Below are 144,179 nucleotides of genomic sequence, written 5' to 3'. Positions count from 1 at the left end.
CCTGTTACAATGGGAAGTTAACAGAGTGATCTACAATTATTGTTGCCCGTAATTTCTTTCCGAATTTTTTTATAATGCAATCCAATATAGTTAGAACACATATTTTAAACATAAAAAGCAGTATTATACACTATTTATAGAAATTATAATAAAAACTATTAAAGCAGTGTTTTTAAATGGTAGATTTGGTGAGTTACAACTCAATATTTCGTTTTTTACATCATCGGGCAGTTTATTAAATTGGAAACGGCCAATATTTTACACAGACTATTTGCCGAACGTAGATTTTTCCGGTCACTTTCATCAATGTGTATCTTTTTTGGGTGATCCCGATTCGTTCCGACGTTTTAGCTACCATAACAGCCATCTCCAGGGTAAATCGTGCGTATGTACTAGTAATTTGTACCGTGTCGCAGTCGACAGTAGGCACATTATGTGTCATTTTTGCAGGGCGTAGTGCCGGAAACCATGCCGAGTTTAATTTCAGCCCGTCGTCTTTGTTTATGTTTATGTATTGTTGTACGTTGAATGAAATTAATATATTTTATAAAAAAGATTTTTTTTATGTCGGTTAAGACGGTAAATATCCTGGACATGGGTTTCAGACCAAGCATATTTCCCATAGGGTCAATGGTATATGGAAAAATCCAACAGCTCTTGAAGCACTGGAAGTCACAATAAAACACACCATTCCGGATATAGCAACGGAATGTTGGAATACGTTAAAAAAATTAACCAACGGAATACGCTGCATAGTTGCTATTCGCGGAAGACATTTTTTATTTGACGAATACCGTTTTCAAAAAATGGATGGGGAGTTTTAGTCTTTCGATCACAGTAAAACAAACTGATTCCTATATAAATTATCTCAATTTATATATTACGCTTTAAAGAAATCGATATTACTAAAATCTAAAACCATATGAGAAAATGTATAAACATATTTATTAGATTAAAGAATATTAAAAAAATCATTAATTTAAAAATAGCTTATTGCTCAATTGTACAATCTTTGTTACAATATGGTATTATAGGGTGGGGTGGTTCATACACCAATATATTAAACCCTCTTAAAATAGTACAAAGATTGATTATTAAAGTAATTCTAAAGAAACCCTCAACATTCAATACGGAAAGTCTATTTATAATATTTAAAGTTCATGCAGTAGACACTCTTTATTAAATAAATTATATTATACAAATACATAAAAAGAAAAAATAAAAGAATTCGAGATAAATAAGTCACTTAAATACCAACATAATATTAAAATTCCCTAATTCCACACAAGTCATGGTCAAAATAGCTTTGTCTTCAAAGGTGTAAAAAATTATAATAATATTCCCAATGAACTAAAAACTATTAAAAATAATTTATCAATAAATAAATTTAAAGTATATCATAAGAAACTTTTTGAACACGTGTAAAGACTACATTAAATTTTAATTAGTGTGAATGTATTATTTTTTTATGTTTTTTCTTTATATTTCTTATGTTTTTATTTTTTTCTCATGTACTCGTATTTAAATTTATATAAACTCTTTTAATAAACAATAAACAATTTCAACAGTGTAAGTCGCTCTCCAAGCACAAGAGTTTTTGGAGAGTTGCAGTACATTACATTTACTAGATGTGTAAAAGTAGATATGTATAGAATTTTAAAAACATGAACCTTTTATGAAATGTATTAATAAAAAATAAATATAAAATACCCTAAGGTATAGTTAAACAGAGATGAAGCTTCATGAAACGATAGTTTGGAATTATTTTCCTAAAAATGAACGTTTTCGTGTGAACATTGCCGTGCAAAACGCGTAGTAGAGTAAAAAATACTGACTGTTCATCCCAGCTTACCGTGAATTTAAAGTTTCACTTTTAATGACTACAGGTTAGGTTCCGGAACTTAGGTTAGATGGAACACAAGACAGGTGTTCAGTGCTGCATCTAGCGTATACATAAATACATATCAATGATAAAAGATGATTTTTTTCAATCATGCTTTTTCTTTCAAGTCTCTTTGGCCATTTGGTGACCAATCTTGGCCTTACACGGTAAGGATTTAACGGAACATTTTATTTCTTGGAACTCATTTTAACATTCACGCGTAAAATTATTACAAATATTACGATTCTCATTATAATCTTTCCACAATTAAAAAAAAGGTCTCAAAGCGTTTCGTGCCATCCTTAAAACTAACGAATTAATTTTTTCGATGACCACGTGTTACACATGTATAAAAGATGCAGTATGTGTGTATAGAAACATATTTTACTTTAGGAGTGTATCCTTCGTTTGTATTGGCACTGGGTTAAACATTAAACGCTTGTCATGACGTACGATCGGTGGGGGTATGCAGAGAGAAGGGTCTGGGAAATTTACGGGTCCTAATTACAGGTTAGGGTCGTTTAATTACGAGGTCCCGGGCCGGCCTAAGCCTGTACCCTACAAACACAATTCACTCGATTCTCAGCGTATTGGAGTGTCCATATTCCACGAGGAATATGTTTAACACGGCCAGGAATATTACCCGGGTATTAAAATTGATTTTTTCTATGTCCAGACGGATAAAGAATACAGTTATTTTTGTGAAATACAACTAGAATCCCGTGTGAGTGTTTTCAACTTAAAGGCTTCTCTCAGAATAAAATCCTGCAAATGGAAAATTGAGTTTAGATTAATTCCGCTTCGTAAAATTATCGATGGTGTGATCGCCTCCCACGATAGAAATCCTGAGTTCAATTCCTGCCCCTCACTACCGCTATATAGACCACCTTAAATAAAATGAAAAAAAAAAAATGTCATAAATTAAATTGCGTTATTCCGAGACAATCTTCCGGAGACCATTAGTTACATGGAACATATTAAAATGGAGATATACGAAACTAAAAAAACACTTATTCAATATTTAGTAGCACTAAAGTACACTTATTGTGTTGTAAAAACGTTAATTATTAAATGTATTATTTAGATCAACATATTACAACAGAGATGAATAACATTTTAGAGAAGTTAATATAAAAGTCTAGGCATCTACAGGGCGTATGACTTGTCATTGGCTGGTTTAAGCGGCAACTTTACACACTGTGTAACATTCGCCATTCTGCCCATACTTGAACATCTATATTCCTTAAATTCTTACATCTGTGAGATTCACCTAATTTAATTTTTTCACCTACATACTAGGCAACGCCTGAAAATCTTATTTTTTAAAAATTTCTATACTACTTCATGGACTAGATGGATTTATCAACAATATTTTGAATTCGTCCAAATTTTTGCAGACAAGAACTGGATTCAACTCCCTGAGAAGCTGTAAATATTAACATATTACAACAGTGAAGAACATTATTTTAAGATGTCTGTAAAAAAAACCTGTTTTAAAACTCTTGTCCCACCGAAAAGTTTTTAGTTTTAGTGGATAGCTATAATTATATTTATTTCAATTATCCAGAAATATTTAAAAAATGCAAATACGTGTACACAAAGTTTACAAAATTACTATATCATATTAAATATGCATATATGTAATGTAATGTATTTTTTTAGATTGTTTAAAAAAAAACTTAAACGTCTAGTTATATAATACGTATTAAAAAATATTTTTTACGATTTAATTTTTTGTAGATGTTGTCATTCTACTGGCTTCTAGACACGTTCTAGAGTGTAAGTATATATTTTTTAAACATTAATATAAGTGCAGGTACTTTCAAATAAGTTATTAAAAAAGGTTTTTTGCTAAACAATAGAAATTAAACCATGTTATATTTATATGTAGTACCTATTTATTTTTATAACAAACCTACATTTAATGATGAAACAAAAGTGGGGAAAAAAACAAAAAAAGGGATGCAAAGTTAGTTCCTCTTCTACATAATTATACACATTGAGGAGGCTGTGTTTAATAAGTAGGTAACTATTGCACTCTAATTCTACAGAATTATAGTATTATAATTCTCAATTAAAGTATTATGGCAACTTCTGGTTAAAATTCTACGACTTAGATTGATGACATAATAATACGGTGCAAACATATCAAAAACCTTATTTAAAAAATTCTCGAAATACTCAAAATGATCGCATATCTTTCGATAATTAAATAATAAAATCTTTATTATTAGAATCCAAGTTTATGGAGAAACATCAAAATTATTGCAATCGGCCGTTAGCTATTCGAAGGTATTAATTTAGTATCATTAAAAGGGAGATGTTTCTTTAACTTCTGATACTGCCCGAGGCTTCATTGACTGATCCTGAAGACTGAGGATTCAGGATTCTAATCCTCATCATCACCAATCATAAAAGGTCAGGATAGAGTGCCATGTTTAATTGTAGGGGTTGGTAGTCCTAACCGCCAATTATAAAAAAACATCTTTAAATCATTGTAATTTTGTTATTTCACGAATCTACTGTTATTGGAGAATACTAGCCATTGCTGGTTAATATGATGATTTATACATAAAAAAACATGTTGATGTGAAAATGAAAATATGAGAATATTTTTTTTAATTAACTGTAGGTATTTATATCTAAGTATTTTTGTGGTTTATTGATTGACATTGAGGTTAAATATATTTAAGAATGTTTTATAAGATTTAAAAAAAATACTTGTTTAAAGCAATGAATTACTAAATTACGTTGACCGGATTCTGGTCAATTATAAAATAAGTTTAAATTAAAACATTCAATTTCTAAGTTTTATTTATTAATTTTTATTTTACTGAAACAAACAGCCAACAAAGATATAATTATATGAAAAATAGACGGTTTAAAGACAGACCAGCGAAGTTTCTAAATAAAAATCATACATATTAAATTGTGGTCAACAGAAGGGTGTGTTTGTGTGTATTTGTATGACAGTAAGTGTAGTGTGTTTGAGTGTATTTGTGCGAGAGTAAGTGTTTAGATGGGTGTAAGCGTGAGCATCATTTAATAGCAAGTGGGAGCGTATTGCAGCCAGAAAGAATGAGTCCCAATTTATTTTTTAATAAATTAAAGGGCATGTTAAATGTATCAATAGATGAAAAAAAAGCATTATAGTTTGAGCAAGAACGATAGAGGAAAGAGTGTTGTGCATAGTTAGTGCTACAGACTGGCAGATGGAATAAGTACTTATTTCTTGTCACGCAAAAGGGGACATTAAGATAGGAAGAGAGGTGCTTGATAATAAACCAAAATTGAAGAACAGGGTATCTCGAAGGTGCCGTGGTGGACCTGGCTTGGCCACGTGCCGTAGGGGAGTCTTAACTCAAGTTGCCCCTTCTTCACACCTGGGTGCCCCGCCGCCCTGAAAGGCCATCGATAATGATTTTTTTACTGTACTCAGCGGAACATAGGAACGCAAAGGCGGGAGTGCTGGCTGTCGATAGGGTCTCCTGGGCCCCGATTACAATGGGAAGTTGACATTTATCTTCAATGTTATCTACAAAATAAATTTCTGTATGAAACGCAGAATATGGATACATTTTTTTCTTCTAAACATGTTCAATCATAGGTTGCTGACAAAGAAACTGTAAATTTTCTTGAAAATATACTCATTTTCGTACACAAACATCGGTTTTTCTTTATAGACAGTCGACGATTACTTCCCATTGTCATCGGGGCCCTGGAGGCGTCAGTTCATGTCCACATGCTCCACCTAAGAGCGAATACGGAAAATAAATAGTATGATACTTACCAAGGACTTTAATTATTTTTTTGTAAAATTATTATAACAATTACGATCTTTACTAAAAACATTTACCACAATACATTTACTAATACGTAAGCATGCCAAATTCTCTAAAAGAGCGAACGATTTAGAACTACTGCAGTCTTCTATGTAGAACCGTGAGATATGAGTTGAAACCAAAGGGCATTGATGAGAAGGGTTGCTGGCTGATGGATGGCACTCCGCGAGGGTGGTATTTATCTGGAGGAACTCCTTTATGATTAATGGATGAAACTGTTTTACCGTGTGTGAAAATGGCGGCCGCACATAAAGAACAGATCACCTTTCGCAATTTAATATATTTATTTTCATTTCTCGTTCTCTACTCTGGCTACGTTATAATTATGAGTAAGATTTATTGCGTTTTTAAACCATATTTCTTTTTGTTTAGGAATCATTCAAATCTACGAATCTCCCAAATAAGGAACGACTACACAACTACACATTTGTAGATGTTACGTACAAATGTATGCGGTGTCTCAAAAATCATTAAAGTTGTATGATTTTTTTAAGAGATTATATCTATCATCTCATAATGGTTCATACAACTAATTGCTTTTTAAAAAAATTGAACATTGGACACCTACTGCTTTTCTTTTTACACAATATTAATAAAAAGTACGTATGTATGGATATAAAAATTATCTAAAAAATATTTTACTTGATGAACTTTCTTGAAATATGGATGTAAAAAACGAACAAAACAGCCAAACTAGAAATACATACTTTTTAACATGATGTAAGGTGATTAGTCTTACACTTCAGGTTGCAGTCAAGGGAATAAGAATGATTGCAGTTTAATACCACCTTATTACTAATATTTAATATTATAATAATCAAACACACAACCTCAAGCGTGATAGGCAAACGGACCAACTACTATACTACGAGACTAAACGCATTAAACTATAATACAATTTTGCTCTACACTACAATATATCATGTTCCTGAACTGGCAACTGAAACGCACGGCTAATCACCTTACCTTCATGTAACGGGTGATCGATGAACACTGTCCGCTACATTTGATGTACCAATTTAGTGCCCTATGCATCATTGGGTGATATGAGCCCATAGCAAGTGAAGTGAATCAACTGACAAAATTTTCAAACCTACGTATTAAAAATTTAGACTAACAGTTTCTTGCCTAATCTTAAAAAATAAAGGATTTTTTGTACAAAAAGAAACAAGAAAAAAAGGTTTTTAGATTATACTGATGACGGATATGCAACATAAGCAATGAGTTTACTTCACCTGGAATGGGCTCATATGTATGTTATATAAACTACATATAATATTATGAACTAATCAAATAAATAAATAATATCTCGGTACAAAATTGGAAAACATAGTTATGAAGATCTTTCTCTTTTTCTCTTTCTGATGGCGCTACAGCCTATATCGAACTTTGGCCTACTGTAACTTTTGCCTCCATCTCTGTCTGTCTTCAGCCACCGTCTTCCAATTTGCCACTTGGAGAAACTACTCTGCATCGTTTCTCAGGGATAAGCCAATTGTTATCGTTATTACTGTCAAAAGTTATGGATCATAGTGTAGTTTCAATTCAGAAAATATGTCCATCATTTGAAGAACTTACCATTTCTTCTAGTTTATCTTTCTATACATCACAGATTAATACGTCTGAAGTCTGTAAATCGAAGATAGTTTGGTAATGTTTTTATCCCGGGCTCTATAAGCCATTTGTAATAATTTAGTACTGGAATTGAGTTGTGTCGAGCGCAATTGAACTCACCTAATTGTTGGTATCGACCAGTGTTAGTAAAGTTAAGGCAGTCAAAATAAAATTAAATATATACGAGTACGAGAAAACAACCAATAAAGTAACACAGAGAAACAAAAGCTCAATATATCAAATTGTGTGGAGCCGGCCGCATAAAATATGGCTGTACGGACGTTTTAATCGCGATAATAATTATGATTTATAAAGACGGTGTTTCGTGTTAAATTCAGGGCTGCCATCAAAATATTCAACATCCAATAACAATTTTTTTAAATTTTTTTATACAGTTTTTAGAAATGCATTTTATTTTTCATCTATTCCAGTTAAATATCTGGGTCGTTGGTGATTTTAAATATTCCCTTGTTGTAATTTAAACAAGTCTGAAGTAAAAATTTCACATCAATAAAATAAATTATTTTTCTATTTCGATTTTAGTTGTTTATTGACAATTCTTGGTGGAATTTCAATTTTATTTTATTTATTTCGAATACAAACAAATGTACAGATTAAATTGAAATAAATAAAAACCATAAAAAATGTAAACGTAGTAGGGCCTGCCATCTAATTATATGTATTCACTAAATTATACTGCAATAAAGCGACGACGGTTAAAAGTTAAAGCTACATAAAGAATAAATATAATTTATAAGACAACACATTAATATAAAAATAACAATAACAAACGTTTGATTTACATGACTGATCAACTGAAATAATTGAAAAATTATCAAGCAGTTTATAATTCAAACTCTTCCCTTTAGGAAAATCTAGTCCCGAACCCCTCTCAGTAGCTCAATCACAAATAACTCTCGACGTGCTTAAAACATGCTAAGCATTTGAGCGATCACAATGAACAATAATGAACATGCTTAAGTTATCGCAGTCACAAGTCAACGCGTGTGTAATCTCTAAGTCAACGCTCGTGTCGGTTAGTTTTTTGTTTTCCTCGTAAATAAATACAGTTCACTAGCAAAAAATCGGCGTTTACTATAACAAATAATACAATATATTGCACTTGAAAAATAGTAAAGAGTATCTAATACGAAAAAGTATAAATTAAACTATAATTACTATGGTAACTGCTTTTCTTGACATTTGGCTTGCTAACCGCCAGCTAAATGCAGTAAATAGCATGATAAATAAATAAAAATAGCAATTTTTGAATATTTTCCATATTTACACCGGTGACATTCAAATATAAGATGGCGCAGCAGGATTATACGTCGCGTAACGTAAATATTTTGACATTTAATATAAGGTGTCCACGGATGTTCTATTGTGATCGCGAATACGATAAACAACAACGGTGAGAAATTGTAATCACGTCGCTTATTAGCACGTCGATAGTTATTTGTGATTGGACTGCTGGACAATTGATTTTATACTGACGACAAAATATTAAATGTCAATCAGTAATTTAATAAAATTTCAAAAGCGTATGTATCCGGTATACGTGTATTTGCGTAAGTATCAAATGATACGTATGTATTTGTTTTAACATATTGAACCGAAAATGTGATCTGTCAATGCATACGAATTTGATGTCTGTCTATTTATATTATGAAAATAATGTTTCTATCCTGATTTAGAAATTGTGAGATAATTATATAATAATTAATATACTTCTTATTCTTCTTCTTCACGTGTCATGTCGGGTCCCCCCGACGTTGACGATCACTTGGGAGAAAGCTTCCCTATCCTGAGCAGTGCGAAACAGCTCCTCCACAGTTCTAATCCTGGTCCATGCTCGGATGTTTCGAAGTCAGGAAAGCTGTTTTCTTCCGACCCCTTTACGTCCCTCGATCTTCCCCTTCACGACAAGCTGAAGTATGGCATATTTATCACCTCTCAACTCATGGCCAAAATATGAAATCTTACGGAGCTTAACATTGGTGAATAGTTCTATATTAGTATTGGCTCTACGTAATACTTCATTGTTGGTTATCATATCGGTCCAAGATATTCTTAACATTCTACGGTGGATCAACATTTCAAATGCTTCAAGGCGGTTTATAATATTAACTTTTAGAGTCCACGCCTCTACACCGTACTGTAAGACAGACCATATATAACATTTGACCATTCATTGTCTCAGCTTAAGGTTTATATTATCGTCACAAAGAAGATTTTTCATTTTGTTAAATCCTGTTCGGGCTGCTTCTATTCTGCATTTTATCTCAATGTCGGGGTCTAGATTTTCTGCGATGATACTGCCTAAGTACCTAAACTGTATGTATATATATATATATTATTATTATACTTACGTGTATTATTATTTTATCGAATTGAGTATGTAGATAACCCTTGTAAATTTGTGAAAAGGTACCTAACAGAGGGGTTCACCGAATACCATAATATTATGAAGGTACATATAATTATTACAACACCGCGATACTTGTTTTAATTATTTATAAAACCAGGTAAAGTATGAAAATACCGTGGAGTTGTTTTGACGCTGAAAAACCAATCTTGTTACATGGTGTTTTTTTAACTTATTCAACTGTACACATTATTTATAATTACCGACGGCCGATATCAATCATTAGTCTAGGTCGTAGATTAATATTTAAAAAATGTCAAAGCCAAACATAAATTAATTGCAAATGCACCGAGAAATAAATGTCAGTAGATCTTCGCAGTCTCAATCCTGGGGATTGATTTGCAGCAAAGGCCTGCATCTCGTCCTCCACTGGTCTCTAGTCTCTGCAGCCCTCTTCAGCTCGATATTTGAGGCGCAGTTCAAATCCTCGCACACTTGCTCCAAATACTCCCGTTGGGGGCGCCTTCTGTAATTTGTCCCCTCAGCCATTCCCTCTATTATGTCATGCAGGAGACCTACATGGCGCATAATGTGGCCGACACATTGAGCTCGACTCTCTGAGATGGTTTTGATTAGGTGCCTCCCTTCTTCGATTCTGCTGAGATCTTCATCATTAGTGATGCGGTCTCTCTAGGAAATTCCTAATATTCTTCTGTAGCACCGCATCTCGAAGGCCTCTAGTCTTATTTTATCTCTTTCAGTAAGACACAATGTCTCACAACCGTACATCATCTTGACAAGTTGCTTGCGGAGTTTCAGGTTTATATTATTTTACTCGAAAATCTTAGATTTTTTGTTGAACGCAAGATTCGCTTGATGTATGTCGACTTCTCTTTTTATTCTACTGTCCCAGGTGATCCTGCTTCCGAGGTACACAAACTGTTTCGCGTTTTTCAGAGTTGCTCCTGACATTCGTACATTTATTCGCTGCTCATTACGGGCCACGGTAGTCAATAGATAGCTTTCGTTTATTCAAATTGAGAATTTCGAGTCATACTTTTATTTTACGTGTGATATCAAAAAAGACGTACAGTTTATTTAATTTTTTAAAAAACCTTGTCTTATGTGTGCGAAACAAGTTTTTATATACCTAATTCTTTGGCTTATAAACATTAAAATGTATTCTACATACCTCGTTATGTTTTTAAGGCACTGAAGTAAATATGCATTAAATGCTAAATGTCGACTCTTTTTTATATTCCTCCGTAGTGTAATGACTATGACGCTTGACTCACGCACGGAAAGTTCCGGGTTCGATTAGAACATACACATTAAATGTAATTTCTCACAAGCCTGGGTGTTCTGTGTTGTAATTCACCACTGCAATTGAGCTTACTGGCATGTTGCGGTGCGAAAAAAATGTAATTTGTATTTATCCGAAATGTAAAATATAAACATGGTACTCATTATTGTCATCTTCGAAGGATAGTAAATACATGTTTACTGCGTCTGGTTACTGCACTTGAAGTCTCTGGCTCAGTTCCCGTAAAGTCCAAGTCTAAGTATCACATCTTTCATAGAACTGGACTGCACTTAACGTATGAAGAGAAAAAAATATTTTCGTATTTCAATAATCAATACTTACATTAATGGGTATGCTGATACTAATTCAGCCCTATAACTAGAACAGAAGACAACTGATTTTATTAATAAAAGCGAAATGTTTTACATCAAAGAAGCATTTTGAGTAATTATTATAACTATGCGATTTCGTAATTTCAGTAGACTTCTATTTATCAAAGAATCCACAACGTACACCCACGACATAAATCACATTTAATGCAGTAATTACTGTTCTCAGGTGTATTCTAGGTTGTGTGTTCTTAAAATATACCTGTGTTGTACAAAATTTTAATGAAAAACGCCTTTTCAAATACAATTTTTAAAATAATTAAATCACCAAATTAGGCTGAGGCAATTAAAACAGTCGCCCGAAGTAAGCCGCGATAAGTTTTTGAAATATGGCGGAGTTTATTCGAAACGGTTCGGAAGGAATTAATGTTGTTGGCCAATTATTATAATTGGGAGCGATCTACATTCCTTTGTGAGGCATTAATTGTGACGAATTATATTCCAGCGCATCTGCTTTTGCCACTTGGTGTTTCTAAAATATAGGGAAGATTGCTAAGTAAAGGATATTATATTTTTATTTATCAAGTAAATCTGGGATACAGGTATTCCATTTATAAGAATAAAGTTCTGGGTGCGAAATAAAACCGGAATCCTGGACGAGTATTTTCGACTACTCTCCTACTCTCAAATTAAAATCCTGAAAAAAGTGTATCGAGTATAGATAAGTCCTACTCGAATGGTGGTGGATGCTCGAGATCCAAGGTTCGATTCTTTTCGGGGTAGATGTGAAATATTGGTTTTGAAGGTGGTTCTTTGATGCAGTATGTTAATGTTCCTGGACTGGCTACTGGAGCTTTAGACTGATCGCTTTATCTGTAATGAAGTGCAAATATAGTGGGAGTGGATAGGGAAACGACAGTGAAAGCTGAGAACCGGGTTGTGTTTCTATTGGTAGTGTTCGAACCCCAGTCTATCACAACTCTAGTAGTAAGTTTTTTACAACTCGATGAAAATTGCCCCTAAAAAATAAATATTTGGGTTAGCCATAGAATCGCAAATATTTCTTTTAACTTAATGATGGGCTCCAAAAAAATCAGGATTTTAGTTTACGGGCCTAATTCTAGTGTCAGTACATGCATTGACCGTTTGTTTCTCGAGGATTTTTTTTCACTATGGCATATTTATTTAAATAATGGAAAATTTCTACTTTTTTCCAAACTTCCCTGACATATCATATTTTGCCATGTAAAACATAGACGCCAAAATACAAAATAAATTTTTCACATACCATATTTAGGCATTTTTTAACAGACATGATATACCGTCTTTATACATAGAGTAATGGTTGACAAAACAAAATATATTTGACGTATCATATTTTGCCATCTAAAACAAAGACGGCAAAACAAGATGTGCTTGATAAAGAACAACATATAGAAACTTTAAAATCTTTTATTGTACCCCTCACTGCTGTATTTATTATTTTATTTTATTAATTAATTGCATAAATAGGTACACATATTTCATACCAGTGGCAAATGGTGATTTTATTTACAGGTAAGCTATAAAAAATATAATATATATTTGTACCTATATAGGAGGTACATAATATAATGTAAGTAATATATACTATAAATTGATATTTTTCTGTGGTTCTGTGTGATACAACAACTCTCGTCCATGAAATCAACTCAAACGATGTAACTTGGTTATACATTATATTATATTGATATATTATCCATTACTCAATTGAAATGTCAACTGGCCGCATTATTCTAGTAATTACTAGTGCTAAACACGGCCACGTGGAGTGCTATATGCCTTGCAATATGACGCATGAAAGTAATTATAGTCTTATGTCAAAAGCACCATCTCAAAGAAAAATAGTCTTTAAGAAATAATGTTCGAAATACTTTTTTCCAAATCAAGAATCTTCAAATAATTTGTGTAATCTGCAAGTTTAATCTAGTAGAAAAAACCAGAAAAAACAAAAAAAAAGTAGGGGTTAAGACATTCAAAATATGGTATACTTATTTGTATGAAAAAATAATCTGGAATAATCGGCTAGTTTCTTAGCCCACCGCAGGCGCTGGGCGCGCTTTATTAAAATTTATATTTAGATTAGGATAAAATTTACAAACGATAGAAATGATTTAAAATAAATGTTAATTATTTATTAGTTTTTCTGTAAATAAAGTTACAATAAAACATTATTATTGTTGGTCAAATATAATGGTAAGCTGTGCATAATCGCTTCTATACACGGTTCGTCCCTGTTTTATGAAAATGGTGTGCCAAGGGTGATATTCCAAACGCTCTCGCAGCTGTAAAAACAGTTTTATCTGAAGTGTTTTGTATGTAAATGAGCGAGATAAAAGTGTTTTCTACGGCCTCGAGAGCGGCTCAGAATAGTACCGTAGGGAATCTACATGTATTGAGTTAGAAAATTGAATATTTTTGATCAATCATATGTCAAAACCTTCTTGTTTTAGTTTCCCAGCATGACAGTGAAGAAATACCGTGTTAGTTACAAATTGAAACCACGGTCATACATTCCAGATAATGATGCACAAGATACTGCATTGGTACACCAACCCCCGCGAATCATAATCATTTATGTTACATGGAGGTAAGATGATCCATCTTTAGCTTCAGGTGCCAGTCTAGGGACTATGAAATAATCTAAAAACACCTTATTTAAAAAATATTCCACATCGACCATGTACGGAATCGAACCCGAGACCTCTTCCATGGTAGGTTGATCATTTGACTACGAGTCGGACAAATAGTCGGCGCGTTACAAAAAAAATGGAATATAAAAACACACTTTCCATATAAATTCTACGTTACACGGTTACATCATTAGATTATATATTTTAATTAAATTCACAAAGAATTACTAAAAATCTAATTCAGTTATAAGTTGTTTCTTTCGATAATAACTACCTGCCTACATGTTTCAATTAATTAATCTAAGCTACAATAAAATTGCTTGCGATAAAATTGTGTAGTTTTAATCGAAAAAAATCGACACGGAGAGAGATTTTAAGCTACACAAAAAAGAAATTAAATGTAGGCGGGACAAACGTAGTCAGAATAAAATTCATCGGTAACACGGCGTTCTCGTCTTTAATTAATTTGTGCCATGGAAAAGATTTAAAATTATACCGTGATCAATGCTCGATAAGTATGGTAAAGATTACGGTAATATTTAATTAAGAAAACGTCACTATAAATCCTAAAAACATGATAATTTTAATTAGAAAAATAGCGTTTTAATTTGTTTATATCTAGGTAAGTACTTACACCCTTATATTAGACTTCATTAGGCGTATCGCATGCAACGAATCTTCTTCTTCTAAAACAAATAGGCAGTATCAAACTAACTAACTAACTTATTTGAATAAATTCATAGAAATAATATTTATGGGCACAATAACGTGTAACGCTTTTTGCACATGGATAATTTGTAATTATTTTAATGACCTATTTAACATTTTGAAAATCTGCTCTGAAACACACGTGGGTAAATTTAATGATAATAAATTCAATTGTTTTTAACTTAAAAATAAGGAATTATTAACATTGTAATAGAGCGTAGATACCTACTATTATTTGAGTTTTTTTTTTGTAGATACGAGATATTTGCGTTATTATGATTTACCAAAATATTTTATTTTGAGGGCCATTTTCAACGAGTTGTAAATAACTCACTATTAGAAAATGGGAATCAAGTTGGGGTAGAGTGAGATTTGAACCACGGACCTTTGATGCACTAGCCACGGGACCACAACCCGATTCACACTTTGTTTGCATCACTGAATTGATTGATTTTGCATATAGCTCCACAATTAATTGCTTAATTCATATAATGTAAGTATGTAAATGTAATATGTAAATACGCATTTATTTTATTTTATTTTATTAGGTAACTCAACAAAGACATACCTATACATTAAAAAATATGTACGATTTGTAAATATTTGTCGATACAATTTCACATGCTTCAATCACAGAATTATACATAATATTTGATATTTTAAAATGTTTCTTGTACAAAATTAGTATAAATTAATATAAATGCATTTATTTGTATATTTCAATAGAAAAGTTTCATTTTTACTGAGTTAAGTGCATTTCAGCTATTGAGCGAAAATGTTTTACATAGAAATAATAATTACAATTCATATTTATACATATTTTTTATAAGTTACTAATAATAATATAATAAGGAAAATTTGTGTAAATTATTTAAAGTTCATACGTTAGGGTAGACACTATTCACAAAATAAATAATTTTTTACAAATTTACAAAGAAGAATAAATAAACTAATTTGAGATGAATAAGTCAATCAAATACTAAAATAATATCATTCCTAAATTTCACACAAGCCATGGTCAAAATGGTTTTATTTTCTTAGGAATACAGAATCATAATAATGTCTCTAATAAACTTAAAATTATTAAAACTATCAGGTCATTAAAATTTTTTAAATTAATTTTTTAAATTTATTTTAAACCCACGTAGATAGAATTCCTGTTTAAATTTATTTAGTATAATTTATTTTTATACAATTATTGTTCTCATTTTTTCAATATAGGTATTTTGAGTAAAAAAGAATTTATTTGCGATTTTATTTATTTCTAAAGTGTTGCATTGTATTTATTTATGTAATTAAAGGAATACCGGCAAAAAAACCGCTTGATGTATTAAGAATATTAATAATCGGATATTACATTTTTATTACGTTAGTTTTATTATATTTTGGTTAATTAAAATACTTTAGTATTAAGTCAACGTAAATCCTTCTAGTACAAGAGCCTGTCTTTTTTATTGGAAAAAAGAGCATTTAAAAAACGTAATAATGTAGTTAAATTGCTATCAATATAATTACATGTAAAAAAAAATTGCGCTTTAAAAAATGTCTCGACTAACATATTCGATTCAGAGAGAGATTTTTCATTTTAGTTAAAATTATTTTAATATACAATAAAGGCTCCTTCTTTACCCCACGTACATACATATGTATGTATGTACATAATATGTACATTATATCCTGAATAAATAAAATCAGGTCAACCCATAAATAAAACCGTTACAATAAATACAATTCAAACTAGGTGCACCCGTTCTTTAGTTCGTTTTGTTATCCATTTAAAAATACAGTCGGAAAAAAACGCGGCAATAGGTCACGTGGCTTCTGAAAGCTTCTGAAAAAATCTCGATTCTCCCAACCTGTAATTTACTCTATGGACTGAACCTCCCCAAACATCGCGCCCTCATTGTGATGTAGAAACAGCGTTATAACAATTTTCTCTGGTTAATTCCCATTTTCGGGTGTCGCGCGTTATTATTTATGTTCAGTTATTGAATTATAACCCCCTGGGATGAAGGACACCCTCAGAGAGGGTTGCCTCCTTTTCCCTCTTCCCCTGTACTTGTGGGAAACGGTACCCTATCCACTAAATGTTTAATGAAAATGCGTTCCATGATAAACGATTCTTAGATACTAATTTACTAAAATAATCATAAGAACACAAGTTGACTCTTTTTTATTTCGTTTTATCATAAATTGTATATTTTCTTAATATATCGATTATGGTCCATTCTCTCTGCCTACCCCTACGTTAAATGGCGTGATGGTAGTAGTAGTAGTAGTTTGTGTGTATTTTTGAATGGCGTTTAGTTTGGTTATTAAAAAAGATATTGGGTAAACCGTAAGCCAATGTTAAGGGCGCGGAATGACTAATTTTTTTGACCTACTTTAAACAAAATTATAAAACTAACCCCTGATATTTTTATCAAATTTATCTAGAAATGTCTAGAGAAAACATGATAATTATCGATTATTATTGACCAGTATCAGAATATAAGATTTCAGTACCTACAGATCATTCGGGAAGAAAAAATCTATCTTGTCTGCTTCCAGACAGAGTATTTTTGGGAAGATTCTCTCGTTCGGTGACGAGTAATCTTTATTTGTACGTGAGTGCCGCCGATGAGACTAACATTACGTCCTCGGATGCCGTGTGCGGTATGCGGTGGAAAAACTGTAGGTACGTTCATGAAGGTCCAAAAACGTCATTATAATATATGCATGTACAAATAATAGCAGCATAATTTAAAAGTTGTGCTACTGATACGTAAGTATTTAAATGTAGTTATTGTTAGTTTAGTGTTTCATAATTTCCCAGCATTAAGGGATAAAATTCTAGTATGTTCAAACCCCTGTAACAGCTTTCTTCTTTTGTCGACGATAATCCTACTTACTCCATAAATCTGCGGGAATCCTCCGTCCGATTGTTCTTCACAATGGCTACATGTTGTGTTGGTAAACTTTTATTAACACAATATACATATCTACTCCCAACACAAAATGCTTTTAGAATAATGTCATTGTTACTTGTTTGGGAAGCGATTACTTTATACAGACTTGTTCTCGCCCATCGCGAACTCGGAGTTATTTATTGCGTTCGAAATGCAAAGAAATTACATTAGATTCAAAATGTTTTGCTACTAAAATATAATTTATTAGATTCTTGCGCATAAGAATATTACCATGGAAATCTTTACATTACTTTTTGTAAATTTTACACATAAAAAAATTAGAGTCAGTCGGTTATGTTATAAAAATGTGTATTATAATCTTTAAGCAGAATGCAGGAAAGATGAAATATCCTTAACAGATATCCACACTGTAGTTAAAAGTAGTTATCGCGCGCCATTGTTCTTGAACTTTGCAACAATGGTGATTGGACTCATAAAGGTAATAAACCAAAATCAGTTATCAAAAATCCCATTTCCAAGACAAACAAAAACCACAAATACTAAGGATGCGAATACAGAAAAACGGCTGGTAAATACAAGGGTCCAAATAGATATAAAAAAAATAAAAAAATGTGTACTGTAAAAATAAGTATGTGCGTTGAATGAGAGGTAAGATTGTATTGAAAGGAAAAATGTTCAATCATTAATACAAGTCGGTATCGGGTGTTATATTAAGTGCGATATAAGTTTAAATTGATATAAAATAATATTTGTTCGAATGCGTTTGATTTTAGTGTGATCGAAGTAATGAAAATACATAATGTCCTTCGCTACTAGCGGTTACATAGCGCATTCTGTCGGTCCAATTTTCAACCACGTTTTCCAACAAATCCGGCGTTATTTCCGAAAAAATGCGTGTTATATTGACTTCCAATGCTTCAGGAGTTCATAATTTGTTTCCACAGATCATAGACTTAACTTAACCCCGTAGGAAATAATCCAATGGTGTTAAATCGCAATCAAAATTTATATCACAAACCAACAGTAAAAACATCAAAATCCCAACCGTTCACGAGCTCGTTCATGCAAGACGTTTTGGGATATTTGTTGAACCTACGGCGCGCCTGACGTGATTTTCATGAAAATGACGCTATTTAATCATCCAACTTACGCATAACACCTATTTTAGATTTTCATATTTATATAAAAACTAGTATAATAATAAATTTGGAATGAATTGAGTTTTTCTACTGTCATTTCTTGGTGGAACTGCATTTTAATTATAACAATAAAAATACGTATATAGTTTTATATAGAAACATGGACTCTCAAGGTGAACTCCATGAACCGATTAGAGGCTTTTGAAATGTGGCTTCACCGGAGAATGCTGAAAATCCCGTGGACAGATTTAGTGACCAACGTGGAGGTGTTGAGACGAGCCAGTGCCGAAAAAGAACTACTGTCCTCAATAAAACAGAGAAAACTCGCATATCTGGGCCATATTATGCGCGGAAGCAAATATACGCTTCTACAGCTAATTATGATGGGAAAGATCGAGGGAAAGCGTGGGGTTGGAAGGCGACAGATGTCCTGGCTGAGAAACATCCGCGACTGGACGGGAGTGCGTGGGGTCGAGGCGCTGTTCCAGTTGGCGCAGGACCGGAATGCCTACTCTAGAGTGATCGCCAACGTCGGGGAGACCTGATATGGCACAGAAAGAAGATATAGTTTTATTCCACTTTTATTTAAACATTTTTTTTTTTAATTTTTACCAGTGACCGACATCGTCAGACTGGTGGAAAAAAAAGTGGAATAAAACTATATACGTATTTTTATTATTAAGTTTTTAGTTTTTCTACTAACATTTTTTGGTGGAACCGCATTTAAATTATAATAATTAAAATACGTCTATATTTTTATTCCACTTTTATTCATAACTTTTACGAGTGACTGGATTTAATAGCATAATAAATGTCGGCTTTAAAAACAAATGGTAAAAAAACTAAATTTTACAAAACGCTATTAATTAGGTTTGGAGGAATTTTTATGTATTTTATAAACATTTACACGTAAAGATTATGTATGAACTTTAATAGTCTTAATTCCTTTATAATCCGTAGTAAAGTTATTTGATTCAAACTTTTATTTTCAGTTGAAGTAACTTCTGTTAAATACGTACTCAAGAAGCGTGATAAGTGATAAGCAATATTCTAGTTACACGAACTGTTTATGAAGTAAATTAAAGTAATTTACAACATATTGTTTTTGTTAAATTCGAGAAGAATTTACCTTCCCTAACAATAAATATTCCTTTTCTGACACGTACCGCAAACAATTTTTTGTTTCAGTCGAAACTGTAAACCCTATAATTAGTGTAATGGTGTTGATTAATTACCACGGAGTTCCTTTGGTGACCTTTCGTGTTTAGAGGATATGAAGGTAACCTCTGGGAATAAAAGCTCCGGTACCCTAAACCTCAGCACATACATTCCGGCATTGAAGCTTTCATGATGTTCGGTCGTAAAAAGTTTAATTTCAAAATTTTCATACTGCGCATGATTTTATCTCGTGTATAATGCGTACGTGCTGTCGCTAACAAACATTATCCAACTACATTCCCAGCTACTTACGAAATTTAAAACAGATTAAGAAATATATACATGTGTTGCTGGTGCTAACTTCACGTTTTATTTGAGCTGTAAATGTTGTTTAAAAACACATTGGCCAATCTAAAATCTTACAAATTACTAAATGTTGCCGAATAATGCGCATAAAAGCTTTTTATGAATAGTTTAATGTTTGTGGCGAAAAATGTTTACAAAACGTACCAAATATCCTTATTTCTTCTTTTAAATTCAATTTGTACCTTACGATGCATAGGGCACTGCACTGTAACATCAGGAGCGCTTCTTGGTCACTCAGATAGTTGAATAAACTGCTGACTGTGAAACTGGCGGCGCGTGTTCGTTTCCCGGCAGTTGCGAGAAAAAATCCAATTAAGATTTTTTTGTCAATTGGTCTGAGTGTTGTGGTGTATTTTTCATAACCTTCTTCCATACCCCCTCTTCACAATACGATCGTCATCATCATCATCCTCATTACCCCCCCCCCCTTCCCGCACTCAGTGGTGTATAGGGCACTGAATTTGTATACCAAATGCAATGTAATTCGATTACCTGAAACTCGAAAGTAAGTTCATTAGTCTTACGCTTCAGATGACAGTCCAGGAACAATGAAATATTGCAGTTCAAAAAACCTTTTAAATCAACATTTTACGTCTAGCCCGCCATCGAACCCAGGACCCAAGAGTTGTAGACGAACGCGTCAACCACTATACAATAGTTGAGTTTCAAAACATAAAACAATCCATTTTCAAACATAGGATTCTTTTTGAAAATGTCAAACTGGGCTCTTCTCACCAACAGGTGTGCACTTTATTTATCAATGTGATTTCCATCAATGCGATTTTCGAAAATGTATTGAATATCAGTTAATATTATTTTAGTATTACCAAAAATTCAGTATAAACAAATAAATGGGAAGAAATTATAAGGAATGTAAGGAAAGAATCCGATTAGAATCTATAAAAAGCGAATGTTGCTTGTAAACATGCAAAAACAAACTTTAGTAACACAAAAAAACAACATCTTTCCATTTTTTTTGTATACGCATTCTAGTCGAATGCAACTCTGGTAGATCGATGAAAAATAGATTTATGCTTCTAACTTTTTTTCTACGGCTTCGATTAAAAATTCTAATACCTACGAACACGCTCAGTGCAAAGATCTTCATTTTGCTGAAAGCCGCACGTAAATCGGTAAAGCCGTTTAGGACGAGTTTAGTGACATCACACGTACAGAGTTATATATATAAAGATTGTACGTAGGTTTGATCATTAGGATTTTCGACACCACTTAGTCAGTGAATTTATTCATGTAAAAATTGGTTTCTGAAGTATCTATTTCACGTTTTTACAAACGGGTGATCAGTATTCAGATGACGTCGGAAATATCAGATGATTGTCATCTTTATCAATAAATCTCACAGACATCACAAAAAGTGGAGCGCACCCATCATTTTACGGCGTGTTCCTGCTCCGCGTGATTTCATTGAACGCCCGTCACAAAACCCATCGTTTGTCGTGTAGATACGCCTCTTTTTTTGCAATCAGTTCGAACTACAAAGGCGCATGAATGGCTCTCACCGGAAGGGGTGTTTGATTACAGTCGGTAGATCCTTAGCCCTGGTAGTTCCCACCCGAGCTTTGCGCATTGGGTGGATATTCACGTCCTGCAGAGCCACAATGGATGTTGGGCCGGTAAAGGAGTAATCGGAACAATGTATATCGGTTTATAAGGGAGACGGAGAAGAAGCTTTGAATGAATTGTGTTTGTTCTTTTACAATATTACAACGCACAACGGACCATGCTGCTTTCAACCAACTTATATAATATCACAAAACATTATGGGGCGCTTACATTTAACATGTTCTTGCTGCATTTTAATTCATTTTAAACCAACACCAGACGGGGCAAAGGACACCAAATTAGAACACTAAATGCAGCGTACTTTGATCAACTGTTACATGAAGTTATTGTGATCAGTCCAACGATTGTTGGTGGAGGTTGAAACTAATTTTGCAGTGTTGGAAATATTGACTCTTAAAAGATCGCTGGAAAATGCCTTTTTAATATACGACATTATTTTTTTTTAATATGAAAAATATATCAAGTGTATTGTTTTTAATATAGGCTTATGTGACATCATAGATCATAGCCACACAAGGGTTTGTAATCATCATGAGCCAAATGAGGAAGTTCAGTAGTTTTTCGATGTTTTTTTATTTGTTACTACACTATTAAACCAAGCGATTTTTTTTTTATCTAACGTAATATCAGCGCTATGATTTTTTTAAGTTTCGAAATTTTGAAAGTACTCCGTCTGTGACGTCACAAGTACTAGTCGATGAGTTCTGCTGATTGGCTTCTCAGAAACCTACGGGAAGCCAACTCACCAATCCCCGTTTAGAGATCTATCAAAACATGTTATTATTGGTTGATTCTTAAGAATTCGTGACGTATATGAACTATCAAAGCAGTTAATTTTTATTGAAATCATTTTTTATTTTTTCGTATGTTTTCGAGAAATTTCGTAATACAATGCTTCAATTTTTACCGCGTGTAAAAAAACTTATTTTTACCTGATTTCCCTTAGCAATGAACTTCCTTGTTGATAGAAACTTTTATCGTGTTAAGTTTATATAATCCAAGCAACGGAATAAGTTAAGAAAAGAAAACAAAACATCAAAATTAGATAACAAAATGTCATGGAATATCGTGGAATTTCATTATAAATTATTAACAGTATTTTGCGTATGTCTAAATGTTTGAAGACAAAGCTGGATTCCTTGGGAGTCATAAAGATGAAATTTTATTGCAACAATGAAGGAAAACATTTTTGAATGTGGAATATGGAAGTCTAGGCATTTACAGGGCTTATTACCTGTCAATGGCTGATTTAAGTGACTCCTTTTTTTATTTTTAGAAAAAAAGAAATATTTGCGTTCTTGTGATTAACCCAAATATTTAATTTTGAGTTGTAAATAACTCACTATTAGAAAATGGAATCGAGTTGGGGTAGAGTGGGATTCGATAGAGTGAGTCCGAGACACTAACCATAGGACCACAACCCAATCTTTACACACTGTGTAACATTCACCATTCTGAACGTCCACTTATCCTTAACTCTATTACTATTGACGAGTGGCAAATTAGGTGGGATGCATCTCTCACGAGACTCTTGTCTGTCTGTGTTGTTCTTGTCCCATAGAAGGGAAGTGGTTAATTACAAATCTAAATACTAGATTAACTCAAGAGGACCATGCTCTAGGACCCGTTTTGTCTGCTCTAGGGTCTGAGAGATTGTTAGGACGATTAGGGTCTTTGCATAGGATTGTTTCTACTGTTGGTATTAGGATAGTGGTTTTTGCGAGAGATTCAGTACTATGACGAGAAGTAATTTTGCCTGAGTTCGATAGGGATCATGTTAGGATCTGTGTTAGGATTTTGCCAGTAATGTCTTGATAATTTGATGTTCCTCTGTGACTTGGTATATATACGTATTGTTTTTCTTCTGTTGCTTGAGTTCATGTTGTATAGGGCAAATTATTCTAATTTTTGTTGTATGTATTTGGGTTTTGTGTCATTGTTTAATTTGTTTGTATTACTACGTTCTTCTTTCTTTCCAAGGCGGGATCTGGAGCATGCGGCCGCGGTCTCAATTTTAAACTAACACTGTATGCCTTCATTGTCATACTGGGAAATTAGAAAAGGTGATTGTGCTGACCACGTGTATTTGATTGATCACAAATTGACAATAATGTAGTGAGGGGTGCAATGAAAGCTTTTAAAATTACTTTGTTTTGTTATTTTCGTGGTTTGATCGTAAAGAAATATTAAATTTTCGGTTAATTAGTTTTGAAAAAAATGATAGTGATATGTGAAATTAAAGAAAGACACAAGTCTTTATTAACAGTTTCGGGAAAAGGGTGGGTGCTCTCATTGTATCCTCAACTCTTTCATCTATTTACCCTTGTGAAGTAAAAGAGCTGAAACCGTTCGATGTGGAAGAGATTCACCTGGCGGAATCATTTCTCTACTAAGCAGCGCCTAAAAATATTTATTTAATTTTTATTATATATCTTATACCAGTTAGATTAATCAACAATGTTTTTATGTCCTAGACTTTCATATTCCCCTCTTAAAAATGTTTTTTTTTTCTCTGTTCCAATAATTTTATTATTAAATTCAAATTTTGCCAAGCCAAATTTTGACTTTTATTAAGATAACAGAATATTTAACATAAATTAATTTTAGCAAAAACGTTTACAAAAAAAATATGACCAAATCATTAAAACATCTCAGACGGTGATTTATCAGGCATTATGACGAATAGGCCCTCTTCCGCTGCGTAACACGAGAAGAACGGAAGTGGGTGGACCAGGGCGGGGCCAGCCCTGGGGGCTCCAGGGGAGGGTGGCGGAGCACCCTCCGTAGGGCCTAATAAGGCCCTAACGAGGCCAGGTGAGGGCGCAGCTGTGGGGGAGTGGCTCTCGGACCAAACCAGTATTGTCGTCTAACGGTTCATTGTGCAATATGAATATGAAAAATAGTCACGAGATGTCTTTAAATTTACAATAAAAATATATTTATGGAGTTGAGAACATGTTTCTAGAAGAAAAAAAAGGTGCGAATGTGGAAAAAATCCAATAAAAATACTGTAGGATAATTACTATAAATTGGTAACTTTAGAATACGATTTTCTATTCATTTATTGAAAAAAATTGTTTACAAAATAAGCGTAAAATTACAAATGTTTTGTGCGTATCTACATTCATTGATTTTTAATTATTCCCTTTCCGCACCTAATGGTGCATAGGGCACTGCATTAATACACCAATCGCAGCGTAACTTCATCGTTTTTTATTACATGAAGGTAAGATAAGAGAACGATGAAATATAATCATCTATGTCTAGTATACGAGATTTGGGTATTATACTTAACACTAAACTTTCTTTTACAATTCATATTGAGCATGTTATCAATAAATCCTCAAAACTTCTTGCGTTTATTAACAGAACCACAGCTAACTTCAAATATATTTATACCCTTAAAACTCTCTTCTGTTTCCTAGTTCACCCGCACCCGCAGAGTATTCCTCTGTTATCTGGTCTCCATATTATAATGTTCACATCAAGAATATTGAATCAGTTCAACATCGATTTTTAAGAAAGATAGGCTGGAGTTTGGGCTTATCCAGATACCTATATACGTATAATGAGTTAGAAACTACCTTGAATATATCTTCTCTTCAAGACCGTCGAAATAAATTCGACCTTATAGTCCTATTTAAATTTCTCAACTCGCCCGAACTACTGAGCTCAATAAAATTAAATAGACAAAACTTACTCTTTCATACCGATAACCATAGAACTAACTATGGTTTTCATTCCCTTATGCCCAGAATTCTTAGATCTACCAACAAACATACCAGTCTTGATTTCTTTGATAACAAGTTGTCTTCTTTCAAACGATCACTGAAACAAATTCAATTATAAACACCTCTCTCCCGCTTCCACTCCCACAAAGTCTACTATAAACCATAGAGTCTTTCTAATTTTGTCATATTAATTTTCTATGTATAAATGTGTCCATAAAAATGCCCATTGGGCGTATTTATTAAATTTAAATAAAAAAATAAAAAAAGATGATCAGTCTTGCGCTTCAGGTGCCAGTCCAGGGACTATGAAATATTCTAGTGTAAAAACACCTTTTATAATACGCTATTTTAATATGTACTATTATAATCAAAATAATCGTTATGCATTGAAAATTATCTATATATTAAACTGATCGCATTGGTTCAAAAGCTATGATGTTTTGGAAATCGCCCAATCACAAAATTTTGTTTCCTGAACATTTCGTTCAATGTGACTCGCGTGGTTTATCCTTTAAAATTAATGTATGTATATATACACTTTTTTTTATCCATCTATCACTGTGTTATTAAACATATAAGGTGTTAACATAAGTTGCGTCCATCTTTTTCCCAATTTTAAATTTCTAAAAGTAAAACAAAATGGTAATTTTCTGTTTGCTTTACGTTACACATAATTTTTTTTATCGAAAGCCTGCAAAATGGAATGCCACGTAGACGAAAATGAGCATTTTCAACACCTCTTTTGTTCGCGTTCAATCGATCGAAAAAAGCTGCCAAAGCTGCTCGCGATATTTGCGCAATGTACAGTGATGTTGCTTCGAATTATTGACTTATTTGTAGTCAAATGATGAAGTCATTGTTGACTAATTTTTCGACACTTTTTTTTGTTGTGTCCAATTGTTCTCTTTATTTGGAAAAAAACAAGCAAAAGATATGTTAACACCCAATAAATGTAGTTATTTATATCTTTATTTGTTTAAAAACATTAAGAAAAAAAAAATAACATGATAAACTCGTTATACACCTTCACTGTTTTAAAATATTTTTGTGCAAATACTACGGTAAATCTTTGTATTTTATATTTTTAAAACGTATGTATTCTAAAATAAAATAGATAAATTACATTTTTTTTGTTAAATTTCGTAAAAAATGCATACCTATTTTATTATACTCCTTTTTAAAAAATATTCTCCATCTCTATTTTTTTTATTTTGTGAATGTTGTTCGCAGGTGGCATAGATCCTTCGCTTTTAAGTTATCGATATTGAACCAATACGTTGTCTAAATACGCGCAAGGAATCCAATCAAGTCTATGGCCGTAAAAAAGTCGTATGCGTTCATTAGGATTAATGTTGGAAAACTCGTTTTAATCGCTGGTGATTGGATAAGCCTTAATGGACCCGGCCAATGGTCGTGTGGGGTGGAGTCTCCACAAACTCACCGGGTGAAGAAAAATAATGAGTAACTCATTATTACTTTTCTTTAATTATTAATACTGGAATAATATCTGCGTTCTTATTAAAACGTTATTCTGTTTCTGGTAAATAGGTAATTTGATGCGTGTCAATGAGTTTTTTTTTTTGGAAAAGTATCTTTTTATTTGTTATTATTATGTGTCGGCCTCGTGGTGTAGTGGTCATGATGATGACATGAAGTGTTTATTTAAAAAGGTGTTTATACCATAGAATATTTCATAGTTCCTGGATTGGCACTGGAAGCCTAAGACTGATCATCTTACCTTCATGTAATAGAATGATCAAGGAACGCTGCGATTGGTGTACCAATGCAGTGCCCTATGCAACATTAGATGCGGAAAGGGAATGATGATGATTATATTTTTATTTACTCTCATAAAGTGCCTACAAACGTACTCGATATTTGTCTCTGACACGTGACGATCGACAAACGTCGTCAATCGTTTTCTCTTTCTTGAACCTTATGCTCTCCACCAATGGATATAAGCGTCATCCAAACGTTTCCACGTTCTGTTCCTCGCTTTTTTCATTCACTCTCTACCCGATATCAAGGCAATGTCGTCGGGCTTAATTTTTTGTGACCTGCATAAATACATGTCGTGTATGTCTGGCAGGAACTCGCGAAATTAAACGGTCGACATTTTCGTCGGCGACATTTTGACGATCGAAATTTGTCACTGTTTGACGATCGTCAAAAGTCGAGTATGTATGCAGGCACCTACACACTTAAATACAGCCTTGTATTGAGAAAACGGCAGTTTTATTTCAAATAATTCAGTTAAGTTTCCTGTTGTACTATACAATTTATTTAGATACGTATAAAAATATTCATACTGCTAATATGGAATTTTTATACCCTACCATTGCAAATATTACAATATGAGAACCTCACTAAATCTTGTAGCTACAAACTGTATAAAAAAGATAGAATGTATGGGTATTAGAGCAGAAATGGATAATTTTTCAGTAAGCTGTTGGTTGTACGCTGATGGTGCAGTTCTTTTAAGCTAGGGTTTCCTAGGACAGCGGTGCCCGTATCTTTACGGCCGTAGTGAACGGTTATGCGGTGGACAGCCGTCGTAGAGGTTGCTAGAGAGTGGTTTTATTTTTAACCGTTTTCCTAGGAAACAACTCTCTAGTCACCGTTACGACGGCTGTCCACCGCATCACCGTTCACTACGGCCGTAAAGATACGGGCACCGCTGTCCTAGGAAACCCTAGCTTTAGCGAGCAGCAAGGAGGATTTGCAACAAATAGTTTCTAGAATGTATGATGTATGCCTATAGAGTGAATTGGTGATGAACGCAAGGCAAAATTGTGATGGTATTTGAAAGGGGAAGTGAGGTAACTTATTGCAAAATAAATGTAAACAACAAATGTTTTGAACAAGTAGAATTACTTGTGTATATGGAGAGCATGTTTTTGAGAGATAGGGAATAGGAAAAGATGTTGAAAGGAGAGTGAATGCGGGCAGCAAAATGAACGGCGCACTAATCACAGTAATTACTAATAAAAAAATGTCAACCGAAGCTAAACTGGCAGTGCACAACGGAGTTTTAGTGCCAACACTTATGTATGCAAGTGAAACATGGAACTGGCAGAGGAAGGATGAATGCCGAGTAAACGCAGCTGAAATGCGATCTCTTAGACGAATGTGTGGGAAATCAATGACTGACAGGGTTACAAATGATGAAATCAGGCAAATCTGAGTCAGGTATAATTATTGATAGGATGAGAAACGGTTTCTGAGATGGTTTGGTCATGTAGAACAAATAGATGACAAAAGAATGGTAAAACAGGTATTTATGGCGAAATAGAACGGTAACGTTGGACGTGGTTGACCAAGGAAGACGTGGCATGATCAGATAAACCAAAATATTAAGTCTGGTCATGCAAGCAGAACCAAAGGGCATGTATGACAAGATCTATGTGTGTGGAAGAAGCTAGGAATTTATGCCATAATAGATGTGTGTGGCGGTCCATTATCTGTGCCTACTCCTATGGGGAAATGGCGCGATGGTAGTTGTAGTTATGGAAGTTATAAATATTATTTACCACGTTACTGTCCCTCTACGTGAGCAAACTGTTCGTGTTCAGAGACGGAGTTTATACCACCTTTTATTTATGTTTCCTTTTTTATATTTTCATTTTTTACATTTTCAAACAATATACCCAAGTCAATTGCGTCTAATTTTCTTTTCTTAGAAGAAATGTAATTGAAATTTGAACTTATATGCTTTTTTATTTTTCTTTTGAATAATCCTGTTTTTTTTTAATGATTTAAAATTTTCTGGGATAGCATTTTTTTTTAAATCCTGGGAAATAATAATGGTTTTGTGGTACACTTGTATTGCAACTATGTAAACTAAATTATTTGGATATCTTGAAATTCTGGAACATTAAGTAGTAGTGATTTCTGTTTCTTTAATAACTTGCAGTATTGAGGTTATGTTAAATATATATTCAACTTTTGGTACACAGAGCTCTTAAATGTGATGGTTTTTTACAATTGTTTAAGCAATTTTTTAAACAATTAAAAGGGGATGAAGGTTTGTTCTATAGCATCCTCCTCAAACTATAATGCCATACTGTAAGACGGATTATAGAGTATCCTGTATTTTTTTTCATTTGTTGAGGAATAGTAATTAATAAATATTTATTAGGTGAAAAAAGAGTTCATCTTTATATGTATAATTTCTCTGTACGTGTGATGTCTCCGTTCTCCTCCTAAACGGCTAAACCGATTTACGTGCGGTTTTCAGAGAAATATAGATCTTTGCGCTGTGCGTGTTCGTAAATATTAAAATCTTTAATTGAAAATTTAAAAAATACGTTAGGAGCAAAAATGTTTTATTCATCGATATACCAGGGTTGCATTCGAGGAAAATACATTTGCAATAAAATGGAAATATGTTGTTTTTTTGTGTGTAAAAAAGTTTAGTTTTGAATGTTTACAAACAGCATTTGTTTTTTGTGGATCTCAATCAGATTCTTTTCTTAAATTCCTTATAATTTCTAAACTAAAATAATATTAAATTCAATACATTTATACAAATCGTATCCTACATAAGTACACCCCTTTGTTGGTGAGACGACCGAAGTTTGAAGTTTGCAAAAAGAATGCCATATTTGAAAAAATATTGAGTAATGAATCTATTGATGTCTTTATTGGTGTTGATCGTCTGGAGAAAAAAAATAGCACTAAGTACTTGGGACTGTTAGTGGACTCGCAGCTTACTTGGAATGAACATGTTGAGCGCGTGAAAGGAAAGATTGTCCCTGTAGCTGGAATACTGTACAGATTTCAGAGAATGCTTCCAGTTTCGCTGCTTCGAGCAATCTATTTTTCTATGGTCCATTCGCATTTATCATACCTATGCTGTGTTTGGGGTTTTGCAACTAAGAGCAAAATTTCTGAGGTGCAGATTATTCAGAATAGAGCGATCAGAAATGTGTTTCACCTACCGTATGATACTCATGTAAGGGACATTTATTTTGAAACAAAAATCATGCCTTTTAGCATGCTTTCCTATTTCGAGATAACTGACACTATCATTAATACTACTCTCGACTCAATGCACAGTAACATAAAGCCAGCTTTCATTGGAGACATCCATCGGTACAGTACTCGATCAAAAAACAATATATATATTGGATCTGTGAAGTCTACGAAGTTTGCTACTAGATCTTTACAATACATAGGTTTCAAGGAATTTAATAAATTGCCACAAAAATTTAAAGTACCTATTTCAAAATATAGAAACAGGACGTGCGAATTGAAGAATTATTTTTTCCAGAAGTACTTTGAATAAATAATGTTAGTTTATAGAGAATGCGCATCTTGAACATATACCTTTTAATATTTCACCGTTTTTGCTTGTATATGTAATTTTTAATACTATTTAAATGTTATTTGTGTTTTTTTCTTTTTATATACTTTTTTTGGCTTGTATACATAATTTCAATTTTTTCAACGTTTTTGATAAAAAAAATTAACCTGTATTGGGTGTGCGCATATTTTGTTAATTAAAAAAAATGATTTTATTTTGTACAAGTTCAGTATGTATATATACATCCATGTAATTTTTAAACTTTTTCAATTTTCTTTCCCAGATTGCATAATGTAAACATTATTTTGAATTTATTTCCATGCCTAGTATTCTGTTTATTCTGTTATTTTCAAGTATTTTTCATCCCCTTTTTAATTTGTAGTATATCATAATTTTTATTTTTCTGCTTTTGTTAAATAATATTATAGTTTAAAATTTAAAAACGTCTCTAAAAAAAATATTATCTGTATGTCCCTAAATGAGTTTTTTTTAAAAAAAACTCCTTGGGAATATTGTATATAATTATGTATAATATGTTTTCAATATAATAAAAAAAATAAAAAAAAAATTATTTTATGTTTTAAAATTCAACCATAAACAAGTACCTGCTTAAATTCATTATTTTTTAATATTGTCAATTTTTAGTTTTGGAATGTAATCATTAACAAATATCTAGGTATCTACTTATCAATAAAAAGTCTTTTCCCATGCTAATAGCAGGCAAGCCAACGTTCGGGCAGGACAACGTCTGTCGGGTCCGCTAGTAGATATATAAAAAGTTACTGCATTTATAAAATTTAGCTAAAATATAGTTTGTTAAGTATATGATAAGTGTACACATATCTTATTTATTTTGATTTTATAAACAAGATTCGAGTAGATACACAACTCAGAAGCTAAGAAGTTTTTTGAAAAGGGATTTTCAAAATGCCAAATTTAAAAGTGAAAAATAATGATTGAAATCATCAATTGACCGGTTTTAAGAGTCGAAAGTTATTTTACGCACGTTAATTTCTGAAAATACTTACTTTTTTAATAAGGCTGCCGCGAGTTTTTAAGGCTCGCCATATCAGAGTGTAAACCCCTCCCCCTCTGTGCCCCTCCCGCGCCCTTCTCCCCTCACGACTGCAGCCCACAACCCGTACGTACAATTTCATTATAGTTAGTCCACAAGTTTCCCGCGCGTGGTTTAATTGCCGCGTGTCTGCGTCCTTACAAACTTCAAATTTGTCGCAAGATGGCCACCAACATCGCGCGTTCCGTTTAAAATTCGGATTGGTGCAGTGTAATTAGTTTTGAATTTCTAAAGTTCTAATTTAGATCTAATTGGACATCTTTTGACTTTTTCTGTGGCTCCGTAAACGTCAAAATGTACGAGTGATTTTTTAGATTTTTGTGGTGACATGGGAAATGTTGGTTAATTTATTGGAAGAAGTTTATTTCACCGGAAAATGAATTGTGCGTACTATCAACAGCAACGAGATGGACGCATACCATATATTCCTTCGGGAAATATGTACACCTCTGAGGTTTGTTAAACTAATTATAACAAATAGATGCTGCATTAAAAAAAAACATTATGTAGATTGCGCCTAGTATTTTTTTTACATATGAATAATAGGAATGCAAAAAATTTTTTTTTGTTATATAAAAAACGCATGATTATATAATATGATATTTTATTTTCAAATGCATAAAAATCATGATAAATTAAGTTAAATGAAAAACACACAAAACATTTTTTTAAATATGCATACTGTTAGGTACTATTTAAAATAAAAAGACGAAATAAACAAACCAAATTGCTATTTCTTTGGATACGGTCTAGACTCTATATTATTAAATTAGTAATTTCACAATTTGGAAGAAGTTATTGGCAGTTTCTATTGCTGCGATTTTGTATGCGAAAGTTGATTTTATTTAGTATAAATCGACAGTTCAACGGATTGCTTAGTAATTTATAAAATTACTTTAAATATAATTACAAATTACGAAGACATTGTGTATCATAAATTTTAAAATAATATTTTATTTATTTTTTTGAATATTTAAATCGGAAAAAAAGTGGCCTTTGTTCCTTACATTTATTTGAATATTTTGTTGTTCGGATACTTAGTAAATTATGCGGTCTAGAATATTATTAAATGCATATTTTCATGTGGTGTTTTCGAAATTGGAATAAATCATTGGCGGTTTCTAGTGCTGTGATTTGGTATGCGAATGTTGATGAAAAGGAAAGTCCAACGGTTTGTATACAATTCAAACCATAATATTATTTTTAAAATACGAATTACAAAAACACTGAAATAAGATTTTTCATAGATAAATTTAACCCGAAGTTTTGAAATTGAATTCAATAGTTTTTTTAATATTAAATAAAAAGAATAGTGTACCTTGTAGGTGACATTTATTTAATATTTTTTAAGTTCGGATAGTAAAAAGTACAAATTGATTATGAATTTAATTTTAAAACAAACGTCTGTACCTATAAATAATTATACGGAAAGTAAAAAAAAATGATAAAATATATTTAACGTCATTAAAGAGTTTGCGGATAAAAGCTGTGTCTCAAAATAAAACAGTTTTAAGAGCTTTTCTTGTAAAAAGCTCTTGTGCAGCTTTCGGTGCTATATAAGAAAAAAGACAGAGTAAAATACATATAAGGGAAATTGTCGCCTTGTAATGAATCCAAATGTATACATTGTTACCCACCCAATATCGATGCATCATTTGTACCGAAAATCCCATTGTTAATAATCGGGTTGTGGTCCCGTGGCTAGTGTTGCGGACTAACGGGCCGGAGGTCCGAGGTTCAAACCCCCATATAAATACCCTAACTGGATTTCCATTTTCTAAAAGTGAGTTTTTTACAACTCGTTGAAAACGGCCACCAAAATTGAAAAATAAGGATAAATTTTAAGAACGTTAATATTTCTTTTATTTTTTTTTCCAAAATACATGTTTTTTAACAACATTTTAAAAATAAACCATCGGCCGTGATGGAAAAATACCAAGGAAAACAATGTGGTTTGAATGTTTTAAACATAGTTTTTAAATTCCACGATTTATTTTGAAATAAAATACGTTTTTGCATCAATTTTTCAACAACGAAATATGTTTGTACTTGTCGTGGTAGCAAAAATTATAAAACAATAATTCGAAATAAATAATCCGATTTGTATTTTATTACGTGTTATTTATTTATTAACTTGGTAAAATTATAAAAACAGGAGTTATTATCATCAAGACATTATATTTTTTTTAAATTTACAAACAAGGACCGTAAAATTTATAACAGATGGTTGTCGATATATTTTAGTAAAAACAGCTTAGACACAATGCTACGTTGAATCGCATCCTTTTTTGCCACCTTTAAGCAAAAAATGATTTTGTAAACGGATGTACCAAAGTTATTTAAGCATTTTATCACATTCACTTCTATTTCACGTTTTTACAAGCGAGATCAGTATTTAGAAAAATAAAAAAAATAAAAATAAATATTAGATGATTGTCATCTTTATCAATTAGTCTCATAGACATCACAAAAACATTTATTTATTTATTTAACTTTTTGTACATAATGTTATTTGTACATTGGCGGGCTTATTGGCAAACGGCAATTTCTTCTAACCAACCAATAAAAAAATTGTTTCATTTTTTTAATTCAAGTTACAGAACATATTCAATAGAAAATAAAGATTAAAAAGCTTAAGAAAAAAAATATGAATAAATAAATATATAAGAATATAAATAAACGTATTTGTTTATAAATTAGCTTAAATCAAAACTGTTACTCGATGGGAAAAGGGAAAAAAGAGGAAAGCGGAAAGGAAGAGAGATTAAGGAAGAGAAAAGAGATGTTTCTTCAGACGTTATTTAAACAGAGATAATGTAGTAACATCTTTGATGGTAGATAGGAGATGATTCCACAGTCGAGCCGCAAGGACACTATATAAGTTAGAGAAGAAAGAAGAATTGTGGATGGGTATTAAGAGAGTGCCTTGAGAATTGGAACGAATAAGTAAACCATGAGCTGATAAGCGTTGAAATTTTTCACGGAGGTATAAAGAAGCGTTAGGACTATGAAGTACATTAAACAGAAGTGAGAGGGAGTGATAGTCTCTCCGCTGTCTGATTTTGAGCCAATTCAATTGCCTACGATAATCAGAAATGTGGTCATATTTCCTAAGACCAAAAATGTACCTTACGCATGTATTCTAAAGTCGTTTAAGTTTATCAAGTTGCTCACAGCTTAAATCAATCATGGAAACATCAGCGTACTCTAAAATGGGTCGTAGTAATGCTTGTACAAGAGTGCATTTAGTATTAATGGGTAAGAATTTTCATCACGCCGAAAAAACTCGTTAACGTTTTTTTAAAGTTTTTTTTATAAAAAAACATTATAAAACATAAAATACTTGAACGTGATATTTTACACCCAGGAGTTTTGAAAAAAAAATCATATGGGACGGTACATAGAAAAAAAAACATTTTTGTGACAATACATAATATCAGTTAACATAATCCAAAATGGTAAAAAAAACATAGTGTTATGCATTATTTGTAGAAATTATCCTAAAAACTATCATTACCAAAAAGATTCAAGTAATATTTTTTAAAAGCAACACTTTTCGATTTACTATTCGACTTTTAGATTTTTAGTCCATCATTATTAAATTATCGGGTGGTTGTGGTTTTATTTCACATACAGAACTGTATTCTCCGTCCGCCTGGACACAGAATAATATAAATATAACAGCGGTAAATAGATATCGTAATTTTGGCAACGTGTAGAGGGAACAGTGCTCCTCCGCCATATTGGTCCAGGGTTGGCGCCAGGTTGTAATTAGCGGGTCCGGGATAATTACAGGGTGGGGTCGGTAAGGAGTTCGGGCCCGGTGCGGGACGTGAGGGGAGAGGGACAGGGGGGGCGAGTTTGGATACACACAAGAGTTATGTTTTATGAGCGAAACTGTGGGATTTTAAGGGTAAATAAAAAAAATCGCGATGTAATTAAAATACGCTTGATTTATTTTTGTTTAAATCATTAAATCATCTATGTCAATAAATTATATAAGTTGCATGCCCGCTCATAGCCTCGCCATCATCATTCCCTTTTCGCACCTCATGGTGCATAGGGCACTGGTGTGTGTCACCGATCTGTGGACTTAGACTCCCACCCATTTTCGTTACATGAAGGTCAGGTGATAAGTCTTACGCTTCAGGTGCCAGGGTTCAGGTCCAGGGACTGTGAAACATTCTAGTGTAAAAACACAGTATTTTGTGTCAACCATGTCGGGATTTGAACCCGAAACCTCTTGCATGGTAGGCAAACGCACTAATGACTACAACACGAGGTCGACAAGTATGGCATTAGTGATGTTATATTAACACTATCGACAAAATCAAGATAGGAGTTCTGCGTTGATTTTGACATGTAGAGCGAATGGACGGCAAATGAACGGCTAAAAAGGTTTTTGATGCGAATGTTGATGGTTTAATTTATATTCATTGTGCTTCATTTTGTTTCAGGTGAGTACCGAGGCAGATCGATTGATCAAAAGGGAGTCATCCATGATGGACGCTCAGGAGAAACTGATCGAGAAACAGGACTCGTTGGATTGGGTAATTTTATCACCTAAAATCACAACACTGTTTTATTTCAATTTATTTATTGCGTTTTATGCACATTACAAAACACATATTTTACGGCATTCATGATATTAAAAAAATATTCTAGATTTGCTTTGTAAAAAAATGTAAAATAAAAATATCCATAAATATGTAAAATGATAATAATAGTAATCTTATACGTTTGACTAAATTAGCGGATAGGAATTTGAACTCAATTCTTTTAGTAAGTCTGATTCATTTTGGTATGTTAAAATTCGTCGTCTATAGCTTGGAGCAAAATTGTCCGACGGCTTAAATCATTCGATATAGTACCTTCTCTATCAGTCCTACAGAAACAATGTGTATGAGCTAGAATGATTTTAACAAGATCCTAATTAGCCAAGGCCTGTGGAACAAATTCATTAAGGCCCGAAGGGCTCATTATTTGAGGCCCGATGGGCTGAATCGACTATCGTGTAATAGTCAGCGAAAGCTGACTGTTATTATTTTAAATTACAGATTCTTCGCTGTTCAATGTTAATCACTTACTCAACGAATTTTTTGTATAGATATTGAATATATTACATCTGCAATTTTTTTGCGGGCTCGGTAGCATTATTCTAAGAGACGAATTCTCCTTTCTCACATTTAAATTGCAATGAACAAAAAAATCGTGAGGCACAAAGGGGCGATATTTGAAGGTGCTTGAGATCCTTACCAACCGAGGCCTGAGGTCAATCAACTGAGACCCGTAGGGTTCTAAAACGAGGCCCGGAGGGCCGATTTTATGAAGCCCGAAAGGCTGAATTCCTTAGCATGGAACAGTCAGTGATAGCCGACTGTTGCCTGCTAATTATACAATTATTACAGTTAGAAGAAGATATCCTATCTGAACGTTATTTTTATAACATAAATGATGTTGCTATCCGAAGAGATACGAATGGGTAAAAACGTTGCTTTTTCTATTGACATCACCGTTGTTGGCAGGTTGGTTCAGCAAGCAGGAAGATAAAACAGCTTAAGCAGCCTCGTCATTCGGATCCTAGAGAAATATAAGGTCGCTCCGTCGCACCTAAGTTGATCGTAATACCATGTATCAAGCAAATACATAAGCATAAGTATATGCATTTATTTTCTTCTTCAATCTTGATCTGATGGTGATCTTAATTTTGTGTTTAGAACTTAATTTAGTTAGTCTTATGCTTCAGATGCCAGTCCACGGATAATGAAATATTCTAGCTTAAAACACGTCTTATATAATATATTATTTTTCTCTTTACTGTGTAACATGTTCTCTCATTATATTTGTGAAAAACTTTAACTGGATGTATGTATTATTTTTTATATTTTGTATTCTTATATAACAGCTGTTGTTTTTCCTTAATAAATAAAAAAAAAGTCCTCTTTTAAAAATATTTCCGCTATTATTATTAAAATTGATAACTTTTATAGCATCATTTTCATTTAATATAATACATATATATGTAAGGGTACTTTACAAAGCGATTATATTGATGTTAATTCAATTCTAACATATTATTCATAATCTAAGTAAAACAATATATTTTGTCATCACATGCTACGAGCATAATTTAGAGAACAGGAAAGTTTAAAGTTTTATTCCTAAACCACACTTCTTATTTCATCATTTTATTCTTTCAATATATCATACATAATTTATTTATTTTTATAAAATACATTTTTGCGTTCATGATTTACCCAAATATTAAATTTTGAGGGCCATTTTTAACAAGTTGTAAATAACTCACTATTAAAAAATGGGAATCAAGTTGGGGTAGAGTGGGATTCGAACCACGGACCTTTGAGCCGTGAGTCCGACACACTAGCTACGGGACCACAACCCTATACACAAATACTTGTACATAGTGTCGTTTAATTTTAAATTAGTGTAATTTCCGAGTTTGGGGTAGTTACCTTGAAACTGGTCAAAGTGTAACTAAAAATAAGTGGTTAATACCATTTTACCGAAGTGACATAAATAATCCAAATTAAATCCATTACAAACTCGATTTGTATGTCCAATAAGCCCGGACAAAGGAAAATAAAATAAAACAAATAAAATAACATCTTCGTAACTCCTCCTCCTTTCCATTTGCGAGTCCGCGGTTCGCATCTCGTCCGGGGCACAATGAGATCACACAATATCTCCTACAAAATAATATCACATATCTCGGGAACAATGTATCGATTGTTCCGTGGCGCCCCCGGGCAGGGCTGCTCGGCTCGGCCGGGGACAATGGGCCGCCCTCGCCCCACGCAGGTCCCGCGCCCCGCGCCACGAGCGTTCTGCACTTGTGCGGAGAGTCACTGAGACGGTGGATCAAATCATATTTTTAAAATATGGACATCTAATTTTGTATTCCAATATTTAAAAAAAGAAAGAAAGTAAGGTGATCAGTCTCACGCTTCAGGTGCCAGTCCAGAAAAATTCAATACTCCTGTTTAAATAATCCTTAAAATAAATATTTCGCATTTACCCTGCTAAAAATAGAACCCAGGACCTGAAGAATGGCGGGCAAACACGCCAACCACTACACAACAATGGTAGTTATATTCAATAGTTATCTCTTTATTAATAAATCAATAAATGATAAAACAAAATAACATCTCTTACGTTTGAGGACTCAAAGTTATCGTAAAAAGAATGTATTTTTTAAATCTTTTAATTTTTAACTGGATATTTTTTTTGTTTGGACTGTCGTAATTTTGAAAAGTTAATTATTATGATTATAAAATCTCGATAAATGTTTTTTAAAATAATCAATTAATTGTTAAAGCATCGTCCGAAAACACGTTTAAAAAAACCATAAAAACATACAGTAGTTCATATTTAAAAACATTGAAATATGGATTTTTGAACTAACAAAAGACCAATTATGTTTCTATAAATTTTGTAAAAAACTTGAATAATCGTTAACTAGTACTAACAATAGACAGACAATAGGGTATTTTCATGAACTGGGGATATAATTTTAAATGTATTCAGTATTTAAAGAATATTTTTACGATTGCGAGCATTTTACTATAAAAATCTGAAACGAATGTTTTCATTTATGATTTCCTATTTAAAGTTTGATAGAAATAAAACGGCCCGTAACTGGCCAAAAGGGTTGATGACGTCACGTGTGACTTATAGATCCTACGTTCACTCACATCCTATACTGAGATACTCCGACACGGGCGGCTTGTGGCTTTTTATTTGTTTTTTATAGTTAAGTTTCGTCTTTTCCTTTGCTTTTTTTTGTTTTCATTTATAAACATCTATGGCATTATGACTGACATTGGTTTTTTACAAAGAAAATCCGATAACTTGCCCAAAATAGATAGATTCATGATGATTCATTCATATTTTTTTCTCATCCAATACAAACTTTTTAAGTTCTGAGTATAGAAATGTAAAGGCCGCAAAGTAAGGAATATATATAATGTTTGCTTCCAGAATGTATTCATTTAAATAGTTGTATTATTTGCATGTACTATGAATGTATTGTTTTGCGTACATTTAATGCAAAGGGGATGTAACGTGACTTTGACACAACATAATCCATAAAATACCATTGCTTGTAAACATCTCTGTTGCTCGAGTGCGTGTTAATGCCTATTTTTTATTGAATGTTTATATCAGCTAGGGAAAATTACGAAGACAATGCCATAGGTTACATTCAAGTAAAACGGACGGGTGATATTTGAATGGTAAAAGGTCTCGACCTTTTACCATTATCACCCCAGAACATAAAGTTAGAACCAAAGCGTACTCGGTGACGTTGATTTGCGATGAAGTCTAGGAAATAATAGATTCTTAGAACTTTGTTCCAAAAACGGTATAAATTTTTATATATGAAACTCTCGTCAAATCTAAAATATATTATATGATACAACTATGGAGAACAGGATTCCAAAATTGCATAAACAGACTACAACGACAGCAAAATAAAATATGTATTAAAGGTAGTATATGACTCTTTAAAAAAACTAAACAATTAAATGTTAATGAACCTTTTCAGCTAAAATCTTTAAAATTTATCCATATGCAAAGAACTATAACTTGAAAAAAAATGTAAGAAACATGGACATAATACAAGAATATCAGAACAATACCACATACAACATTCCAAAACAAGACAAAGACAATTGAGACTAATAAATCAGGCACTGAAATTATACAATAAATTACTCGACAAAACTAAACAAAAGACTCAGACAAACTTTTCTAAAGGCGTAAAAAATAATATAATAACAACAGAGTATGAATAGAAAATTATTCATTATTTTTGTAAAATGAATGTAAAAATCCGTAAGGGTTAGTAATTAAATTTAAATAAAAAAAAAAACAAGTAAAAAAAGATTTTTTTTATCATAATAAAAAAAACATGCCTGTAATAATAAAGGTTCTGCCTAAACACAGAAAATTCCTGGCTTGTCGTGACCTGAAACAAAGAAGTCTGTGAAATAAAAAAAATAAATAGTAAAAAACAGAATGGTTTATTTTATTTAGTACCTACCGAATGTATTACTATTACATCAATATAATTGCATATTACACAACATTTTACAAATTACTTCATGACTGTTTTATAATCTTAATATACCCCAAGACATGAAAATCAATTGTCTTTATATATACAATAAACTCACGATATTTAGCGCTAATATTAAAATAATTACTATGAAAACAATAGAAGAAGAAGTTTAAAAATTGGAAAAAAAATCCGGCGTTGCCTAGTATGTGAAATAATTCAGTTGGATGAATCTTTTCACAACAATAAAGGTTTAAGCTTTTTAACTTCACTAAAATCAACAAATGGAAGAATTGATGAAATATGGATGTTCAAAGACAAGCAAAATGGTGAATGTTACACAGTGTGTAAAGTGGCCACTTAAACCAGCCAATGACATACCAATGACAGGTCGTAAATGCGTAGACTTCCATATTCCCTTCTTTAAGGTATTCTCCATCCCTGTTGTAATTTGTTAATTTTAAAGGATTATTTATCCGTGCAATTTCCAAATAACAATGATTGGACAAGAGCGAATAACGAATGTATTTGTTTAATATTTTAATTTCTAGTTTATATAAAGCACTTTCGATTGTGTTGGATGCTAGAATCATTATAAAAATATATGTAATATCAAGCGTATCTATTGATTATCGATATGTGTACCGGCTATTAAATCTGAGTATACATTACTGCCTGGTTATGTTTGGAATCAAATTAAATTCACACTTTGAATCACATGTTTCCATTCCATTTCAATCAGAATTGATCGTAATGGCTGACCGCAGAGGCATCATATTTAATGTATCGATTGAAAAAATACGAGTTGTAAGTGATCTCTAGTCTTTCTTGTAAGCTTACAAAAATATTAAATTGAATTAGAAAGTTCAAATAAAATGAATCAATGGACCTTTTATGCAAACATACTTGAGTAAAAATGCATATAACGTTATTGTTGCGTCAAATATAAAATTATAGGCCTCGAAAAGTTTAGAATAGCTCGCTCGTCAGAGAGTTTAATTTATAAATTAATGTTTAGCAGCGTGAATATTTAAAACAGTGGTAGTTACAAATTATTGTCCCGAAGCAAAAATAGCAATTTGTACATTTATTTTACATTTATAATATAAAAATTGTTTTTTTTATTTTTAAAAACTTATTAAGGTTATAGAATTTCTTGCCAATTTATGTTAAGCAAACATTAGTCCAGATCTTACTTATTCCACTCCTTGACTATGCGGATGTATGTTATCCAGATGCTAACTCTGAATTACTTGATAAGTTAGAACGATTGCAGAATGTTTGTATACGATATATCTTTGATCTTCGCAAATTCGACTGCATAACCGAATATCGCACGCAACTACATTGGCTCAGTATCAGGCATAGAAGAAACATCCACACTCTATGACTTCTTCACAATATTTTAAATAATCCCACTTCGCCTGTTTACCTGAGAGAGCTCTTCCAATCTATCACAACACGGGGTATCTCTTCGTTCTAGTGACGAGAGAACCCTTTTAATACCCTTTCATCGCTCTGATTTTCTTGCCTCCTCTTTCACAGTAGTTGCTGCTTGATTGTGAAATAATCTACCCACAAATGTTAGAGACGCCCCTTCTTTATTAACATTTAAGTCAATATTGAAATGTCACTATCTAAATATTTAAGATGTCCCTTAATCGTTCTTCTTTCCTTCCCATCCCCTCTCCTCTTTTCGTAGTATAGTGTTAATTTTTTATGTATTTTTATTTTCTTAATCTTTGTATTTAATTTTTGTATTAAATTGTAAGATTCAATATGTCCATGTACTTGTAATTTTCTTAATCTGAACGGTTTAGGTAGGTAGGAAAAAATTGCATTAAGGCAATATGCCCGCCTTTATACGTATATAAAGTGTTAAAATAAATAAAATATATTCAACGGCACGGGATTTTCTAGTGAAAAATAAATTATAATGAAACCATGAAATACTAAATAAATAATAATAATATACCATTCAAGTTTTGCGATATAAAAGTCAGGCTTCTGTTTAGATTACTTTTTCAATTTTTTTAATTAAAAACAAATAAAATTACAATTTTTTACATTAATCTAATACATATATTTACATTAACGTTTTCCATTACGTAAAAGAAATAAACAATTCTTGTGTACATAATGGGGAGTGACGTCTTACAATAGATTATTTTATTTTAATAAATAATATTTTTAGAATAACATAAATAAATTATAACAAAAAACAAAACAAAAACGATTTCAATCACGTACGTTCAATACGTATTTTCTTATTTTAATATAAAGTAATATTTTCCTTTCAATATATACTTGTTTGTGTGGCCGTAAAGTCTCATTATCTGATTATTATCTGCACCGTATTTAATTTAACAATATAATATATTATGTAAGAACTACGGGACGACAAACTTGACTTGGAAGGATGCACAGCAGCTAACAGCCGATAAAGTGGCCTGGAGGCTGTCTGTGGACACAATGCTCCACCTAGGAAGCAGGCAATGGTGAAGATGCTATTTAGGAATAATTATTTAGTAGGATAAATTAACGAAAAATATTTGGAATGGAATATTAAGCTTTGTAGTTTATTGGTTAAAGCATTCAGCTACTATGTTTGAGACCCTTGGCTTGATTCACGGAAAGATTGGCATAAAATATTTGTTTAGATTGTGTTTTTCAAGTCGATATATCATCCACAGCATCATACTAATTTGGATCTCTTTTAAATATATTTATTTTTTATAATAAAGATTTAACTTTTTTGAAGAGGCCAAAAAACCGGTAAACCGGTCACGGGTTTGTATATATATATATAATTTTTTTTACGATATGCATAAGAGGTAAAACAGAGTAAACAAAAAATAAAGGATTACATAGAAATAAAATACATATTAACAGTAAAAAAAGAGTTAATGTCTTTAGTTTATGTCCAGGATTGTGCGTGTTTTTTAAAAGAAGGAAAATTTTGAAAGTTTGGAATTAATTAAATATTATCAGTAGAAAAAAAAATTTTTGGGCCTATAAAATATGCAACATGTTGTTTCAAACTTTCGGATTTGAGTATTACTTGTACTTCATTTCTGTAATAAAAAATATATGGGTATCTGTTAATCGCCTTCCTTTAAGACGCGTATTGGAAAGTGTAATTTGAAACACCAGCGGATCGAATAATACCAATGACATAATTCGATAATACATGACCATTTGAGTTCGGGTTGGACTCGAACCGAGAAAATATTTGGGCGATTACATAACCCGAACGGCCACATAATTATTATAATAATATAATCACGATCATTTCAGATAAGATAAAAAATATATAGGTACATAGTAATATCGTTACTTTTCTCGACTCTACATTGTATTCACTCGCCATAATCCGAGACTTTTTACTTCAATTAAGACTTATAAAATATTGCTTAAGTTGAGATAATTGATCATGCTCATTATAAAAATTAATTTATCTTAAGTAAATATAAATATTGTTCTATGTCCGAGATAGGTATGTCCGCTTTGTGGTAAGTAGTGGTTAAAGAGTGAAGCTACCGTGCTTGAGGTTCTGGTTCGATTTCGGAAAGGATGGACTTGTAATACTGGTTTTAAATGTGGTTCAATGCAGCAATATTTTACTTACAATATTTCTTCAAAACTACATATTCCAAAAGGTGGTCGTAATGAATGTTTCTTAAATTTACGGAAGAGTATTACTATGCTACTGGTACAAAAATAGTTATAAAATAAAAATAAAAGGAATAATAACCCGAGCGACAACTTCTTCTTCTTGCGGTGCCTTGTCAGTTCCCCCGACGTTGGCGACCACCACAGCGAAAGCATCTCGGTCCTGCGCTACTCCGAGACCAGGACAACTGCTTGTTGGATGTATTCGCCATAGTGATATATTATAGAAATAAAAGACGAGTGATACTTTAATCTACAATTTGGAAAAACCTTAGACCGGTTTTATCGATCTCGCGACAAACGACTAAAGCGATGAAACCGGTCACCGGTTTTTCCAAATTTGTGGATTTAAGCATCACTGGTCTTTTATTTCTTTAATAAGTTACAATGAACTTCTATCAAGAATTTTCACTTACAAACTTGAATGTATTGTAATAAATTTGTATCGAGTTTAGAGGATAAAACACGGAAGTCCAATTTTAAAATGCAGAAAAATTTAAAGTTTTGTAGTTTAAAATGCAGAAATTACAGAAATAAGCCATTGTATACGTGAATTAAAGGCAACTTTCATCTTATAAAATATTTTGTAAGTGAAAATATAAATCCATGTTGTTTTAATGCAAAAAACATCAGTAGTCCCCGATTCGCTATTTTAATAATTAATTATCTACTATTATTATTAAAATAATAATTATTTTACGTTGAAAGCTCTTTCTAGATTGAACTTATGACATTTTGTTCAAAAGTTATGATGTTTTGAAAATAGCACAATCGCAATATCTTTTTTCCTGAACATATTGTAAAATGTGACTCCCGTGGTTTATCTTTTAAGGTACATAAATATGTATGCATTTGTACGATACTTTATTTAAAAAAAATAATTCGTAAAAAAAAAACTTGTAAAATGGAATTTGCAGCGAGGAAAACATTATAACTAAATCATATTGATATATTTTTTTATCAATGAAATACCTACTAAATAAATACATTGGTCCTGGACTGAGGCATGCAGCCAAAAAACATTTAAATAAACTTACCAAATAAAGATCAGAAATATATAATTCAAATCAGTCCACCCTATGTAACTTTTACGGTCCGTCAGAAATGGTCTTTTGAGTGGGCGAAGTGTTAGGTAGAGGTAGGAACCTACTCTAGGGCCCAATACAATAGGCCTCGGTAAAGGTCAAGAGCGAACCCGTATTCATAGTCATTTGAAAATAGACCGCTTTGATTAAAAATAAATGCGCTTAAAAATTCTTATTATTTTTTTTTTTTTATTATATTGAAAACATATTATACATAATTATATACAATATTCCCAAGGAGTTTTTTAAAAAAAAACTAATTTAGGGACATACAGATAATAATTTTTTTAGAGACGTTTTTAAATTTTAAACTATAATATTATTCAACAAAAGCAGAAAAATTAAAATTATGATATACTACAAATTAAAAAGGGTATGAAAAATACTTGAAAATAACAGAATAAACAGAATACTAGGCATGGAAATAAATTCAAAATAATGTTTACATTATGCAATCTGGGAAAGAAAATTGAAAAAGTTTAAAAATTACATGGATGTATATATACATACTGAACTAGTACAAAATAAAATCATTTTTTTTAATTAACAAAATATAAGCACACCCAATACAGGTTATTTTTTTTTATCAAAAACGTTGAAAAAATTGAAATTATGTATACAAGCCAAAAAAAGTATATAAAAAGAAAAAAACACAAATAACATTTAAATAGTATTAAAAATTACATATACAAGCAAAAACGGTGAAATATTAAAAGGTATATGTTCAAGATGCGCATTCTCTATAAACTAACATTATTTATTCAAAGTACTTCTGGAAAAAATAATTCTTCAATTCGCACGTCCTGTTTCTATATTTTGAAATAGGTACTTTAAATTTTTGTGGCAATTTATTAAATTCCTTGAAACCTATGTATTGTAAAGATCTAGTACCAAACTTCGTAGACTTCACAGATCCAATATATATATTGTTTTTTGATCGAGTACTGTACCGATGGATGTCTCCAATGAAAGCTGGCTTTATGTTACTGTGCATTGAGTCGAGAGTAGTATTAATAATAGTGTCAGTTATCTCGAAATAGGAAAGCATGCTAAAAGGCATGATTTTTGTTTCAAAATAAATGTCCCTTACATGAGTATCATACGGTAGGTGAAACACATTTCTGATCGCTCTATTCTGAATAATCTGCACCTCAGAAATTTTGCTCTTAGTTGCAAAACCCCAAACACAGCATAGGTATGATAAATGTGAATGGACCATAGAAAAATAGATTGCTCGAAGCAGCGAAACTGGAAGCATTCTCTGAAATCTGTACAGTATTCCAGCTACAGGGACAATCTTTCCTTTCACGCGCTCAACATGTTCATTCCAAGTAAGCTGCGAGTCCACTAACAGTCCCAAGTACTTAGTGCTATTTTTTTTCTCCAGACGATCAACACCAATAAAGACATCAATAGATTCATTACTCTTGTTTCCAAATAGAAGGTAGTGAGTCTTTTTTGCATTCAAGCTCAATTTATTTAAACGCAGCCATTCCGCCAGATGTAAAACGTCACTTTCAACCATCTTCTGTAAATCTTGTTTGTTTTTAGTGTGATATAAAATAGTCGTATCATCTGCATAAAGCTGTATTCCTCCTTTGATGCCCCATTTTGTCACATCGTTGATGTATATAAGAAATAGCAACGGACCGAGTATAGACCCTTGAGGTACCCCGCAGGTGATTTTACTAGAATTGCTAAACTTACCTCCAACTTCTACCAAAGATGATCTGTTTGAAAGATAGTCTTTAAAAATTTCTAAACGTATTCCAGTTACACCAATATACTGAAGTTTTTCGATCAAAATGTTGTGGTCCACAGTGTCAAAAGCCTTTTTTAGGTCTCTGAAAACACCAGCAGTATAATCACCTTGGTCTAAATGTTTCTGTATCGTAGAAATAAAGTCAAAGGATGCGTTTTTTGTACTTGAATTCTTCTTGAATTTGAATGTATTATCTTAACTAATCATAATTTCACTATCCAATATCCAATGCTGCAAAGGGTACTTCATTTAAACTCCGATCTCTGCGTATCGGCGATCGTTTGTATTATATTTTTTATTTGAAAATTTATTTATAAACCCTTACGGATTATTACATTCATTTTACATAAAATAATATATACATTTATACTCTGTTGTTCAAAATAATATTTTTACATATTTTGAAAAGTTTGTCTGAGTCTTTTGTTTAGTTTTGTCTGGTAGTTTATTGTATAATTTCAGTCCCTGGTTCATTAGTCTTGATTGTCCTTGTCTTGTTTTAGAAAGTTGTATATGGTATTTGTCTGATATTCTCGTATTATGTCCACGTTGACTACATTTTTTTACTAGTTTTAGTTCTTCGTCTACAATTACATTAGTGGCTAATTTATGGATAAATTTTAATGATTCTAGTTGAAAGAGTTCAGTTATATTTAATTGCTTAGTTGGTTTAAAAAGTTCTCTAGTTGCAGTTAAATAGGGAAGGTCATATACTAACTTTAATATTTTATTTTGTTGTCTTTGTAGTCTGTTTATGTCATTTTGATATCCTGCTCCCCATAATAGTTGCGTATAAAATATTTTAGTTTTTACATAGGCTTCATACATTAGAATTTTTTCCGTTTTTGGAATAAAATTTTTGATTTTTAAAAAAAGTCTCGATAATGTCGCCACTTTGCTAATTAAATTGTTGATATGAATTGTCCATGTTAATTGTCTGTCTATTGTTAGTCCTAAGTATTTAACATGTTCAATTTCAGTAAGTCGTGCATTATTTATGTAAGCATCTACTTTATGACATTTTGAAGGTGAGATGTGAGATGTTCATTCTTACGGTTTAAGCGCCTATCCAGGATTTATAATATATTTAAGTGAATAATGTTTGGCGTTTTTATTGATAGTACTGTGGTGGACCAGAGAGTGAGAGACGGGGGTGTGTTGTTGTCTATGGCCACAGTGCCCAATGGGCCTATATAAGGGCGCGCAACACGGCTCTTCTCTGCCTTCGCCAGTATTCAAATTCCCTGGTGCGATTTTTGGGATATTTAAGAGGAATGGGAACATTTTGAATTGGTACAATTTTTTCAGTAGCTGGATTTTTTTTCCACCGTCCCTCTTCAGGACTATTGTGGACTAAATCCGGTCTCGTCCCCCGTTCTTTCCAAAACTGTTTATAAGCTTCTAGTTATTGCGAAGCAATGCCCTTATCAAATAGGGTTTTTTGTCGATTTGCCGCATTTTAGGTCCCAGAGCTCCAATGGAGTTGTTTTATAACTATTTCTTAAATTTGTACGTTTACATGATCGTTTGTCATTTAATTTTAATTTTAAAGATTATAGAAAAATTTAACAAAATAGCATTAATTCGCAGGTGCCATTTTGAATTAAAAATAAATCATCGTCATTATCATCATGTGCCTATCTGCACCCTGTGGTGAATAGGGTACTGTGTTGGCACACAGCACTGCAGCGTAAATTGATTATCTCTTATATGACGGTTAAGTCGTCAGTCTTACGCTTCAGGTGCCAGTCTAGGAACAATGAAATATTGCAGTGTAAAACCACCCTGAAATTAATATTTAGGGACTTCAATGGTAGGCGAATGCGCCCGTCACTACGTGACAAGGCGGATTTATTTGAACTCGATTTTCTTTTTCAGGATTTTTATCTGAAAGTAGTAGTCGTGTCAAAAACGCTCATCCAGAATTCTGATTTTATTTCATAAGGAGAATTACTTTCTTCTTAATTTATTGCAAGAGAGAGGGAAACTATTTTTTTAGATGGGAATATATCTAAATAACTCCCTAGGGAGAAAATCCAGCCTGTTTGTAGACATACTCGAATATTAAACTAACTCGTGTAAGAAGAAGTATAAACATTGGATTTTCAGGCGTTGCCTAGTAGTTGGATAGTCCAGCCGGATGAATCTCACCAAATAGAAAGGTTACACCTCTTTATCTTCACAAAAGTAATAAGATGGAAAAGTTAAGGATACGTGAATGTTCGAACATGGGAAGAATGGTGAATGTTACACAGTGTGTAAAATGGCTACTTAAACCATCCAATGACAGGTCATAAGCCCTGTAAATGCCTAGATTTCCATATTCCCTTCTTAACAAATTTAATATTTTCCTATCTGTTGTTTTAAATTTAGATCTAAATAACTCCCTGCAAACATTTGAACATACTCAAAACATTGTTTATTATATTATTCATCAAGCTGAAAACGTTGAATTTTCAAAATAAAAGTGAAAAAAGTTTTAAATACACATTGACTGAATGTAAACAAACAACATCTTTTTTTTCAAAAACAAAATAAGAAAATTGGAGTTTTAAAAATTTTCATTGTAAATAGTAATTTTGTCATAATTGATATTTTTTCAATCTTGTTAATTTATTTTCACATAGGTTTTACATATGCGTAGTATTATTTTTGTTTCCATAGTGAATAAGGGGATTGGTTATAGTTAAAGTTATAACATAATGTAATCGAAAGGTAGTTGATTCGGAACCAGGAAATGAATGACGTTGTGGCCCTACCTATTATTAAAACACCTTGATTTGGTAACAAATTTCGTATCCATCCAATGTATATAGATGTCCATTAAATTAATATGACATTACAATATTTTGTCAATTCAAGTATTTAGCACTTAAAAACCAATATGGTGGTCGGGTGACTTTAAAGTAAAGTAAAATAATATAAATGAAAACGTATGGTAGTAGGCGTCCTGTTCCAATGTTGTAACAACCAAGACTTCCAATTGTCATATTTAGGTTTTTCACCAACCTTTTACTGAGGGTTGATGTACGGTGTCACAGCAGTCCACCCCGGGGAAGAAATCTGGCAGCAGCAAACACCCCCCTCGTGTTAAAATTTCGTGAAAGCTTGTTTGTGGCTCCTTACCATATATTTAAATAGCGAACTTTCTTATCCATAACATTTTGTTGGTTGTATTTGCACCCCGCTGTCGACCTCGTGGTGTAATGGTCAGCGCGTTTGCCTACCATGCAGGAGGTCTCGGGTTCGATCCCGACATGGTTGAAATGTTTTTTTTTTTTAAAAAGGGATTTTTACACTAGAATATTTCATAGTTCCTGGAATGGCACCTGAGACTGATCATCTTACCTTCATGTTACAGAAATGATCAATTAGGCGCGGAAAGGGAATGATGTATTTACACCCCAAATCGCTTGTATACTGTATGCATTATTATTTTGTGCATAATAACAATTTTGACATAGTTTTCTTGGTTGTTCAATGTAGAAACTAAATAAATAATAACTGTGAATCTCTATTGATGAAGAAAAAACATTTTTTAAATTTATTTTTTTACATTTATTTTATTCCAGTAAAATAGCTACACAGTGCAGAGCCAATTCTACCATCTAAACATTAACATAAATATAAACAAAAATTTAACAATAAACATAAATATAACTATAAAACAAAATTTTATATTTGCAGCACTTATGGTGGTCTGAGCATATCCCGCCATCGCTCGAACAACGGTGAATGCATTTCCATTTTCAATTAAGTAATTTCCCATTACACGTCTTCGGGCGGATGAGAATACAGTTAACGAGTGTTTTAGGCTCGATGGCTGTCACTCAGGTAAAAATTCTAATAAATGAAATCCTGAAGTCCTGAAAAGAAGAAAAACGTACGGCTCGTAGTGTAGTGGTTGAAAGTTTGCCTACCATGCTTGAGCTCCCGGTTCGATTCCTGAGAAGGTTGTCATGAAATATTTGTTTTCATAGGTGGTTATATACTGAAGTATTTCATTGTCCCTGGACTGGCTCAGACTGATCACCTAACCTTCACGTAACAAATAATCGAGATACGCCGCATTTGATTTAGAAATGCAGTGCCTTTGCACCATTGGATCCGGGTGGTTGGGTCTTTACTGATCACGTAAATTATCATTACGACACTAATACTTTGGCTTCTTAGGTACACGGAAGAAGTACGAGCAGATATTTATAGTTCCTACTTACCACCCCTTTCACGTGAAAATTTATACAACACAATGCCTTTTTAGAATATCCACCCTTTCATTTTACCTTCCACCCTTACAGGAAGGTAATAAAACACGAGCATTTGCGTACTGTCTTATCCACCAGTAATACGTGAACATTTCTGTATCCTTTATCAGGGGAACGATGGCTAAGTGTATTATGTCACTTTATTTGGCACATTGAATTATATAATATACTACTCGTATAACCGAATTCGTTTCGATGAGATCTACAATTTAGCAAAATATGGTATGTCTTCGTTTAATAAGATTAGACAATAAATAATGTAATTTACGTGAATTATGTTTGTTAATAAATCTTCAAAATTTTCATCAGAAAAAAGGTTAGGAGCAAATATATGTTTTTCATCGAACTTCCAGGGTTGCATTCTACTAAAATGCATATTCCATAAAATTCGGAGATAGTTGTTTTTTTGTAATTTAAAAAAGTTTGTATTTTAACGTTTACAAATATCAATTATTTTTAATGGGTACTGAATTGATCAATTTCCTTACAATTTATTAATTTCTAGATTTAAACTTATTTTGAATGGATTTTTCTTTGAATAATTTTAACTGACATTTGATACATATTTGAAAAACGGGTTCTTACACAAGAGAATAAAGAAACTTACTTACAGAATATTGGCTTTGTCATTTTATAAAATGCCTTTTTTTTCTACTTCCAATGATGACAAATTGTCATTTTGTCGACCTTTTCATCTTTTTACTTTCGTGTAGCGAAAGAGCTGCAACCTTTGTTCATGTGGGTAAGATACATCTGGCGCCTGAAAATACTTTTCAATTTTTACACTTCCTATACCAGCTGGTTTAATCAAAAATGTTTCGAGTATGTCCGAATGTCCGAAGACAGGCTGGATTTCCTCTTGAAGAAGTTATTAAGATTTAAATTCTTTGCAACAGAGAGGGAAAACATTTTTGAGAATATACGTATTGAACTTATTGAAATTTTGAGTATTGAATTGGTTGAAAGCCTAGAATCTGAATACATGCATGTATACGGATAACCCATAAGACAAAAACAGGAAAACATGAAAGCTCATGTTTCCCTTCTTGTTTATTTCATTCCCTCACACCTTAGATCCGCCCCTCCCTATCTTCCCTCCGACCCCCATCGCGTGCTCTCCCCCACTAGCGGCATTTTAACTAAAAAATCGCCCCCGAGATTTTCCTTTGGCGAGCCTCTCCCATTTTTACGATGCGATCGGATTAATCTGATGGCATTACACAAAAATTCGATTAAGCTTTAATGGAATTAGATACGCCCTCGAGTGAGTAATGGTAATCACTTGGCGTATGTTTTGCTGGTAAAGTATCCTCACATTGTGACAGTATTCCTAGTTTTCTCACAAACATAATAATATCACAAAAAAAACTCTAGTGAGATGGGCTATATATAAATAATTTAAATTAAAATACTGAACTTTTTGCCAACGGTAGGTAGGTTAATACAGTAAAACTACAATTATTGAGATTATTGATTGCCAGACTTTATCCGGATATTCAGAAATCTGAATAGTTAGATTGACCATTAAAATGATAAGATTAGGAAAGAGTCACTGAAATGGTTTGGACATGTAAAACAAATGGACGACGAACGGAAATGAACGGCAACGGGTGACGAAGACGACCAAGAAAGACGTGGCATGATCAGATAAACCAAAATTTTAAGTCTGGTCATGTCAGGTCAGCAGACAGAACCGAAGGGCATGTATGATAAGATGTATGAATGTGGAGGAAGCTAGTAATTTATGCTAGGATAGATGTGTGTGGCGGTGCATTGTTTCTGTCTACCTCTAAGGGGAAATGGAGTGATGGTAGTGTAGTAGTAGTACAACCATTAAATTACGGCAAAGCTTGAAGAAGACACATAATTTACCCTAAGATCACTTTTTTATCGCTTTTGAAATAATGAATTGAATTGCGATCATATTAAACACTTACTTAAACATGTCCAGCAAGGCCAATAATTTTCATTGTTATTATAACAACTCCTTCATTTTTCAGTTCCTTATACCATCCGGATATGATATTTGGCAATGCGGGTGACTGGTGTTTGGATAAACGGAATTCTACTGTATACGTATGATTTATTACGATTTTCCGATACAACACAGGAGTAATTTTTAATGTTAGATCACAGGCAGAATTGAAAATTTTACGCAATATATGGCAAGGGTGGCCATACATGAGGTCAACGAGAACCACATTCTGGATTTTTATTTCCAGAAAGAGCCACATCACCGTCAGGTAGTCACGTTCTCACGTGGTATTAAATACACAAATTCTGATTTATTAACATATTCTATACAAGTCTTCATTGCTATAAAAATTATAAAAAATAAGCTTTCAAGAAAATACGTATTCGAGAAAGAAAAAACAAAATATTAGGGCACAATTACGTAACAAAAATCTCCAGAATTTGGAGTAAAATTTGTCACAGTCGTTTGCAGCAATAAGAAAATATCAAATACTACGAATACCGATTAAAATATATGAAATGAATTAAGAATAATTAATTGTATTTTCGAAATCTATATAGATATTGTGAAGAAATATTTTCTTACATAAATGTAAAAAAGAAATTCAATAAAAATAGGTTCGCAGAAAAAAGCGACGTGTTTGGCCTTGGTTGTTGTGACGTCAAGATTCGTGATAATGTTCTAAATAAAATTTAATGCCCAAGAACATATGAACATGAATCATGACGTATTAGTAGGGACGTGGCCGAAGGAATGACCGTTTTTTCGTGAATTCAAAATTACAAATTTAAAAGTTTTTTTTATGCTACTAATAAATTGCAAAAAAAAATTTTTACTGGACAGTGTTTTTTAGACTTTGATTACTTTAAAATATCAAGAGACATTGGTAGCCACACATTACTCTACGAAGAGTCTCGTTTGTCCCCGCCTGCGTCTGGATTGAGTGAATGCGCAATCTGACTTTTCTTCACAGGTTAATTTTCACTATCATCATTTTCCTATTACCACCCAGTGGTACATAAGGTGCTGCAGTGGAATTCCATAAGCAGGGTACGTGGATCGTTTTTTTTACATGGAAAGTAATGTGATGATCAGTCTTACGTTTCAGGTGCCAGTCCAGGAACTCTGAAACATTGCACCTTTAAAACAAATATGTCACGTCCACCCGGTTAGGAATTGAACCATAAGCTTGATAGGTGAATACGCCAACCACTGCACTATGAGTCGAACTTTTTTCTGATTTTTTTACCCGAGAGCATCGAGTTAAAAACACTCGTCCAGATTTTCTTTTTCCTCATCCGGCTGGACACAAAGAAAGCGAGTAGAAGAAGACATTTTCTCGGCTGACGTAATTCAGAAAATAACAAATCGCCTTATAGTTTAATATCACGAAGACGCCTCCCAAAAATTACCGTTCTGACACTAAAACCTGCTCGTTACTTTCAATATTCGGTCATTATTATTCAATATTATTTCACAAATGGTTTTTATCTCGCTATCGGATCGATTAGGCCGAAGAGCTCGCATTGTATGCAAATCAGCCGGGGTCGGCGGGACAATAGCGAAAACAATTTGTAAGAATCGAACAGATTTTTTCGGTGCTGGATACTCGGAGATATCATCGCCACGATGACAGTTTACACCACAAAGGAGATATGATGACTTGCACCAATCGGTGATGGATAGTACAGCGGACACGAGCCAAGACCACATAAACATGAATATATTATAAACACCATTATCGATAAGTAGGAACATGAATTCATGCATCTATCTATCTGCGAATGAAAAATATATCTTCCTGACAAGTAACAAGATCTATACCACCTAGACCTATGTATACACGAGGTTCAGGGCCAGACCGCAAAATTTAAATTCCTCGTCGTATTTATTTTTTTTATTCCTAATCATTTTTTTATTTAATTTAATCAACGCATTTTTTATGTGTAATTTGAAAACGGAGTAAATTTTTGATTTCTGGGACTAGCATTCCTTTCACAGACTCCTTAAAAAACGTATTTGACCAACAAAGCGATACGCACCGGACGCAGACAAGGAAAGAGGCTGGGTAAGAGAAAGGTTTCTGAAAGGGAAGCTGGTCCGAGAAATTAAGGGTTCACTCCATTTTCAGATAGTAAAGAGATAAAAAATATAAGGATTTGAAAAAGTTTACCATGAAGAATGTTCCTCTTAAGTTTCTCAGTCTGGTTCTGAAACACCGTGTAAGGTTAAAAAATATTAAAGGTTAATTCTTTTGTACAGTATTAATCCTACATGTTTTATAAGTAAAACAATTGATTTCATTTACATTTTAAAATATTTTTTTTACGGTTCAAGGAACCTTTCACAAAATTATAAAAATAGCAGTGTACAAAACAAAACAAACAAAAAAAAACATAATAAAATTTTAAGAAAAAATAACAGGTAAGGTCAACTGTGTAGCGTGTGTATTGTACAGTTCGTTCGAATGTTTAATAACCCTACTTTAATGTGATACCAACTGGTGAACCAAGTATTTCGTTTGTATTAGTAGCCACACTAGAATATTTTATTTGAAAACGTTCTGTCACTAACACATCAACACAGGGTTATTAGACATTCGTACGCACTGTACATTCGGTTTTTAAAAAAAAAAAAGAAATACTTCAGTTTTTATAATTTTACTCAAATGTTTAAATTTTCAGACTATTTCCTAAAAGTCGTAAATAATTTGTGCTGGAAACATGGAAATCGAGTTGTGCTAGAGAGGGATTTGAACCTCGGACCTTTGGCCCGTGAGTCCACGATACTATCACGAGATCACAAACCGGTTAGAAATTAAGAGAAAGTATCAATCAAAAATAAATACAAGACACGTAAAACAATAAAAATTGAATTAAATAACAGTTACGAAAAAAACATATGTTTGATAATAAATAAACTTTAGCTAATTGGTTATATTAGAAGTAGGTAACAATGACAAAAATAATATTTTGAATCTGTCCCGATTGGGGGGGTAGTGCAATACTTTACCGGCTATATATGAAGTTCTAGGTTCAATTCATGGTAAGGTAGATGTTAAAATTAGTGAACAGAAAAAAAACTTTTCTTTTTCTGTAAAAATAAATATTTGCGTTCTTCCTAAATATTTAAATTTTAGAACAATTTTCTTTTAGTCGAAAATGACCGTGTTAAAAAATGGGAAACAAGTTGTGGTAGAACGAGGTTTGAACCTCGGACCTTCTGATCCGGAGTCCGCTAAAGCAGCCATGAAACCACAACCCGTCATTATTCTTACAAAAATATTTTAGAAGTGTATATTTTTTGCCTATTATTTTCATCTTTCCCCCTACATGTTACAAAATTTGGCTCAATCATGTCTATTCCTGCCAGGAAACCACGAGGTCTCAAAAATTTTATGACCGGGGTTGATCTGCAAAGCGTTTGTGGGCGGCCTAGGGCGGCACGCCACGGGCTGGGCGGCACGGGGCGGGCTGGGCGACACGGGCGGCCGTGGACGTCACGTACCGGTATGCCGAACGCCAGAAATATTTAGGGCTATTAGTATCACATGGGCAGAACTGTTGACAACTTTTGACACTTTAAGAATGACACTTTTTTACAAAAATTAAACGGTTTTTTTGTGATGTATTAATTGTTTATACGAGTAGGTACCACATTAACTTATGCTACTGATTTTCCTTTTTTCACGTGTGTGAAGGTCCTAATTTGGAAGGGTCTTCACATCAATGTACTGTTTTGGTGCCAGAAAGATGAAATATCAGTCCTAATTTTAATTTTTTTAAATATATAAATATTTAATCACTAACCTGTCTTTAACCCATAAAGTCATTTTATGCTATAGAAAATTAAAATTCAATCGGGTTCCTTGGACATGTTAATAATATGAACATTTAGAGGTACGGGGAAATATTTAAAAATTGGGTGAACCGTAAAAATATTTTAAAATTAGTATTCATTCATACAATTCGCGTTTTTTATCAGATATCATCTTTACTTATTTGTATTTATTAATTTAATTTGGAAATTTACATTATTACAAAGATATATTTACTAGTAGGTATAATATCATATTAACCATCAGTATAAATATTTTTTACTTTAATTTACCTCCAATTCTATTTAACATATTACTTATTTCTAATGTAAACAAAACATTTTGATCGTAAAGTAAGGACGCCAACTCGTTAAACATTTTTAAATCTTTATAGTACGGGATTTTTTGAGTTTCAGTCAGTCTCACCTTAGTAGCCCGAATCGCCTCCACTTCTCCTTCCATACTCGTAGAAAACCTTGTTATATTTCATCATCATCATTCCCTTTCCGCAACTAATGGTGCATAGAGCACAGCATTGTTATTCGGTACACCAATCGCACTGTATCTTGATCTTTTTTTTTTGAAGACGATTAGTCTTACGCTTCAAGTACCAGTCCAGGGACTTTGAAATATTCCAGTGTAAAAACATCATTTTTTATAAATATTTCATTTCAACCATGCCGGAAATCGAACGCGAGTCCTCTTACATGGTAGGCAAACGCGCTGACCACTACACCACAAGGCCGACAATGTTGTTGATATATTTAATACCTTCCAACTTATATCCAGGAAGCAGTCCGTTTTTCAATTTGTAAATGAAAATCAGATCATTAAACAAAATTCTTTTTTTAGTATCCGGGATATTCAATTTATCTACCAGGGCCCCGATTACAATGGGAAGTTAGCAGAGTTATCTTCGACTGTCTTTAAAGAAAAATCGATATCTGTGTACGAAAATGAGTATATTTGCATGCACATTTAAAGTATCTTCATCGATAACCTACAATTGAACGTAGTTATGCAGAAAACAGCCAGCTATACAAAAGAGAAACTGAGATAATAGAACTTTTGTGAAAAGAGTGAATAACCAAATCTGCCACCCCATTTTTTTTGACAAATGATAAACAATCAATACATTAACAATATTTTGAGTTTGTCCAAACTTTTGTAGACAAGGACTGAATTCAACTCCCTGGGGAGCTGTTTAAATTAACATATTACAACAGAGATGAAGAACATTTAAGAAAAGGTAATATGGAAGTCTAGGCATTTACAGGACTTATGACCTATCAATGGCTGGTTTAAGTGGCCACTTTACACACTGTGTAACATTCACCATTCTGCCTACCTTTTAACTTCACAAACATCAACAGATCAAAGAATTGAAGGAATATAGATGTTCAAATATAGGCAGAATGGTGAATGTTACATAGTGTGTTAAGTGGCCACTTAAACCAGCCATTGACAGTTCATATGTCCTGTAGATGCCTAGACTTCTATATTACCTTTTCTTAAATGTTCTTCATCTCTGTTGTAATATGTTAAAATCAATACATTAGTTTTTTTTATAATACAGACCAGAATCTGATTATTTATTTGACCAGTTTCAATGGTTTTGAAAGTAAAGCTAGGGTTTCCTAGGACAGCGGTGCCCGTATTTTAACGGCCGTAGTGAACGGTGATGCAGTGGAAAGCCATCGTAAAGGTGATTAGAGAGTGGTTTCCAAGGAAAACGGTGTTAAATGGTCTTGATAACACCGTTTTCCTAGAAAACCACACTCTAGTCACCTTTACGACGGCTGTCCACTGCATCACCGTTCACTACGGCCGTTAAAATACGGGCACCGCTGTCCTAGGAAACCCTAGCTTAACATTCTAGTGCTGCGAGTGTTTTCTGCAAATTGAGAAATGCCGTTTTTGTGATCGACATCATTTTCAGAAGGTGATTTATACAGTTTTTTGTATGAAAGCGGTCTGGCTGTTTTTAACAGAACAAAGAATAGACTTTACTGCACCCGATAACATCGATGTATCATTTTTTCGAAATTGCGGACTGGCTGCTTTCTGCATAACTACGTTCAATTGAACACGTTTAAAAGATACAAAATTATCCATATTCTGCTTTTCATACAGAAAACTTAATTTTACTTTGTGGTTAAAATTTAAGATAAACGTTAACTGTCCTGGCATGAATGGTGAATCGCCTTTACTCTGATACTCCTATCGTTGCCCTGTTCTACGTAACTTGATTTTTTTTCAACTCCGTATAGTTTTCAAGAAACAGGACTGTAGAGTAGAGCAATATTTCATTTAACTTTATACCCATTTAAGCTCATTTGTTGGACAATGTGCCATTGGCGAGCCGTGATTTATTTTATAGGTAATCTTTAAAAAAATGTTAATAATTTGTACCTACATAACATGTTAGTAATAAATAAATTACTATTTTTTCTGTGGTTCTGTGAAAATCAACTCAAACAACAATTATTATGAACCACGTGATATCCGTAGCTTTATTCTACACTATTTTCATAAAATACTTGTACAAAAGTTTATTAACAAATACCACAATGACATTCAGCAGATATTTCCATTATGATCTGTCATTGACGGTACTGTCAAAGTGTCAACACTTGAGCACTGGCCGATTTCTTTTAAAATGAATAATGCCAAAAACCGCCACTGCGAACGCCACCTGTCATATGTGATATGTCAACGGTATCCTATCAAAGAAAAATAGTCCTTCGGAAAAAAATGTTCTAAATACTAGTTTCCAAATAGAGAATCTTCAAATAATATTTGTAATCTGCAAGTTTGTTTTAGTACTAAAAAGGCCGACTTGGGTTAAAGACGAAAAATACAGTGTACTTTTTTTGTATGGAAGAATAAGCTGAGGTAATCGGCCATATTCATTGTTCACTGAGAATGGGCTGGGCGCACTTGATAGATATAATAAATGAACATTATTTTATTTATTTTCCCATAAACATATTTACTCTAAGAAAATATTGTCTAAAGTCAAATATAATGGTAAGCTGTGCATAATCGCTTATTTTGACGATTCGCCCCTGCAATGTGCGTAGTATGACAATATAATGACACGAAATGGCATAAATGATTACGGTCACACTTGTGAGGTTATCATTCTACGTACCAAATTTTTGGCTGGATTTAGAAAACATTTTTGTTTCGAAATATGACAAAATGAGAATGAGACTAATTATCCTACTAACCCATAGTGTAACATAATATGCTTGTATTCATATACTTTTTAAATATCAATCGAATGCCCAAAAACTTTATCAATAAGATCATCTTCATCATAAAGGATTAAAAATGTTTGATGAGATGCCTGAATGTATAAAGAATGAAAAGAGTTTGAATGAATTAAAAAAGTTCTATACTAATAAAACAATAACAAAAAAAAAACTAAATCATTGTTATATAAATGTATGTGCTAAGAATACATAATGTTACTTAAACATAAATAATATAAAAGAATATATAATAAAAACCATTATAAAGTACATAAGAATATGTAATCAAAGTGTAAATATTAGTTCATACACGAATTGTTATATAGACTTAAGAGCGGCCTCCGTGGTGTAGCGGTCAAGACGTTTCGATTGCCTGTGAGAACATAAAAAAATAATGTGATTTTTCTCAAGCCTGGGTGTTCTGTGCTGTAATTCACCACTGTAATTCGGCCTCCTGGCCTGTTATGGTGTAAAAATAATATAATAAAAAAATAATTTAACAAATGCTTCATACTTAACTTGTGCGAACGTACAGATTAAGAAGATCATTTAACTTTCTATTGACATTTAGTTTTTAATGTCTAATTATCTAGCTGACGAGCTCACATTTTATATTTTCAGCAGAATCTTACATAAAGCTCCCTTGTAGGGTTACGGGGTCGGTTGAACAATAGAGTGCCCTACCACCCCCATTAGTTAGAGGTATTTCCCTCCCCTTCCTGTTCCTGCTACCCTAGTCACAGCTCCCCGCCTCCGCTTCTACAGCCTTTGTTTTGTTGTGTTTTTGTCCCGCGAGCTTTCGGTTCAAAAGCGAGCTTTGCACCTTTCCTACACACTCTTATTAACGGCGCTCGTGAGCTTAATGGCGACGCCGACAAAACGGAAAGTCTCGTAAAAATGTTTTTCAGGCGCTAAACCTTAAAATATTCGCTGCGAACAACGCGCGGGATTTATTATGCGTGTTTTTTCTTTGTTTTTAACGCCGGCACATAAATGTAAGCATGTACATTGTACGCGAAGGCGTTCAGTACTTTTTCGTGGGAGAAAAAACGTTTTACGCAGGTACCAGAAAATAAAATACGTTAAGTGGAAGTGTACCTGCATAAGTAAAATTAACATAGGTACAAAAATTATAAGTGCATGTGCCTACGTACCAACATTTTTTTATGCGCCACTTCTTTTACCTCGCCACCTTACTACCCCTCATTAAATAAAAAAATATGGAAACAACCTTTTTTAAATTATAGGCAATAATGTAATTTTACTGTATGTTTCCCGAATAAAATAAATAAATACCCAAGTAAATTGAGACATTTTCATACTAGGGAAATATATAATTCTTTTTACATTTCGCTGCCCTAGTTCTTGTATGTTCAATAAGATCATTTTAAGCAAAATTGTGTATTTTAAAAAAAAAAAAGAATAACCCGCTAAACCTCTATTTTAGAGGCTTGTCAGCAGGTGGGAAAGAGAGGATATGGAAGGAGGTAATAAAAAATTCACCACAACACCTAGATCAATTGAGAAGAAAATCTTTCATGGATTTTTTTCTTTCAACTCATGAATGCCAATATGTTCATTATCCTATTACGCGTTCATGTAGCTAAAGAATTATTATTTTAATAGTATAATAGTATTTTAAGTATTTTTTTAGTGCTAATCTCTTATTTGACTTTAAAAACCAAAAAATGTATCTTCTAAAATTTTTAAAATGGTCTATGGAACATAAAAGAATTAGGGTAGTGATTTTTAAATTAAAATATTAAACCAGTAAAAAAAATATTTTTTTGCTACTTATTAGTACGAGTATCATAAAATACTTATATTTTTTAATTTGTAATTCGAATTTCCGCAAAAACGGTCAATCCTTCGGCCACGCCCCTAATACGTCACGATTCATGTTTAAATGTTCTTGGCCGTTGAATTTTGTTTAGAACATTATCACGAATCTTGACGTCACAACAACCAAGGCCAAACACGCCGCTTTTTTCTACGAACGTATTTTAATTTAATTTCTTTTTTATATTTATGTATGAAAACATTTCTACACAATATCCATATTGATTTTGAAAATACAATTAATTATTCTAAATCCATTTCATATATTTTTATCGGTATTCGTGGTATGTGATATTTCTCTATTCAATGGCGCTATTTTGATACTTGTTTTATAAGAATTCGTTAACCCGAGAGCAATTGGATTTTAAGTTGTGACGAATGATAATGAATCGCGTTGTGGTCCCGTGGCTAGTATCGTAGACTTACAGGTCAAAAGTCCGAGATTCGCACCCCGCTCTACCACAACTAGATTTCCATTTTCTAATAGTGAATTATTTACAACTCTTTGAAAATGACACTGAAAAGATTCATTTTACAAAAAAAAATGTATTCCTAACTTTATGAGGCCAAGAGCCCTTCGTTGGGTTGGGATACACCATAATGGAAAATGGAATCAGGTATATTATCAAAGAATACTAAAAATAAAAATTATTACGTAAACAAAAATTTTTATATACCTACATCTGGACAACACGCTTAATCTTTATACATATAATTATTCTATACGTGTGATGTCAATTCAATTCAATTCAGGTTCAACCAATTCACGTGCGGTTTTCAGTGAAATGTAGATCTTTGCGCTACGCGTGTTTGTAGATATGAAAATCTTCAATCTAATACGAAAAAAAAAGTTAGGAGTTTAAATGTTTTAATCATTGATCTACCAGGATTGCATTCGAAGAGAATGCAGATACAAACAAATTGAAAGATGTTGTTTTTTGTATATAAAAAAGTTTTTTTTAAATGTTTACAAACAACATTCGTTTCTTGTGGATCTCAATCAGACTATTCCCTTAATTCCTTATAATTTCTGCCCATTTATTGATTTTTACTGAATTTTTGATAATACTAAAATAATATTAACTGACATTCAATACATTCAAAATAAATCGTATTCCTACATAAGTGCACCCTTGTTGGTAAGAAAAAAAGAGTTTGACATTTGCAAAAAGAATTCAACAATAAATACCTACCTAGGTACACTTTAATTCAATATTTAAATATTAATAGTTCATCACACGTACATAACAAATATGTATACGGCAGGCGATATTGCACACACACAGCAAATCACCCAACGACGAAACGAAAAGATTGAAATGTCGACCTCAATGTTAAATATATACTCGTAAATAGTTTATTGAAAATTCAAAAAAATCAAAAATATCTTTGCTGAACCAGCTCATAGTAGGCAAGCCAACATTTGGGCAGGACAACGTCTGTCCATGGTCCGCTAGTAGGATATTAATATATGCAATGTCTCTCAGTCTCTTGCAATGGTCTCTTCCGTTAGACAAAATCCAAACTTGTACAGTTCTCCTGAAAATGGGATAGAAATGTTTTGGTAAATCATAAAAAGGCAAATGCTTCTTTTTTTAAAAGCATCACCTCTTTTTCGCTCTCTTAGTTTCTCACTTCTGATCGACGAGCATTTTATGCCATAGTCGCTTCAACCACAAACAATTACGCTTTCATTGAATTCGCTAGTTGTGTAGATACAGGTAAAATTACTTTATTGTTGCAGGCGTAGGTAACTGATCAAACTTCAAGCGTACGACTATCCTGGAGGTTTGTCTATATTATTGTCGATATATTTTATTATTTTTTTTTATTTATTTTTGAAACCCATAATAATAAACAGTACATAAAGAATAATAACAAATAACAAGACCAATTATGGGTTTCATATAGGAACAAAAACTAAAAAAAATCAAAACGTACAGTTCGCTATGGGTGAAAGGAAGTGGGATGAGAATATTTATGTTTTTTTATAAGTCGGTATAACTTTTCATATTTTTGCCCACCTAACTTCTGTGTCCAGGTGGATAAAAAATAAAGTTCTGTGTGTGAAATAGAACCAGAACTCCCGACGAGTATTTTAGACCGGATAGCTGCTCTAGGGTAAAAGTCCTTAATAATGAAATCGAGTGGAAATTCTCCGCCTCGTTGTGTAGTGGTTGACGAGTTCGCCTACCTTACTTCAGGTCCTGGGTTTAATTCCTGGCAGGTGGACGTGAAATATCGATTTTAAAGGTTTTTTGAACTGCAACATTTCATTGTTTCCGGACTGGCGCTTGAAGCGTAAGACTGGTCACTTATGTACCACTTATGTGCCCTATGTACCATACACTTATGTGCCCTATGTACCATAGGGTGCGGATAAGGGTTTGATGATGACGATGATGATTACAGATAGATATGTATTTTTTCAGTACATCAATAGTACCTTCTTTTATTTTTTTTATCTATTTTAATACTGGTCGCGTATTGAACATTTTTACAATCAAAACGAGCAAAAGGTAATTTTTTTGCGAAAAATCAACTAAATTAATTTTTGTTCATTTGGCCGAAGATGGTTGGTCGGGACAGTAAAAAATCCGACGGTCTGTTATATCATTTCATGAGAGCAAATTACTCGCCCGCCGTTCAATCCTTTGATTTTTTGTCTCGATAGATCAAGGAGCGTCGAAGAGGGCCATTAAGTGACCCTGCGCCGTAAGGGGACCGTAGGCACGCTGGGTTATTAGCGGTAAGTGGACCTGAAAAGGGTCCTTGAGATGTGCAAGTCATGCACCGCGCCGCCGATGGATTTGGGAGTATTTTTAGTGTATTGTTTCAGAGCGGCACAGGAGCTTACTTAGAGTATGACGCTACATTATTTTGTTTATTTTAGGTGTTCCCCAAGGCTCACGACTTGAACCGCTTTTAAAATTTATGACGATTGAAAATTTTGCAAATTAATTTAGGTTTTGTGTCGTGCTTTCATCTTTTTTAAATTTAACCTGTCATTAAATTGTACAAATAAAAAAATAGGCACTTACCTACAAAATAATTCTTACATTGGATTTGGGCTTAGATTTGATTGTCTACCTTAGTTAACATATAATAATTTGATCTGCATGTTATAATTCTTTTTTAATTTAAACTGCCATTACATTGGGAAAAATAAAACAAATTTACGACCAAAAAAATCTATTTTGGTTCGTGTAAGTAGTATCTTATGAACCTAAACGTATAATTTAAATGAGTACCTAATTTACTAAAATAATATTTTACTTTACTTACATTTAAAATATTTTACATCTCGTAACTCCAACGGTATTTTGAGGCACAAGGATGTTTATTCAATACCTCTTCAAGTGTGTGCAAAGTGACCTAATCCGCCCTCGCGGTTCCCCTCCAGTATCAGAGACATCACCGGTTTCTAACCGGTTTGATGTTTCCCCCACTCGGTCCATATTTGTGGGCGTGGCTCGGGCGGCGAAGGCCCGCCATTGGGCGAGGCGGGCTGCCTCCGCCCATTGCCGCCCCTCTCCGCCCCACTCCTCCTCCGCCGCCCTGCCCGCCCGCCCCCGCCGGCCAGTGACGGCGACGATCAATCAGTACAAGTCGAGGAGGCGTGTGGAGCGTTTGTCGCGTAACCGCCGCTGATAAATGTCACAATACGGACAATGTGGTCATTGTTTTCGGTTGTTGCTTCCTTGTAAAAGCTCTTTTCAATAAACCTTTTTTTGTACCTCGTGGACCCTGGATTCCAACTAGATTTCCGTTATCAACATGTTTTTGTGAGGTTTTTTGTTTTTGACACTGAGTTGTGATCGCTTGATATTTTCGTCGTACGGACAGTTTTTTGAACATTGAATCGTGATCGGGTTTCCGGCCCGGTATGGTTAAGATGTCGTCCTAGTCGCTGAACACCTCACCATGATCACCGACATGAGCCCGGCGGGCTTGTACGCCCAAGTACCGGCCATGCCTAATATCAAATCTATCGTAAGTATCTACCTATTCATTCACTATTTTCATGTACAAAAGATATTTATTTGTCCACGATAATAATCATTGTTTATCTACAGTGATGAATAATAAAGTATAAATAAAAATCTTACTTTTTTTTTAGTAAAATACAAATTTCACTTTCCTAATTTGTTATAACAAACTAAACACACGTCTTTTTTATAATTTTTATTCTTTTGATACGGGCTCCGTTACATTTCTTATCGCGTTCTTGAGCTGACATGGCTGGCTTATTGGCGCTTAAATACGTTATCTTATTCTACCATTCATAGCGAAGAACCGTTTAGTTCCGCTCTTAAAAATTGCCACGGATTCTCGACGCAGAGTGCAGAACTACCCTTGTTGTAGCAGCCCTCGAAAGGGCCAGACTCCCCGTAGAGTGTCATACAAAGCGCACCGCTAAACACCCAGCCCGACAAAAGGCCTTTGTGCAGTCCCGATACAAAACCTTCCACAATCGGCTTGGAGCGGTACCGTTTGTATTGGCTTTGCTCTTTTCTTGCTCCGCTTAGCTTTCTCGCCTTTATCTCGGATCTTCTTCCACTGGATGTTTCCTGTGTGCTGTCAACAAGTCCCCTTTCCGCACTCGTAAATCGGCTGAACTGCTGATGTGATGATGGGTTTTGATGCGTACAAAGGAAGCGGTTTGGCATTTGATATTGTGATAAATGTATGCATTGTGGCTAAAGTTATACCGACGGTAAGAGCTCAGATGACCACTGAGCTTCTATTACCTCGTATCTATATCCAAGTAATGCATAATAATTGCCGGCAAAATAAAAGCAAGGACGGATTTTTAAATGAAATCGATAGGTTAGTTTCCGTCGGCCGGCCTGCGCGGCGCGGAGCTGACTCTTTAAATCCAAGTTCATACGTGTAATAAAAAGTTCCGACGCGATTTTTTATTAGTTTTAGGTTATTAATTTAAATGTTAGAATCCTGTTTCCACGATTTAACGGGAACGATTCATATTAGATCCCCAAACAAGTGTATTTATGCGGAATGCAAAAATCAATTTTAACCATCGCATCGGTGCAGAATTTATTCGGTCAAAAACATAATTTGAGATAGGTAGCTCACATCCATAGATATTTCTCTCCTCTGGTAATATTTTTTAAAAATGTAAGTATGTAAATATTTACATAATAAATCTGTCCCGAGTCCTGTATTAAAATTTGTCAATATAAATAAATTTATCTTACTTTTTCACCAAAAAAACTATTTAGTGTGGCTTCTACTGAGAGAATTTTTTAAATAAACAACAAAAATATCCTCATTTTATTTTGCTGTAATATAAATATAAATAAATAATATTTAAAAATATGTCAATAATATTTGTCGGCCCCGTGGTGTAATGGTCAGCGCGTTAGCCTGCCATGCAAGAGGTCTCGGGTTCGATTCCCGACATGGTTGAGATGAAATATTTAATTAAACGGGTTTTTTCACACTAGAATATTTCATAGTCCCTGGACTGGTACCTGAAGCGTAAGGTTGATCATCTTACCTTCATGTAACAAAAATTATAAAGATACGCTGCGGTTGGTGTACCAATGCAGTGCCCTATGCACCATAAGGTGCGGAAAGGGAATGATGATGATGATGAATATTAAAATAAATATATAACTACTTAATAGGTAGTTTTTTTTAATTTAAAACTAGGGGAAACCAGTTAACTTGAAAAATGATTTTTTATTATTTTTACTATTTTTTTCAGACTTATCTACAATGAACGTATTTTTGCGTACAATTGAATTATTTATATGGCCAAAATCCCTCTGTGATTTTTTTTATTAAATAAATTTATTAGATCGTAAGGCAATATAAACAATATTTGACTGAAATTATAATTATTTATTTTTGGTATCTAAAAGTCATCTGCAATTTTTATATTGCAGTTTTTTTTGTATATTTTTATGTATTATTTTAATATTTTTCATCGATAATTTAAATTTATCGGTCATGAAGCGGATACTTCTACCTAACGACTTGACTCTCATCTTCAGTGTCTAGCCTCCCTCTCTCCATTAGCCGCTCTAAATATGTCCTGACCCCGAACCCCATCTCGTAATAAATCCCAGGGAGTCTCACAAAGTGAGCAGCGCATAATGCACTCCCCTGAAGCTGGATTAAGGGTAGGCACCTAACAGAAGGGCGAATTAAAACCATTAACTACAATGCGCTCCTTTATGGGGACGAATATACATTGGGAGACAAAGCGGAGAAAACAATGCCGAGTAAATTTGGATATCAGCTTGGATTTCAGACGCACTTTTTGGGCATATTGTTAAAAAAATACTGGCTAATAAGACTCAATGCTCACTATTTGCCTTCGAACATTAGTATCATGATGATGAAAAAAAAATGTGTTGGTATTTTATTTTATTTTTATTTATTAAAAACGACAGTTGTTATATATGAATACAAAATATAAAAAAATGTACATACATCCAGTAAAGTTTTTCACAAATATAATGAGAAAACATGTTACACAGTAAAGAGAAAAATAATATATTATATAAGACATGAGAAAGAAAAAAAAAGATCTCGTAAGAAGGTTAAGTGATGAGGAAATAGAGTGGAGGAGAGGGATTTTCATAATATAGTTGACCAATTCAAAATTTTGATATCATAATAAAATAAACATATTTAAAGGACCATAAACTTATTACACACTGACAAATGTTTAATTTTACAAAATTTTGTAATAAAAATATCTAAATGGGGACAAAGTAAGCTAAATTTGGAGCAGCTACGATAAATAAACGAGTTTTGAACATATTTTTTTTTGGGAAATGAATTATAAAAAATGAATTTGTCGTGTTGACTTTACGGGACAATTGATTGAAATACGCTCCAAGAGATATGGACTATCGATAAAAAAAATTTTAACTTTAAAGAGGAAAGACAGATTAGAAATGCTTCTACATTACATCCCTTTGAAATAGACTAGCCTTTGGGTCTATATTAAGTAGGTACCTACTAGGTGTTTAAATAAAAACGTATTTATTTAAGTATTTGATACATCACATAATTCAATATTCATATGTGCATAGGGCATCGCATTGGTAAACCATTCGCAGTATTTTTATCATTTTAGTTACATGAAGGTATGACGATAGTCCTTCGCTGCATATTCATCGCAGGAACCGTGAAATATTTTAGTGCAAAAGCGTATTTCCAAAAATAAACATTTTATGTCAACCATGTCCGGATCCGAACCTGAGATCTCTTGCATGGTAGGCCAGCGCGCTGACTATTGACCACGAGTCGACGATAAATATTAAAACATTTTGAAATGTTTTGTCTGCAGGTTCTATTGCTATGTTACCTACATACAATTTATGTAAGTCAGTAATACTATTTTTTTTTGTACAATACTTGCCAAAAAAATGTTACATACAAAGGTAATACCTATATACTTACTTGCGCTTTATAAAATTCACCGCTTAAAGTTAAGAATTCATATAAATTTAAATAATGAAGAATAAAAATATAACTTAATAGTAACAATATTTATATACCTACCTAAATTTTTATATAAATGACATTATTTTTCAACAGTGTTTGATTATGTCCAAATGCTTGCAGACTGGCTGGATTTCCTCCCTAGGGAGTTGTTCATATTTAAATTTATTTCAACAGAGAGGGAAAGAGTTTTCGTGAAGAAATTTGGAAGTCTAGGCATTTACAGGGCTTATGACCTGTCATTGGCTGGTTTAAGTGGCCACTTTACACACTGTGTAACATTCACCATTCTGCCCATGTTTAAACACTGCTCAAACACTGTTGAATTACTACCTGGTAAAAGAAGAAGTATAAAAATTGGAAAATTGTTTCCAGGCGTTGCCTAGTAGGTGATTTGGTTCAGCCGGATGAATCTCACCCACGTGATAAAGGTTTCAGCTCTTTCACTTCACAAAAGTCAACAGATGGAAGAGTTGAGGAAATGTGGATGTTTAAACATGGGCAGAATGGTGAATGTTACACAGTGTGTAAAGTGGCCACTTAAACCAGCCAATGACAGGTCATAAGCCCTGTAAATGCCTAGACTTCCAAATTTCTTCACGAAAACTCTTTCCCTCTCTGTTGAAATAAATTTAAATATGAACAACTCCCTAGGGAGGAAATCCAGCCAGTCTGCAAGCATTTGGACATAATCAAACACTGTTGAATTACTACCTGGTAAAAGAAGAAGTATAAAAATTGGAAAATTGTTTCCAGGCGTTGCCTAGTAGGTGATTTGGTTCAGCCGGATGAATCTCACCCACGTGATAAAGGTTTCAGCTCTTTCACTTCACAAAAGTCAACAGATGGAAGAGTTGAGGAAATGTGGATGTTTAAACATGGGCAGAATGGTGAATATTACACAGTGTGTAAAGTGGCCACTTAAACCAGCCAATGACAGGTCATAAGCCCTGTAAATGCCTAGACTTCCAAATTTCTTCACGAAAACTCTTTCCCTCTCTGTTGAAATAAATTTAGACATTATTTTTATTTATTAATATTTTTTTTTGTATTATATTATTTGCAGTAATAAACAATACAATTAATGTATGCTCACTGGGGTAACTCGTATCCGGGACGTTTATCCATATGCTTTTTATCTTTCAATTGAAATTTTTATTTGAAATTCTTCGCTCCTAAGTCCTTACCTGTACAAAAAATATTCATAAACGTCAATTAGTCGTACGTTGATTCATAGTGAATAAAGTTAACTTTATGCGAATTTATTCATCACATTTTTCCTTTGGATGTGTCGTTGGTAAATTTGAACAATATTTTTAATGTGTCAAAATATTACATTTGTAAACGAATACTTACATACTTACCTATACGATAGGTAATCATTATAATAGAGAGATTGTTTTTTTTGAGAAGGAAACATTACGAAAATTGTCCTGTCGTTTTTTCCCAAAAAATTCTTAAAAATTGTATGTAATTTCTGCCTCTAGTCCAAATTTGATTTCTGTTTTTCATTTTATATTCGGAAGCACTGAATGCGCGTGTTCGCCATTTGCGTTGTTTGCTACTACAAAATGGGAAACGGTCGATTTAAAACCGGCGACAAATTTGAGCGGCACGTGTATGGCGAAAATATTTCCGTTTTGTTACAATAATTTCTTTGTTCGACATTGCGGCGAGGAATATTTGGCAGTTTGCTATTACAAATGGCGGCTCACAATTACAGTGCCAATTGAGAGGGACTTCCGACCATTTATTACTGGTACCTACTCTTTTTGCGTTCGGATTTTCGCGCTGAGAAATCGATAACTGTCCAAAGGAAAATTTAATATACGCAGCATGATGTAGTTTTGGATAGGTATTGGAGCACAACATCGTCTCTGCACAACTGTGGGTGATATTGAACCAGATTCCTGGACGAGTGTTTTTGACCATGGCTTGGTACTCTCAGGTAAAAATCCAAGGAGAAAATAGAATTGAGATAAGTTCACCTTTTAGCGTAGTAATTAGCACTTTGCTTTCCATGCTTGTTGAGGCCCCTGTTCGATTTCTGGAAAGGGGATGTGAAATATTGATTTTAAAGGAGATTCTATGTATAATGCAATATCTTATTACTCTGGACTGGCACCTGAAGCGTAAGGCTAGTCGTTTTACCTCCCATGTAGGTGTGTAATAAATTGACCAAGATTCGCTTCGATTGGAGTACTAATGCCTATGCACCGCAGGGCGTGGATTGCGAAATTATGATGTTGATCGAAACTGGTACCAAGATACGAATTAAAGATCACTATACTCGACCATCTTCCAAACCAACTAGACTGTCTGACCTTTTCTATATTCTTAACATCAAAACTTAGCATTCGAAACTTTCTACTATCCCTTGTATATGCAAAACATTTAACAAAAAAAAAAATAGCCCAAATATATTTGACACTCCGTATGATAGGTACCTACAGAACAGAGTTAACAAGCTTGAATCAGAATAACAGAGAATAGACGTTTTGTTTTTTTTTGCTTTTTATTTCTCGTTATCAATTCAAATGCAATTTTCCATTCCTGCTATCCTTAATTCTTTCTCTGCAACTCCTCATTTCTTTCATTATTTTTCCTTACCATTATTTCCTTGTTTTGTCCCGATTTTTTCCATTTAATTTATGTGAATAACATTGTTTAAATTACTTATCATTTTATTGTTTACATAGTTTAAACCGTCGCTTTATTTTATTAGAACCGTGAATACATGTTATTGGATGACATGCTCTACTTTGTACTTTCTTTTTTTTTAAATAGTGTCTTTGTATAAACATTTAACTTGTACATCTGTTTGTATTATTCTAAATAAATAATTCTTTGACGTATTTGATTTTAACATACGTCAAAATATTTAGTATCGTGTCTACAATCTACATAAATATTTTCAACGAATTTGGGTGATCATGATCACAGATATCATTGTTAATAAAACTGTCTTCAGATTACAGTCTCGATGGGAGATGTCCATTTCCGTTGGACGAAAAAACTTAACAATGTGAGTGTTGCCAGGTACAATTCGAATCCCAAAACGGATATGCGAGATTATCCCGAGTCCATATTATATGCAAAAGGATGCAAGAATATGTCGCCATTTCGTCTGGCCATTGCGCAGGCCTTTATCGCATTGTTGGTTGAATGAAATCATTGAATTTATTCTCGAAGTGAGAGGCTTAGAGGTGTCAAAATCGATAAATTGTTCTAAAGGTCGGTTGGGTGATTGACATGAACAAGTATTGTACATACACAGCTATTATGATTTTTTTATACCTATTGAATATGGACAAAAAATATCGAGTCGTTTTGCATTGAGAATAGTAATTCCATGAGTAGACCAGTAAAACCTAAGTTTAAATTTTTAATAATAAATATACCCAACATTCAGCTCTACCAAAAACAATTTTGAAATTAGTTTAAAGAATTTGTACATATAAATTTCATGACAAGCAGCCACAATTCGCGTACTCGTATTTTAATAACACTGAAATAATGAAAAATTTTGATAAAAATATTACCAAGGTTTATTCTGTTTTATTCAGGTTTTGATTTTTTTTCCAAAAACCATTGACCATGAAGATTTATCAAAATATATTAACAAAAAACTCAAATATTACTAAAACAATTGTTTTTGAATGACAAAAATGAATTAAAATGATATGTGTAAATGTAATTTATGTTTTCGAGAACTACCTATGTAATTTTTAAGTAATCTATTTGCAAACTTACCATATTTGAAAATATATTATTTGTCTTAACTACATCAAACAACATTTTAAATAGTGCACAGAGTCGGTGTTTTTAAAATAAATATACGTTGGGAAGTAATAATGTTTTTATCATTGGATCCAATGTTCGTAAAACAACCACGGAATTTACGTTTTTTATTTACAGCATTATACGTAGAATAAAAATGTGACTATTATGCTTGTCAACGCATATCCGGTGAACGTTACTTCAAATTTAAAAATAAAAATTTAAATTTACGAACAGAAATACATCTCACATAGCATCTTTGTAATATCTTACTATACATTTCGTTCTACATCAAAATACTCGATACTAGAATGAACGATTCAGAATTGCCGCTGAATGAACGAGAACGTCATTCAAATGATTCATTATCTCCCTTCCAATCTATCATGTCAAGTGACATGTTTCATTCAATCACAACACGTTATAGTACAGTAGGTATACCTGCAGCGTCACGTCTCATATCTCCCTCTATCACCTATCTCCTCTCTTAACTTGTAATCCGGCTGACAGACGGGCCCATTCAGCGATCCCCGGGGCACTCCATAATGAATGTCCCGAGACACGCTATGAGCAGACTAATATTAATACTTGTTTATGACACAAACCTTGTTGACACTTCGCTGAGGATAATCCTCATAATCCTCCTTTCTTGGGTGCTTTCAACAAGCTTTGTCGAATGTCCCCTTTCACGTGAAAATAGTTTGAAGACATCGCGAATACTGTGGGTTTTTGTAAAGGATCACATTTTGGTTTTGCCAATGGTTAGAAGGGCATTATAATCAGGTAATCCGTTATTCGGCAGGAAAATGTTTTATACTTGTAAGTAAATGCTTGTTAGGTTCGCAAACAAACACCCAAGTATGTTAATAAAAGATGTTATAGAATTTTTTTTCCCTTCATATTTTTTTTATTGAGTTTGACATAATTAAAAAAGTTTCGATATTTATTTTTAATAATGGAAAACTTTTATTTTGTAAGTAAATTGATCCTACCTCGGCACTGGAATAGCCACTCTTACACAAGTATATTTTTTTAAACATTATAATAATAATAATAATATTTGACTGAATTAAAAAGCGCCATTTTTGTAAAAAATTACCTCAAGGGCGCCTTAAAATTTTTTAAGTAAACTTTCATTCTAATTAAGCTAACATTATATATTATTTATTTTAAAATTGAGGGTACGATAAACGAAAGATGTGAGATTTCAGTTAAGATCAGAACTGACTGGGGCTGTCGATGATTCCATTGGTTCCAGGTTGGTTCCGATGATTGGTTCCAGGAAGAGGGGCCGGCAACGGCAAAAGCACGATCTTCGAACTAAGTATTTGGACAGCGATAGATTTCGACAGGTTTCCCTCTGCCGCTCTCCTTATTTATGTAGTAATTTTAGTTGCTTCAGCAAACTATAACCTCAACCGTTATTTGTAAAATATCGTGATCGTGTTGTGGTCCAGTGGCTACTGTCTCGGACTCACGGACCAAAGGTCTGTGGTTCGAATCCCACTCTACCCCAACTTGATTCCATTTTCTAATAGTGAGTTATTTACAACTCGTTGTAAATGGCCTTTAAAATTAAATATTTGGGTAAATGATAAGAACGCAAATATTTCTTTAAAAAAAAAATAATAATAATGATAATTTCCAATGTGAAATAAATAAAAAGAAATTAATATAGGGATTGCTTGGGCGATTTTTCTGTATTTTTAAAAATACATACAAATTTAAATTCCGTGATGTTATTTTATTATTTTATTTTATTCAAAAAACATAGTCATACATTATAAATATTAAAAGCAATGATTTTATAAATAAAGTATAAAGTAAATAATCATGTGCTTCAAAAATATTGAGATTCATAACATTAATAAATCCTGGATATTTAAAATAGGTATTATTTAAAAAATGAAAAAAATTCAAATGTATAAGTAATGTATAGTTTGATATCTATTCTGTGAAACGATAATCACTAAATTTAAAAAAAATCCCTAATCTATTTCCATATGCTAAACTTAGATAGTTTTTGTTATTCCATCACACAAAGATTAGAGGCGATGTTATGTAGAGTCAGAGGTCGCCGAGCTAAGGCTGATGTTTATGGTTGACAAAATTACAAATACTTCCAAGAATTCCAAATTTGCTCCGTTCAGAGAAGAAATGTCCCGAGACGGAATTTGAGCTCCTAGAACGGGTCATGTGTAAATACTTTAATACTTTAATACTTTTTCGTGCATTTGTCTTTTGGGCTAAGAAAAAAATACTTACCTCCTCTACCTACCTTGTAGAAAATGCTAAATGCTAATTAATAAATGTTTTGAATAATGTAAAACAAAAAAAAATATTTTAAAAAATTATGTCCTACAGAAAAGTCTCTTAGCTTAGTGGGTAACTTAAATGACGTACAATAATTATTAAATATTAAAATAAATAAACGCTATTCTGCAGAACTGGAAGGAAAAAAGATTACAGACGCATGTGGTGACTATTAATTATCAGACGGGATGCTTACATTTTTTTGTGAAAATCGCCATATAGCTGAACAGTAAGTTTCTCAACACGTCTTGCGGCTGCAGGTCGTATAGAGGGTTACTCGTTTGCAATTACGATATAGTTTAATAACAGAAACGAGAACGTCTTATAGCTACAGAGCGCATGATCGGCATGAAACATTATTTAAAAAATAACTTTTTTGTGTGTCTTTTTTACGTCATGCGCATGGTTGGTTGGAATTCTAGAACCTATGTACGAAATCCAAGTATGAAATAATTTGATAGTTAAGCTAGATTAATAAACGTCTCGCAGCTACGAAGCATATGGACGAATGGGATTCTAGCAACACAAAAATGATTGCAATGTAAGTTGAGTTGAGAAGTTGACAGAAAAAATAGTGTTCTGAAAATGGAAATATTTAGGTAAATAATAAGAACTCAAGTCAACAAAAATTAAGCAATCTAATAACTACAAAATTTGCTCGTGTAATGTTTTTACGGAATCTTTATAATTAAATTCATTAAAAATGATTTTAGTCCGCGTTTAATTTTCAAGTTGCGTCTACTTTATGCGTCGTCGTAATTAGCATGTCAAGTATGACTCAAAGGAGACTTGTCATAAGGAATTTTCAGCCTGACAAATATAACGACCCCGTACTTTATTTTTACTCTCGGGAGAAGATTTATCTATTCTTTAAATGCAACTCCTGTCTACACATTCAACTCCATTTACTCTTAAATTTCAGTCAATTCATTTGAATGGAAAAATACGCCACTGTAATACATTAAATAACCATCGTTAGCACATTTTCTGTGATAATTTGAACTTACTCAATTATTTAATAATATAATAAATCCAATGATCTTTAATTATTAGCGCCCCTGAGGTATTATATTACGAAAATGGCGCTATATAAGTTATCCATAATTATATTATTATTATTAACTGGATCAAGTGACAAGGGAGTCTGAATGCTTTTCAACATTCAAATCTGCTTTGAGTAATTAGTATGGTTATTTATTTGACAAGGAAAATAACAAAGTTAGTGCTACAAATATATCCATTTATATATTTTAAGAAAAATAAAAGAAATATTAGCCTTCTTAAAATACACCCAAATATTTCAAATTTTCAATGAGTTGTAAATAACTCACTATTAGAAAACGGAAATCAAGTTGGGGTAGAGTGAGGTTCGAACCTCGAACTTCTGATCTGTGAGTCCACAACACTAGCCACGGGACCGCAACCCGATTTTTCTGTTTATTAGTTTCAAATTAATTATCCGTAATTATAAAAAGACTTAGACCAAACCCTACATTTGTTCAAATTAGTAGTGGTTTTATTATTGATTTAGCATTTACTTTGTAACACTTAATGATCAATAAAAAACTGTTTGAACTTTTCAAATTATTTTTTAAGGCTTTAATACTTAATAAATTTCATTTACCTAAAAATAACGTCGATTCATTTACAGTCAATCGATTTAAAGGGAGTTAACTGAGATTGTGAATTTGATTCCCTAAAATTGAATGCGTTACTTGTGTAAAAATGACTAATTACTCGTCCTAACTCAAAAGAAATTTTAGTCCCATGGAGTTGGGACTTATGTCTAAAAAAATGTGTAATAAACTGTTAATAGGCAAATAAAAAAAATAGAGGCTAAATGTGTTTAGATTTTCGGAAATGGGAACAATTTCAAGTCTCCACACTTATTTAAGCGCTTGTAATGAACAAAATAACGCAGCGTATCTATTTTGGGATAAATTTGTGAACACGAAAACGGTACAGAGAATGCAATAGTTAAAGTACAATACAGTGTTGAAAAAATGTCTTTAGTTAATTAGGTGTGAATATGCAAATAAGAAGACACTAATTATTAACGATTCTATTAAAATACTTGGTACTTCTAAACTTGATGTGTCCTGTTCATGGAACTTATAGAAATTTAATATATTTTTAAAACATCAGTAAGGTAATAATTAAATCCAATTATTTTTCTTTGAGAGACCTTTTTACGTTTTTTAATATACAAAAGATTTCACACAGGTTGTGTTATTTTAATGAGTAAATTTTTAGAGAAATTTTTGATAATCCGTTGCATAAGCGACGCAAGCGGTCACTGGTTATTCAAAATTTGTAGATTTATGTATCTTTGTTTCTATAAAAAATTACAATGATCTTCCACCGAATTTTTTAGTAATGGACTTAAGTGTTTTTGAAATATTTAAGTCCGAGAATTACCCAATTTTTAACTAGTCGAAAATAACTGTACTTTGAAATAGGAACCAGATTGTATGAAAGCGGGTTTGAATCTCCATCTCTGATCCGTGAGTTCGAGAAAATACATGCCATCAAGATTGATTCATGTATTTTCAATATCAATATGTATGTAAATTTATATTTTATGTGAGAAAATACCAAACTTTTACAAATCGCGAAATGACTTTAAAAAGAGGTAAATTCACTAAAATAAATTTCTGTACAATTTTCTCAGTAGTACATATCGACATACTTAAATTTAAAGGCAAAAAAAGGCATGGGAGATCAACAAAATAAAATTTTAGGTAAAAACAGCGGTTTTTCAATTTATAAATATTTAACATAAAATTTGCCGGGGATCGAACCCGGGAAGTAATAAGTGCTAACAAAACACTCTAACGATATAATAAATACCTTAAGTAAATGTGTTTCTATAACACTTTGTTTTACTCAGTAGTTCCTCTATATTTTTTCATAATCCAAACTCAAAATGTTCAATTACGCATAGCTAATGTAGATACAGGCAGTTTTTTTTTGTTGCACAGTTTTTATTCTGTTTTTTTCTTCTTATTGCTCTGCAGTCACGATTCATTCAGCTAGTTATTTATGGCAGACAAGTCTATTACAAGTTCTGGTATCACGGAAACATCACTTCTTGGTCGTTACCGTGTCTCATATTCGTACTCGAAAAATAGAACATTTGAGTGATTTACCAACTTTTCAATTAAGTCATTATTTACCCTTTAGCCGATTATACTTTAAATTATTTATTTCAAATTTACCCAATAGATAATATAGTTAAAGACTACAATCAATACTGTTTCATCATTAGATAATTGTATACGAGCCCAATTGAGCAGTTTTTTTGCAATCTTAAAAAATTCGCCATTATGCAATTTAAAAAAAAACCTTTTTGAAAGTACGTGGTTGGAGTTAAGTGTAATTCATTATTGAAAAAAAAGTGAGTTAAAAAATAAATTCAAAGCTTAAATCCTGGTTAAATTTATTTATCGAGTCTTTCTGCTTTTTAATGTCATTTTAACGTATCCAGACAACGTAATAATATATTTTTTAATTAAATTTATTTTTCATTGAAAAAGGAAACATTGGCATTCTTGTTATTTACCAAACTACTTCGATTTTCTGGGCCATTTTCAACGAATTGTAAATTACTCAGTATTAGAAAATCACAATCAAGTTGGGATAGAGTGGGGTTAAAACCTCAGACCTCTTATCCGTGTGTCCGCAACACTAGCCACGGGACCACAACCAGATTCAATTTTTTTTTTTTTACTATGTCTGTAGTGTAAAAAGTTGTCATTTTATCAAACTATATTATTAATATTGATTTATAATTTCTGTTTTTCTGGCAGTTTAACGATAATAGAATCAAAGATTCAGCGTTCATAATTATCACTGTTTTGATTTTGAAAACTAGGGGCCGGGGTTTTATCAACATTTGCTGGTGTAAGAAAACGATGTAATATATTTTTATATTTAAGTGAGTTAGTGTCTTTTCATATCCTTTTGATCGATATTCAGTCATTGTTTACATTCTCCGCACAGTCTAGTGTTTTTGTTTGGCCTACTATGCGCGTTACGATATTGTATTCGTTTTGTACATGCGAGACAACACAACTTATCACACACAGCTTGATAATTATTTTAATTAACAGTAGTAATTTTCCAGCATTCTCGAGGACAGGGGTGAAGGAATCCGAGAGACGTTTCTCTCCGTAGCGATAGTGTATCCATGGAAGGGGGAGGCGAAGGAAGCCATTACGAGAGATATATGTCCCGCCAAATGGTGCGTGGAGTATCCTCAAAACGTCACTCTCCCGCTAGCCCAGAAAAACTGTTTCGCCCTTTGTGCCGAGCAAAAAACATAAAAATACCCCAGAAAAAGAGATACTTTGCCGGAAAGACGGGAAAAAATTCCCGGATAAAGGATGGGTTAGGATATATTATATTTACATCAGCACGCGCCCAGAGTACGTAGACTGGCTGGATACATTACCAACACGATATGGAAATTGTGCTTTATGATCCGGAATGAACGAAGAAGCTTTTTTTATTCACTCGCTGACTCCGCGTTAAGCTTTATTTATGTTTACATGTTAAACCCATTTACATTAAATGATAAAAAGCTTTAATCATGTAATAATGATGTAAAGATCACATATTATCGACGTCAAATACAAGAGTGTATCACCGGCGTTTCAGTTTCAAAAACTTAGTAAACAATATTTTGAGTTTGTCCAAATTTATGTTACTAAATACAAATACTGGTTATTAAGACTTACATATAACAACAGATATGGATATCATTTTAAAGAATGAAATATGGGCATTTATAGGGATTATGACATGTCATTGGCTAGTTTAAATGGCCACATTAGGCATTTATATTTATTTCAAACTTTTTATTTTTAAAGATTATATCGGAATAGAATCCAGGGCCTCAAGAATGATAGGCAAACGAGCCAACCACTGCATAACGAGACGAACTTATATTTATTGGATTTCCTTATTTAAAATTTTACCGGAGAGCAGCCATCGAGTCGAAAACACTCGTCCAGGATTCTGGTTCTATTTCACACACATAACTATATTTTTCATCCACCTGGACTCAAAAAATACACTATGTATAAGAACATGTAATACTTTTCGTAGTTTAATAAATTACAAGCTGTATGTACTGAAAATATGTTATGTAACACATTATATTGAATAAATGCAGGTAATGCGTTATGATAGTGAAAGTAATCTGAAGAAAAAACACAAAAGGTTCTTCGTAATTCAATTTAAATCATAATAACGCGGTCTCTAAGCATCAATGTCTATTGATACCGATTGCATTGACAGTTAAATAAAACTATTAAAACCGAAACAGTTCAAGCTAACATCACAATGGAACCAATACACTAATACTTAATACACCTCCAGATAAGGGTATTCTACAAATCGGTACAAGAATGACTTTCACAAATTGTCGCCTTGAGTTAGAATAAATAATACGTAGTGAATATCCAGTTGATATATTCTGCTAGTCACATCCATTTAGGCGGATCATTCACCAAGTATTGGAGATAACAAGACCTCCCGGTGGGCGGCCCGAGCTGGCCTAGGGCGGGAATGGCGGGATGTCAAATTCAATATTGTGGCCACACTCCGAGACTAGAAGGTAATAGTTACACCGTGAGCTTGGATCGCTAGAAAAAGTTTTAGATTTTTTTTGAAACTTGAAAGTTTACTAGTTTATTCGACGATTAATACTACAGCACTCTACGATTACTCGTTCATTGTTACCAATGAACGTATCCCTAGGCGTTCATTTTAATTTAATATCCAGTTGTGTTTTTTTTTAAAATTATGCATTTATAATTGAGTCACCTAAACAGAAATGCCTCGACTAAAGTTCTCGGTCTTATTTTGTAAATTTTCGTCAAAAAATATTTTACGATAAGAAGTACAATTATACATATATATAGAAATGCATTGGTGCTCCAATTTGAGCGCTCTTCGTAACCGTCTTATGCTTCAGATGCCAGTCAAGGAATAGTAAAATACTGCAGTGTAAATACTCGTACATCACGAGGCGGACTTGTCTCCACTTAATTTCCTTTTTCAGGATTTTTACCAGAGCCTAGTGTCGAATGCACTCCTACGAAATTTTGGTTCTATTTCGCACACAGATCTGTATTCTTCTTCAGCCTGGACACATAACTTAAATGATGTGTTAACTTAAGTCAATTTCGAATGACATAATATGATAAAATAAAATAAATATACAACAGATATGTTTCAGATAAAAATTTTATAGAACACAATTTTAGAACAAGATTTTTTCAAATATTCCAGTTCTGAAAACATTGTATAATTCAACAGAGATGGAGAATACCTTAAATAAGGGAATATGGAAGTCTAGGCATTTACAGGGCTTATGACCTGTCATTGGCTGGTTTAAGTGGCCACTTTACACACTGTGTAACATTCACCATTTTGCCGATGTTTAAACATTCATATTTCTTCAATTCTTCCATTTGTTGATTTAAGTGAAGTTAAAGAACTGGTCCAAGAAGAAGTTTAAAAATTAAAAAATTGTTTTCAGGCGTTGCCTAGTATGTGAAATAATTCAGTCAGATGTATCTCTTTACAACAATAAAGGTTTCAGCTCTTTAACTTCACTAAAATCAACAAATTGAAGAAATGAAGAAATATGGATGTTCAAACATAGGCAAAATGGTGAATGTTACACAGTGTGTAAAGTGGCCACTTAAACCAGCCAATGACAGGTCATAAGCCCTGTAAATTTCTAGACTTCCATATTCCCTTATTTAAGGTATTCTCCATCCCTGTTGTAATTTGTTAATCTTAATGACTCCCGAGGGGGTGAAATCCAGTCTTTTGTCTACGAACATTTGGACAAACTCAAATATTGTAATTGTATAATTCCTTGTTAAGAAGTTGTTTGGAATTAAGTTCCATCATTTGGTCGCCAAATGAAACCACATACTCATTAATGATAAAGAGATTCAGGAAAAATTTCTGCGTTATCCATATCTCAGGGAGTATGGATTTTACCCGTGGCTTTTCCCGACTGACTTCTTTCTAGGAATTCTGGGCTACTAATCGTTGTTGAGGAGAAGAAATGTGTATTTGGGTGTTCACTTTTTTAACTGATTGGTGGTCGCATACGTAATCCGGATATTGGGAACGAATTTGTCTTTTTGTCCCTGATAATTATCTTCGACAAAGGCAACACAGATTGCCCTACCTGCCACGATGCAGAACTGACATGCCAATAGTTATGCCGGTAGGTAGAGCAATCGTGTTATTCAATCGTATCACCTCAGATTTCAATATAATTCATGACAGTGGGATTTCTCTTAGGAAGGCAATTTCCAAACTGTAATATGTATGTTCATTTTACATGACTTTTTTTTCTCTTTCCTATTTGATTAATCTGTTATTTATATTTTGTAATGTATTGAGAATGAATTGGATACTCTGTAATGTTTTCAATATAAATAAATGAAATGAAATTATGTAATTTATATTTTAATGACTTCAAAAACATTAAAACATTTATATTGCTAATAACACATATGTGAGAAGTCAATTAGAATATGCTTCAATTATATGGAATCCCCAATATAACATATATATAAAAAAACCTAGAAAGGATTCAGAAGAGATTCATTAATATAATAAAATAAAAATTTCACTGTACACCAAATTCATTTCATACTCTGGAGTATAGAAGAGTGATTGCAGATCAATTATTCCTGTTTGAACTGGTAAACAACATCGTAGACTGCCCTTTACTTATAAGTTCTTTAGAATACCTTGTACCCAACAGAGCAAGACTCCATACTACATTTAATTTGCCAGTCCCTAGGACTAACTTAAGGAAAAACTACTTTTTCTTTGGAGCATGTCATTATTACAATACTGTTCTTTCCGGTCACGCAGACATTTTTCATCTCTTTTATATGAAATATAGAAAATTCCTCATAGACAGTACACCCGTTTAGTTTTATGATGTCAGTAATTATGAATGTATTCGAATGTTCATTATTATATTTTTGTACGTTTTACATTATTTTTACATAACTTTTTTCTTTTCTTATTCTTTAAATTTAAATTTATCTTGTTTCTTTTAACTTTATTTTTATAACTGTAAATAAGTGTATGTATTTTTATTTTATTTGCAAGTTTCTAAGTGCCTAACAATTGTTAATTGCTTTTATTTTGATACCGATAATGTACTTAATCGATATCTAACACCACTGTGGAAAAATTTTATCGACTGTTTTCACAATTTTCGTTCATATGTATTCTTATTTTTTTTATACAATATATGTAAAAACAGTTGTTTTTTCCCAAATGAAAATAAATAAAAATAAATAAATAAAAAAAATCACTAGAATAACTTAGATATTGGCCAATGCCGACATGTTAAATAATTTTGAAAGAGCCTGTTTCTTTTTCAAGGCGTTATCTATCGAATAACGCTTAGTAAATAAAATTAAAAAGGGTTGTTCAGAATCATTTGATAAATATAAATAATTTGAATCTACGTATTCAGGCTCATTATTAGTAGAAAACTTTCGGCGCCCCATATCGGGTATTATCGCTCGCCCTCGAGGTGGCCTGGCCACGCGCTCCGGCCCCCGCTGCGCCCCACGGGGGCCCCATTGGAGCACTAATGTGAGAGGGACTTCTATTATTGGTTGCCTAACACGTATCAATTCTATCACTCAATGATGCAAATGATTTGTTGATTCCGAATCAATAAATCATCATTTTAAATCGGATGAAATTCAAATTAGTTTAATATTTATGTTTATTTTTACCTTCTCACTTATTTTCGTGTACTCATACGATTAAATATTTTGTAAGAGGATACACGAATTTCGAAAATATTGTTAGAACTATAAAGTTTAAACTAAGGCTAATCGAATCGATAAATAACATATTTATTCGGTCTCCGGTTATCGCACAATATACTTATTTGTCTTTGGGTTTTCTAGTTATTGTTGCGTTTCTTTTTTTAGGTTACTGTAAGTATCTGATCTGAAAAAACGGACTTAAATCTCCGTAAAAGTCCGTAAATCTGAAAAAATAAAATAAAATAAATTTTGCATTCATGTTAGAAAAATATTGAGGAATACTTATTTCAATATTTTGAGTTAGTCCAAATGTTTGTAGACAAAATATTGGATTTTACCCCCTAGGGAGTCATTAAGATTAACAAATTACAACATTGATGGAGAACATTTTAGAGAAGGAAATATGTAAGTCTCGGCATTTGCAAGGCTTATGACCTGCCTTTGGCTGGTTTATGTGGCCACTTTACGCACTATGTGACATTCACCACGATAAACGTTTCAGCTCTTTAACTTCAGTAAAATCAACGGATGGAAGAATTGAAGAAATGTGGATTTTCAAACATAGGCAAATGGTGAATGTTACACGGTGTGCAATAACGGGCCATAAGCCCTGTAAATGCCTAGACTTCCATATTTCCTTCTCCAAAATCTCCTTATTTCTATTGAATAAATTTGTTACAAAAAGGTTACTGGGTTTGGGTACAGAAAAATCAGAAAATTTAGTAAAACACATTCATAAATAATAAAAAGTATGATTCATTCAATAAGGAAGTTCAGTGGTTTTTTCATGTTTTTTTGTTAATAGACTATTAAACTAATGCAACAAAAAATCCATATCGTATTATCAGCGCTATCTTTTTTTAAAGTTTTCTATTAATGAAATAACTCAGCGTGTGACGTCAGAGGTTCTCTTCCGCCTATTCTCTGTCGGTTCTGCCGGTTGGTCCGTTTACGGTAAGCAAACCGAATATTTTTCACAGCTCTCTTATCAATGCTTGATTTAAATGAACCAGTGACATCGTTCAAAGTAGTTCGTTTTTATTAAAATCGGGTTGTGGTCCTGTGGCTAGTGTCACGGACTCACAGACCAAAGGTCCGTGGTTCGAATCCTACTCTACCCCAACTTGATTCCTATTTTCTAATAGTGAGTTATTTACAACTCGTTGAAAATAAGAACGCAAATATTTTTTTATTTTAAGTATTTTTTATAATTTTTTTCACAAATTTTTAAGAAATTTTGACGTACAATTTAATGCTCTAATTTTAACCGTGCACAAGAAAACATTTTTGAATCCAATTTCCCGTAGGGCTGAAGTTCCTCATTTTATAATTGTATAACAATTTACCTGGTAGGTAGTCATGTTTGGTTCATGTTGGCCCACGTCTAAAAATGTCTGCCTTTAACAGGTTATAGCTAGTTGGGCAGACTACACATAATCCAGAGAAATCTATTAGCAAAACATTAAGTTTGTAGATAAAAAAATTGATATATTTGTTAAGACCATAATTAAAACTATTTTTATTGCTTTAAAAAACGCTCTATGCTTCGCCCGATAGTATCAAAATTCGTTGATTTTTGCATACGTACAACTTCACGGTATATTAATGATTTTAACCCCAAGGATAATAATATTATGTACCAACTTGTGGATGGTCCATAACTCACTGTTTCCACCCTGTCTCCCTGCTAAACCCCTCTCTCACAATGCCAAATGCATACTCAACGTACAATGATAACTGTCATTTGAATATCTCGCATTTCGAACTTATAATTTTTTCACAATCTTTAAGGGTAGAAAAAATTTATCAATAACACCGGTTAAATATTACATTTATCAAATACATTTCTAAATTGAAGCAAATCAACCATCTTAATATTTGAATTCTGAATTTAGAAGGGCGCTCTGTGCTTGTATGTTGAAGTGAAATATATTCTAATTCAGTAGTTCTCCGTTTATCTGAACTACAGTCATCCGGATTGCCAAAGATCGTTATCAGGAAATGTAAAAAAAAGGAGATGTTATTATAACACATAAAATAGGACACTGACGGCAAGCGCATTTCTTCATCAAAGCAATTAATTTTGGTTGACTTGTTTATTTGTCATGTAAGTTTTTATGTAAAAACGTTTACTCTCTCACCCATTAATCCGGATATTTTTATCGTTTAATTGTAATTACGGACCTACTTTTTTTTACGTTTTGAAACACAACTTTCAGCGTTTGCGAATTTTATGCGAAATAACACGAAGTTTGCTTTTTTGCTAAAATTATTAATAATAATTATCAGTTTGATTAACCATTAAATTTTTTTTTTCTCAAAATAGGAGTACGTTCAGTTCGTTCAAATTTTTATTTGCCCATGCTTATGCGTAAGTGCGAATAACAAGTAAATGAATCGAGTTGTGGTCCCGTGGCTAGTGTTGCGGATTCACGGATTAGAGGTCTGAGATTCGAACCCCACTCTACCCCAACTTGATTTTCATTTTCTAGTAGTGAGTTATTTACAACTCGTTGAAAATGGCCAGCAAAATTGAAATATTTGGGTGAATTATAAGAACGCTAATATTTATTTAAAAAAAATAAGTGTGTAAGTACTTACATGTATTTTAATGTTTTATACATGTGATGTATAAAACTTTTTATTGAGCCAGTCCAAGGACTATGAAATATTAGAGTGATATCCAAGTTAAAATTTATTTTAACAGAGAGGGAAAACATTTTCGAGAAGGGAATATGAAAGTCTAGGTATTTACAGGGCTTATGACCTGTCATTGGCAGAATGGTGAATGATACACAGTGTGTAAAGTGACCACTTAAATCTGCCAATGACAGGTCATAAGCCCTGTAAATGCCTAGACTTCCATTTCCCTTCTCAAAAATGTTTTCCCTCTCTGTTGAAATAAATTTAAATATGAATAACTCCCTAGGGAGGAAATCCAGCCAGTCTGCAAGCATTCGGACATAATCAAACATTGTTGATTTCTAAGTCATATAAACTTATCACGCCCCCTTGGCCATAATTCAAACTTGTACACCTCTCTTGAAAATGGCTTTCGTTTTGGAAAACTTTATAAGTTCACACGAGACACTCTTGGGCCACAAAGTTATAAAGAACATGCCTTTTGCAGTAAATATTAGCTTTGTACATAATAAGCAAGGAAAAAAAGCAATCCTCCTAAAAAAATTGTAGTGAAAAACTAAATATGAAACAAGTGTTACATATTGTCCTTGCTGAGAATCAAACCCGAGACCTCAGCCAATGTATACAAACGCATTAACCAGTACACTTCAAAAGTGCTTCATATCCACGCAAATTTGTTTTTCAGGAGTTTATTCAAGGAGTAAAAAACGAGTTGTAAACACTCGTCCAGTGTTCTGGTTCTATTTCACTCACATAACTGTTTTCTGCATTCCGTCCGGATAGTGAAAATAAAAGTAGGTATTAATAAATTTATATTAATGTTTCGTTCGGGTATAAAATCACCTGTCATCAGGTTCGTTTTAATAAATTGAAATGGATTGCTAAAGGCCAGTTTTACCATTTTAGAATATCGTATAATCATGAATTAATTGTTTTAAATATTATTTTCGATTGATTTTTTGAAGCCAATAGAAAACATTGACACAAATAATTAATGTCTTAAAATTATAGCCATAGAAAATACACAATATTTCACGATCACTTTGTGTATTATTTAATTGAGAATTAATAATTTATTCGTCTTTTTGAGAGGTGAGCTTTATGATCGCAATATCAATATTTTGAGTAGATAATCACGTCAAAATTATAATATTATTTAAGTCCCGGATTAGGAAGTTCAGTGCATTTATATATATATATATTTTTTGTTAATCGACTATTAAACTAAGCCAACAAAAAATATTTATCATATTATGAGCGCTGAGTTTTTAATGTTTTGGATTTCTGAAATAACTCCGCGTGTCACGTCAGAGGTTCTCTTCCTCTCTTCACTCTTCAGTCTCTTTGTTGATTCATATGAACTTGTGACGACGTTCAAAGTAGTTACTTTTTATCAAGATATTTTTTATTATTTTTTTCGTACATTTTCAGGAAACTTTGCTGTACAATTTAATGCTCCAATTTTTACCACGCGCAAGAAAGCATCTATTGTATCCAATTTTCTGCAGGGCTGAAGATTTTATTTAGCCATAGTAACAAGTAACTCCTGGGAACGTATTCCATATGAGTTAAACTTTGAAAAATACTTAATAATATTCGATTAATTTTTAAAAGCAGTCAGTAGCCTCTTAAAGCATGTCGGCATGTTACAAATCGTTGATAAAATGATTTTGATTTTAATGATATTTCTTCACCGATCAACTATCGAATAGTACGTCCAATCAGCTCTCACATGGATTCAAGAACGAAAATTTAATTTACATATAAAGCGATTTAATCTTTAAACCCAATACATGTTAGTCTATTTTGATTGGGTGGGTAATGTGAAGCGTCAAACGAAATTATAATTATTAGACCACCCGATAAAATCGTTTATTTAACACGTACAACTTTTAATCAAGTTAATTTGGCCATCGCTTTGATTGGTTCCCTTAAAAATATTCACAAACTAGAAATTACGTTTTATGTCTGAGATGACGTGTAACACATGGCGTAATAACATTTTCAATCAATAAGGAAGTTCAGTGCTATAGGGAATTGGATATAAAAAATGTATGAAAGGAATAATAAAAATGAACTACGTCAAAAGCTTTTCTTTTATTACTCGTAATTTTTTTTAAATAATTTGTTGCAACAGATAGGAAAAACCTTTTGAGAAGGGAATTTTTTATTTTATTTGTTTATTAATAACATTGTACATAAATTTATTAGGGACAGAGACACAGTTTATAGCAACTCAATCAGGAACGACCCATGCTTGGAATAAAATTAAAAATATAAAAAATTAAAAAATTTTAAAATAAAAAATATTTTTTTTACTATAGAATCACTATGTAAAGCGCCCTTGAGGTATTATATTACGAAATTGGCGCTATATAAGTTATCCATAATAATAATAATAATAATGGAAGTCTACACATTTACAGGACTTATGGTCTGTCATTGGCTGGTTTAAGTTTTCACTGTGTAACATTCACCATTTGGCCTGTGTTTAAACTTCTACATTTCCTCAATTCTTCCATCTGTTGACTTTTGTTATTAAATTATTATATTCCCTTTTCAAAATATTTTCCCTCTCTGTTGCAAAAAAAAAAAATCTAAATAGTTCCTAGTGAGGAAATCCAGCCTGTATACATTTTAACATATTCAAAACATTGTTGAATTTATTTTTTATTTTTTAAAGAATATTCTGACTGTATGTAATTTTGAATAATTTACTCGTATCGTGACTATCATGAAACATTCCGAAGTGATTGCCGAATCAATGTAAATAATGTGAATTGTTTTATCTTAAGTCGTTTTAATTTTTTTTGATTATTTTCTGAAGTTGTGTTATTTGTCATGTCAAAACGCCAATTCTATAAAAAAATGTTTGTTTCTTCGATATGGAATAAGAATAGGAATACGTCCAATAGAAAATACTTTTAAGAGTTGTCAAAAATGTCAACATTTGACATAGATTCTCAGCGGCCATCCGTCAATCGTCATATTTCACATCGCGCTTGACAGATCCTTTTGAGTTTTTTGCCGACTCCATCGGCGCGGCGCCAGCTTTTCATGATTTGTATAAAAACTCTGTATTAAAAAACAGGAAAAAATCACAAAGAACACGCAAACTTAATTATAAATAGCGTGGGTGCATTTAAATTAATTAAATTTGAATGTATTTATTAAAAATTAAAGTATAATCATAGCTGGGAAGATACTTTTAACTCTTAAAAAAAACTTTATTTCCACACCCAGTGGTGCATAAGACACAGCATTTGTAAATCAAATGCAGCGTATTTCGATCATATGTTACATAAAGGTAAGGTGACTCATCTACCCTGGCCGGTACTCAACTCAGGACCTTAAGAATGGCAGGCGAACGTGTCGTCCACTGCACACTTATCTTACTGCAGACTTATCTCCACTCGATTTTCTTATTCGAGATTTTTATCTGAGAGCAGCAATCGAGTCGAAAACACTTCTCCATGGTTCTGGTTCTATTTCACAAAAAGTACTGTTTTCATCCACCTGGACAAAGAGGTTAATAATTGTTTAGACAATAAAAAAATGATTATTACGGTATAATTAAATTCTTAGCTCGGCATGTTAGGTTATCATGTAATAGACCCCGGGTTCATTCCCCTACTAGGTTAATATGAATATTTATACGGGTGGTACCCGTGATGTAATGCCTAAAATGCGAGTTTCACGCACGGAGAGTTCCGGTTTCAAATCCTGGTGAGATCGCTAAAATTAATTTTGATTTTACCCAAAACCTACGTTTTTTGTACTGTAATTTACCATTGTTATTGGGCCCTTTGGCGTATTGTGTTGCAAAAATAAATAACAAAATTTCAGCGTTTTCACAATTCCTTTATTTGCACCGAATGGTGCATGGTAGACATGCGCGTTGACCACAAGGTGGACATAAAAAAAAAATTGTCCGAATAAAATTTTAACTGCAATATGAAAAAAATAATGGGGATGAATGAAAACCAAAACTCGTACAAGAAGAATAATTTTAAAAAACTCAAGCCGATGAAAATCTTATTACATTATGCGAAAAGGAATAAATAATAATATTTATTAAATCGCATGAGTTATCAATTGCAATTACGTTGTTTGTATATTTTGAAAACACTCTCAAAAAAGATATTCTAAAGTTAACCTACTTACAGCCAGGTAAGTACTGACCTCACTCATTCGTTTCCAGAACATCCCTATTTCCACTCGGCCTGTTCGTCACGCATCGAGACCCTTCTATGGCTGAGAGTGTCAATTTTTCACCGCCAAAACTGTTTGTTTGCGCGCCTTTTTTTTCCCTTCTTTATTATGTTCCCGCTTAGTTGGCTCCCTTGACGTCTGAAGGGCGCAACTAATTTGGGCCAAAGTCAATAATAGGTAGGTAGTCATACTTTTGTCGATTCGACGAATGTGGAGCGCTTTTTTTTTTATCGAAAAGAGCAGCACGTTGTACAAGTCATGTTGTCATGATTTTTTGCAAACATTTGTTTTTCTATGGACCATTATAAGTATGCACTCAAGCCAAATATATTTTTTTGTAGAAATCACGAATCCAAAGTGTGTACTGCGTACACATAGTGTTATCTTTTACTCAAATAAACGGTTGATTAGATAAATAGAGAAATGTTTAGTTCTTATGGTTTACTCTTATATAATACGTCTCTTTCTGTTCGTGTTAGAAAATAAGAAATACGGATTGACAAAGCGTGTTTCGAATCTTTAACCTCTTTATCCAGAGAGAGTTCTTGCTACCACAAAACAACTCGTCTCATGTTACCTTTTGCAAAGGATTTAGACTTGTTTAAGCATTTACAGGACTTATGACCTGCCATTGGCTTGTTTAAGTTATCACTATAAACTTTCACTTTTAGATATTTATTATACCGAGTGAGGATAGACAGTATCTAATATGCTTGCTCAAAATTTAATTTTAGATTGAATTACACCGAATTTGATTTAATTGTACCCTTTTCCAATGTTTTGCAAACAGAAAATATTGTATTATTTACTATAATAAATGGCAAAATGGGGAACTGCACTGAACTAAACTGAACTGATATGCTGTGTATATGTACCTACCCGCCATTTTGGCTGTTTGTTTGGATATCCATACTTATTTTATTCCTTTATCTTCTGTTAAGTTGTTAGAAAGAAAGGAGTTTAAATGTTTTTATATGTGGTGAGATTCTATGGATTTCACCATATCAATAAATTTTCTAGAGGTAAATCCAATACACTGGCTACGTTTTCCACAGAGGGTGGAATACAAACTCCGGAATATCTAGGGAACAATGCACTCCAGATGAACTAGCTGACAGGCGTCTCACGCTTAGATAAGCTACGTCTACGGTGAGAGGAAAAGTTATTATACCTCTGCGAAAACAGCGCACTAAATTTAGTGAACGCGCATTTGCGGTCGCAGGCCCTGTGGCGTGTAATACTCTCCCAGCAGAGGTGCGAGGCTGTGAAAGTAAAGTGGTTTTTCGGAAAAAACTTAAAACCCACTTGCTCTCTAAATCATTTGAACAAATCCGTGCCATATGACAACAAAATAAATTCTTTGATTTAAATTACAAATTTAAAAGCTTCCATTAAATTTGATTATCTATGGAATCAATATGTAAAGCGCCCTTGAGGTATTATATTACGAAAATAGCGCTATATTAGTTATCCATAATAATAATAATTATTGGCAGGTATCTACTCACGTGATTTGACAATCTGACTCAAAATACCGGTACCGCATCTTTTAAAACGCATCATAACGATTGTCACTATAGACTAGAGATGCCACGAATAGTGATTTGGCCGAGTACCGAATATTCGGCCACGATCTCGGCCGCAGCGCAGAATATTCGGCGGCCGAATGTTGGGCAAAAGAGATTAGCATTTCGCGCATATATATATAGTTGGGTAATTTATATAGCGCCATTTTTGTGAAAATCACCTCAAGGGCGCTGAGCGCATGAGCATGGGGCGGGCATATTTGTTTTATTTGTGAGTAGATTATGACGCGACACGCGTTATTTGTTCATTATTACATCGCATTGTGTTACTAATACCTAGTCTTAATTAGTAATAATTATTAGTAATTATTTGTTTATTGTGTATCGTGGCACCATTTGATAAAAAATCGTCAAATACTATGAGATTTGTAGTGCAGATAATAAACTGGCTGTGTGTTTGCTGTGTAACAGATCTTGCGAGACATTATTTATGAGGAAAAGCGCAATCGTTTGCTACCAACAAATGTTAAAAAAAAAATTTCATTCTTGACAACTTACCACTGACAGATTTTAAATATTGAACTGATAATATGAGATTAAAATAGATGCATGTTTGAGTAAAATGCGCGTTTTTTTGTGATTTGATATTTGGTTGAATAGTAAGCAGTATTTGGCCAAATACCGAATATTATACAAAGGAGCCGATGCGGAGAAGTTTTTAAATAGGTCCATCTCCAAAATTCCCTTCTTTTCACAAATATGTTGATGATGAAAGGTAAAATTTAATAAAATTTGTAATAAATGTTTTGGATTTTTTTTTTAGATTTGTGTATTTCTCTGTGATTAATGCAATTATGATAGTATCATGGATAATAAATTCATGATATTAACAATTATATTTCTTAATTGCCGTAGGTGTATAAAGGTAGAGGTTGGAGCTTTCTTGAATAATTTGATATAAATAAGTGATTTTAATTAATGTCGGTGGTATTTAAGAGCCATTTTGAAGACCTAATAATGATTTTTAGAGTGGGACGATAATGTTAGCGAAACAGGGACGGAAGCACCACTAGACGATCAAGATATTATTTTTTATATTCAATTTTTAAACAGGGGTGTCCTGAATGGAATTATAATTTTTTTTTTTTTAAGGAATAACCCGCTAAGCCTCTATTTTGAGGCTTGTCAGCAGATGGGAAAGTGGGGATATAGAAGGAGGTAACGAAAAATACACCGCAACACCCAGACCAATTGAGAAAAAATGTTTCTCAGATTTTTTTCTCGCAGGCGGGAATCGAACCCGCGACGCCAGTTTCTCAATTGGCCGTCTAACCAACTGCGCCACGGCACCTGTCATGTTTAAGTATATCCATACCTGTGGATTTGCGTATTTATAAGTTGTTAACATAAGTTGCATCAGTTTTTTTTTAAACTTTAAAAATGAGCACTAGTAGTTAAACAAAACGGTAAAAGTTTGACGTCATTCGAAAGAAAATTTTCTGCTCTACAAGATATTGTGTTTGTTTTTACGTTACGCGTATTTTTTATTTATTACATGCCTTTGAAATGGAATGTTAATTGGACGAACGTGAGGATTTTCGATAACTCTTTCTGTTCGCGTTTAATCGAGGGAATAAAGCTGCGAAAGCTGCTCGCGATAATTGCGCAGTGTGTGGTGAAGATGCCATGAATTTCTGACTAATTTGTAGTAAAAAAATAAAGGAGAATACATTATTGACTAATTTGTTGTTGTCGGGTCATCTGGTTCTCTTTATTTGGAAAAAAAGGACAAAATTTATGTTGAAACCCAATAATTTGTGCGTTTAATTATTAGTTTAAACGTTTATTTGAATCTCGCAGGTTTTATTTGAAATTAATATAGGTACTTGCATGTTTGGTAAATATTTTATAGATTTTTATTTAGAACTGTGTACATTGCTCTATTCAATCCACTACAATCTATGGAAAAGTTGGATGGGGGGGTTGTGCGGCATCCATGAAAAATCCTCTAATAATTTCACAGAGGTTATTGCTTACGATCGTGTTCCGGTGCTCTCCAACATATCCGTCAGAACAGTTGTTCCAGTGCATGAGGGTGCTGGATGTGAGACAATTGAGGTTTCAGGTTCGGTTCCTAGCAGGGTGGACGTGAAATTTTGGTTTTAACGGTGCTTTTGCACTGCAATATTTTACTGTCACTGAAACGGCACCCGCAGCGTAAAATTTAAAACCTTACCATTCATGTGAAAAATTATCTTGATATTTTATTTATTTATTTTATTTTTATAAACATAAACGGCAAATCTGCCTTTTACATACATTAATAATATTAATATATTTGGCTAAATATTATTTTTTTTAAACATGAATTACATTATACTTAAGATTTATAAAAAAAATAAACCAAAAATTTTACAAGATTTATATTTAAAAAAATAACCTAAAAATTATACAGCATATTCAGTAGAAAGTTTAAATTATAAAACATTCTACAGTAAAACAACAAGAAAATCATAAGTACTGTTTCACGCAGCTAGGCAAAGTGAACAAAAAAATGTATATGAAATGCATGAATAAATAAATATAATTACCATTCACCATCTTTGAAAAATTTCAAAAGGTTTGTTCTATAGGAACAATACCCTACACTAAATATATTAGATACGTGGGAATAACTATTGCCGAGTTCATGAAGTCTATTTAATACGGCATTACAAGTATACACTGTCCGTGAATTGTTGCTACAAAACGGTGGCACCTGTCTAGTCATTCTTCCAGGTACCCTGAAAATGATGAGAGATAACAGTTCAGGGCAATCCCATATTGAATTAACAATTTTGAATAAATTTAAAAGGTCTATAATTTTTCTTCTATCGTTAAGTTTTAACAAATTTAATGTTTTTAGTTAAAAATCATAATTTAAAAATTCATGACTGATTCTTGATATGCTGCAATTGGAGTACCAATGTAGGATCCTATGCACTACTGGGTGTAGATAGATAAATTATGACGATAATTAATGTGACACTTCATCTGAAGACAAATAATGTAGAATCAAGTTACGAAGTGAAAAAGTTTTTAATTAAGGATTAAGCTTTTAAATTATATATATTTTTTAAAATGATGACGCGTGGCTCGTTTTTATATTCTTGTTATTATTATACCATCACCATTATCATTCCTTTTCCGCACTTAGTCATTACTATGCACTATAGGGCACTGCATTGGTACACCAATCGCAGCGTATCTCGATCATTATATAAAAATAATATGAAATGTTTTAAGCTATCACAATTTTACGTAACTATCGAACAATTCTTGTGGTTTAACTTCTTAATAGCTTTTATCCTTTGTAAAAAATCTTAAATTCTAATTTATGGTTGATTTTAAACATCAAAAGAATCGGTTGTATTATGTTGGGAATTAATATTCAGAAGCCATGTCAATATTACGCCCAATCTGATAAATTTAGAAACAATACCATCCCAAGCGTGTATTGTTCCCGATTTAACAGTAGCGGCTTGATAGGAATGTTACAAATTTAATTAGCCCTCGAAATTCATAAAAGCCGCCATTACAGCTCGATGACGGATTGACAGCACAAAAGAGCGGGAAAGTTGATAGAGTACTGAAAAAAAACAGACTGAGGCGGAAAATTTGAAAAGAGAACGAGAAAACAATAGGGCGCCAAGCTTTTGTAATGTATCAAAACGTCATTGCCATATTTAGGTTAACGAAATTTGTAACATATGCCTTACAATATTATGTTAAAGATAAATAATGATTAAATGTTGACATCATACACTCGGGGAATAAAAATTCTGGTCGTTTAAATTTCGCCTAATTTAATCAACGATTAAAAAAATTAAATCAGTATTAGCAAATAGTACAAGTTACGGCCAGTTGCACAAAAAATAAAGATAAGTTAGGAAAAGTTAAAATCACTCATAATTTTCTGGCACCTACATAAATTACGGAGATACTCGTATTGTAAGAAAAATAATTGACAATGATTTCAAAACTCTATTCCATAAATCAATAGCTAAAAAGACTAGAAAGGAAGCTGAGGTATAAATATGTCTCATATGTCAGAGTATGGTAGTTAGATTTTATATCTTTTCTCTTCAAATATATTCTTTATCGTAATTCTAAAATGTGATTCTAACTGATATTTAATATGTTAGTTTTGTAAACTTGTATTCAATTAGGTGGTTTGTTGGATAATTTAAATAATAAAATCACGCGTTTTCGTGAAATATATAATACGAAATGGATTACATGAAAAAGGTAAAACAAAAACCTTAATTTTGACAAAAACGCAAAGGTTATTTAACTTTTTAAAACTTATTTTTGTATGTTGCTAGTGGCTTTTAGTATCTGCACCTTTTGGTTCTTCTTCTTCTTCTTTACAGTCCATTCCTCTCCACTGCTGGATATAGGCCTATTCCAAATTTTCCTTATTTTTCTGTTCTGGGCACTCTGTTTCTATCCATGTCTCACGAGTTTGACGATGTCGTCCGTCCATCTCCTCTGTGGTCTTCCTATTTTTCTTTTATTTGCGTAGAGTTTCCTATTTTGTATTCTGGGGGTCCATCTATCGACTTCTTGCCTCGCCACATGACCCGCCCGCTGCCATTTTTGTCTTCCCCTCTTTCTGCGATTCCGGTCACCTTAGTACGGCGGCGTCTTACCATTTTTGTTCTATATTTAAAAAAGTGTTAAGACCTTTTCAATAGTCAATGTCCTACTGGTCTCGCACGATGATTGATTTTCGATTATGAAAATGATTTTTCTCATTTTATTTATTTAATTGATTGATTTTCTATCCGTTTTCTCTAATGTTCTTAAAACAATTAATTATAATGATTATTATAGACATTTGTTTACTGTCAACATTGAAAGATGTTGACCAACAAAGTCGACGCTATTTATTCAAATATTATATTTGATACTACCACCGCACTGAAAACAAATATGCAGTTAGAATTTATAGGTAAAGATTTATTTAAAATCTTTGAAGAATTTTCTCTGGAATGGGAACTCAACGCAATGTTTCCGAAAACATTTAAATTCTTAAATTCTTCGGTCCCTGGCGTAGTAAGCTACAAATATGGCATCGTAAATTGTAAGCGGGGCGGGAATATCTATGCAGTAAATTAGCTTAGAACAGGGATTTTCTGTAACAAAACAAATACCGAATTTAATCCCGACGCACGCAAAAGGATGAAAAAAACATCGTGAAAATTTACGACACTCCGTAGCTTTGTCAAAAGGACGTTTAAAGGTAAATAATCACCTGTTCAGGTACCAATAAAGATCGAGCCCTTGGCACTAAGTGCTACCGTGGATTGTTTATGCTTTAATAAGGCACTTCTAGTACGTAATTATTACTGATGTGTGAAGTGCCATGTCTTAAAAAAGGGACCACCATAAAAGACAATAAAATAGAGTTTCCACGCCCTTAAGTTATTTACGGTTCATAGTTTTATGTTTTGTTTTTCTTGTTTATGGCCTTTTAAACTATTACACAAAAATTTCGTCATGATCGCAGAACAACAACGCATGCGATTTTTTTCGACTTTACGTGAGAGCGGTTTTAAAAAAAATAACGCTTTACTTTACAACTCGATATATATTTAAATTATAAAACAAATTAAAGCCTTTTTAAAACTTTTTCATGATCAAATATAGAAGAAAGCCATTGTCCCATTTTCGCACATGCGTCGTTGTTCTACGAGCACGACGATTTATTCAAAAAATGTTCTTGAATGAATTTTGTTTTTTCGCACAACTCGTATTTTTGTGCATTTTTATATTTTTTATATTATTCTCTTTCCGCACCTAACAGTGGATATGGAACTGCATCGGTACGCCAACCGCTGCGTATCTCAATTTTTTTTTTGTTGCATGCAGGCAAGGTGATCAGATTTACGCTTCAGGTGCCAGTCGAGAGTATAGAAATTCTGGTGCAAAAATACAATTTTCGTAAATATTTCATGTAAACCATGCCAGGAATCGAATCTTTGACCTCTTGCATGAAAAACGCGCTAACTATCAGACCACGAGGCGGATAAAGAAAGCACAGTTAACTAAATAATGGTAACGCAAAAAACTTTCCTCCATTTATAAATCATATTTGATTTGATATAGTATATGCACTTATCGAGCCTTGTGTAATATAAAATTTAAACCACATAATTATTTTCATTCGAAAAATGCAGTTTACTCAAACATTACTTTGATATCAAAAAATAGACAAGTATATGGGTTATGTTTTTTTCCTGGAATACTTAAATTAAATTTAAATTGAATCTTATATTTCGATAAACGATTATTCGTAAATTTATTGGGTGTGATCAGGCATAATAGACACCATCACATGGTCCAATTTCCCGCCCATCATAAAATTGGCTTAGCCCTGCTTCCAGGAAGATACCACATGGAGCAGACAATAAACGGAAGGAAGAATGGCCCAGCCGCCACCGGACACTGTCCGTCATAAACGACTTTATGGACCCTCGTGGTCAGTCTAATTGCCAATGTGATTATGTGGCTGGATGCAGTGGCTAATTCGCTAACGGCTACAGAACACAAGCCTTGGGCAGCAAAATGATCATCCCCTACACACATTTCAAATTATTATAATTTTCAGTCTTGTAGGCAGTGTGAAGTAAATTAATAGTTATAAACATAAATATTAATATATTTGACAGTTTCTTATTAACTCAACTTAAACAGGCGCCGTGGCGCAGTTGCTTAGACGGCCAACTGTGAAACTGGCGTCACGGGTTCGATTCCTGCCAGTTGCAAGAAAAAAATCCAAGAATGATTTTTTTCTCAATTGGTCTGGGTGTTGTGGCGTATTTTTCATTACCATCTTCCATATCCCCCATATCCCACCTGCTGACAAACCTCAAAATAGAGGCTTAGCAGGTTATTCCTTAAAAATAAAAAAAATATAGGTATACATAGCGCAATGTGTTTCCGTAGGTCGTAGGTGTCCGATTCAAAAGTCCGAGGTTAGAACTTTATTTACCACTTTATTTGGATAAATAATGAGAATCCAAAATATAAATAAAATATAAGATGATACGCAATAAAACCATTTTTTAATTTATTAAGAAGTACAGATATGTCATCCGCAAATACACGTTTCTTAATAATATCAAAAATATATCGTTAAAAATAATGCTGAACAAATAATAAATATATGCACACTGTATGTATACGCATACATTTATGTTTTTTAATAAACATTTACGCTCTTATGATTTACTCAAATATTTTTTGTTGTTTTAAAGAATTTTCTTTTAGTCGTTACTAACCGCGTTAGAAAGTGGGAAACAAGATATGGATGAGCGGGGTTCGAGCTAATCCGGAGTCTGTGACACTACCCTCGGGACCACAACCCGTTTCTTATTGTGATTAAAATATGACGAATTTTAGTTAAACCGTGCAATCGAATTCCTTATGCACTATTAGATGTGGATAAGAAGACAACAATATGTAATAAATACATATTTTCTACTCTCCGGATAGGAAAAGAGATACATGGAGAACAGGAAAGCCTAAGCGGTCTCACTAGAAACAATCAGCGGGAAATATAATTAGTGCACTTTGGACCCCACATCACTCCCACTGTTGCATACCGCCACTGCACACTAGAAATGATCGTAAAGGGTTGAGATAATATTATATATATAATGATTCGATTATTTTCACAATATAATTATGCGAATTAATTCATAAAGATAATATTTAAATATATATATAATTCTTCTGTACGTGTGATGTCACTGAACTCCTCATAAACGGTTTAGCCGATTTACGCGCAGTTTTAAGCGAAATGTAGATCTTTGCGCTGCGCAAATTTTTCAATCGAATCTGGAAATAAAATGTTAGAAGCACAAATATTTTTTTCATCGACCACCAGGGTTACATATACAGGGCATATACAAAAAAATATGAAAGGATGTTGTTTTTTTTGTGTTTTTAAAAAAGTTTGTTTTTAAATGTTTACAAACAACATTCGCTTTTAACGAATCCCAATCAGATTATTTCCTTACATTCCTTATATTTCTTCCCATTTATTTCTTTTTACTGGATTTTTGTTGTTGCTACCATTAAATACATTTTCGAAAATCGCATTCATGAATAAAGTGCACCCCTGTTGGTGAGAAAAGCCAAGTTTGACATTTGCAGAAAGAATTTTATATTTGGAAATTAGTTATTTTATGTTTTGGACTTCAACCGTAAACAAGTACCTAGGTACCTACTTAAATTCAATATTTGAATATTAATAATTTTTAGTTCGGGAATTAAATTATAATCAAGTACCTAGGTTCCTATTTATCAATGAAAAGTATTTTTCCAGGGTAATTGCAGGCAAGCCAACGTACGGGCAGGACAACGTCTGTCAGGTCCGCTAGTTGATTATAAAAAGGTTCATGATGATAAATTATTCGAAATAGATTATTTTGAATGTGACATATTTTTAAAAATGTAAATAAAAACACGATAAAAATTTAAGCTTAATCATCGATTCATTAATAATTCTCTAACTGCGCCTCAGTGGTAAAAAGGACACTGCATCGGCACCTACTCTAATTGCAGTGTTTTAGCGATCATATGTAAAGCTAGGGTTTCCTAGGACAGCGGTGCCCGTATCTTAACGGCCGTAGTGAACGGTGATGCGGTGGACAGCCGTCGTAGTGGTGACTAGAGAGTGGTTTTATTTTTTAACGGTGTTATCAACACCATTTTTATAGGAAACCACTCTCTAGTCACCGTTACGACAGCTGTCAACCGCATCAATGTTCACTACGGCCGTTAAAATACGGGCACCGCTGTCCTAGGAAACCCGAGCTTAAGCGAAGGGGACGTGATCCAGGGTGAGTTCAAAGACGATATGGTCTCTTATAAAACTTGTATCTCACGTTAATCCTGCCGGAAATCAAATCCGGGACCTTAAGCATGGCTTGGATCTTCATTCGATTTCCTTTTTCAGGATTTTTACCTGAAAGTAGCAAAAAGCATTCTTTTTCTATTCCGCAACTCTCTTTAATCCGTGCCCCATGTCTGAGGATGGTGATCACGCCTGACTCCAGGCATAGCTCCTCCGTCTGGAATGGTCTTGCGCTGTTCTGTAGGCATTCGTCAGTGATAATTCGGATAATTCAGTGACCGAACCGCTCCATCTTGTCGGTTGACGTGCATGTGATCTTGTCTCTTCCACACTTCCCAGGAGGATGTGTATTTACTGCGGGATTATTTTTTTTCGTAACAGAACTGAATCGCAATTTCGCAAACAGAACTGTATTTTTCATTCACCCGGAGAATGGACATAAAAAGAGATTAAGAAAAGTGTTTTTTTTATTGCCAACATCTTGGTGCAATTGTTAGTGCATCGGGTTGGGTTTAGTACTTCACAAAGTTGACACGGCAATTTTTTAAATTAAAATTGTCATTTTTAATGCAGGTATTTCATTGTTTTTTAATTGATATCTGAAGCATATGACATATAACTGATAATTTTGGGTTAATGTAGCAAATGACCGAAATACACTGCAACTGACGTATCAATCAGTGACCCAGGTACCATCATAAGGTAATAATTAATAACACACCACCAACTTTGGATAGGAGAAATACATCAATCTGAAAACCAGAAACCTTCGCTGATCTCGTGGCGTAATGGGCAGCGCCTACCATGCAAGAGGTCTCAGGTTCGATTCCCAGCATGATTTATATGAAATATTTATTTAAAAGGGTGTTTTTACTTTTTACACTAGAATATTTCATAGCCCCTGGACTGGTAACTGAAGAGTAAGACTGATCATCATACCTTCATGTAACAAAAAAATATGATCAAGATACGCTGCAATTGGTGTATCAATTCAGTGCCATATGCACCATTAGGTGCGGAAAGGGAATGATGATGATGAAAACCAGAATGATCGGAATTTTTAAAAATAAAATAACTGTAGTCGAATATTCTCTTTACCAGTTATTCGATTACTTGCATCCATCGGTTCATCACTATATAATATGTACTCTGTGCGCTACACGCAAGCCTGGCGGTCCTTAGTCCTCAGTCCTTAGTTGTTAGTTCTCGGTCTTAAGTCCTCAGTTGTAAGTCGTCAATTCTTAGTTCTCTGCCCACAACATTAACCACATACTTCACCGCGGTTTGCTCTGGTATGGTCGTAAACAAAGATCAGATAATGACTGCAGCTTTACCACTTACTATTATTTTCAAGGTCCCTTGTGAAGAGTGTAATAAATACAATACACAAACATTAATATTTTTTTTAATAAAAAATTGTACGTATTAAATAAAGCCTTGTAGTTTTCGAAATTTTCCTCACCCAGGAATACTTCTTCATAATGTATTACATATATTACAATATTATGTACTTATTTTGTCTGAGTGGAAAGCTTTTTGTTATTATACTAAAACTGTATGAATTCTAATCGAAGGCAAAAAGGCCTCTTAATGATTAAAGCGCTATAAAACAAATATTGCAAAAGCGTCAAAGAAATGGTTGAAAAAAAATAAACATCACTTTTTTTTACAATTCCGAAGCATTTAAGTAAGAAAGGTGTTATGTAAATCTTTTATGATTATGTAGGATAAACACTACGGATATAAATGTAAACGTTAATGACCATTCGTAAATATAAGTCGAATTTGAGCGTTGATTTTATGCACATCGTACAAAGGGGTTTTTTATGTAAATGCCTAAGGTCCTTCCGATTTTCACGGGTCTCCAGGACGCAGCTTAAAATTCTGAGAAAAGTGTTATATTACATTATATTACTTAATTTAAGCTATTCTAGCTCATCATTCACTTAGTCTTTGAGAGAGATGCTAATCCATAAATTACGTGTTGCAAACATAATGACTACATGAAAAATATACGGTTACGAGCATACCATATATAGGTTATCGTTATAAAAAATACACCAAGTTCATTATATGTAGTTTAAAAATATGTCAGCCTTTGATATGTTAAAAACAAACCAATCTTAGAACAAACATATTATCAATTTTTTTCACTCGGCACGCGCTACTAAGTATTATGTTTAATACAATATTATAAATAATGTATAATAGTACATACATTGACAGCACTGTCTTACAAATCTCACGTGCTTCCAGTCGACCACGAATAAAACCCATTATATTTTATGGTTCACCATTACACAAGGTGTGCGCCAGCTGACATGGAACCCATTACATGTAATGATCCTAACTTATTTCTTCGTTTATCACGGTTTTTGCTATAATTAATACTGTGTAATAATAATGGCATTTCTAGACTCCTAAATTTGCGGTGGGTTTCTTAATTTAGTAATCAAACGACTCGCCATCCCAAATAATGGCTTTATAAATAAATCAATCCATCAAATTATTAACGAGTATTATTATATTAACCCGGGGGGTCGTTTCATTAATCCACGAAGACATATTACGTGGCTACCACGTGGAAAAGCGGGCTGCGGATTGACAGATTTTGATACAAAACGTAAAAGTACCTTTAAAACCAAAAGCTGTTTTAATTGTAAGGGATATTAGCATTATAATCATTTAACATTACATTATTTACAGTCAAAATAATTACAGATGAACCTATAGCTGTGTCGACAGATTTCAAATGCAACTCAATGTAATGGAAAAACGGAATATCAAACATTTACATCCTAAAACTGGATATTTACTACTCGTAGAGTAGATTTCGAAATTGGAAATTTACACTTTTGTTTAAACATAATTAGTCTACTAACTAATTTATCAGAAAACGTGTCAGATAAATCAATATATGTGTGTGTGCTTATGGGTTTGTATATTTTTGCACCATAACATGTCAGCAGGCTAAATTATGGTGGTGAATTACAACTGTGTAATATCATCGGTAATAGAACTTAGGACTTCGGTGTACGAGGCAAGCATCTAAGTAAGTAATACACCGAGGAGGGAAAATGAGTATTCGAGTGTGGAAAACAGATTATCTTAGTTTTACTAGTAGAACTCGCATGTTATCTTTTTTTATTTGGTATGTGTTCCAAGCTGATATATTCCAGTGAGACAAGATGAATCAGAGCTATAAATTATATTCTGCAAATTCCCTTTAATTAGCCATATTCTTTAGCCTTTTATTATCCAATCAAAACCCACCGTATAATTTTACCTCAGTCACCTATGCAATTACCTTGCGGTATGTTATGTCTAAGTATTTATATTTGTAGGTGACATGTTTTTTTTTGTAAAAATAATATTGACATTATCAAATTGTATTCAAAATAAAGTTTTGAGTATTTATTGACTGCGCAAACGTATTTAAGGAATTTACATACAATAAAGGCATTAACCTACTTCAATGCTCAGTTACGTCATTTAAAATAAAAACCCACCTGTTCACGATACTGTCAATGTTGTCATTAGATGACAGGCGTTCTTCGTCATCTATTAATTTAAATGACTAAATTGTTAATTTGGTAATGTATCCAAAATAAAACAAGTTTATTGGATTATAATTCTACTTTTTTTTTTATAAAATATACAAAGGGTATATTGTGACGCGTTTCGTCTTGTTAGGACATTTTCAAACAAACGTTTTGAAACAATGAGTTATATCCCATAAACTTGTTTTATTTAGGATACATTACCAAATTAAATATGGAATTCTACCAATTGTCTGCATACACAATAAATAAGACTAAATTGTTATTTATAAACGCTTTAAATAAATTACAAATTTCCTTCGTAGATTAAATAAAAACAACGAAGTGTTTTACCAGGGTCCGCCTCGTGGTTAAGGTCAGTGCGTTTATCTACCATGCAAGAGGTTTCAGATTTGATTCCCAACACGGTAAATATTTATTAAATGAGGTGTTTTTGTCGTAGATTATTTCAGTCCCTGGAGTGGCACCTGAAGCATAAAACTGATCGTCTTACCTTCATGTAACGAAAAATGATCAAGTTACTTTATGGTTGGTGTACCGATGCCATTGGTGCGGAAAGAGAATAATGAATGAGTTTTACCACGGCATGTTTACTAATTAATGTATTTTATTGATTATCAACACCAAGCGAACAATGTATACAATCGATATTTTGCCTCTAGCCACCCCTTCTCGTGATGCCTAATGTTTGGTTGACCGAGACGTCCGCATCAATAGTTGTTCTACATAATATTATAATATAATGTGACGCGAAGCGATAGTAACAAACGCGCGACTACGAGCCATGTGCGGCGAGAAACGCTGCGATTAGTCGCCACCGCCAACCGCAAACTAACCGGTAAAAAACAAATTGCAGAATTTTGGACAGGGGAGCTTTTCCATGTACCTATACAGGACGTATTATGTACTTAAAGTGAGAAATTAACCACTTTTTACAGGCTAGAGAAAAATCACATTTAATAATTAATGAGGAGAACACATGGATCTATTCCGGACGTTATGATTTTCGTGATTTTGAAAAACTTTACATTGTAAAAATCTTAATTTAAAGACGACTTTTATATTGGCTATTAAACCATATTTTTACATTTGCTTTTGAATCTTGGTAACCTTCTAGAAAGCGAATTTTATAAATTTTATATCATATCGGAGGGTGAATTGAAAGTTTGAAAATGCAAGTGTTAAAAAAATATATTTTGGAAAATGTTGACATAATAATGTATCTTAATATAACGCTTTTGCAAATACGTAATGTCAGAATTCAAATATTGCTATGCAAATTGTGAAAATTACAAGCTTTGATATAAATGTATCAATCAATCAAAGAAATGTGTCCTTGAACGCGCATTGTAAAACTTTTACAGTGTTTGGTTAAATAAGATTTTTTATATTTTATATCCTGTCGTTTAGAAGACAAAATAAACTTTTTTTATGTTTTCGTCCTTTGCCAGCTGTTCCCAAAACTAGGTCCCTTCTTCATTCAGAGTAAACTGGAGGGAGGTATAATGGGTTATGGATAATGGCCACTCAATCGATCCGGTCTAAGTCTTTTTAGTAATTTTGATAAATAGATTTGATGAATTTCGGAGCCCACGTAGGGGTCAGGAGGCAGTAAGCGTGAGAAACATGTCTTATTACAACCCATAATGCTAAATTGTTTATTGGGTTTTTTTTACACGGTTTACAGCTTTTGGATGGAGGGGAAATTTTAAGTATAAGACAAATAAAATCCTTTCTGATGTATGACGTCTTATTTTGAATGATTCAAACTAATTATTATTGATTTATTAAATAACTAATGGTTTCTATTGATTCTGGCCCGTTTCGTGTAAGCTTTCTCATGTTTCAAACATTTTAGTGAATAGCACAATATTTTTTTAAAAATGATTTTGAATGTTATAATATTGAAATAAACTATTGAAAAGTTACTACGCTAAAGATCAATACAATTTTACCGAATGACAACGTAAGAAATACCATATACAATAATGACAAAATACGTATTTGGATAAAAATCTGACGTCCTTCGAGCAAAGCATCCAATAATAATTGTTTTATTTTCCAAAAACAGTTAGAAAAAATGTATTATACAATTTTTCGATTACATTTTTGAACATTTTCTGATTATAAAATTATTGTTATATTTTATTTATTTATTCATACAAATACGTACATACATACATATTACAAAAAAATACAATTAAAACATATCCCAAACTCTATGAAAGAAAGGGCACTGTGTTGAGTTGGGATACAACATAATAGAAAGTGGAAACACGTTCATAATTAAATAATAGCAAAAATAAAAATTAAATATTTTTACGTAAATATACATATATTTAAAAGAGCATCTGGACATCACGCTTAATAGTATATAAATCTATGCAATACCTCGCAGCAGTCTCCTGCAATGGTCTCTTCCCTTAGACAAAATCCAGAGTTGTACACTCCTCCTGAAAATGGCTTCTATGTATTAAAACAAAATATCTCACATCGGCCTGTGCGTGGACATACTTAATCTAGAAATTAACTAAAAAAACCTATTTTACTTATTATAATAAAACTGGTGTTCGGCCGAAAGATTTAATCCATTGAAATTTTGTAGATTCTGTATAGAGTGACGGCGGATTTTTTTTTACATTTTTTTTTTTTTTTTTACATTTTTTTTTTTTGCACCACAACAGGCCAGGAGGCCTAATTACAGTGGTGAATTACATCACAGAGCACCCAGGCTTGAGAAAAATAACATTTTAATTTTTGTGTTCTCACCGGGAATCGAACCCGGAACCTTCCGTGCGTGAATCAAGCGTCTTGACCACTACACCACGGAGGCCGCCGATTTTAAAAGTATTAATACCATCAAAACTCTTTATTGCTCACTAATTCGACCCCATCTAGAATACGCTTCTCCTATTTGGTCTCCATTCTACAGGACTCATATTGACCACATCGAGTCTGTCCAACACCGTTTTCTAAGAAAAGTGGCATGGTTGCTCGGATTACAAAGGGGTAATTATTCTTATTTTGAAATAGAGCAATCTCTTAATTTATCTTCATTGGAGAAACGTAGAACTGAGATGGACCTTATATGCATTTTCAAAATACTTAATGCTTTAAGTGATGTCCATCTCTGTTGCAATCAATTTCTTTTCATGTTCCCAACCGTGTCACCAGAAGTCAAAATCTGCTATTTATAAAATCTTCTAAGAGCAACTTTGGTTTTAATGCCCCAATGTGTAGATTAGTCAATTCATCACACGACTTGGAATTTTTTGGGATAGATCTTCCGGATTTTCGTAGATCTCTTCGCGACTAAACGGTGTGGGATGAAGTCGGATTAGCATGGTTTAGCTCAATGTTTTTGGTCTTTCGTTTTTTTTAATACATTGTATACAATTATTGTTTTGCCCTTGTTTGTCTTTGCTAAATAGTTTTATGTTCTTTTTGTTTAGTTTCTTGCATTTATGTTTCTTCATGTAACTGTTGTAATTGGCTTAGGCCGTATATTTATAATAAATAAATAAACTAGAGTAGTTCCTTAGTAATAAAGTTTTAAAAAATGTATGTGGGAAAATATTTTACACTGTCTTTACGAATTTTAACTGTTTTAAAGTCGGAATTCGGATTGAAATTCTCATTAAGAAATGTAATCCCTCGGTTCTCGAGTACATCTCTCGTTCCCTCGGCTTTCGGTCACTTGCCCCTTGGGTTCATTAAAACGTCACACGACATTTGCCGTATCGGGTGTCGTCATCATCTCTGGTTCCTCGGGCGCCACCCCACACCCGCACCCTGGCGACCGACAAAAGAAAATTGCCATCGTAATTATTATTGTGATGCGCAGAACGTAATTGGCAGGCGACACCGACTGCGCATTGACGGCACGTGGATACTCTTTTTAATAAATTAAAAACAGTGGTCATATTTTTTTCGGGAAGGGAATTTGAAATATGATGATTAAAAATTTACATTAAATACTAAAATAAATGTGGATATTTTAGATTAATATGATTAAATGAGTTTAGCGTATCTGTTACCGTTTGTGTAATTACAATATTATTTAAAATGACAATGTTCGACATAAACTTTCTATACAAGTTACCAAACTAACAGTGAAGTAGACAATTCGTAAATAATTGGCGGCCTCCGTGGTGTAGTGGTCAAGACGCTTGACTCACGCACGGAAGGTTCCGGGTTCGATTCCCGGTGAGAACAAAAAAATTAAAAACGTGATTTTTCTCAAGCCTGGGTGCTCTGTGATGTAATTCACCACTGTAATTAGGCCTCCTGGCCGGTTGTGGTGCAAAAAAAAATGTAAATGTAAATGTAAATTCAAAGCAATAAACATGAATTTAATAATTTAATGAAAATTCGTTTTGTTGAGCTGAAATTTTAAAATCAACAAACAGTTTTCAGGAGAGTGAAGGAGCGCTTTTAATAAACTTTATGGATGTTTAAATAATAACAGGGCTTATGACCTGTGATCCTTATAACCAGGGCGCGTATACAATAAAAAAAAAAATATGGTAAATGCTCACAAAGCCAGATGATATGGCTTAACATTGGAGATTTTTTCTTAAAACAAATTTATTTATTTTATTTGGTTAACAAACAGTACATAAAATATTGTCAATTTCTTTGTATATTAGTGTAGAACACCCATGTACACACCAAAAAAGTTGTTTACGCTTAAGACAATAATTTTAATTATGTTAAATGTAATAAATGTAAATGAAAAAGATGAATATAATAATAAAATTAATATAATATCTGCTTCTCTCAATATTTCTATGACTTTTGACCAAAATTTACATACATTGTCATTAAAAATATTCACCTCGGTAAATCTTTAGTTCTATTTATATTGTTCGAATATTAGAATTGATTAATTGTTAATTAAAAAACTAATTAATCGAAGTAATTTTTTCATTAGATTACGGGAGTAAAAGATAAAAAGACACGAATGTTCCGTAATAAAAATAAGGAACATAAATAAAAATAACAATTGCATATTTTTTATATGTTAACAACACCTGATCAAGTTCGAAAAATTGTTAATGATATTATAAACTAAAAATGTGTAATCCCAACTAGTACCTGAAATTTAAATCAGTTGACTTGTCAAAAATTATGTCCACTTTTTATTTTGACAGCATTATATAGCCAGTATGTGATAAAAAATATGATTTATTATCCAACCATTGCTTCGGCAAGAAAGGGTAGTTAATTTATTATGTCTGCAAACAGAATTCTAATTAATCAAAGGGCATATCCGTTTATTTTTGTTGAGTTTATTTTTACTGTCAATTTTTCTGGCAATGATTATGATATTAAATAAATATTTTACGTTGGTACTCATCACCAAGTTTATATTATCAACATTGCATTTTCAATTTTATTTTATTTTAATTTATTAGGTAATTCAACAAAGATACATACTAGATAACATACAATTCGAAAGTATTCGTCGATACAATTTATAATGCATATATATCTTCAATTATAGAATAACACAAAATAGATTTATATATTAAGATGTAATACATATTTTTAATTTTTTTTTGTACAGGATACAATGCAATAAAAAATAAGTTGTACGTGTGTACTTATTAAATAAGATTTATTCCTAAGAGATTATTTGCAAAAGCTGAGAGAGTATCATGAAAAATGTCAATTTTATCGTTTCGGCAGTGAATATTATATTCCCGACGCATGCGGGCCATAGGTGTGTGGTATGTAGCATTACTTAAAAACTAAGGCAGTTTAAGTATTTTCCGGTATCTGAGTGTTCTCAACCCCGTATTTTTTTTGTATTTTACTTAGGAGGTTAGTATTTACTTTATAGTTTAATATTTTCTACAGAAATTTCATATCGAAAACAACGCGGCGTTTTGTCAGAGAATCAATATGAAAAAGAGTTAGAAGTTGCCCGTAATTTAAATTCGAACGTGGATTAGAAATTTGGGACTTATACAAAAGGTACTGTAAGAACTTTTTAGAACAGATTCTATCGAGTTTATATGATTTCGATACATACATAGGAGGATACAGATACATAATAAATACGACAATATTTCTTTATGTCGAGATGCTGGATTTATTCCGGATACTTTAGATGAATCTCAACCATATCAATAAAGATTTCAGCTGTAAAAAAGGCTGCACGGGATCTCTTTCCACAGACACTTGATGATTTTAACATTCGCAATCTTTGACAATGAAACAATTTACTCGATATAAATATACTGAATGTACAGTCAATAACAACAATGTCTATTTTGAATATTATAAAAGATAATAAATTTGGTGTGCAATGATTAAATCCATATGCGGTTATTACGATTTTTTTCATTTTAGCACTTTGGCATAATTTCAAACCAAATTCTATTCAATTAGATACTTAACTGAAAATACAGTTTTTTTTTAACTTATGGTACCCTTGACGGGTGCAATTTTATAATAATTATCAATAGAATAACGTTCCGTACCACTACCTTTCTAATATTTCTTTATAAGGGCTGTATTTGTCGAGGATATGTAAGTAATTCGCCCGACAACAAGTTTCTAGTGTTTCATATTATCCAATTATTGATACGTGATCAACTATACGCCGGACGCTGATACTAATGGGTAGGTATATTACACAGTACCTACTGCTTTGCGAAAAGCGTCAGACGTGGACGGAAGAATTTAAGAAAGATGAATGTTCAAATAAAGGCAGAATGGTGAATGTTACACAGTTTGTGAAACGTTCATTTAAACCAGCCAATAATAGGTCAGAATCTCTGACTACTAGAATCCTAGACTACAACATCCTTAAAAACTGTTCTTCATCTCTGTTGTCAAAAATAAATAAAATCATTTATTTATCGTAGTTTCACTGATAAATTTCTATTTCTAATATTCTTTTAATAAAACGGTTTCTTTTTTTTCGGCTCGTTCAAAATACAATATTACAGTAATTTTCAACATTATTATCAATTTGTTGAATTGTGTTTTTTGTTAATGTCACTGACCGCTTGAATTCTGGCTAACTATTAAATATCCAGAAGCTAATTAAGTATCATATGTCACGCTTACACTTAGCGAAGTCTCTATATCTCCCTTGAGAAAAGAATAGTGGACAATTAATTAAAATAATGATGTATGGACATCCAATTAGGTCATTTTCCTTAACCCCCACAATTATATCCATATGTAGAGGAACGAGGAACGGTTTTAATCAGATAATTTTATCTTTTAACTAAAATATCTATGTGCTGCTATACCTACTGTACTGTTTATAACAAGTTAGTAATACACATTAACATTTATGTCTTAACTTTTCAATAATTAATTTTTCATTTCACAAGAGAAAACGCCCTCATTATTATGTTTTTTAACCTAAAAATACGATTCGACCACGTATAAGATAATACCAATTATAAGACGTTCGCCTTACGCTTGAAGGGTTTATAGTTCAATTTTCGGCGAGATACAAAAATTAGGTGTGATTTTTCTCAAACCTATGTTTTTGAGCCTCTTGGCCTGTTGTGGTATAGCAAACAAAACAGGGATATGGATATTTAGAGCACCGTTGTTATTTACAAATATGGCGCTACGTAAATGATTCTAATTCCTATTTTTTCTTCTCTTTATTTAATCTGTTACGGTTGGACGCCTCGGTTGAGATATGATCTTATATTTGTGGTGTTATTATGACTAGCAAACAAATGGTAATAAGCTTATTGTCTCAGTAATCACTACGATCATTAGGTCCGGTTTTTATTTACAGGGAAAAAAGGGATATCTTGTTCGGATAACTCTTTATACCTGACAGGTGTTGGAGTAAATTTCAACAGTAAAAAATAAAAACAATGTTTCGGAGATTCGAACCGCGGAAGACGAAAGGATAACATTGGTTTTAACATCCCTTTCCTTTCAAGATATTGCTTATGGAGAGTTACATTTATACGGCATTATACACATTAAATTACAATTACGAGTGGGTAGCATCTTAAGTATAAAATTATAGATAAGTCAATATTTTAATACATATAGTGAAAACTGTTAAAAAGTAAATATGAAAGTTTATGAATCAACAGGGCTTGTGACCCGTCATTGGTTGGTTTAAGTGATCAATTTTGGCAGTCCAAGAATTAATATAGATATTAATGATTTGTTATCAAGACTCCGCTTTCGTGTGAACGAACATACAATAGATATTATTTCATTTGACACCGATGCAGTACGAAGCGAAACCTTAATTTAACATTTTCTACAAAAAAAAATTTGAACGAGCTCAAAATATTATTGATTTAAACCTAATGGTCTAAGAAACATAAAAAATAAAACATGTCTTCAGGTATTGCGTAGGTACAATTTGGATGAAATAATTAATTTACTCGAATCTCACCTATATAAATAATGTTTTTAACTTTTCTAAAATAAACAAATCGAATGGGTATAAATATATTTTTTGTAAATTATTACAAAAATACCAATGTATATTTTGTAAAAGCCCTAATGCCATAAATAAATTTATTTACATAATTTATTACTTAATTTACCATTCTGCCTATTTTAATAGAACGACAGTTTATAAACCCTGTAAATATCTAGAATTACATATCCTCTTATCAAAAATCTTCTCAGCAACTGTTGAATTCAATTTCGATTAACAACCTCGGGGGTGAAATAAAATCCGTGTCTACATATATTTGGATATACTTAAAATATTGTCCATTTATTTTAGCTCAAAGTTTTTTTTTAAACTTTTGGAGTAGGGTTAGTCTATTTCAACATATCAATTAACATATTAATATTTTTATGTTGGTCAAATGCAATTTGTATCGCGGCGTAAATTAGGGAAAAAAACGGTGCAATTTCAAACATTTCAATCGTACCCCGCATTAGTGTCGCGTGTCATTCTACATTCAAATATCCCGCGCTTTTCCGTTTAGGAAACATGCAAAAAATCAAATTGGCGGGAACCGACATAGGAAGGTCATTTGTGGCAATGAATTTAGATTGCATTTCCGAGAAGATGGCGTGATATTTGGCCTCATTTTGCGAATAGATTCTTGTGGATTCTCAGTAAAAAATAAACGTAGTACTGATGCAAAATTGCGTCAAATCAACACCAATCTACAATTTCGCATACAAGCTTGCTTGCTAAAGGTTAGTTACAACATTTTCAAAAATAATCAGATTTTGTTTGAATCCTTTAAAACATGAAAATCGGGTAATATTTATAAATTTAAACGTGTTTATTTTGTGATTGAGATATTTTTTGCAATTGTCATATTTGGCATCCTATGTATTACGTTTTGAAAACTTTTGACCATATATGGCTTCGTATGCATTAAATTTTACTGCTATTTTTAATGATATATCTAACTCGCGTCTACATACTTCTGAGCATGTGATTCCCTTACATGGTGATGGTTCCTTGAGTTATGATGAGCTCGCTTCATAACTCAAGGAACCATCAATCCAGCAAATCCACCTAGGTAAGGTTGTGGTGCATCAGGCTTTATCTATGACTTCGACGCCATTGCTGTAAAACAGAGCAATAAACATCATTTAATTACACTTTATCTTGCCATTAGTGTCAATTCAAATGTAGGGACTCGGCACACTTCCATAGTGCCTTAACATCTCTACATTATTTTCAAACGTGGACAAAAATCGACAACTATGCCAGAGCTGTTAAGCTTACCGTCCAAAGCGAGTAATAATACGCGACTGCTTAATAGAGTCGCCCATAAATTAAACATACAAAAACCATTCTGTGATTATCAACCACGAAGTTAGCTCCAGTTTCAGCGATACAACGGGCCGCAGGTACTCGGGTCGTGAATCGCAGGCGCAACCCGAAACCATCCGTTACACGTTTGTTGGTAAACTAAAAATCAATCCAAAAATTTGAAATATTTTTTTTCCATGCAATAGAGCCTCTCTGTAAGCGGGGGCGAATTATTTCTCCGAGGTTGAAATTAAATGGGTAAAACCGCAAGTATATTATTTGTGCTATGAATTGTTTCAAAGTTTTCACGAACGATTGACAAAATAAACATATAATATGATATAATTTATATGTTTTTGCATACATGGTTACGTATGGATTATTTGAATCTAGACAAAGCCATATAATATGGCGTTCCACATTTTTAGGTAAAATTTGGGTACAGTAAATGAAATTTGAACTACAGGTCTATATAAATTGGTTATGTTTTTTATGATTATTTTAGTTTATATTGCGCATTATGTTAATGATATTTACGTTTAATAGTTAGGTTTTTTTATTATTATGTTGACTTTGTTAAATAACTTATTTAAGGCATGTTTCACTTTATTTTATTTATTTTATTTTATTTTATTTTATTTGGGAAATCCACAGTTCTACATACGTATTTTTAGTAAACAAACAGATATAGTGTATAAACTCAGAACTAATAACAGATTTCCACATAGTATACAAAGTTAGTAAAGAAAATATTACATATCAAATAAATACATACAATTTATACATAGAAAAATGTTATTTTCATGTAAAATGTTTCCCTCGGCACGAGACACCCGAGTGAGGGAACATTATTCCGTATAAAAAAAAAGAATACAAATATTGTAAAAGTATTAATAAATAATAAATAAATAAAAAAATAAAATAAAAAAAATTACATAACAAAAAAGGTTTTTATATAAGCTGAATAAAAAAATCTTATTCCTTTATAATAATCGATGCGGCAAAGGGTTTAGCGATAATTTTACACACTGCACATAAACACAACATTATTTATGAATTAAGTTACTTGCTTTAATAGGTTAATTAACCCATTTTCTAAATACAATAATTATAATTTATAATTATTTATATTAACAATTAAAAAAATATTCAGTATTTCACATATTTTTAAACATACTGTAAGTTTATTTCGTCTTGTTTATAAACATTTAAATATCCATTGATGTGTATATATAAATGTAATTCGAAAATATTGTGGAGGCTGTATGATACCCAAGATCTTTATTATTCCTCACTTATTGAAATAATTATTGTGTTTTAATTTAAAACCGTTTAGGAACCTCATCTAAAATGTTTGCAATATTTCATTACGATATTGGACAGTAAAATTAGTCTATCGCCTTCCTACGACTCACCTAATGGTTAATGAATATTCATAACCGGGGGAACAGAGCTGAGTCACAGATCACCTCATTACTGAGCGGTCTACTTTTAGTGCTGGTTCATTCCATTCATACGTCAAGAGTAGTGATGGAAATTATTGTTTATCATTAGCATCTGAAATTAATTAGTTAACCATGCATAATGCTATTGCTATGCTGAACCGCTAATATTTTTACAGCGCTGCTAAATCAAGAAAACAATATTTTGAGTATGCACGAGCCTTTGTAGACAAACACTAAATTAAAACCACTAAAGGTTTTTTCAAGATTAATGGAATTTTAAAAACATTTTATGAGATGTGTTTTGAAAGGTTTTTTCAAGTATGATAGAATTTAAAAACATAATATGAGATGTGTCTTCTAAACGGGACATTATTTTATTAAATAAGTAATTAAAATCCATATTCTCTTCTCAAAAAAGATTACTCAAGTAAAGTAAGTCGAGTTTAGTATTCACGGATTTTGTCTTCCTCATATTTCAAGTGACAAGTATTTATTAGAAGCCCATAGGTTGCATTATCGGTATCATTAATTTTTATTTTATGAAATACAGAAATTTCTTCTAGACTCCAGGATAAAATAGGAATATTTTTACCCATGCAACCCAAATCGGGTTGTGCTCCCGTGGCTAGTGTCAAGGATTCACGGAACAAAGGTCCGAGTTAGTAAGTTATTTACAACTCGTTGAAAATGGCCCCCGAAATTGAATTGTTTGGGTAAATCAAAAGGACGTAAATATTTTATATTGTTTTAAAAAAAATTTGAATGAAATTTTGTCGCTAACGCAGTTAATGCTATGACCTGTCCAATGACCCGTCTTTGTCGTATTGTTAACTCAATACAAGATCTGGACTTTTTTTGGTTTGAGTTTACAACGATTTAAACGAGCACTAAATAACTTGATGTCCCTTATGTTTGTCAATGCTTCTTTTCTTTAAAAAAAAAGGTTTGTAATTCTTTTATTGTAATATTACCCTATAAATTGTATACATGGACAGTGTCCATTAATAAATAAATACTATTTGACTAAAAAAGGTGGTTAATTTTTGTATACAAACATTAAAATATTGAGAAAGAAAGAAAATCGATTTGATTTATCTGATAAATATCAACAAAAAAAATCTGACTCATTCGTGTCTTTAAAAAAAAAACTAGTTTTTTCTTGTTTGGGTGAGTCAAGTGAGCAAGTGTAGTATTTTAAACAGTTATATTTGCTATTATAGATGTACTGTGCTAATGCTATTTCAGCACTAATCACGCGTCACTCGTCAGCGCGGGCGATAGAGCGGCGTCTCTGATTTCTGTTGTTCCGCCATAATGAGGGATGGACAGCCTTGGGAGACCGTCCCCTCCTCCTCATCCCCTGACCGTTCCCCTGCTCCTGCCGTCATTACAGACAGGGCACCAGGTTGCTCTTCCCCGATTTTTTTTCCATTTTACTTTTTTCCCGCCGCCACGGGGAAAAAGCCATCAACATTGTAATGGAAAGTGGCGCCGCTCTGCCGGCCACTTCCGAAACACGCACCCGAGGTAATGTTGGTTTTATGAACCAGAATCTAAAGGGAAGATGGACAGAGGCACGGGGGTGAGTGATGTGTGTTACTGTTAGAGAATTAGACCGCCATTGTGTGCGTTACTTGAAATAAAGCCAACAAAAAGGTTCTATCTAATATTACGAAATTATTAAAAAAATTGCTCTAGGCATATTCTTTTTATTTAAATTTATCTGCATTGAGCGAGTAAAGCAATACCTAGATGTGTATCCAGCCATTAAACTTTTTAGAGTTATTTAAAATACTTAATATGAATTTATATTGCTTGGTATAAAAATATCTCTGTATCCAGGCGGATGAAGAATGCAGTTATGTTATGTTATTATGTCTGAAATATATATAGTTATGTGTGAAATAGAACCAGAACCCTAAACGAACGTTTTCAGCTCTTAGGTAAAAGTTCTGAAAAAGGAAATCGAGTTGAGATAAGTCCGCATCATATTGTAGTGGTATACGTGTTCGCTTACTATATTAAGGTCCTAGAATCGATTCCTGGCAGGGTGGACGTGAAATATTTATTTTGAAGGTTTTTTTGAACTGCAGCATTTCATTGTTTCTGGTCTGACACCCGAAGCGTAAGACTGATCACCTTAGCTTCATGTTACAGATGATTGAAGTACGCTGCATTTGATGTTTAATGAAGTGCCTAATGCATCATTGGGGGTGAACAAGAGAGGGGTATGATGATAAATCTATCTAACTAAATTTTCAGTATTAATCTGATTGCAAACATGATTGAGATCCATTTCAAACATTTCTATCAAAACACCCGTAGACTAGAGTACATGGGTATACAATACATCTTTCAAAACTCATTTAATAATTGCGTTAAATTGGTTTGAAATTCATGTAAATGAATTCTCAGACTTCTGTATCGATCCGTAGAATACCTTCAGTAAATAATGCGTCACTTCTGCTACTAAGAACTGTAAACGGAATCTCCTAAACAGTCATAATTTTAATTCTCTGAATTGATTGAAAGTTCACCGCTGTTCATATTGGTAACAAACTTACCCGAATCACGGAGAAATGGCGCTATTCTTTTAAGTATAATAATTGAAAAAGACCGAAGCGGAAAGGATCGCATTAGTGATTAGTGACCCTATTTTGTGGTCAGTGGAATCTCCCACTAATGCAGGTGAAACCTAAGAAAGTTAAACTTTAACAGCCTATCAGGGTGATTGTACAATTTAGGACTATCACGACTTAAATTTTAAGCGAAAATAACCGCAAATCGACTCCCAATTATGCGACGTTTGTTCAATTAATATAATTTGATAAGTCACGAGTCGTGACTTCTTTCGATAGAGCTTGGTAATTTTTTTTTTTTAATGTAAATGTTTTAAATATACCTCAATCTTTTTGGATATATTAAATAAAATTTTAAAAACCAAGAAGAAAACCAGCCGCACTACTCACTGTACAGGTTTTAAAATTGCACAATGAGTTACAGTTACAGAAAAAATAAATTTTAAAATTTTGGGAAAGGTTTCTTATCCTCAACTTTTTTATAACTTTTAATTTCAACCCAAGTATTTTACTAAAAATTACTTTATATTATATTATTTTTATGATTGAATATTACCATAGAGGAAAAATTGCTATTATATGCAATAACGTCACAAAAAGCGAAACAAAAATATATGTGAATATATATATATATCTATGCAATCGCATATGGAAATTTGCAAATGCTTCTTTTAAAGGAAAAAACATAAGCTTTCCTAAGATTAACCAAAATATATTTCTATTGTTGGAGCTATTTTCAACGAGTTGTACATAAATAACTCACAATCAGTAAATTGGAATTAAGTTGCGATAAAGCGGGGAGCGAACCTCGGACCTTTGATCCGTGAATCCGCGACACTAGCCAATCCGATGTTTAATAATCGGTATGGAGATTTAGTCCGATATCATAACTCAAGTTTTTTTCGACAATGGTCGTATATTTTCTTCAATTGATTCAAGATTTGTTCCACGTTACCCGCAAATGTCAGCTCGAATGGCAGTTGTTCGCCTTTTAATTGGTCTATTACGAGTCAGAAGTCTAGCGAGGCCTCGGGGCACGCCGGAGCCGAGACGCGTAGCCGGCCCCGCGACCGCGCCGGCTCTCCACTCAGCCGGTGTCTAGGATATCAGCTGATAACGATCATCTTACTCAACACTTGTACGGCTTATTCCTCACCGGGGTAATGTCCCGGTCATTAGCTGCTACCCAAATATATGAAGCTCGGCACTAACTCAATCGAGATATTAAGATAATACTAAGCTAGTCTAAAAAAAAACTGAATTCGTTGACGATATTCATTTATCGTGTTTAAAAAAATGGTACGTAATTGCTGTGAAGCTCCACATAAAATATTTATTGGAAATTATGTTTTATTCATCAAAATACTGTAGCGGATATTTAAAACGTAAGATTGAACATCTTTTAAATTATTATGATAATAAAACTTTGTTATTAGTGTTACACTACTATAGTTAAAAGAACACTACTATAGTTTCAGGAGAGCAGTGGTGTTCTTGTAAAAGAATAAAATTGTGTAACACGAATAATAAAGTCTTATTTTCATAATAATTTATAATGAAGTCTTACGAAGTGAATACCGATTCAATCAAAAATATTGAACATCTTTTGTTTGTGTCATAAATGATTGAGAAATAATATATACTGTTTTTTTTTATGAATGTTGTTTAATATCTACTCTTTTTAAAAAATTTATTGCTTTATAGTTCGTCTACCTATATTTTTAATGTACAATTATTTTTTTTTTTTTGACAAATCACATACTTATCGACTATCGACTTTCTCACCGTGACAGTATTTTCATAATTTTTTGAAAGTTTATTATTATCTCCGTGTCTACGCGGATGAAGAATACAGTTATGTGTGTTAAAAAGAACCAGCGGTGCTATTCTGATCCTCTCTCGCGGCCGTAGAAAACACTTTTATCCCGCGTATTTTGTATGTAAATATGTAAGATAAAAGCTTTTTCTGCGGCCGCGGGAGCGTTTGTAATACCACCCTTGAGCTATATTTTCGACTCCATGGCAGTTTTCGGATAAAAATTCTGGAAAAATCAAGTGAAGATAGGTCCCCTTTGCTGTGAAATGGTTGGCGCATTCACCTCCCATGAGGTCCTGGGTTTGATTACTGGCAGGTTGGACGTGAAATGTTGGTTTTAAAACCCTCAAAGGTGGTTCTACAATGCAATATTTCATCGTTCCTGGACTGGTACCTGAAACGTAAAACTGATTACAAATCGATTGATTGGCGACAACAGTTTAGAGACTAGAAGGAATGTTTATTTGACTGGACATTTTCATGGTTTTTATGCCCCTGATAATTACCTAAGACAGCGTCAGCATAGATTGTTTCATATTTCGATATTCAGGACCAACCTGCCTACGGTTATGCCTGCTAGAAGGGCTACCGCTATGCTGAACAACATCGCTCTGGATATTGATCTGTTCCATGTATCCGAAAGGGTTTTCCGGAGCAGGATTCTCCTACTACTTTGACATGAGTCTCTTTGGTGTATTTGTTTTCTTTTTTATAATATGTACGTATTGAATATATGTTTGTAATGTATATGTTATATTTAAAATAAATTAATTGAATTGAATTGAATCTTTATGTAACAGAATAGAAATACGTTGCATTTTGTTTACCATTGCAATGCCCAATGCACCACTGAGTGCGGAAAGGGAACGATGATGGTATTATCAATCAAAATATTTTTCAAATGAGCAATCGGTGTAGGAATATATAGAAGGTAAGATAAAGTTGAAGAGACATTAAAAAATGTTTCCAAATATACTGATAATTCGGTAAATCAACCGATTTTCGGTAAACTAAAGTAAAAAAGTTGTCGGCTTGCAATAATATGCAGGGGTTACGGAAATAAGTGAATTTTACACATAATAACCCAGAAAAACTTATTGTGCATCTTAACGGCCGTGAAAATCTAAGAAGTTTAATCAAGTGAATTTTAGCTCACGCATATTCGGTATTTAGTTTATCTTTGTCTCAGCCGGGGATGGCTCCGTTCTGATAAGCTTACGGGGGGATGACGAAGATTGTGACAATCGATACTGCACCAGGGGGGGAGCCCGCCAATCAGAGCCGGGGGCGTGGCCACCCCCTCCCCTCGTGACAGCTGGCGCGGGATACATTGTCTCGGGGGTGAGTTTAGGTTAGAGACTATTGTATAGAGGGATGGATAATTTGGAGTCATCAGTGCCGCAGTGAGAAGTTAGTTTCTGTACTCCCTGTACCTACTTTCCCCTATGCGCGATGTTTTATAATTTTATTTAAATTTATTACGCAATTAATGACGTAGCATTATGTTTTAAAGTAGCCACTAAAATGTCGGAAACATGTTTAAAATATAGAAAAAAGGGATTTGTTATTTGAACGACAGAACAATATATTGAGAATAGGTGGATACTTCCGTGATAACAATGAAATTACATAGGTACACTTTTGAAAATATTAGAGATATTTAAACATAAAAATAAACAAAACTTCTTCTTCTAACGTTACTTGTTATGATCATTCATCTGTTCTTGAACGTAAGCCGTCCGTCCTCTTAGAAGCTATCATTCCATATTTTTACCAGGGGTATATTATGCCGTCACCGGCTAAAAGACAGTTATTTGCAAAAGTCATGATATGGCACGTTTTAGTACTTCTCAACTTTATACAAATTTAAAAAACACTAATTAATCGTAAGTAAAATCCCGGTATGTCAATTGTTTCTAAGGCATTAAACTCGTGTGCATCAAAATCAATACTGAGTTTTTTTATAATAATCCTCTAGACATTGTGTTATTGCTTAAAAAACTTATGAGTTCTAAAAACATTGTATCGTTTTTTGTACTGAAATATTTTTTTACTAATTGCCATACATCAAATGGTTCGAAATTTCTTGTATGACTCATATTCAACTCATTTTGTGATTTTCGTCAAATTGCTGCCCTTTTGCTGATGACGGCAGTATGCAACCACATGGGAAATTCTTATACTATACATCCGATCCACGAGGTTTTTCCTTAACCGTCGTCCCTTCCTGCTTCTCCCTCAACGTCTTCCGTCTGTCAGGTCGCTTTTATTTCAGTATTTATAACCGTCTCCCTGATACTCCTCTCAATGATTGTGCGCAGCTCTCTCATCTCAGACGTCCGAAGAAGGCTTTTGATCCTTACTATGCCAGCCCTAGTTTTAAATCTGTGCTCAACAAATAATGCTATAACACGATTTTAATCTAATGTCTTTTTAATATAACAATTTGAATTTGTGCATAGGTACGTAATCGATATAAGACAATGAATATAAAAGTTGAGGTTTGTAAATAGTCTGTGTATGTCGTTAGCTGATCAGGTGCTAAATTTTTATTGCACGTAGCAAGAAGTGAATCATTATGAGTTTACACTACCATTATATTAAAAAGTTAAGGGATTGATTGTGTGATATATTTTGAATTTTTAATGATTTCTCCGAGGGTTACGTCCAGTACTAATTAAGACGAATTAAAATATTGTCAAGAAAATGACCAGGTGCATAAATTATTTGGAGATTTTTGCTGGTGCTCAATTTCTCAAATATATTTTCGTTTAGATTCAAGTTACATGACTTCAGTTAGAACCATTAGTAAATGGAATTCATTAGTGGCCCGAACAGCTTCTGTGCGCATACAAATCAAGTGAAGTAACATAGGTTCAATTTCGTCCTACACAATTATTTAACATCGTATCTCGAACAAACGGGGAAAAAATGCTAAATAGTGTCCGTTTTCAAACAGTAGCTAGACAAAAAACAAGATTTTAATTGATTGTCACATAAATCACCGAGCTGATAATGAAAAACGTGAACATATTTCAGCTTTATGATCATCAATAGCAGTTTGGACAACCCTGGGAGAGATTCGTTCATAAATAACACTTTGGGGCCTGGCCGCATAATTAATCTAGTCTTTTAGGATGAGATTAATTATTTAGAATCCCTTGAACACATATGCCCCGGGGACTTAACACTTCGATTGGTAGCTTTGAGAAAAAGCATCTAAATCTAATGTTCCGCATCTAAAGCTTTCGGATAAGTTAGAGAAGTTTGTTTTAAATTTATTGTAACAGATAGGTAAAACGTTTTGAAAAGGAAATATGGATGTTTAGCCATTTGCAGGGCTTATTTTATATTTATTAAAATAAAAGAATTAAAACAATAGCCATTTTTACAAAAAAATTCAATATTTACAAATAAACGAAAATTATAGACCAATTATAGTTTTCTTTATTATATAAGTAAATACAATGCAAAAAAAAAAATAAGAAAAAAGCGTACCCGTAAAAAGCCGCTCCGTTTCATTCCATTTGTAAAATATAAAATAAAACAATAATAATAAAAAATAATATATTAAAAGATTTTTATTTATAACTTATCATTGGTTGGTTTAAGTGGCAACAGGCATTGCCTAGTAGGGGAAATAATTCAGCTGGATGAATCGCACCCACATCAATAAAGGTTGGAATTCTTTTACATTATAAAAATCAACAGATGAAAGAGTTGAAGAAATGTGGATGTTCAAACATAGTCAAAATTAATAATAATATGGTGAGAGAAAAATAGTGTTTAAAGTTGCCACTTAAACCAGCCAGTGACTGATCATAAAACCTAGACATTCACATTCCCTTCTCAAAAATGTTTTCTCTCACCGTTGCAATAAATTTTGATCATTCGGTTATCAAAACTCCTTAGGGCGGCTTAACTTAATGATATGATAAAAAAACGGTGATAAAAATACTATTTATTGCAAAAAATAAAGAAAAAAGTCACATAAACGATAAACGGCTAACTGAAATTGAACATGTAAAATATTTAGGACTAACAAAAGATAGACAATTGACATGTAAAATTCATATCAGCAATTTTATTAGCAAAGTAGCGACATTATCCAGTCTTTTCTTTTAAAACAAAAATTTTGTTCCAAAAACGGGAAAAATTCTAATGTATGAAGCCTATGCAAAAACTAAAATATGCAACTACTATGGGGAACAGGATATCAAAATGACATAAACAGACTACAAAGACAATAAAAAAATTATAAAAAAAGTTAGTATGTGACCTTCCCTAGCAACTAGAGAACTTTTTAAACAAACTAAGCAATTAAATATAACTGAACTCTTTCAACTAAAATCATTAAAATTTATCCATAAATTAGCCACTAATGTAATTGTAGACGAAGAACTAAAACTTGTAAAAAATAGTAGTAAACATGGACATAATACGAGAATATCAGAAAAATATCATAAAACAAGACAAGGACAGTCGAGACTAATAAACCAGGGACTGAAAATATACAATTAACTACCAGACAAAACTAAACAAAAGATGTAAAAAATGTTATTTCCGTATGAATAAAAAATTTTTATATTATTTTTGTAAAATAAATGTAATAATCCATAAGGGTTAATAAATAAATTTTCAATTAAAAAAAAAACAAAACAAAAAAATATATATATTTTATATAATAACAAACAAACCATCACGCCGTTTCCCCGTAAGGGTAAGCAGAGAGGATAGAACGCCACAACACTATATCTTTGAATACAGATCTCGCTTCCTCTACATTCATACATCTTCTCATGCACGCGCGCCGATTATTCCGACTTTTGACATGTCCATCTTTAAGTATTTGTTGGATTTGGTCATGCCATGTCTTTCTCGGTCTTCCTCTATTTCTGCAAAAAACAGCAATAATAAATATATATAGGTAGTGAACGTGTTAGAGCAATAGGATCACCTACGTAGGCCCTCGCAGTGTGCAATCGACCGGGGATATAAGGACAACGAAAAGAAGCTAAATTTTAGAAACGAACTGAAACATATTAACTGGAGACCGGTAGCTTTGAATATTAATAACCCCCTCAGGCTCGACTTGCCAGTGTACCTAAAGGCAGCCGTGAGAAACTCAATGCTGTCAATACAGGGTTGCCAATCCCAAAATGGGTGAAATTATAAACTACCACAAAACTTGTGGTTAGAGAATATTTCTGTATAATAAATTTTGTAAAATATTTTTTTTGCCGTTTTGAAGCAAAACATGCAGAAATTATCGCGATGAATAAAACAACGAAAATTTATTTTGTCACATAAATGCTTTATTATGTTGAAATAAAAATCTGAATTCCACTTAGTTTAGTTAGTAGTCGCAGATATGCAATTTAAATACTCGTATGTACTATTAATATCAACAAAAAAAACTGTTTTTCGTTGAAAGTTCTTCATAGGTAGAAATTATTGCATTTTGATTTAAAAGTTATATAGTTAAGTTATATAAAAGAAATCGCGCAAGCACAAAATTTTGTTGCCTGAACATTTAGAATAAGTCTTCTTATTTAGCGTTTCCTACCTAATGGAGCATAGATAATTTTATTTGTAAACATTGTTACACTTTTTGATATTTTTATTTGGTATTATGCCACTTTGTCTTTACTACATTAAGATACGTTAAATAAATAGTAGGTATTGTATCTCTATTTTTTTTTGTAACTAATTAAAATGCCGATTTAATATATGCAGTATGTGGTATATTTACTATTTAGGTATTTAGTAACATCAATTGTGTTTTGTCAATAAATAAATAAAAACATAATTGGTACTATAAAAACGAACTTTAAAATACGTATTTTGTATAATTCATAGTGTTTAATAAGTTGCCAGAATGTTTCAGGGAAGTTAAAAACATTTCTTTGTACCTACATTTGGTAAAGGTAACGAATATTGGATTAGAAATACAAAAGCATTACATAAATACGATTTGTAATACTAGTTTGTAAAAAATAATTTAAAGATTAAATAAAAATACGATACACAAATTCATAGTAAATAATCTACACTAGTATTAAACTTTTGATTTTTGTTTACCATACACAAAACAATCATAAAATAAATAGTGTTTCTAATGCGACCATAATTTTCCATACAAAATATCTGTTTAAAAACATTGCTTTAATTAAATTATTTACAAAAAATGTGCCTTTGTAGCGCTAATTTAGTAATATAATTGCAATTGGTGAGTTTTTCCAATGTCCACTGTTGTCACAAAGTGTAAAAAGTATGAAATAATTATTTTTGCAAGGTTTCCTTCATTAAAAATAAATATTTTTTAAATTAAATATGGCTAAAACATTTTGTTTGCATCTTTTGGGCAGCCCTATTTCAAGGTTCTGTTTTATGATTTACGAACACGCGGCCAATCAGCAGAAGATTATGTGAGTTAATATCTGTCGGTGTAACGAAAACATGAGAAATTATTAATTGGTACCTCAATCGATTGATTTTTCTAAGACTGCTGTACATCGGGATACTTTAACATTTTCCTTAAAGTTCAGGTAAACGAAACTTGAACACCTGCATTCATTTTATATAACGGATATAACCCTCCCCTCCATAAATTAAGTTTTTCAACAGTTATTTAATTTTAATGAACTTAATAAAATGCATGATTTATTCCCAGAATTTCCACATGTTTGAAAACGTACTGGTCTACATACTGCACAATTGATGTATGAAATTTTGGGTCTTAGGAAGGATTTACTCCATTTTAAGTTTTCTTTAAATATATCGTAGTACTAATTTTGTATCAAACTTGCTAATTTTATTGATTTGCACTTTATTTTCTTATTTTTTGCATTATCAAACACAGCTTAAAAAAAAGTCAATAGGTTCTTTTTTTCTTTCTTGAAATACGTTTGTCCGCTTCGTAATCTAATTTGCCTACCCTGCAAGAGGTCTTGGTTTAAATTTTTTGTTTTAAAAAATGTTTTTTTATAATCCTATATTTTATAGTCCCTGGACTGGCACCTAACGCGTAAGCCTATCATCTCCCATTCGTGTCACAAAATATACTGTGCCCCTATGCACCATTAGTTGCAAAAAGGAAATGTTGATGAGAATATATAATATATTATGTTCTGGTGCTTTCCAATTCACACATAAAAATACATATACTAGCATTTTTTAATAAACCAATTTTGCTCTTAATGGTACATATATTATCATAAAATACTTGTTTAATTTATTGATTATTAGGTACTATTTGCAACTTTGGAATTATCTGGAAAGCAACTTATTACGGGATAATTTTCGTATGAATAATTTATTAAATTATTATCGTTAATGACATTCTCATTATAGATAATTAGCTCCTTCCTATTATAGCAATAATGATTAATTAACTTATTTATTTATTGTTATTGTGAAATAAACACGGTGCATAAAAACAACGCGATACAATGATAAATTATAGAAATGTGGGTAGATTTTTTATTCAGGTGAGTCTGTCTGTGTTGTTGATTGCCAGTTAAAACTGAATGTCAAAGAATGTCATAATACCATATATTTAGATCATGATATGATGTTTAAGCATTCCTTACATCATTACTTAAAATATGGAAAAATGATAAATCGTTTTATAAATACTTATAAGCACTCACAATCGGCTGTAAAAAATATGTACTGAACTTAACTAACATTTGTCTCATTTTGGTTGGTAGGAAAATATTTCTTATAGCAAAGTCCGTAAATGTTGTCCGATAAAATTTGGTGGATATGTTCCGCGTATATTTTATTAAAAAAATACCGGTTGGATTTTACGTTTCATTATATACCGGTTGGCTATCAGAATCCGATTAATTGATCTCTCCTACGCCTGCTCCCCGTTTCGCCAGTCATCCCTTATTATATTAATGTATACGACTCCTGTATTTGATTTGAGCGGCGCGGCTTCTTTTGTTCGGACGCTGCTATGAAATCGATTATTTTTTTGTTCGCCGCGCTTTGATTCTACATATGACCACGCTTTTAATTTTTAATATGTTATCCTTCTACGCGAGTGACTGTGAAAATTAAATATTTCATTAAAACAAAAAACAAATATCGGTAAAAATCAATCAGGTTTTTGAGTCATGTCAACATTTCTTTTTGTACTCCTGTTTTTCTCTTCTTGTTTTTTTCTTACTAATTTTTCTTTTTTAAGCAACTAAAAACCCAACTCTTTAGTGTAGTTTCAAAAAAATACGAATGTCGTTCACTTATATGTCTTTCCTCCCAACATCCGGTCCAGCGAGTGTGGGCGGACCCGTCAGATTATTTCCGGCGTCCTCAGAGTCACCCTTGAGTAGTTCACCCTTCACTACTTTTCCCGCCCTTCACGCTCGTACCCGCCCCAAGAGATACTCCGATATACTCAATCAAAATAATATACTCGAAGCTTTTTTGTATCAGTCACCGCATATAAGAATAAATAGTACAAAAATTCCTAGATAAAGTCAGTTTTAACAAAACAAACGAAACAACTTGATAACACACTAATGTTAACATACGTACTTACAGTCCATTCAAATCGCTACAGTTCGCACCAACTATGCACAAAACTCTCCTCTGATTAGCTTGGCGCGTAATTATAATGTATTTTTCAATAGAATAGATATATCGTGGGTATACTGGCAAAAAGCTTTAACTCTCAAATCCCTGTTTTGAGAAATCAAGCATTTAAGTTTTGTTCTATTTTACTCTTTTATATCTTGTTTAAATAAAGTAAGATGTAAAGTGCTCATTTAAGAACATATTTTTAATTTTTCCGTTTCTTAATTTTATATTAAGTTATTTAAAGCTTTTAGCCTGAATAAAATACCGGGTGTACGACTTAACCTTAAATTTATTTTTAAAACTATAGATATATGAAATTTAATATGACTTAGTGTATTTTGCCAGTTTGCAGGGCGTTAAAAACTTGCATCATTAAGTCAAATCCGCATATTTTCGAGTTTACGTTTTTTGCCAGTATACGCACGATATTTAACTACAGTAAAAAATAAGAATTAAAAAACTATTTTTTGAAAAAATTCTGTTTCTTTATAAAAAAATAATTTTGTATTATAAATTTAAGATGTTTCTATTCAATCATATCCCTATACACTCACACACATATTCACATACCTACCAAAACCACACAACACTCACTTACCCACGCATCCTTACACACGAAAACTCGCACACTTGCCTTCTGCATGTATTAATATCTAACTGAACGGGATTTTTATGATTACTGATTTGGCTTTATTTTATGTTTTTTTAATAATCTTGTGTATATATTTTTTTGCATTGCTGTTGTTTTTCTGAGTAAACAAATAAAAATTTAAAAATCTTGAATAACCTTGGCTTATGCGTAACAATGAGTTTTTATACAGTTTGCCTAAAATTTAAAAAACAGGTAGTTAAGTGAGTAATTGGAAGAGCTGATCATTATTTAAGTCTTCCAATCACGGGTCGTTATAAGAGTAGATTCAGTTTGTCAAATTGCTTTCGTTCGAATGATTTCTTTCGGTGCCATCGCAGTAATTTTCGACCAATTTCTGACGAAGTTCAGTCAAGGGACAGACTGAAATTGCGAAAACTTTCTATTAATAACGAAATCAAATTAAGCGAGGACCGTCTCTGTGTTGGGGCGCCGCCGCCTCCATTCTAGGGCTCCATTAAATAAGGGCCCAGACGGCAATTTCCTGGGCCTTCCTCGTTTTATAATAATTATTTCTTTATCGCTGCTACCTGAGAGTTGACGATCCGCAGATCTAAAGCTGTAAAGATTTTTTTTCTACTGTTAATTCAAAAACAAAACAAAATCATTCTTAAAAATATTTCATTCTTAAAGAACTCAGTATCGATCAAAATAAAGTCAACTACGATTCGACACACGTACTTGGGAATTTTATTTTGAGAACTAGAACTTGTTTTTTATTCGGTTTCAAAATAACATGGTACAAAAATGAAATTAGAAAAAAAAAAACCATTGATTAATCAATATGTAATAGTAATATTTTAATTATGCTATTAGTTTTTGTAATTCACTTTCTTTTACTCAAACTGATTCACTATTGTTATTTTCTTAGTATATTTTTTTTACACGGTAGGTACTGCGTGGAAAGTATCCCCCGTTAAAAAAGAGGTTCCAGTGTAATTCTTGAAACAAAAATATTCTTAATGATAATTGTTAAAAAGTCATTTGCTTTTTTTAAATTTACTTCTATTAAACTCTGGGTGAGGAGTTAATTACACAACATTTAAGTTTACAGCATCACCGTCGTATTTACCTACTGACGTTTTCTCTAATGCTCGTTTTTAGGTTTTTATAACCACCCTAACGATTTCCTGTCTGATTGGCAAAATGTAATCGATTCCCAGCCAAAGCGCCACAAAAACTGCCAGTTTTTTATTGACTCTATGATGAGCTTTTGTAGTCGTTAACCTTCCTAAGGGGAAGCTTACCGAATATTTTTAAATAACCGCTTAATTTTCATTGATAAATAGACCGCCTTTAATGGGTGTCGGTGTGGCGGCCGCTTCGGTCCTTTCTAACAATAGCTCTCCACGGCCCATTAGAGCTAAAAACACATCTTCAGAATCAACAAAGTCTCGGGAGATGGCACACAGAACTAATACGATAAAAGGAAAATTAATATCATATACTTATGTCAGTGTAGCAACAATTTAAACACGATTTGGATTTTTTTCAAGTCATTATTAACCGTTAACACTGTTATAGAATTTCATTCACAAAATTACATATCTATAGAAAATCACTGTGCGTTAAAATCTATTAAATTAATACTAACCGCGATTTTTTATTTGTTCTCAGGAGCATCCCAGTCTACGAGGGACGCCCCTGGCCATGCTGGCGGCTCAGTGCAACAAGCTCTCCAGCAAGTCTCCTCCGCCCCTGGCTGATGCGGCCGTAGGTAAAGGATTCCACCCTTGGAAGAAGAGCCCGCAGGGGGGTTCTCCGGGACCTGTCTCGGGGGCGCGCACTGCGCCGCCCGCATCGTCCGCCCCATGCTACTCGCGCCCCCCCGCGTCCTGCGCCGCGCCCTCCCCCACTACGTACGGCGGCGACCTGTACTTCCCGGGAGGAGGAGGGGCGGACCACCAGCTCCTGGGGAAAGTCGAGCCTCACGGGCTCGGCTCCATGTACTCCAGGCACCCGTACGAGGCGTGGCCCTTCAACGCCGTGGCGGGAGGAGCGCACCACGGCGTGCTGAAGGGGGGAGACGTCAACGCGGGAGCGGGCTGGTGGGACGTGCACGGGGCGGCAGGCGGCTGGCTGGATGTGGGTGGCGCGGCCAACATGCACGCCGCGCAAATGGCCGCCAATTACGCGGCCGGCTCCGACTACACTTCCCTCGGTCATTCCCTAGGAGGGAATTCCGCTCATCATTTGCTGTCTTCGGGCCAGCACTTGCTCCAGGACACGTATAAATCCATGCTGCCCGCTCAGGGCTTCGGGCTGCACTCGTCGGCGCCCGCGCCGGCCCCCACGCTGCCCCCCGCCCCCTCGCCGCGCTCCCAGCGCCGCTACACGGGGCGCGCCACGTGCGACTGCCCCAACTGCCAGGAGGCGGAGCGCCTGGGCCCCGCGGGGGTGCACCTCCGCAAGAAGAACATACACAGCTGTCACATCCCCGGCTGCGGGAAGGTGTACGGCAAGACCTCTCACCTGAAGGCACATCTGCGGTGGCACACTGGCGAGCGCCCTTTCGTGTGCAATTGGCTGTTCTGCGGCAAGAGGTTCACCAGGTCGGACGAACTGCAGCGGCACCTGCGCACGCACACGGGGGAGAAGCGGTTCGCATGCCCCGTGTGCAACAAGCGCTTCATGCGGTCCGACCACCTCGCCAAGCACGTCAAGACCCACAACGGGGGCGGCAGCAAGAAGGGCTCCAGCGAGTCCTGCAGCGACAGCGAGGAGAACAGCCAGGGGGAGATGGGCAGCCCGGGGGTGGGGGGCCAGGGACAGGGCCCCCCCCGGGGGCGCTCGCCCGCGCCCGGCCTGGAGCTAGCGGCCCTGGCGGGGCTGGACGTGAAGCCCCCGGGGCTGGCGTGAGCCCGGTGGGGGCCGGCCCTGCTCTACCCGCAGTACCGCCCCTAGCCGCCGCCCTCTACCCGCCCCTCTACCCGCAGCCGCCCTTCTACTACCCCTTCCTGTAGGCGGGAGGGACAAACTGACCAACCGCTAACAAATATTTGTGATTTTAGTGTTTTTTGTAAATATAGACAAAACGTTACATATCAAATACAAAATCTAGTGAATGACTATCGAATATGAGTAGTTATAATATCGCGGGAGTGACAAATAACGAATCTCGCTACTGGAGATATAAATACTTATGTATGTAATGTATGAATTTAGTAAATATTATGGTGGGAGATGTGATTAAATTATTTAAATCACCCTTTACTGCAGAAGGGTATAACACGTACAATAAATAAAACACTTAGTACTAAGTCAGAGCTACTTAATATTGATTTGTAAATAATGGAACTAATGTAAGGAAAGCGATCTACTCTGTGATTATATAATCAGAATACAGTTTGATCGACACTTGTCCGGTTGTTAATAACTATTATATTAATCGAATATTAATTTTCTATTCTAAATTTTATTAGTTTGGCAACGCTGCGCAAGTCTGTAGATTATTGTACAATATTATATGAAATTTATTAAATATTATGTCTATTAAACTACATTACATCTCACCGCAGATATGAGAATATAAAGAGTAAAAAATGTATTGTATAATTTTACGCTTTTGTGAAAAAATCATTTATATTATTAAAGATGAAAAAAACTTCTTTGACAAAACAATTTTTTTTCTAACCCTTACTCCTAAATTTCCTATTTTTACATGTTGTATTTTTATTTTAATACGTATTGCAAAAAAGTATTTGATTCCATTTATAATAATTATATTTAAACAATTAGACTTGTCTTCCGACTGCAATACCTCCCCTGCGTACATTTTCTCATAAACACATGATTAATTTGAGATTCACTAGCGAGTTAATATGACCAGCTTCCCAGGGAGTTGAATCCAGACCTTGTCTACAAAAACTTGGATAAACTCAAAATATTGTTGATAAATTCACCTAGTTCATGAAAGAGTATTGAAATTGAAAAAATAAATAAAAAAATTTAGGCATTGCCTAGTAGGTGAAATAATTCAATTATATGAAATTCACCCGCATAAATAAAGGTTCTAGCTCTTTAACTTCACAAACATCAACAGATGAAAGAGTTGAAGGAATATAGATGTTTAAATATGGGTAGAATGGTAAATGTTACTCAGTGTGTAAAGTGGCCACTTAAAACAGCCAATGAATGACAGGTCATAAGGCCTGTAGATGCCTGGACTTCTATATTATCTCGTCTAAAATGTTCTTCATCTCTGTTGTAATATGTTAAGCAAAGCAGTTGTTGAAAAATATTGCATATTCCTTTGAGGCATTGTAACACACTGTGGCTCTGTTTGTGTTTTTTAAATTTTATTATGAAAGTTTTGGAAAGCTAAAAAATACGTGTTTAATTATTAGCAGTAACGTATTAAAACTCCTGGTATTTTTATTTTATTTTTAATAAGTTGAATTATGTAGGTAAAAGTTAAAAGGCGGTGCTAAAAAACCTTTTAATGAACGGTTCTGTAATGTCGTGTTAGATAAGACAAAAGATAAAACGTTTTTAAAGACATGAATTTTACACGTATATATTTATTTATTATGGTTCACAAACAATACATTGGACTTGGTACAATTCATTAGGTTTAGATATTTTTCACCAACATGCATATAAAAATTATGATTATATGGTTATATGGTTATACAAATCACTCGTACGCATTATGAGCTAGTCCAGAATAATGTGGAATAATATAATTTTAAAAAAATATTGAAGTTGTCGACGCATTCGTCTGCCATGCTTGAGGTCCTAGTTTTGACTCCTACATACATTCGTTTTAAAGGTGGTGGTTTACTGCGATATTTTATTGTTCCTGGACTGCCACCTAGAGCGTAAGACTGATCACCATACTACCAAGTCTAAATACGATGCAGTTAAAGTACCAGCAGCTAATGCAGTGCCCTATGCACCACTAGGAAGGAAAGAGAAATTACGAATGACGATGAATTACGTAATCATTTTTTTATTTCGTTTGCAAATACATACCTAGTCCTATTATTTTTATTGGTTGCATACCTTAGCTTAGATTAAGCTTAGATTTAGCCTAGATTAAGAGAGGGTCTCTGATATGGTTTGATGGCGAAAATGAACGGTAACGTGAGACGAGGACGACCAAGGAAGACGTGGCATGATCAGATAAACAAAAAACTTAAGTCTGGTCATGTCAAAAGCAGACAGAACCGAAGGGCATGTATGACAAGAAACAAGAAGTATGAATGTGGAAGAACCTAGGAATATATGCCAGGAAAGACGTGTGTGACGGTCCATTCTATTAAGAATAATATGTAGCTTCATAAATATTATAAAAATGAAGACCATGTTATAAAAACCTCAAACCAACAATTTTTCGGGAGGGTGTTTAAATTAAATACCATGGTTTTACTATTGTTTTTATATATTTTGATGAAATAAAATCGTAGATATCCTTGGGATGGAAAGACTGAGAAAAATATTGAATATTAAAAGGAGGGTGAGCGCCAGGAACAGGGTGAACGGTGCACTGAAATCTATTTAGGCAAACAAATGTATGTCGCAGGAGCCAAAACTAGCAAATCACAATGGAGTTCTAGTGCCAACTCTAATGTATGGGAGCGAAGTGTGGAATCGGAAAATTATGATGAAAGTAGGTTAAATTCTGTCGAAATGCGATCCCACAGGTGAATGTGTAGTAAAACGATGTATGCTAGGTGCACAAATGTCGAGAATCAAATCCGTAAACTATGTAAGGCATACATTATTGACATAACCAAGAATGGGGCGCTGCGTTTGTTTGGATATGTAAAGCGAATGGACAGCGAAAGAATTGGCTAAAAGGATCTGCGATGCGAATGTTGATGAATGCAGAAAACGAGGAAGACCGTGAAAGACATGGCACGATCAAGTCCATCAAATACTTGAAGACGGACATGTTAAAGAGTAGGAATAATCAGCGCGCGTGCATGAGAAAATGAATGAATGTAAAGGAAGCGAGGTCTGTATGCGAAGACAAAAGAAATTGAAAATGAGTAAATAATGTAGGTATGTATTTTTTTATTTATTTTTTTGTCAATATATTTCATAAAAAGTACATGTTTTTGTAAAATTCTAAACATATCCACTTTTACACATCTAGTAAATGTTATCACTATAACTCTCCAAAAAAAGAGACTAACTCTTGTGCTTGGAGAGTGACTTACACTGTTTTAGTTGTTTATTTATAAGAGTTTATATAATTTTAAATACGAGTACTTGAGAAAGAAAAATAAAAACATAGGATATATAAAGAAAAAACATAAAACAATAATACATGCATACTAATTAAAATTTAATGTTGTTTTTACACGTGTTCAAAAAATTTCTTTAGATTAACTTTAAATTTATTTATTGATATATTATTTTTAATAGTTTTAAGTTCATTGGGAAGATTATTATATTTTTTTATACCTTTGAAGACAAAATTATTTTGACCATGATTTGTATGGAATTTCGGAATTTTAATATTTGAAAATAATAAATAAAATGTTCGTTTGACATTTGATGTTTTTAGACTATAATTAGACCTTTGTGTCTTTTAGTGCAAACCAAACTAAAAATTGTATGAATAGTTGATAAAAAAAGTAGCGGATTTTTTAAAACTTAGTACTTGAACTCTTATATGTAAAAATATTCAGTAAACACTGCTGAAACCCATTTAAAATAATATCTAGAATGCCTTTGAATTATCAAATAATATGTGATAGAGTCACCACATAATGGTTGAAAGGTTAATTAAAGGATTTTTTGTTCATTTATACAAATTGATGTGAACAATTGCTGTTTTCACAAAAACACCGTATTTTTAACAGTGAATTAGAGGTACCAAAGATTTTTTTATAAATATTTGGAAACAACAATTGTATGAAGGCATAGACAGTGAATAATAAAATCCAATAACACCGTTTTGGAAAATTTTGGACGTTTGATGTTTTCAGAACGAGGTCCTCAAATGTTTTCATTATTATTAATTATTTTCTTATCCACATCAAGCAATGTATTGAAACTCGCTTTTTGTTTGTTTGGCACAACAATCGTAGCATATTATGCCAATCATTTTACTTATCTTACTCTTTTTTTAGTTTTTTTCTTACGTAATTTACCCAAACATTTCCAATTTGGAGCTAAAAATAATTCACTATTAGGAATTAGAAATTAAACTGTGGCAGAGCGGGGTTTGAACCTCGAACTTTCGATCTTATGAATGAAGGCAATATGATCAATCTTACGTTTTAAGTACAATTTTAGGGACAATAAGTATTACGACATAATAAAATATTTTGAAATAAACATACTATCTCTATTTCGAGTTTGCCTAATTTTTTTTGAGACATTTGTAGATTTTGTATTGTCGGTCTAGACAGGAGACGAATTGGAAGATAAGTATTTATGATAGTATAAAATTATTACATTACGTAGGTATCGTATGGATATACGAGTACGTAGGTATGTATAGACGCTGTCCGCGGGTGGTCCCCTTGCTTTGATTAATTCTTGGGACCATTTGGATGTAATCAAAATAGAGGAGACCTCACCTAACCCCACCCCTGCCTCATCACACCTACCCCCGTCAGGACTTATACACACGAAAGGAAATATAGCAGAGCCGGGCGGTACTTGAGTATTATACTAAAATACTAATCTTAATTAATTGGGATGTTTCCACAGCTACCCTGGAAAGAAGAATTAAAAAGTTGGAGTAAATGGATAATATTTTCAACGACGTTTTGAGTAAGTCCAAAAGTCCGAAGACAGAATGGATTTCCTCCCTGGGGAGGAGAAAACATTTACTTGACAAAAGTCAATAGATGGAAGAGTTGTGGAAATGTGGAAGTGTATACATAGGCAGAATGGTGAATGTTACACAGTGTGTAAATTGGCCACTTAAAGCACTCAATGACTGGTCATAAGCCCCGTAGACTAGACTATACTTCCATATTCCCTTCTCAAAAATATTTTTCCACTCTTTATAGTATTTTATCCGCGCACTCAAGAAATGTATGTATTAAATGGACTTAAAAAATAAAATAATAATTTTAAAAAAAGCATTGTACTCAGGGTTTAATCGGATTTCACTATCTCACGGAATAAATAATTTATTCGAAAACTACTTGATGGGACTCGACTGATTTGGGTTAAAAAAACAACACTTCTTGTTGACAAAAGAGTCCATTTTTAAATAAACATTCAAAAAAGGATTTTATTTGAGTATTTTCTTAACTATTTGGTATTCCCTATGGCCCTATGATACTAGTATAATCTATTTAGCTAAACAAAAGGTGCTGTTTTGGTTGTGTTTTTATTTATTTAAAAACAAATTACATAAATAAATATATATTTATAATGTTCAGCCGCAACATATAAAAAAATACATAAAATGTAAATGAGAATCAAAACAACGGCTCCAATTCCACCCTTGATTTGGCTCTCGGTACTAAACGAGAGTAGCGAATACCAGGGTATCATGTTAGCGGGTAGATGAAAGCGGAATCATCCCTCGTAAAGGCAAATGTTTGCCTATTGACGCTGATGAAAGTTTTATTGTCGCCGCACTCCGAGCATTGCTGAATCGCGGAGCAATAAAAAAACTTAGCTTTGTTGTGCTTGCACACTACGAATTCAATTATTCAAATTATTATGATTAAATTCAGTACTTGAGATTGTTATGATAAACATGATTACTTTTTTAGTTACAATATAACATAGATATTTTATTTTATTACATATTATATATATCTTTTACAAACATTTTACAGTTACTCGTATCGCGTATGTAATAAGATTTCACAAACAATACACATAAAAAGAAATAGAGTAAGATTATTGTTAATATAAATGATAAAGAAATAAAAGAAAATAATAGTTACATAAAAAAATATGTAGTATTACGACTGTATCGAGAAATACTTTTTAAAAAATTCTGTAAAGAATTTGTTATTTGTACAATGTGTATAAGTACTTACGTTTGAGTGTTTTAACCAGTAGCCGTAAACAATAGCCAATATTTTTTTGCCGGAATTATAATTATTAGTCGAATAATATGTTTTCGTAATGAAAGAATAAATCCGAAAATAAGATCGAAGAAAAAACAGATGAAGAGACAAAAAAAATATAAAATCATCATCATCATTCCCTTTCCGCACCTAATGGTGCATAAAGCACTGCATTGGTACACCAATCACAGCGTATCTTGATCGTTTTTGTTACAAGTAGGTAAGGTGATCAGTCTTGCGCTTCAGATACCAGTCTAGGGACTATGAAATATTTTAGTGTAAAAATACTCTGTTTTTTTAAATATTTCATATTGACCATGCCGGGAATCGAATCCGAGACCTTTTACATGGTAGGCAAATGCGCTGACCATTACTTTACACCACGTGGCCTAAATAATAAAATTCATAAACAGATATATTTTTGCCACAATTTTTAGCTTCCTTCAATAGTCAGTTATTCTTTCGACTCCTCCCGATCAATGGTATGAAGAAACGAGGCCAGTAATCAGTTTTTTCTTTCTCCACCTTCTTTCCTTCTTAATTTTACCCCTCCTCTCTTCATAGAAGTGTAGATATTAAGTTAATTTGTTTCTAAAAAAAAATCCACGTTCTGTTTTATAATTAAAATATTCTAATATCCCTACAATGTCTAAATTTTTCGCATCAGAGTGGAAAAACATTTTCGAGAAGTGAATATGGAAGTCTAGGCATTCACATAGCTTATGACCAGCCAACATGGCTTTTGGAAAAAAGCATTAACGTATTAGCTCCATTTTTAACAGATTTATTTAATACATCCATGGAGCGCAGCATTGTTCCGAGAGCCATAAAAAAAGCAAATGTAACTCCACTTTTAAAAAATTCACAACTAGATGTGGAAGATCTTTCCAGTTTTCGCCCTATTTCAAATCTTCCCATCGTATCAAAAATACTAGAAAAAATAGTTTCTCATAGGCTCGTTAACTATATCGAGCGGAATTCTTTATTTTCGGTAAGGCAATCGGCATACCGACGTTTTCATTCCACGGAGACGGGAATGATAAGAGTACTGTCTGACATTATAACGGCGGTGGACTCTGGTAATCTGCTGTTGATGGCTCTTCTGGACATGAGTGCTGCATTTGATACTGCAGACCATAATATTTTGCTTGAACGTCTGGGGAAAACTTATGGTATCCGTGATCAGGCACATATGTGGTTCAGTTCATATCTTGATAAAAGAGAATATGCAGTTGTGTTCCAGGGTAAACGCTCAACCAACTTTCGGGTGTCTACAGGAGTGCCTCAAGGGTCAGTACTCGGACCACTTCTCTATCTCCTTTACACTAAAGATATAGAGAACATTATCAAAGAATGTGGATTGTGGTCGCACTGCTATGCAGATGATACGCAGATTTATTTTTATTGCAAACCAGGCGAGAGAAGTGTGCTTGTCAATTTAATTGATGGATCCATCAAGAAAATAGGAAACTGGATGGCTGAAAACAGACTAACATTAAACCCATCAAAAACTGAACAACTGTTGGTGGCTTCGGCCAGACGACAGAATTTGATCCAGGATACGGCTCTACCTAATGTAGGGAGTACCGCTTTACCCACCGTTAAACTACTGGGAGTTTTACTCAATTCTGACCTATCTCTTGACGCTCAAATTAGTAGAACGATAAGTTCATGCTTCTACCAGCTGAGACAAATTAAATGCATACGCAAAAATTTGCCGGTTGATGCCGCCCGTCAATTAATAAATGCGTTTGTAGTGTCTAGAGTCGATTATTGTAATGGTATCTATGCAGGTCTACCAATGAACAAAATGACTCGCCTACAATCTGTATTGAATGCCGCAGCGAGACTTATTTTCGGAATCTCTAAGTTCAGTCATATCACTCCACTACTTCGGGAACTACACTGGTTACGTTTTCCACAGAGGGTCGAATACAAACTCTGTTGGCTTATGTATAAGTCACTGCACAACTCGGCTCCGGAATATCTAAGGGAACTATGCATTCCAGATGAACTAGCTGACAGGCGTCTCACGCTTAGATCAGCTACGTCTACGGCGAGAGGAAAAGTTATTATACCTCTACGCAAACAGCGCACTAAATTTGGTGAACGCGCATTTGCGGTCGCAGGCCCTATGGCATGGAATTCTCTCCCAGCAGAGGTGCGAGGCTGTGAAAGTGAAGTGATGTTTCGGAAAAAACTTAAAACCCACTTGTTCTCTAAATCATTTGAATAAATCCGTAGCACGTGACAACAAAATAAATTATTTTAATTGAATCACAAATTTAAAAGCTTTAATTTAAATAACTTAACAATAGAATCACCATGTAAAGCGCCCTTGAGGTATTTTATTACGAAAATGGCGCTATATAAGTTATCCATAATTAATTAATTCATTACTGGCAAGATTACACTCTGTGTAACATTCGCCTTTCTGCCTATGTTTAAACATCCACATTTCCTCAAATCTTCCATCTGTTGACTTGTGTGAAGTAAAAGACCTGAAACCTATAATATGTTCATTTACGTACATTTTTTTTTTTTTACAAATCAAACGGCTTGAGTAGTAGAAAGAAATTGCCTTATTGCAATATGCTCGTCATTATATGTATACGAACTGTATACTATGGCAAGTGAAGTGAAACAATTTTAAAACGTGTTTGAACTTTTGTAATTTAAGTTCTAACTCTTGTTTGAGTTTTTTTTTTTACATATTTAATAAACTGTTTTGATGGGTGTTTTGTTTATAAAGAATCAGGAAAAAAGATTTTGAGAATAAACTGATTACAGAAATCTCATATAAACAATAAGTTTACTTCACTTTTAAAATGTCAATTAGTTTACTCCACAGGCAAAGGGTTTAAATAAAGAAGCTCTAGTGAAAATTGCATTGACGATAAGAATCCTATTAATTTTAAAAATAGGAAAATAGTGATCATTTTATCTGGCCACCGTTGCCAATATTTATTTTTTTATGCTTTATTAAGTTAGTTGATAACTTCCTAAAAACTTTCAATAACATTACATTACTTTACATGGGACTGCCCCGGTACCTGGACGAATGACTCGAAAGTACCTCCGTTTAGTTGCAACAATTCGCGAACGGTATACTCGTATAATGCTATTCTGAATCGACTTCATGTACTCGGCAATAACTATTCTGACGTTGCTGATAGATTTAACATAAAGTAAAGTTTATATAAATCAACTCTATTAAATTATTTCAAAGACGGTGAACGGTAATTTACATTTGTTAGGCTATAGTCATACAATTACAATATATATTTTTAGTTAAATTTTACTTTCTATTTACTTTTTTTTATACTTTTTGTATATTTTTGGGAAAACATATTGTATGTTTTTTGGGATTGTTATTTTCAACTTAAAAAAAAAACATTTTTTCTCTTTAACGAGGTATAATAAATAGGTGTGGTTTTTTTTTCAGTGATCAAGATATACCTACATGTCCTTTTTTTATTTGAAAAAAAATTAATTTTTATATTTAATGATTTATTTTTTACACAATACGTTAGCGTGATCATTTTATGAAACTACTTTGTATTATTATGTACAGGTAAACTTTATATGCTATTTTTTTTTTTTTTTGTTTTTCTACTTTATATTATTTGAAGTATTTATTTTCACACAGTTTGTATTTTTTGTATAGTAAAAGGCACTGCGTGCCGTGTATATTAAAACATATTTAAAATATGTATTTTGATATATATATTTTTAAAAATAAATTTGAAATATTTCAATGCTTTCTATTTATTTTATTTCTTCAGGAAACTCATTGGACAGCTTCAATCCTTTGTAAAATGAGTTTTGAGACTCTGTTTTTCTCCTCATGAAGAGCATTAGTAATATTTTTTTTATCCCCAGTTGTTGTTGTTGCAATGTTGAATCCTCTAAACACACGATCTCGTTAAGATTTTGCAATTTATTTTTAACGACTTTGATATAAAATTACTGCGAGAGACGCACTCACTTTGGGCATTAAGCTTAACGATTAACAATTTCCTTGATGGAACGCCATCCGAAACCTTTTAGCGACTAATTTGGTAATAAATTTTAAACTTCCGCTTTCCATGGGCACCCTACGCACCCCTGCTAACTGATGATATGGGGGTGGTATGTATGGGAAATAAACTGCCCGGATTATTAATCAAACATCTTTATGGTCTGTTACTGTAGCAGTACGCAACAAACCACAAATCACTACCCTCTTGTGAAACGGTACAAAGGGATTCGCAAATTATCATAAAGTCTATCGAGGCGAATGCTCGGAGGATTTTTATTTTTGCATTGAAAATATTCGCGAAAAATGCTCACGGTATCAAAGCAACTTTAAAGGAACATGAATTTTCAATCTGTTTTAAGAAATTATACTATTAAATAC

At 33.0% G+C, this 144,179-nt stretch overlaps 1 protein-coding gene across 3 annotated transcripts; it reads left to right on the top strand.

Moving 5' to 3' along the window:
• Nucleotides 1-32,104: 32,104 nt before the first annotated feature.
• Sp1 (transcription factor Sp8) lies at nucleotides 32,105-134,342 on the top strand. Of its 3 annotated transcripts, XM_088232872.1 has the most exons (3): nucleotides 32,105-32,439; nucleotides 36,443-36,535; nucleotides 132,405-134,342. In XM_088232872.1, the coding sequence occupies exons 1-3, from the start codon at nucleotides 32,362-32,364 to the stop codon at nucleotides 133,644-133,646; spliced, it is 1,413 nt and encodes a 470-aa protein (XP_088088998.1). In that variant the 5' UTR covers nucleotides 32,105-32,361; the 3' UTR covers nucleotides 133,647-134,342. The 3 variants fall into 3 exon arrangements, with proteins under 3 accessions (XP_088088998.1, XP_088088999.1, XP_088089000.1); XM_088232873.1 differs by lacking the exon at nucleotides 36,443-36,535; XM_088232874.1 differs by lacking the exons at nucleotides 32,105-32,439; nucleotides 36,443-36,535 and adding an exon at nucleotides 66,351-66,726.
• Nucleotides 134,343-144,179: the final 9,837 nt, after the last annotated feature.

This window comes from Micrasema longulum, unplaced genomic scaffold (genome assembly GCF_059751315.1).
Source record: "Micrasema longulum isolate JH-2025_06_02 unplaced genomic scaffold, ASM5975131v1 h1tg001032l, whole genome shotgun sequence".
In the NCBI taxonomy this organism is placed as follows: Eukaryota; Metazoa; Arthropoda; class Insecta; order Trichoptera; family Brachycentridae; genus Micrasema; species Micrasema longulum.
This window is presented reverse-complemented; position numbering and strand designations above follow the sequence as displayed.

Coding starts and splice junctions, on each gene's coding strand:
- Sp1 (XM_088232872.1), top strand. CDS start 32,362: ATGAATTGTGCGTACTATCAACAGCAACGAGATGGACGCATACCATAT. Junction 32,440..36,442: donor GAAATATGTACACCTCTGAG/GTTTGTTAAACT, acceptor ATTTTGTTTCAG/GTGAGTACCGAGGCAGATCG. Junction 36,536..132,404: donor AACAGGACTCGTTGGATTGG/GTAATTTTATCA, acceptor ATTTGTTCTCAG/GAGCATCCCAGTCTACGAGG.